At 42.5% G+C, this 144,179-nt stretch overlaps 3 protein-coding genes, 2 long non-coding RNA genes and 1 pseudogene across 7 annotated transcripts in view; 3 read left to right on the forward strand and 3 right to left on the reverse strand.

The window, feature by feature from the left end:
* RASAL2 (RAS protein activator like 2) overlaps positions 1-35,143 on the reverse strand; it is a 258,767-nt gene extending 223,624 nt beyond the window's left edge. The window contains exon 1 of one of the 3 annotated variants that reach the window (XM_059673950.1): positions 34,143-35,143. In XM_059673950.1, coding sequence (XP_059529933.1) covers positions 34,143-34,341 — 199 coding nt within the window. In that variant the 5' untranslated portion in view covers positions 34,342-35,143. The remainder of the gene's footprint in view (positions 1-34,142) is intronic. The other 2 variants (XM_059673951.1, XM_059673952.1) reach the window with 2 other exon arrangements.
* A 21,326-nt stretch (positions 35,144-56,469) lies between these two features.
* LOC132220564 (translationally-controlled tumor protein-like) lies at positions 56,470-57,506 on the forward strand (annotated as a pseudogene).
* A 13,995-nt stretch (positions 57,507-71,501) lies between these two features.
* LOC132221395 (uncharacterized) lies at positions 71,502-74,462 on the reverse strand. Its single transcript, XR_009449966.1, has 3 exons — positions 74,186-74,462; positions 72,258-72,454; positions 71,502-72,129 (listed from the first exon to the last, which is right to left on the reverse strand). It is a non-coding gene; the product is annotated as an uncharacterized LOC132221395 (long non-coding RNA).
* Positions 74,463-74,505: 43 nt separating this feature from the next.
* LOC132221394 (quinone oxidoreductase-like protein 2) lies at positions 74,506-96,375 on the forward strand. The gene is made up of 10 exons (XM_059675712.1): positions 74,506-74,627; positions 74,711-74,819; positions 76,434-76,530; positions 78,051-78,109; positions 78,607-78,672; positions 79,904-80,013; positions 80,825-80,906; positions 84,340-84,521; positions 87,156-87,384; positions 95,132-96,375. The coding sequence occupies exons 1-10, from the start codon at positions 74,578-74,580 to the stop codon at positions 95,198-95,200; spliced, it is 1,053 nt and encodes a 350-aa protein (XP_059531695.1). The 5' UTR covers positions 74,506-74,577; the 3' UTR covers positions 95,201-96,375.
* Positions 96,376-108,500: 12,125 nt separating this feature from the next.
* On the reverse strand, positions 108,501-112,341 carry LOC132221278 (uncharacterized). Its single transcript, XR_009449938.1, has 3 exons — positions 112,081-112,341; positions 111,732-111,816; positions 108,501-108,611 (listed from the first exon to the last, which is right to left on the reverse strand). It is a non-coding gene; the product is annotated as an uncharacterized LOC132221278 (long non-coding RNA).
* A 7,041-nt stretch (positions 112,342-119,382) lies between these two features.
* Positions 119,383-144,179, forward strand: part of SEC16B (SEC16 homolog B, endoplasmic reticulum export factor) — a 33,711-nt gene continuing 8,914 nt past the window's right edge. The window contains exons 1-16 of the mRNA XM_059675463.1: positions 119,383-119,650; positions 121,617-121,975; positions 123,318-123,427; positions 124,207-124,327; positions 125,082-125,190; positions 126,885-127,029; positions 127,639-127,790; positions 128,075-128,136; positions 129,546-129,681; positions 130,086-130,320; positions 132,405-132,498; positions 134,415-134,496; positions 138,332-138,449; positions 139,564-139,675; positions 141,255-141,360; positions 142,926-143,066. Coding sequence (XP_059531446.1) covers positions 119,480-119,650; positions 121,617-121,975; positions 123,318-123,427; positions 124,207-124,327; positions 125,082-125,190; positions 126,885-127,029; positions 127,639-127,790; positions 128,075-128,136; positions 129,546-129,681; positions 130,086-130,320; positions 132,405-132,498; positions 134,415-134,496; positions 138,332-138,449; positions 139,564-139,675; positions 141,255-141,360; positions 142,926-143,066 — 2,253 coding nt within the window. The 5' untranslated portion in view covers positions 119,383-119,479. The remainder of the gene's footprint in view (positions 119,651-121,616; positions 121,976-123,317; positions 123,428-124,206; positions 124,328-125,081; positions 125,191-126,884; positions 127,030-127,638; positions 127,791-128,074; positions 128,137-129,545; positions 129,682-130,085; positions 130,321-132,404; positions 132,499-134,414; positions 134,497-138,331; positions 138,450-139,563; positions 139,676-141,254; positions 141,361-142,925; positions 143,067-144,179) is intronic.

The following is a 144,179-nucleotide window of genomic DNA, read 5'->3' on the forward strand; positions in this document are numbered from 1 at the left end:
ATCTGTGTATCTTTTTTTTTTTTTTTTTTTTGGAGAAACATTGCAAGACCAATTCTTCTTAAGTTATTGTGTGCTTCCATCAGGAGACACATTGTATATGATTGTCTTTCTTTTCGGGATGTTATCAACTATTGGTAGGCTCAAAATCAATTAATCAATTCATTCATTTTGAGTCTATCATTCCTTCTTCATTTTATTGCTGGAATATTTTGCCTGTCCTATGGCATGCCAGTCATTTTTGTTGACTAATGTTCATTCAATAGCTGCACCATTAAAAACTAGCACATATCTAGTTAAGTTCATTAAAATAAAATAAAAATTTTAATTCCTTAGTTACACTAGCCATATTTCAAGGGCTTAAGCAGTCACATGTGGCTAGGGGCTACTATATTGAATAGCACAGAAAGAGAACATTTCTATCATTGCAAAAACTCTTACAGGACAATGCCATTTTATAGTACGTTTTCAGGAAGGGCTCAAGGGAGCAGTATTTCCTGGGTTGGTGCACATTCATAAAAACATATGCTGTTATACTTTAAAGTCAGTTTGTGTTGATACAGAATCTTTGGTTATACATGTTCTATAACTACTGGTGCTATTTCCTTGTTTGTTTATATTTTGAGGTTCATGGAAATATTTTATATAGTTTTGTTATAAATATTGTCTGTGAATTATTGACTTCAGTATCCCAGTTGTTCTGTTTTTATGAAGAGATTTAGGGCAGCGGTTCTCAACCTGTGGGTCGCAACCCCTTTGGCAGTCGAACGACCCTTTCACAGGGGTCGCCTAAGATCATCCTGCATATCAGATATTTACATTACGATTCATAACAGTAGCAACAGTACAGTTATGAAGTAGCAACAAAAATAATTTTATGGTTGGGTCACAACATGAGGAACTGTATTTAAAGGGCCAGAAGGTTGAGAACCACTGATTTAGGGAAATTAAAATATGCAGCTTCCATCATCATTTAAAAACATTTTTTAAAAACACCCAGAAAAATCTATAAAAGATGAAATGTTTAAGGAACACGTTTATGTAATGACCTGATAAAGAGTGAATTTACAATTCCAATTCTCCTTAAAAAGGGCAATACTTTTAAAAGTGGAAAAATTACAAGTTGAATTATATAAAGCAGAAACCAACACTAACAGAACTCACAATGTTTAGATACAAGGGGTTGTGGCAGTTTACAAATCCAGTCCAGTAACAGCCATTTCTAGTCTAATTGTTTCCATTAGCTAATGAAGTAGTATACCCAATATTCAGACAATAGATAACTATCAGAGTGATCCTATTTGCATGTTAAATGTAGTTTATTTAAGTGCAACAGAAAATCATTCAGACTGCACTATTTGATCAAACTGTCCTTCCATTTAGGAAGGTGGAAGAAGGAAAGATGATGGTAAAATGTTTAAATACAATATAGGAGAGTTTTGATTTCATATACAGAGCAACCTTTTATTTTTAATTATTTTTTATTGTCGACACTATAACAGATATCCTCCAAATTTCCCCTTTTGCCCTACTCTACCCAGTCTGCGCTCCACCCCCTCCCCTGAACTTCACCACACTGTTGTCTGTGTCCATGGGCTATGCATATAAATTCTTTGGCTAATCTCTTTACCTTATCTTATCCAGAAGAGCAACCTTTTTAAAATGACTGACTACTTTGTTCCAATGTGGCTCCTATAAGGGAACATGGAATCTCTCTCCAACTGATATTCAAAAAGTTCAGCAAAAAGGGAAATTAAGACAAAATATGGGAAAAGGCAAGACAACAAACACTATAAGGTAAATAACAGAAAATTAAGAAGAGATGACAAGCAGAAGGAAAGATGGCCATGGTTGAGGAGGCACTGGCAGAAATACTGAAATTAAGGAGAAAAACCACGAAATTAAAACCACAACAATTATAGAATTTCTAGTATGGGCATTATGTACAACAACCGAAAATAAACAAACTAAAATCCACTTTATGAAATATGTTTTACTTAATCAGATTTTGGCATGCTCCTTAACAGAAAAAGTTAAAACTCCTAACAAGTGCCTAGTATATTCTCTTGTATACAGCAAATACTCAAAAAATATCTAAGAATATAAACTCATTCTCTGTAACTTAGAAATATCTGAAAGGCTTCCTAATTTTCTTATCAATATCTAGCGCATAAATTAATGAATGGTTTAGATCAGTGGTTCTCAACCTGTAGGTCGCGACCCCTTTGGGAGTCGAACGACCATTTCACAGGGGTCGCCTAAGACCACCGGAAAACACATATATGATTACATATTGTTTTTGTGATTAATCACTATGCTTTAATTATGTTCAATTTGTAACAATGAAATTGGGGGTCACCACAACATGAGGAACTGTATTAAAGGGTCATGGCATTAGGAAGGTTGAGAACCACTGGTTTAGATAGTTTAGAATATGTCCTAGAACAGTGATGGCGAACCTATGACACGCGTATCAGAGGTGACACGTGAACTCATTTTTTTGGTTGATTTTTCTTTGTTAAATAGCATTTAAATATATAAAAATCAAAAATATAAGTCTTTGTTTTACTATGGTTGCAAATATCAAAAAATTTCTATATGTGACACGGCACCAGAGTTAAGTTAGGGTTTTTCAAAATGCTGACACGCTGAGCTCAAAAGGTTCGCCATCACTGTCCTAGAATAATCTAGGTCAACAGGACACTTTTACACTGGTTTAGATCATTCACTTGGCATAATACTTTTTATCATCTACTAGAGGCCTGGTGCATGAAATTCGTGCGGGGGGGGGGGGGTGTTCCCCTCAGCCCAGCCTGAACCCTCTCCAATCCAGAACCCCTCAGGGAATGTCCAACTGCCAGTTTAGGGAGCGGATCGGGCCTAAACCGGCAGTCAGACATCCCTCTCACAATCCGGGACCTCTGGCTCCTAACTGCTCACCTGCCTGCCTGCCTGATTGCCCCTAACCCGCCAGCCTGGTCACCCCTCACTGCCCGCCTCTTCCAGCCTGGTCACCTCTCACTGCCCCCCACACCGGCCTGGTTGCCCCCAACTGCCCCCCACCCATGGGCCTGATCGCCCCATGCAGCCTGCTATTCGGTTGTTTGGTTGCCCCTCACTAACCCCCCTGCCGGCCTGGTCGCCCCACGCAGCCTTCTGCTCATTTTGTTGCCCCTCACTAACCCCCCTGCTGGCCTGGTCACCCCATGCAGCCTGCTGCTCAGTCGTTTGGTTGCCCCTCACTAACACCCTTGCGGGCTGGTCGCCCCACACAGCCTGTTCAGTCATCCATTCAGTTGCAATGGTCACTTAGGCTTTTATATATATACTAGGGGCCCGGTGCACGAAATTCGTGCACTGGGTGTGGGGGCGGGGGGGAGTGTCCCTCAGCCCAGCCTGCCCCCTCTCACATACTGGGAGCCCTCAGGCGTTGACCCCCATCACCCTCCAATTGCAGGATCGGCCCCTTGCCCAGGCCTGACGCCTCTGGCCTAGGCGTCCGGCTCGGGCAGCGGAGACCCGCAGCTGCAGCGGCCCTGCGATCGTGGGCTTCGAATTAGGCCCAGGCAAGGGACCCCTAGCTCCTGGGACTGCCAGCTTCGACCGTGCCCAGCTCCCATCGCTGGCTCCACCCCTACTTCCTGCTATCACTGGCCAGGGCGGAAAAGGCACCTGATTCTCTGATCATGGCTGGGGGGCAGGGCAAAGGCGGCCCCAGGGCCGCCTTTGCCCTGCCCCCCAGCTCTTAGCTCCCCCCTGGGTTTCCGATCACTGTCAGTGGCAGGGGGCTTCTTCCTGCTTTCCCTTTCGCCTCCCTGCATTGTGCCTACATATGCAAATTAACCGCCATCTTGTTGGCAGTTAACTGCCAATCTTAGTTGGCAGTTAATTTGCATATAGCCCTGATTAGCCAATGAAAAGGGTATCGTCATACACCAATTACCATTTTTCTCTTTTATTAGTGTAGATAGACTAGAGGCCTGGTGCATGAAATTTGTGCACTGGGGGTTGGGGATGTCCCTCAGCCCAGCCTGCACCCTCTCCAATCTGGGATCCCTCTCACAATCCGGGACTGCTGGCTCCCAACTGCTTCTGCCTGCCAGCCTGATCACCCCCTAACCATTCCATTGCCAGCCTGATTGACGCCTAACTGCTCCCCTGCCGGCCTAATTGCCCCCAACTGCCCTCCCCTGCCAGCCGGGTCACCCCCAACTGCCCTCCCCTGTTGGCCTGGTCGCCCCCAACTGCCCTCCCCTGCTGGTCTGGTCGCCCCCAACTGCCCTCTCCTAAAGGCCTGGTCATCCCCAACTGCCCTCCCCTGCTGGCCATCTTGTGGCTGTGGGCGCCGCCATCTTTGAGAGCATGGCAGTCAGCATATTCCCTTCTTATTGGCTGTGGGTGCCGCCATCTTTGAGAGTGGGACAGTCAATTAGCATATTTCCTCCTTATTGGCTGTGGGTGCCGCCTTCTTTGCGACGGTGTAAGGGTCAATTAGCATATTCCCTCTTTATTAGCTAGGATATACAATCTAGTTCTGTCACTACATCTCAGACCACCAGGGAAAGAACACCTTGATTGTATAATATAATTTGTTTGCCAAAGGGAGCCTGTGCATTGCATTCATATATATCTTAATGGTTTGTTCATATTAACTACCTATTTTACTCATATAAACAACTTAAGGTAATGAGAGTAGAATGGAAGGCAAAAGTTAAGACAATTAAAATATCTAATTCTCCTATTATAAAAGTTCAAAATAAAACAATCTGAATCATCGGCATAAGCATCTACTTTGGCATAACCAATTTAAAGAAAGACTTAATTATAGCTGTAATTTGCAACTTCATAAATAATCCAAGTTGTATAAAATAAATGAACCAATCTTAAGACAGCTGGAAATAGCCAAAGGCTACAGCTAAAAGGAAGCATTTTATGCAATTAAGTAACTTTGGCATTCACACCATACCAACCCTTTATATAGACATCTCCACCCACAGCTTAGCCTGACATCTACCATGCTGAGCCTGGTTGGTGTGAGAAAGGTTACTGCCACCCATCACTGTGAAAATTAATAGCTTTATAATAGCTGAAGAAATAAAGGTATGGTGCTGCAACCTTGCAGCAAATATAATTTGCTACCAAAAAAGCGTAGGCAAAATCCATTCATAACATCCTCTTCCCATGGCCACCTACAAGTTAATTCATTATTCAAATGACAAAGAGAGCAGCAGGCACACATACTCAGCCAATAAGTCACCATTATAAAAGCTGCATAAACATTTCCAACTCAATCATCTAAGAAAAATAAAATGAGACAGGAACATGTTTCCCAAGCATCTCAGCAATAGAACTTGCAACAGCTTTAAAAGCAACACGATTAGATGCAAAAATGGGCCCAACAAATACTTTTGAGTGACTTGTGGAATAATTTATATAGCTCAAGTTTTCTGTAATTTTCTTTTTGAATGTCAGAAAACAAAGAATGCAATCTGATTATAACTAGCAAGTATTTAATAGCTAAATAAAGCTATACCAACATCAATTTACAAAAATCATGTCAGAACCCCCTTAGGACTCCACAGTTTAAGTATGAGAAGAAAAAGAAAGAACATTCCTCTCTATAGTGAAAAATCAAAGTATAATCTGTCTTATTTCCCAGAAGTACCTATTTAAAGCCCTCTGAATATAAGTCCATGGCAATCACCCATGATCTTTCCTTTTTTCTTTCTTTCATTTTTTTTTTTGTAGTTGTGTGCTCACCACCCGAAGTCAAGTGTCCTTCTGTCACCATTTATTCCTCCTTTACCCAATTCTACCTCCTCCACCCCCCTTTTTGTCTGGTAATCACCATAATGTTATCTGTGTCTCGGAGATTCTTTTGTTTGTTTCTTTTTGCTTAATCCCTTCCCTTCACCATATTCTTTCCAATAAGAAATGTATAAGAAAGATCTTCCTAATGATGATTAAATTTATTGCTAGATGACTAAACTTAACTTATTACAAATTTTCTTTTTTTTAATATATTTTCATTGATTGAGAGAGAGAGAAAGGAAGAGGAAAGGGAAAGAGAAAGGGAGGGCAGGAGGGTGGGAGGGAGAGAGGGAGAGGGAGAGGGAAGGATGAAGGGAGAGAAGGAAGGAGGGATAGAGAGGAGAGAGAGAGAGAGAGAGAGAGAGAGAGAGAGAGAGAGAGAGAGAGAGAGAGAGAGAGGAGATAGAAAAGGTTGAACCCGCAACCTGGGCATGTGCCCTGACTGGGAATTGAACCAGTGACCTTTCAGTGATACTCAACCAACTGAGCTACACGAGCCAGGGCTTTTTTACAAATTTTCAATGATCAACAAAAATTTTCAGAATAACCTATTGTATCTCAAAGGAAACAAAAACTATTATTTCCCTCACTATGGAAGAAAGTGCTACTTTCCTATCCAATATACATACACTCTTTTCTTCCTTCCTTAATAATGGAACTCCACTCTTTTGGGGCAGCAATACACCCAGTTTAGTTTCCCTTATAGCTGGATGTGGCCACGTGTCTAAATTCTGGCTAATGAGATTAAATGATGTGTGGGATCTTCTGAGATGGTTGCTTATATGTGACTGACTCAACTGAAAGAATCTTTTGGCCCTTTACCCTTCCTCTTTGCTGCTACATGGAATATTAGCACAATGGCTGAGCTCCCATAGTCACAGGGGTCTATAATAAGGTCACCTTAAAGATGGTTCTTGGACCGAAACCGGTTTGGCTCAGTGGATAGAGCGTCGGCCTGCAGACTGAAAGGTCCCAGGATCGATTCCGGTTAAGGGCATGTACCTTCGTTGCAGGCACATCCCCAGTGGGAGATGTGCAGGAGGCAGCTGATCGATGTTTCTCTCTCATCGATGTTTCTGACTCTCTATCCCTCTCCCTTCCTCTCTGTAAAAGATCAATAAAATAAAAAACAAAAAAAAGATGGTTCTTGGAAGATGGAATCATTTTAGCTATTAAAATGATTATGGCCTTCCAAAAGGCACAGCACACAAACAAATACACATTATATCTATGATATTAATATTACATGGTGGAAGTCTAAGACTCCTTGAGATTTTGCTTTTCCAGTCTAAGTAAGAGCTCACAAATATATAACTGCCAAAAATAGGAAACAAGCAAGATGTCCTGATAGATACATATATGAACAAACTGTAGTATATGCATAAAGGGGAGCATTATTCTACAATAAAAAGAAATGAACTATCAAGCCATAAAAAGACATAGAGGAACCTTAAATGTCCACTGGTAAGTGAAAGAAGCCCAAGTGAAAAGTAGTATGATGCTAACCATGTAACATTCTGGAAAAGGCAAAAATTTTACTATATAGATAGTAAAATTATCAATGATTGCCAGGGATTCAAGGGAAGAGGAGAGGGGAAGAGGGATAAAGAGGTACAGCACAGGGCACTTTTGGGGGCAGTGAAGCTATTCTACATGAGTGTAATGGTGGGCACATGACATCAAGCATTTGTTAAAACCCACAGAACTATGCACTACTAGGAATGAAATCTAATGTAGACTAGGAACTATAGTTAATGATAATATATTAATATTAGCTCATCAATTATAACGAGTGTACCACACTAATGACAGAAGAAATGGTGCATGTGTTTGGGGAGGGTGGTTAGGATATGGGAACTCTGTACTTTCTGCATAATTTTTCTATAAACCTAAAACTGCTAAAAAAATAAAGTGTATTTTTTAAAAAGACTTGGGGAGCGGGGAACGGGGGGGGGGGGGCGATTGTGAGGGAGACAAGAAAGAAAAGGTTGAGAAGCACTGACCTAGTCTGAAAAGAGAGGCTCCAGCTATTTAGGTTTTAAACTATAACCAGCTTTCAGAGGTTTTAGAATAATGTGGAAATGGATTCAAATCCTGGCATTGACTAAGATGACAAGCTCTTTAACCTCTTTCAGGGTTGTAAAATGGGGATAAAAATTCTAACATTACATAGGGGTAGTATGTAAAAAGAAGAAGGTTATGTAAAATATAAGTGCACATTTAAAGTGCTCAGGCTTTGATACAGAGGAGCTCAGTGAAAAGTAGCCTTCTACTTTCTTATCACAAAACAGCAAAATTCATGTACATTTCATTCCCATAAAAGGTAATAAGGTGCCGAGGCCGGTTTGGCTCAGTGGATAGAGCGTCGGCCTGCGGACTGAAGGGTCCTAGGTTCGATTCCGGTCAGGGGCATGTGCCTGGGTTGCGGGCACATCCCCAGTGGAAGATGTGCAGGAGGCGGCTGATCGATGTTTCTCTCTCATCGATGTTTCTGACTCTCTGTCTCTCTCCCTTCCTCTCTGTAAAAAATCAATAAAATATATTTAAAAAAAAAATAAAGGTAATAAGGCATCTAGACTATTTTACCACTACTTCAATTTACCACAAAGGAAATCACCCTAGAAAAAAATCTACATTTTAGAAAAACTTGTAATATGACAACAGATAACTTCTGATGATAATTTTCACATCAAGTTCATGTGATTTAGTGAACAGTACAGTACCACATCAAAAGAATCAACTTCCCTGTATTTTTACCACTATCACAGGCAACTTCGTAGTTGGTATAAACTCAAGACTACTTTGTCTACAACCCTGTACCAAATTATTCACAATGAAGAATAGAATAATGATGAGTTACTTTTAAAAGTTTTAAAGCTATTATTATCACTCTGGAGTTCTATTTTTAAGTCAGAAGCAATATCAGGAAAGAGTCCAGTGAAAAGGCTTAAAGAGATAATCAGATAATGACTAATTGTAATACTATTCAACATGTAAAAATCACAGTAAGAACAAAAATTTAAGTGCTCAATTTTTCACAAATATGGTCCTCTAAGAAAGTTTCCTTAAAGATTGACAATCTCCCAAGAAGTCAGAATCTACTAGATATTTTCTTAGAATCTACTCCCTAATATCAACATAGAAAAGAAAAAGTAGCAGAAACTTACATTCTTGTATTAATTATAAATCGTATTCTGCTTATTATTGCCACTTTTACTATCCTCATTTACCTCTTCTGCCCAGTAATCTCTCTTTTTTATTTATTATATATCTATAACATTAAAAAATTTCATTTTCTTTTTCAAAATGTCCATTGGAAAATGCTTTGTGCTCCAAAAGAAAATGAATTATATAATCTTAAAGTTATAAATAAATTAGCCAACCACTCTTGTAATATTTCTAATACATACTAAAAATAGCTAGTATTTATACAGCATTTACTAGGTGGCAGATACTAAGTACTTTATATATATTACCTAATTTGATTCTTGAAAAAAGTCAAGGTAAGTGCTATCATCAAATATATGAATGGCTGGATGCTGTATTCTTAGAAGATATCAACAACAAAAAATTATGTAACTTCATCTCTTCTGTCATCTGGCTGACAGTAAGACATGGCAATCATAAAAATACATCCTGATCACAGAGCACTTAGAATGTAAAAAAAAATGTTTGCAGCTCAGAATCTAAGGAAATAGGGCATTTCCATCACATTTTAGAAATGAGGGAACTGATGAATAAAACAGTTATGAAATTTATTTTTTTTTAATTTTTTTTTGTTTTGTTTTGTTTTGTTTGTTTGTTTTTTGGGGTTTTTTTATTTTTATTTTTTGTTTGTTTTGTTTTTCTATTTTTTTTTGAAATTTATTTAAAGTTATATGGCTCACAGACTATCCACTACCTGACCACCACTATCCATTCTAAAGAGACCAACAGAATGACATTATGATGCATAACAGAGAAAACACACACAATAAAAATCAATTGTAATTCCTGACACTATTCTGAAAAAGTATTCCATAAAAAACTTTTACATTTGTAATATATACATAAGAGGCATAAAAGAACCATCATTTTGATAGTAATATACAAGAGTATATGATGGTATTCATCTGACAATGTCAGGGAACCCCAGGAAAATTAGCCCATGACTTTAAAATGGTCATCAATTGTTATTCTCCCCTTTTAATAAATGCAGCCAAAAGATCTTCAGATTCCAAACAGATTGCTTGTGCAGTCAAATGCAGGCCTCAATCACCATTTTCATATTCCTACAATAGTCTAAATTCTTAACTGATGTGTCTAAAAATATTTAACCTTCACTTTAACTTTGTCATTCATGTGAAATATTCGTTGAAAACATAGGAGTGACAGAAAATTTATGTTAACCAGCTTTAGGAAATAATATGTAAATTTCCTCTCAACTGAATACTGCCAATAAACTTTATTCCCTAGGACTATATTTGGGAATTACTTAAAGACATAACAAGTAGGTAAAATGCATGATACTAGACAGATACTGGTTTGGACAAATCAATTTTAAATGAATCTTTGGGTTACATATTTTATAATTTTCAACAATGTACCTGGACAATAATAACAAAGGGATTTGTTTTTGTTTTTTTAAGAAAGGGGACAGAAGAAAGTAGAAGAGAAGGAAAGAAGAGGCAGAAAGGAAAGAGGAAGGACAGATAAAGGAGGAGACGAAGGGAAAGGAAAAAGGAAGGAAGGAAGAGAGGGAGGGAGGGAAGGAGAGAGGGAAAAGAAGGAAGGGCAGACATAACTTAAGAATTAGACAGGCCTGGGTTCAAATCTTGACTGTGCTATCGTGTAACAATGGACAAGTTACTCTGTTTCTAGAGAATATCACCTGTGTTATAAAATGTTTGTAAGAATTAAATGAGAAAACTAACTACCTAATAAACACTAGCTAAAACACTAAAGAGTAATTAAATATTAGTCATCTTCTTCTTCCTTCTCCATAGCTAACAGAAGATAAGAAAACACACCCTGCTCCTCTCCTGGTGCTTCTGGAAAGTGGGAGAGAAGTGAGTACATTTCCACTTCCACAATGTTTTTGATTATCCAGAAGAGCAGAAATAGTGAATAAAAATGGTACCCACTCCAGACACATTATATATTTTGACTTCATTAAAAAAGTATTTGGTACTGGTTTAACCAAATCATCCAAGTCGCAGGCATAATTTTCTGGCCACATATAAATTATTTCACAAAATCCTTAACTCTGCTGTTGACTATTATGAAAGTAAAAATATTTGACTATTTAAAAGCATCATTCAGCATCTAAAGCTGACTCTGTTCTTAAAAGTAATGACAAGATTTTTCATTCTGTGAAATAAAACTCCAAAACTTTCAAAAAGTCAATTAAGAGTTAACAGGTTAATAAATTAACTCTCAGTATTATTTCCTATTATATATCCCAGATGATAGATGCCTAGCAATAGAATGTTGTTAGCATGAAAAGAAAAAAGGTAATGGGTATATATGTGCCTTAGAAGTGTTCCAGAAAATTTGCTTAGCCAACAGTGAAAATTGTGCAACATTCCATAGAAAAACAACAGAGGGAGACAGCAGAACTCATTTCAAATGCTCAATCCCGAACTTCCTTAAAAATTCAGTAATTGGAAAAAAAGGGCAGAAGAAAAAATACCTTCTGGAAGCAGAAAAAGAACAGAGGAAAGAGGGAGATTCTATCTCAGTCCCTGCAGTTATTTTAAAGTTCTTACAAAGAAAGGATCATAGATCTGCATGAATCTCCTCTACAAAAGTTTATTCATTGAATTTTGAAAAAAGAAAAAAAAATCTTCAAACCAAGTCACAAACATTAAGAACCTCAGATTCTAAATAAAAGAAAAGTAAGTCCCTCCTCGAGGATTAACTTCAGCATGCTGTCTCAAAATTTGGGAAATCAGTTACAGCCTTCACAAATTTAAACTCTCCCATGGTTTCCACTACATTCAGAATTAAATACAAATAAATGCTTGCCATAACCTCGAGGAGTCTTACAGTAAGATCTGGCTCCAACCTACTTCTCCAATGTTATCCCCACTATGCGCCAGACACAAAGCCTTTGATTTGTTCTTAACTGTCAAGCTTGTCTTCACTATAGCTTTACATGTTATTCCCTGACCTCAGTTTAAATCAGGGATAGGAAACCTTTTTTCTACCAAGGGCCATTTAGATATTTATAACATCATTTTCAGGCCATACAAAATTATCAACTGAAAAATTACCTGCTATATTTGGTCAAACATTGAATAACTCACCCCTAATGCCTTGGCAGGGCCAGACCAAATGATTTCTTGAGTCTTATAGGGCCCTCGGGCAGGACGTTCCCCACCCCTAGTTTAAATAAATCTCAAGGAAACCTTTCCTAACTACCTTTCTCTTCATTCCTGAAGGGAAATAAGTAAAATTAAGACAACTAACATCTACTGAGTATCTAAGAGGCACTGGGCAACCCTTCGTATGATTTCCATTTAATCTTCACAAAAAACCTCAGAGATAGACCAAGAAAGAAACTCAGAGATTAAATAGCTGGCCCAAGGTCACGTGGGTAATATATAAATAACAAAGCAAAGATTTGAGCCCAAATTTAATCCCAAACCCACCATCTTTCTGCCTCTCTATTTAAACAGAAAGAATCTTACTAGGAGGAAATGCTTAATTAAGTTCAGAGCTACAAAAAGGACAGCAGTTTACATAAAGATCTATAAACTGGCAGACTGGATAATTAACTCTATTCAAAAGCCTCACTTGGCATCTGTATTTCTTTTACATTAGCAATTAGCTAACTAGGATAATTAAAAAACAATGGTTATTTCTTCTATGACTCAAAGAGTTCATAGGTATATTTAAAATGCTGTTATTTCTCTTCTATACTGTATATATTTTGCATAAAATAGATATTAATTACTTAACTTATAGAAATTCGGGGTTTACCCCAAGGAGTTCAATTAATAAATATTCAGGAATGTCATAGTTTAAAAAAAAAAATGAAGAGACAAGATTCTTAACATTTTCTAATTCAGGTTAATAAACTGGAACAATATTGAGGCAATGTTAATTTGAAAAAGCAAATCACAAGTACTGTGGGAATATGTCATATTTACATATATACCTAACTTTCCCAACTAGGACTAGAATATTCTAGAGAGCAGTCTTTTACCTATACAAGTCCAAAATACCTTGCAATGGAAGGACTCAAAATATTTTTAAATGCCAATAATTAGAAAAAAGAAACCAATTTTCTTTTATATCTCATTTAGTTTTAAAATACAAATTATTTAGTATTCCTCCCATTAAAGTATGAAGCCTAAAGTTCAGCAAAAGGAATATAATCAATAATCCTATACAATAAAAGCGTAAAATGAAAATTGCCCCCTCAACCAGGAGTTTGTACAGGAGTTCGACCAAGGGGAGGGCCAGCCAGGGGGAAGGGAGGGACTACACGGCCAATAGCCAGCAGCCAAAAGGGACCCTACAAGTACATGAATTTCATGCACTAGGCCTCTAGTATCATAATAACTATGTATGGTGCCAGGTGGATACTGGAAATATTGGGGAAGGGGTCACTTTATAAATTATATAATTGTCTAACCACTATGCTATACACCTGGAACTAATAATATAAAATAATATTAAATGTCAATTGTAGCTGAAAAATAAAATTTTTAAAAAGAAATAAACTGTTTTTGTTCTAACCCTATCTGTCATCTCACTACCATTAAAATAGTTTACCTGTGAGGAATTCAGTGGGGAAGTAAATATAACCTTAGTGTAAGGGGGTGTAGGCTCAGTGACTCACTTCTAAGGAAAAGAATAAAACAGAAGTAACAGTTTATGATTTCTAAGACGGTCATAAAAGGCACTGCAGCTTCCGCCTTGCTCCCTCTTTTGGGTCACTAGGGACACTAGCAGCCATGTCCTGAGGACACTAAGACAGTTCTACAGAGAGGACCATGTGGCTAGGAACTAAGGCTTCCTGCCAACAGCTCTAATGACTGAGCCATCTCCTGCCCCAAACAAGCCTTCAGATGATTACAGCCTGGCTGACATCTTGACTACACTGCTATGACACCCTGAGCCAGCACGACCCTGCTGCTAACTGGCTCCTGAAATTCTGATCCACAAAACTGTGAGATAAAGAGAGGGGCCAAGGGTTGGGGGGAGTGTTAAATACAATAGATTTAGAATTTTAAAATATCTCAATTATTAAATTCCTCACTTTGTTTCTTATGGACATCTGCCTCAACCTTTTTCCTTTCCCAACACTCATCAGAATCTTGGAGAGCAACACAGCTATTTATTTAGAAAAGCACCCCACCCCCATGATCCTGTCATACCTCCCCTTGATTTGACAATCACTGATACAGAGCATAATTATCTAAAAATAAGTGAAGTGCCCTTTAGATGTTGAGTACAGTAAGAAAGATAAGAAGCTTTGCCTGACTTAGCACCCAGGCTCTCCTAGGATTCCTAACTGGTGTGACTGAACTAAACCTCAGAGGGATTTCCCTATTCTCTCTTTCACAGGAATGCTATGAACAGGCTTTCATAGTGAGCAGGGCAAGAATCCTACCCAGCATTTTTACAGAAACTCTACTATACTAACATGCCTAATTACATATAAAAGACATATTTTCAAAAAAATTTAAACAGTAAGTTACACAGCAACTTAAATTAACATCCCTCCCATCAAACATGCCCCCTCCCTCAAAAAACCAAACAGCAACAACAACAACAAAAGCAGGGAGCTATTTTCTGGTTTTACCTTTTTAGATTAAGAAAAGTAAATAACCTTCTTGCATACATGCCGCATTCAAGTTTGTCCTGCTGTTCACGGAATTGCCAGGTTTACTGGTGGCTGATACAATGTGACCAAAGTGGTCATGGAAAGGCAGATGGCAGGCATTTTGTTTCATGCCATTTAGACTTACCCCCCACCACACACACACCGCAAAAAAGGAAGCAAAACACGTAAGAGTGAAGCTAATTAAGTCATCAGGCAAGTTTGCTAAGAAGCTGGAAGAGAAGGGATGCAGAAAAAGAAGGGTGACAGCAAAGCACTGAGCTCTAACAGACTCCAAATTATACTCAACTCACGAATTTCACTGTCCCTGCTCCAAACTCTTGTAAATATATCATTTAAATTTCTGAATTGCAAAAGGTGAATGAAAGCAATTCACCATGTAAAAGATGTACAAATCATACAATTACAGCACTCATTTACCAAACCTCAAGAAAAAGCCATCCTTCTGTTCAACTTGCAACTCTATTAAATTAAACATCCAAAGAGATTTCTCCCCCTTTAGACAGGAATTATTCACCAACTCATCACTGGGTTACTGCTTCTATATAGTACTGAACTGTTAGTTATTATTTACTTTCTCTTCTTTTAAGCATGTATTTATATTGTGAAAAGAAAACAAGCTCATAGCAAAATTTCAAAATTCAAAATATAAAAAGTTATATTCTCCCACATCTGGGCCTTACTTCTACTTGTGTGAGCTAATGGTAAGCCAGTGTCTTGTGTATCTATTCAGTAAGAAAATATTTACTTTTCATATGCTTGTACTCTATTTACTTCTAAAGGGAGGAGCCATACTTTACATTGATTTGTATCAAACCCAGCACCTTGCGTAGTAGAAAATAAATATCTGTGGGCTTGATTTAATTGTGACTACAAAGTACCTGCTGTTTATTTACTCTTGGAATTAACAATTCCAATAAACAAAGTTTGCTTGTTTGCATACATTTCATGAAATAAATAAATCTACATAAAGTCATGTAATAGTGCCAACAAGATAACTGGAATAAAAAATATAAGATATTTATCTAAATACAATAATAAAGTATTTGATCCTTCCAGGAGAAAAAAGTCTTAAGTGTCACACATGGTATCTTACACCATAGTAACACTTTGCATATGTGGAGGTAAATTATCTGGTAATTTATACTATCCTCACTTAGGACCTATTCACTTTGAGATTAGAAGTAACACTAACAAGTTTGTTTATCTGATCTTCAAGCCTATAGAGTGATAAAAACTGTTGTTACTATGACAGTAGGAAATTATTTTTTAAAGAACCTCAAAATGTAGAAACAAAATTTAGAAAAGCAGATGTAAAGGCTCAAAAAAAGGCCCAATGGGGATTTTCATATAGTGATGTCAAAAAAAAAAAAAAAAAAAGTCATCGTGGTTAAGAGTAGGCTCTGTGGTCAGATTGCCCAGAATTCATTGTTGCAATCTGCCACTCACAAGTCATGTGATCTTGGAAAAATTAAAATTAGTTTACTTCTTGGAATAATTCACCTAATCCTTAATCTAAAGATACTAATATCTAATTTGTGGGTTGATGAAGAAATAAGATAATTAATATAAAATGTTCAGCTTAATGCCAAGTATCTGGAAAAACCATCACCTCCACTACTCCCAATAATTATAAAGAGAATGTTAAATTAAGTTTGTTGTATACTTTCCATGAGGACAAAAGAATGAATTTGAATATTCCTATCCAAGAAGCTTGCCATGAAAGGGTCTTTGCATTTAATGAGTTATACTCTAATTACCTGGAAATTTGATCATACAAATTCACCTGATAACCTGACAAAAAATACTACTTCTAATTGGATTTTAAATGTAAAATTAAAAAAAAAAAATGGGGGGAGGAAAGAAAGAGGAAGTGAAGGCAGTAACACACGACAGGAAAAGTAAAGTCAGAAGATCAAGATTAATATTTGATTATATCTGCCCAATAAGGTAAAGAAAACAATATTTAGCCTTGAAGTTTTTTCCCCACGTCGGCCTGCGGACTGCAGGGCCCCAGGTTCGATTCTGGTCATGGGCATGTACTTTGGTTGCGGGCGCATCCCCAGTAGCAGATGTGCAGGAGGCAGCTGATTGATGTTTCTCATTGATGTTTCTCACTCTCTATTCCTCTCCCTTCCTCTCTGTAAAAAATCAATAGAATATATTTTTAAAAATAAAAGAAAAGAAAAGGGTACGTTCTCTCTCACATATAGAGGTGATGTGGTTGAGGTTATATTCCACTTCCTCTGTAACTTTTGAGTTTCATTCATATCAAGTGAAGTTCCAAAAAAATATGCTCTTCTCAAATAATCTATCCTTGAAATTTTTTAAATCAGGGAAAGCACTGTCAATGACACAAAGTAATATTGTGTCATGATTACTTACTATTTGGGATCGAAAGAGTTAATACTGTTTTTGTTATTCCCACAGGGAAAAAAGGGACTACCACTTCCTTACGCCTGGAAATGCTTCCACTGCAGAACAAAAAGCACTTTTTCATGCTGCCTAATTTTTAAGAGCCGTATATCTCACTAAAACTCAACAATAATTCAAAGCCACTAGAAAATGCCCAACTTAAATATAATATCATTAAATGCTGGATAATAGTGATTGTTAGAAGGAAAGTTACTTTAAAAATATGAATAACCTTTGATAAAACTCGAGCTTCAAACCACTATATTCTCCTATCTGTGACACATTCTGGAAATAAAATTAATCAAAGATTAGCAGACTTGACCTGTAATCTGTGGGTTATAATATGACAGAGAAAAAGAAGTTATAAAAATGAAGGACCAAACAATGAAAATCCGTCTTAATCTTCTAGCTGCTCTAAGTGGATGTTTGCTTCTCTTGCACTGAAGGCCAGGCTTCAATCAAAACTCTGAGTCAGTTTTACTCAGACAGTCATGAGGAGGCCAACTGCACATGACAGCATGCTGTGTAATGCATGACACATCCCGTTTCTGAGCACAGACCTGAAGCATTAAACAAGGTTAACAAAGTCATTTATGGGACCTGAAAGAATGTAACTGTTACCTTCTTCTCTTCCCTCTCTTCATAATCTCCCATGGACATTAGAGAACAACTTTCAAAGGACAAAGCAAGTAGAAATCCCTTCTTTTTTTTTTTTAACATATTTTTATTTATTTCAGAGAGAAGGGGGAGAGAGAGAGAGAGAGAGAGAGAGAGAGAGAGAGAGAGAAACATCAATGATGAAAGAGAATCACTGAACAGCTGACTCCTGCACACCCCACACTGGGGATTGAGCCCACAACCGGGCATGTGCCCTGACTGGGAATTGAACTGTGACCTCCTGATTCATAGGTTGAGACTCAACCACTGAGCCATGCTGGCCAGGCATTAAGTATTCTTAATAAGTACTCAATATGGAAGACAGTTGACTATACAATTTTGTACTGCTTTGCTCAAATAGAAGAGAGGTAAAAATCATGTTTCTAGTTTTGGCCTCCAAATTGGTATTTTATTTCCTAAGACAAGGGATTGAATTCATCACGGTAATACACTAGAATGACCAAAGAGTGAGGAATAAATTGAAAAGATGGGTTATCATAATATAAATAGTTCTTTCAGAACTTAAAAGTTACAGTAACCAGACACAGGTGATGGTTTCCACCCAGTATGAACTCAATAGTACTCTACTATATATGCTGAATTAGCAAATGTCACATAAAACAGGATGAAAATGCATTCTATTGCATGTAAAATGTTTGTTCTCAAATGCCTTCTGTTTATACTTAATAAAATCATTTCCCACTATTTCAATACTAAGATAAAATAATAAACATTAGGTAAAACCTGTGTTAACCACTGTGATTGACCATAAATCTGGGTGAAATAACAGCTAGCTCTTTTCTACATCCATAAAAAGCATTGAGGTACTACTAAATTTTCTACAAGATTAATGAAAACTCCATGCCCAGTTATTAGATTTCTAACTGACCCAAGTTAATAAGTATATGTCACTCATTGCATATGAAAAGATATCCCAATGCTTTATTTTTATTTTTTCTCTCTCCCTCTCCCTTCCTCTCTAAAAATCAATAAACACATATTTTTAAAAATCTGTACTGTTAACTCTTCCTTCATCCAAAAGCTATATATAATTTTATATATTATAAAATATACCAAAAATATAAATAAAAGCCCTAGCTGGTTTGGCTCAATGGGTAGAGCGTTGGCCCTGGATTTGATTCCGGTAGGGGATGTGCAGGAGGCAGCTGATCGATGATTCTCTCTCATCACTGATATTTCTCTCCCTCCCTCTTCCTTCCTCTCTGAAATCAATAAAAATATATTTTTTAAAAATTATATATACATATATATAAATAAAACATTACTGGTTATAAAAGTCCCAGCTCTCCAATATAGGTTTTTCATGGACCACAAAGATACTTGTTTCTAACAAATAGTACAGGCAGTTCATGAATCATTCGTTTTGAATCACATTAAGATGACACGCGAGGATGCAAACAGATAAATGACTTCTTGTGTCAATTTTGACACCCATTTTCATTGCATTCCTACTACAGTCTTCATTCCTAGAGACCTGAAAAATTTCATTTTTCTCCATTTTTTACTTAAACATGGCTAAAGCAGACAGTATCTTTTTTTTTTTTTTTTAATTTAAAGTGCCTCCAAAATACTCAATTTTTTCAACTCCCATGTTGGCTTTACAAAACAAATGCACAATTCCACACTTGCCTATTTTTTCTTATACAGGACAAAAATAGGATTGCTGATAAAACAAACTAACAACTCAGTTGAACATTTCATGAGTCTCAGGCTGGTGGCACATTCAGCCATTGATTTTTCTCAGCAGATAACAACAGGACTCAGTTCCATGTATTCCATGCTCCTTAGAGAAGACTCAGAGTGACCTTTGTCTTCAAGGTATAGAACACCAAAAATAAAAACAAGGCAGTCCTACAGCCAGGCTTAAAAAAAACATCTATCTCCAAAAGTTTCCAAAGAAACCCAGAAATGAAAAACTGTATCAGGAAGGCTAAAACCAAAAATGAGGTGAGGTTAGGGGAAAATGCTGAAGATAAAAAAAAAGCAGAGAAAATGCTAGGGTTTCAGGGGAAAGAGTTTAATGACAAGAAATGACAAAAGAAAGCAGAACTACTTTATTTCTGTTAGTAGAAAGTAGATAGAACACTGGATTGGAGTCTCTAAGCAAGTTACAACCTGCTCTAGACTCAGTTTCTTCATCTATAACTCTATTCCATAAAGTTGCTATGGGTAACACTAAAGGAGATATATATCATACATGCCCAAGAGCTACACAAATATACATTTTTAATCCTTAGTAAACAAAATACATTTTTTTAAAAGGAACAGTAAGAGGAAATTAGAAAAAGAGAAAAAAATTATTCACAAAATCTCTGAAGCTGACTTTACATAAAGAAAATATTGTGCTGATTTTCATAAAGCAGTTAGGGTAGGTCCCAGAAGCTGGAAACCAGTAAGTCTGCTGAAAAACTTGAAACTGTTTTTTGAAACAGGTGATTTGTGAAAAGCTGGAGAAAAGGGGGTTACTGGGATCCTGTTCTGACTCTAACACATTAAAAAAAAAAACTTGAAAGAATCATATCATCATATTCCAAATCTTAATTGTGCTTTATTTATAAGATCTTGCTATTTCCTTCACTCAAGGTATATTTTAATTATAAATATAAGTACATATATTTTAAATGCAGGTTTATTAGTTACTTGGAAGACATATTTAAGGGCTTTTTTAAACTAAAATATAAAAACATCATACAATGCTTAAACAGAATGGGTTAGAGTTGAGTTCATTTTGAAAATGTAATCTGACTTTGAGATGCTATCCCAAAAAGCTACTAAGGTCAAAACATCAACAATTATCAGTTACCAGTTACTTTATTACTTAAAGGTTTCCAGTTAACTCTGTTAGAGAAAATTAAGAGGAATAGTTTGATCTCTGAAAACACCAAAAAGGTAAGGGGACTATTTTGAGACCTAAAATTAAAAAACTTTTAGAACATTGGAAAATATTTTTATGCTCTTTGGCTAGACAAAAATTTCTTAAGTAAAATACCAAAACACAATCCACAAAAGTAAAATATTGATAAATCAACTTCATCAAAATTAAGAACTTCTATTCTTTGAAGACATTGTTAAGAGCATAATAAGGTGAGTCATAGACAGAGAAAAAAACCTGCAAATCACATATCTGATTAATAACTTGTATCCAGACTAAATAAAGAATTCATATAACTCAGTAAGAAAAACCCAATTTAAAAGTAGACAAGAGATTTGTTGTGACATTTCACTAAAGAAGATATATTGATGTCAGATACACACATGAAAAGATGCTCAACATCATCAGTCATCAGAAAAATACAAATTAAAACCACAATAAGTATCACTACACACCTCTTAGAAAGACTAAAATGAAAAAGACTAACAATACTACGTGTTGGTAAGTCAGTGAAACTGGAAATGTGATACTCAGCCATTCCACTCTTAGGTGTTTGCTCAAGAGAAATAAAAATTTATGGCTATAGAAAAACTTGTATGCAACTGTTAACAGCAGCTTTATTTGTCACAGCCAAAAAGCTGAAAATAACCCAAATTTCATCAAAAGGAGAACTGATAATTGTGCAATATCTATTCAAGGAAATACTACTCAACAATACAAAGAAATTAACTACTGTTATATGCAATAACACAGAGGAATCTCCAAATGTGCTGAAAGAAACCAGACTAGAAATAAGAATATATTGTATGATTCTATTTATATAAAATTCTTGAAAATCCAAAAAGACGGAAAGCAGATCAGTGCTTGTCTGGTGATGGTGGGAAGGGGAGGGGAAATGGGTGGGAGGCTTACAAAGGGATGCAAAGGAACTTTATAGAGGAAATAGATGTTCATTTTCTTGATTGTGGTGATGATTCCATGGTGATTTACATATTTCAAAACATATCAGATTACATTTTAAACATATATAGTTTGTTGTATGTCAAATATATCATATTAAGTTATTTTTTAAAGATGTATAAATTTATCTGAACATAAGACTGTAACTCACTTCCCACTGCTAAACCGCCAGTTGCTCAAAAGAATCACAGATTCTAAAAAACTACCATCAGTTGAGAACTGATTCACATAGGTTGCGATGCTTTAAGTCTGTGTCCTTGAAATATAAACCTTAGGATACAAACCATAAGGACAGCCAGGTTCAAGAGGAGCTAAGATGAAAGTGAACCAGGACCATCAAGAGACCATATTCCTGGGCTTTTAGGAGAAAAAAAAAAAAAGTGAATTCTATAGATATCCTAAAATATGTTATGTGGCCAACCTGTGATCAATGTTTTTTACCTGGTTCTATGAAAGTGGATTCTCTTTTTAGAATTACTGATACTAAAGTGGAGAGCCCCTTCAAATTTAAACCCTGGAATAAACAAAGCTATGCCCCAGATGAATATAACTTATGGTTCTTAAGACTGTGTTCTCTTAAATTTTGGTATTTTCACTGGCATGATCAAACATAAATAACAGGCCAAGAAAGGCATGCTTTTATAGGAAAAAACCTACTTTCATATTTTGTCTATTACTGCTAAAAAATATTTTAGATCTCTAACAGACTTCGTTTAACCTTTTTTAAATATAGAAATATTCACACCACTCACCCACATACAGTTTCTCATGTTGTCTACAATTAATAAACTTGGACAACGCTATGAAGATATTCGATATCATGCCATCCAAAGCAGGTCAAATGTGATTATTTTATAGTTACGGTGCTCTATAAAAACACATACTTAAATTGCAGCTTCAAGGTTCAAATTAACAAACATCACACTCAATGTTTTTTATAACAAGAGTTTGAAATTTTTATCTGTGTGAAGTGAAATTATATAGTACTTAAGAGCATATGCTCAAGAGTGAACTGCCTGGATTCAAACCCTATTCAGCCACTTACTTAGGCAAGTCTCTGATTCCTCATCTATAAAATGAAGATAATAACAGTATTTATCTCATAGGGTAGTTATGAAGATTAAATAAATTAATAGGCATAAAGCACCTAGAACTGTGCCTTGCTCATAGTAAGCACCCAAAAAGTTTTACTTTGTTGTGTTGTTATAATTATGCTCATGAACCCTAATATGAACTAAATTATAGACTTTGGGTGATGGTGATGACTTCATCAATTGTAACAAATGTGCCACTCTGGTTAGGGATGTTGATAATGGGGGAGGCTACTAGTATGCATGTGTGGGGACAGGGGGCATATGGGAAATCTACCTTCCTCTGAATTCTGCTGTGAATCTAAATCTGCTCTAAAAAACAGACTCCTTAAAAAAGAAAATTTGGTTAACTGGTTAATGTTCTATATGAACCATGATTTTTCAGAGTCCAAATCCTACTCCGACCCTTTTTTCCCCCTGAAGATTTTAAATCACTTTTGTCATTTATGTTAGTTCTTGTTATCATTCTTTGAATGTGGTTTTGTTTGACATTACAATAAACTTCCCTACAACATACCTAAATTGAGACCATGATAAAAACTCAGTCATTAACACATTACTATAAAACAGGGGTCCTCAAACTACGGCCCGCGGGCCACATGCAAATACAAATATTGTATTTGTTCCCATTTTGTTTTTTTACTTCAAAATAAGATATGTGCAGTGTGCACAGGAATTTGTTCATAGTTTTTTTTTAAACTATAGTCTGGCCCTCCAACAGTCTGAGGGACAGTGAACTGGCCCCCTATTTAAAAAGTTTGAGGACCCCTGCTATAAAAGGTATACACCTGTTATTCATCCAGCTAAAATTAAGTGAATCTATATTCAAATCATGTTCAGAAGAACTTTCATGAATGTCAATTCCTTCTTAATACTCTGAGAAACAGAGTAGAAAGAGGACATGAACAGCTGAGATGAAAACCACCAACTATGTTCTTCTTAGAGTACCTAAGACATTATGTGTCTGTGTCAAGTTATTTCTGTTGGAGAGTCTAACATAGTATAAATAAGGCCATGGTCATGGATTTGACCTTTAGCAGACAAACTGCTTTGACTCTACTCATTCCCTTTCCTCATTCACTTGGGAACATGCCTTTAATCAGAAGGAGTACCACTGGAAAAACAATTCAAGTTTTTGAAGGGCCGTCTTATAAGTATTAGAACTTTGAGGACATTTGATATGTGCTAAGTAATGTTTAAGGCACCACATGAAATATATGTAAAAATACTGCAATATGTTAAAAGTAGTAAGACTTAAAATATGAGCCATACTTTCATATACTTGTAGCAGTAATTGCTTTCCATGAAAGTCACACTAAGTCGCAGGTCTTTAAAAATACTCTTCTAAAAATTCAGCCTAAGGAACAAGTCAGAAGTTCAATTCAAAGACTTGTGCGCAAGGATAACTAGTAGACTATTAATATAAAAATTATCAAAAATGTTAATGCCTAAAATAGGATAATGGTTAGATAAGTTATGTTAACTTAGTCATTGACAAATTGTATTACCTATTAGAAAACCTTGATAATAAAGCAATGTGATACTAGCAGACCAACAGAACAAAGTAGAAAATCTTGAAATAACCCAAAATCCAAATGGCAACCTAGTAAAGGATAGGAAGTCATCTTAAACCAATGGGGAAAGACAGATTATTCAATAAATGATATTAGGACAACTGGAAAGCTATCTTTCTAAAATTGAAATTAGATCCATATCTCATACTTTATACCAGGATGAAGTCCAATTGGATCAAAGATTTAAATGCAAAAAAAATGAAAACAAAGAAGGACTAGACAAACCACAGGAGAATAATTTTCAGCCTCAGAATAGAAAAGTCCATTCTAACTATGACATGAAACCAAAGGCCATAAAAAAATAAAATAAAAATACATACATTCAACTGCATAAAATTTCCTCATAAAGAGGACAAAAACACAAAAAAATACTGACAACTCATCACAGATAAAGGGTTCTTTATTTAATATACTAAGAGTTCCTACAAATTACTAAGAAAAAGATCCAACAACCTTTTAAAAATGGGCAAAAAAAAAAAAAGCGGAATATAATTGAAGCTGTTTACAATAGACTGAATCCTTACAAAAATGATGACACTGACTCTACATCAACTGATGATATGTGGTAAAACTGCTCATCTAGCCATGGAGTTTACCTTCTCCTCCAAAGGGAGAGTACAGCTCAACTTCACTGAACCTCCTAACATTCATCCTCAACTTTAAAGAAGGGCATATGACATGAGTTAGAGATTATACCAGAGAACTTCAGCAGTACAACAGCTAGCCCAGAACTGATTTTTTTTTTTTGTAAATTTGAGACTTATGTAAACGTGATTTTAAACCATAATTCATGATGTAAATCAGACTCCAGCAATTTTTGTTGTATGATTTTGTTTTTTGTAAAGTGTAACTGTCCTTGTACAAAATGCTCACATTTAATTATGAACTGCTTTAAATCATTATCAAAGTTATAAGAAATGTTTGGCTTGTTGTGTGACGCAACAGATATATAGACCTTTCAAGTCATGTTGTGTTTGGAGTTGGGACAGAGAGAGCAGCAGCCAGGTCAGCTAGACGTTCAACTGTGCACATGATTATGGAGAAAAATTCCAAAATCTTATAAAGCTGAGCATCCAGAAAGTTAATTGGAAACTATCTTAATGTTCTTGGCAGTGGGATTGGCATTGTTGATAAAGCTGGTCCCTTCATTTAATTGTCTTTTAGGTTGTTCTCTTCTTGTTGCCATGAGTATTGCAGGTTATACAGTAAATTCGTAAGAATATCAATCTTGGGGCTAAAATGCCTTGATTCTTTGCACCTCTTTTACAAGTCCTTACATTTAATTATTAATTGATAAGCAGCAGCTTCCTACAGATAGTAGGAAACTGCCACATTTTGCTGTCATGATTGGCTGGGCCTGCTGCTGTTCCTAGTAAGATATTCTGAATTCCATTTTATCAATAAAGCTTGATTTAACAAACAAGGGGGGAAAATATGCACAGTTCACAGAAAAGGAAATATTTAAATGGCTCTATGAGATATTCAATCACGCTTACTGTAAGAACTATAAAATTAAATTAACACCATAGATTGTCAGATTCAAAAACTCTTGCTAATTTCCTATGTGTAGGAAAGTAGGTACTCTCACACACTGCTGATGAAATGTAAATAGGTACAAAAAGAGAAAGCAATTTGGGAATACCTTTCAAAATTACAAATATGCACATCTTTGACGTAGAAATTTTATGACTTTTTCTAATAAACTCACACTCAAGCAAAATGACTTATATTCAAGATTATTCACTTGTACCAGAAAACTTGGGGACTGATTAAATAAATTACTATTCATCCATGCATTATGCAGCCATAAGAAGAATAAGGAACTGCTTTACAAACTGACAGGAAAAATATATCCAATTATTAAGAAGTGTGTGTGGAGGGGGGCTGTGAAAGAGAAATTAACACAAAATGCAGATAATTTCCTGTAATGGGTTATCATTTGTGTAAAAAAGGAAAAAAGCAAATGCACAGTAAAAATCATGACAGTATTAATTCAGATATAAAGCAATTAACAACAACTGGCTCCAAGCTCCCAGAATACCTAACCAACCTCTTCTGCAGGCCTACTCCTGTCATTTCACAAAAAAAAACATAGTATGTTTTAAACTAAATTTCTTAGACCCCACTCTTGGCAGAGTTTTTACGGAGCTATTTACCTGCTTCCATGTGCATGAAATAGGTATGGAAGGATATGCAGGAATTTCAAATATTTATTGATTGTGTAGAAGGGACAATGATTGCCTGCCAGATGGCAAGTGAGGAGTGAGGGAGGAGGGGAGAGAGACCTCATGGATACCCTTTATATCTTTGGGGGGGAAAAAATATATCTATAGCCTATTTTTTCTAATTAAATTTAAAAATAAAAACATTTGAAAAAATTTTAACATGTTCAAAATCCAAGAAAATACACTGTTAGAACAACAGCAGGAAGGTAAAATACATACAGCATATCAAATATGTACCAAAAAAGTACTTCTGCACACAGAAAAGACTGGAATAAAATACAATAAAATATTAAGAGAATATCTATCTCTGAGTGATGGAATTACAGGTGATTTTAATTTTCTTTGGATTTTCCTGTAATTCAAATTATATTCATGAATTATATTCATAATTAGAAAAATGTATTAATTTTCTAATTATATGAATCAGAGAGGTTAGAAATTAAAATGGAAGGTAGGAAGTTATTAGGTATTATCCAGGGTTTTAAGCATCATAAATGAAACATTCAAATTCCCTTAAAATATCACTTCCAATAGCAGAATACAGAATTTATGGATAAGGAATTTAGGAAAGCAAAGATTAAAATATATTATCTGTCCTCTAGTCTACCTCTGAAGGATCACTCTGGGGTTATTCTCATCCTGCTACCTTCTGGATGTTTTGTCCATGTTTGTTCTCTGTTATCTAGGTAATGGCATTTCCAGCATTTCCCTTAAAGACTGTGAAACTAACAATCTGCTATTTCTCAGTGTGCAGTGTTCCTGACCTCCAACTGTGAAAGGCCATCTCCCTAAGGGAAAGCAGTAAGATCTACAAGCTATAACAGGCGGCTGGCTGAGGAATCTGAGGTTGAGTTCTAATCCTGACAAACTGTGGAATTTGTCTCCAATTTTGGGAATAAACTAAACTTCCTGAGCCAGTTTCCTTAATGAGGAAACTTAAAGGATTGTTTTGAAAAGTATTTGGGACTATCAACTTTAAACTTTCTTTTTTAACTTTTCACACTATACTTCTGAATTTTGTTTCCTTGCCTTATGTTAAATATTTTCCTCTCTAAATTTTCACTCTCCCAACTGGTGTCTACCAGTCTTACCCATCTCTTACACTCCGGAGTTGGACAGGGAGTACTCTCAGAAAACCTACTGAAAATGAGACCCTGTGAATAGAATCTGAGCAATATTGAAGACAATTTATGGAGAAATAAGAATGTAATCAGGATCTAAATTGGATCCTTATAAGCAAAGTAGATGCAAACAACCAGTTAATGTAACCAACACTTGGAAAAGGAAGGTAACTCCTAACATCTGAACTCTGCTGTTGAGACAAGGAAGATGATAACTCCTGTATGACCATCCAGCAAATGAACTTTTGTCATGCCTTCAAAGGCTCCATTTTTATTTCTTATTCTTTTTACCATACAGTAAACCCACTAACACTACTGTACTGAGCCTCAAGACATCTTTCTACTTTTCCTACTAGTTTTGTATCATGTACCTCTTGATGGATGCTTTCTCACCAGAAAATAAGCTACATTAAATCTGTAAAGGATACTCTACCTACAGGTTTTAAGAAGCACTTGACAGCCTTTGGGAAGAAAGGTGTTGTTACAAACATCAGAGAACAATTATCCCTCTGCCAAGACCAGGTGAAGCAATTTCAGCACACTTTAAACTCCTCCTTCTGGTTAACAAGACCAAACACCTCTCTGGTTACTTAAAAGTTATTCTAATAGGGAGGGACAAAGGAGCAGCCAGCTAAATTTTTTCTGGATTAACTCAGTCATTAGTTGAATGCTTTTTTTGTGGTTCACCTACTTAAAAGGTGATCAAATCACGTTGTGTTACTGAAGAGAGCAACCTGCAAAGAACAATTACATAAACTCTGCTTCAAGTTACCTCATCCTTCTTTCTAATGAAACAAAGCATTAGAAACCACTGTCTTACCATCATTTATTTCCTTAGTAACCTCAGTAAAACCTACTTTCTGTCATGTGAATCCCTTTTCTTTTCCTTAGCAAATCAGAGAAAATTATTGTTCATTCAACATAATAGGACACAACTCCACATCATTTTTTAAAGTGTATGCACTGAATTTTATCATCTGAAAAAGATAAAGGAAATCCTTATAAACAAACTATTCTCAAATAGGGGCTTTCTAGAACTTCATATTATTTATGTCAGAAAATTTGTACAGAACCTCAATTCCATACCTGCAATTCCTAAATCCAAAAAGCTCGGAAAACCTTTTTTCAATAACCTCTTTAGCAGTAAAATCTGACCTGCACTGACATTATTTATAGTCTTATACCACACTTAGTGTGAATATTCATTTATTTAACTGCAGAAATATTTAATACAACCGATTCCTGAATGTTGCTCAAGACCCAGCTACGGGGTTAATGTCACTGAATATATACAATATTTTCTAAAATAAAAAAATTTTGAATTCTGAAACACTCTAGTCCAAATGGTTTTGGAAAAGGACTGTGGATGAATAGTTTCATTCTTTGAAAATATTTTTACTCTTTGAAAATGAAGTATCAATAAACCAACATGACAGAGGATAGAAAAATACTAAGAGTTTATAAAGGAAACTGTCCTTCATCTGTAAACATTAATAGAACACATGATTTAAATGAGATCTATAAATTATCTTTCAAAGGAATAAAGGGTTCATTGAAATCAATGTAATTTAAAATAATACTAGTATATCCTTAGGCATTCTTTTTTTTTTTAACCATTTTATTTCATTATGTTTTTTAATCCTCACCCAAGGATATTTTTCCATTGATTTTTAGGGAGAGTGGAAGAGAGAGGGAAAGACAGAGAGAAACATCAATGTGAGAGAAACATATCTATTTGTTGCCTCCTGCATGGGGCCCAGGCCAGGAGGAGCCTGCAACCAAGGTATGTGCCCTTGACCAAAATTGAACCCAGAATCCTACAGTCCACCTGCCGACGCTCTATCCACTGTGCCAAAGAGCCTTGAAAGTTCTCCTATTTCAGTAAAGAACTGATTACTCCCAACGTGTATAAAATGTATTGAAGATCATGGGAAACTGTCAACATTCACAGACAATGCCACATCCTCAGTACTGAACTCAAGCTTAAGATCCTAAGAATCTTTAAAGTACTAGTATTAATGCTCATCTATAAAAATTCATTTAACAGTATTTGAGGAAATTAAAACACTTAAATAACATGAACATATTTGGGGATGTACTGGATACACATTCACTGATTCTCTTCTAGCAAGCAATTAGCTAGAGCACACAAAACTTTTAGTCTTGCTTGAATAATATTCATTTACATATTAAAGCAAAACAGAAATGGTAGGGTTCGTATTTAAGGCATTGAAGAGTGAATGATTTGCTAAGAATATTCAGTTAGTTGTGTTAAGAACATTTTTGTATAAGGTCAGTTAGTCACATCTGATTCATACTGGACCAAAATGAAACAACTTCCTGGACTTGTTACTGCTTGCAACATTTTAAGTAAATATAAAGGAAGAGTTTCTAAAAGTGCAATAAAGCATATCTCATCCTTTGTCTGAATTTGTGAAGCATAAGCAATATTATTTACTACACCAGGTAAAACGTCTGCCCCCATCAACTCATATCCAGTTCATGAGACCTTCTTATCAAATTCCCACTGTCATACTTCTAGAATTACATGGTATTTAATGCAATATAATTAATTCTCTTTTTCTTCTGCTTGCTGAAATAGTTCCAGCCTTTACAAATTTTAATAATAAACAATGAGCTGTATACTAGCTTCATAGTAACCAATGTTGATATTATATATTTTATTAATTGAATATTTTAGATAAGTCCTACTGATATTATTAAAATTAAAAACTGTATGATTTCTTGGTGATTGCTTTATTGTGATAACTTTAGTTCCAAGAATACTTCTGTGCATACACTTGCAGACCGGTCTTACTGATGGGTGCCACGCTCCAAGACGGGCACTGTTGCTAGAGACTGTATTTCAATTTCTCCCAAAGGGTGTCCTACACTCGCTATCCATTCATGGTAAAGTAGTTGACTTTAATGTTCTCATTGTTTACCAGAAAGCACAGAGAGGCTGCCTTTGCCGCTCCCGTTTCCTTTTGCTAGCCTGCTGAGCTTTTTCAGCCAATTGACTCTGCTTTGAGGCTATAAATATCTGAAAAATGTTCTGCATTTGATGCTCTTGGATTCTGCATCCATATTTAGCTGTTTGTGGCATGCCTTTGTTTAAGCTACTCTACCACTCATACAATCAGTCAGGTTAAGATCTGGATGGTCAAAGGACAGACGGATCAACATTCAACAAACACTGACTTACCCTGAGCAAGGTACCAATCTGCGAGACACAGTGACAATAAAGGGGGTGGCAAGATAGGAATGCAAAGATAAACAAGACAGATTCCCTGGTGTCAAAAATTTCATAGCCCTGACAGGGCATGGGCACAACTGATTGTAATACTGAAATACAACAAATGAAACATTTTATAACTAAAACAAAATGAAGAATAAAACAGCATAAATTTTTCTCTTAGCTATGTCTCAAAGATGTGCATTTGTGTTTTAAATATAGATCCACCTATTATAAAGCTCTGAACATATTCCAAAAAAAGTTTTCCAATCATGACAATGCACTACACAAAACTCTGGAGATTATATATATAGAGATTATCTATATCTATATAGATAATCTATATCAACTTTGGCAATAGCAAGCTCAAAACAGTGCCTAGTCTTTCAATTCTGTGAGGTAAACTATAAAATATCGTTTCTAAAGGTTTCTGTTAAGATCCTCTTTGGGGTGGGGGTACTTTTGTCATTGCTGTTTGTTTGCTTATTGGTTACAAAGATTCATGTTCTGCAGAGCATGTGAACCATAGCCAGAAGCCAGCAGCACTTAAAACAGCGCCTTTTTGCACCCTAAGTAAAATCCACATGGCTATTTCAGGTTAGATCTCAATTGAATGAGCTAGACTTGAGCAAGATCCCCATCCCCACCTTCCTATCTTGTGAAAACATTCCAAACAAATATACATCTGCCCTCAACATTCCTTCTTTCAAAACTCAGTTCACTGACCTCTTGATAAAAGTGCTCCCCAGGATCCTCTGACAATCATGATTTAAATGCATTCAGGGCTTGCCTGATGCCTAACCCCAAGAGTCGGGCTGAAATTGGCAGGCCTAGCTGTAGGTAAAATAATAGGGCAGGCCATAGAATCAGACAACTCTAAAGCTAAAATGGACCACAGATACCAATTACTCCAGATTCCACATTTTACATAGAAACTTAGACCCACAGAGTTAAAATTACTTGCCCAAAGTTAGACAACCAATTTGTGGCAAAGCCAGAACAAAAAACCAAGTTCTCAACTCCCAGTTTTATACTCAAGATTTCTTTAAAAAACATTAGACTTACACTCATCAAAGTCTCTTTAAATTGTGTAGAAGAATCCAGATGTTCCAAAGCAATCAGGATTTTGAACGCCCAAAACAAACAAATAAACAAGAACACCAAAATGAACTAGTGTTTTTCAAATTGATTTTCTACATTCTATTATTTTCCTTCAAAGCTTTTCAAAGAGTTATGCAATAGGCAACTTAAAAACTACCTAAGAACATAAAAAGCCAACTGTCATTCAGATAGTTTTGGAATATTTACCTCAAACTAAAGACAACAAAGCAGTATCCAGGATGAGTTGCTTTAGTTTAGAGTAAGGAAAGTAGCAGTTCTAGACAATAAATAAAAACAACTTCTGGTTAATTGACAGGGAAGACAAAAAAGTTACAAGGCAGTGGAAAGTCTGCAACTTGACACTGAAATGAACACTGTATGAGACAGAGACCACGTATGTATGTGTATATGCACACACATATTTAAGAATCACACACACATATTTAAGAATACACACACACCCCTCTCACAAATCTAGCCCTAGGAATGGACTACAAAAACTAACACATATTTTTATGGGTTACATGCAAAGAATGTTAGTTAACCTAGGTCTAGAAAACCCAGAGAGGATAGTTTTGGACACTGAAATACTGAATTATTATTCTTACAGTAACATGGCCCTATCTCTAACTTCATATAAAAAACAATATGCCAAAGAAGTGCGTAAGGATAGAAAAAGACTAGCCTGGGAAAACCTCAATATAAACTCTAATTCAGGCTCATTTTCAGATTCTCACCAACCTTTGCTATAAACTATCAGCTAAGTGGGATTAGCAGGTGGATGGAAAATCAGGCCCTAACGTTTTTAATCGGCTGAGAATGAACTGGGTGCCCTTGCATCACCTCCCACTTGTTGTCTGTAATTCTTCCCGTTAATTAGAATAACATCACGAAACACATACACATCAAGCCCAATACCAAGTGGTACATACATATATCCTTAAGAACTGGTTATAGGAACGGCTGGACTTTTCAGAACTGAAAGAGCCATTAAGAGATTATCTAATCCCCTCCGCTCATTTTACAGATGAAGAATCAGAGGTCGAGAAAGTGACCGGATCTGCCCCAAGTCAGGTAAGACATTTAGGAGCAGAACTGAGACAAAAAACTCCAATCTCTGCCCTCCTAGTCCTGTGAGCTTTCTCCCAGGGACAGGCTTGATGTCTTGAAATCAGCTGACCTATCCAGAGAGACAACTTCTAAGTCTTGGTCTCTCTTGGACAGAAAACACATGCCCTGTTCAGAAGGATGAAGAGAGAAAAGGTAACGACGTACTTGGCCGCTACAGGCTCAGATGTACGTAACCACAGGATAACACCCTCACGCTGTGTGTGCCCCCGGGGGCCTCAAGGTTGCTGTCTTAGACTCAGGTCAGCCCCAGGTCTAAAGTCTTTCGTGTCCATGCCAGCGAGGCGATAAAACATCCCGACCTGCCAATATTTTGGAGAGCCACTTGCTCGGTCCTCCAATGCCGGGCGATACACCCTTGGGCTGGGAGTTTTCAAAACCAGCACGGTTTCCATGAGGCCACAGGGCTCACCCTCACAGGACCTCATCATCCCCTTTTCATGAAAGAGGTGGTTACCCGGGGAACGCAGAAAGGGAAAGTTTTCGCGTGTGTGCTCATCGCTTTTAACTTGCTGAGTAGCAGCAGCCCAGTCCCTTTGCAGAGGGAACCAGACACAGCGGTGCGGTCTGCAACCGTCCACGCCAGCGGGTCTGGGCGGTTGGGTGTCTTTGGAGAGTGAGGTTCAGAAAGAGGTGACAGAAGAGCCTTTTCCCACCCAATACACACGTGCGCCGAGCTTCTTCCTATCCTGGTTTCCAGCCTCGCCTGGATCCAGAGAAAGAAAAGACCCCCCCGACACCCCCTCCCTTCACTGGATCGCATGGTGTGTTCCATCAGACCTTCTCGAGGATCGGCTGACAGTTCCCCCCAAGTCATCGCCTAAGAATGAGGTCTGCAGAGCCCAGCTCTCCCTTCAACTCACGGCCGGAGCCTGAAGGTCCGGAGACCACACTGAGTGAGACAGCGCTCTGCCCAGAGGCTCGCCCGGAGGCACTGGTCCCAAAGGCGGGGGACCCCGGGACCAAAAGGGACGTGGGAACCGGACCCAGAAAGGGGGGGGGGGGGGCTGAGCGCGGGGCTGGCACGAGCGGGGCAAGGAATGCCGGCCTCGCCAAAGGGGAGAAACACCGGCCTCTCGGACGGCCCGGCGCGGTCCTTACCGTACACGCGGACCCAGCCCTGCTGCTGGCACACCGACTCCAGGAGGATCCGGTCCAACATGCCACCCGCCACGGCCCCGCCGACGGGGACGGCCGCGTCCAGGTCCTCCGGCGGCAGCGGCGAGTCGGACTCCAGTCCCGAGAACATCTCCGGCCAGGACAGCGCCTCCGCTCCTCCGGACGCCGGGGAGAGCTCCATGGTGCCCGGGGGGGACGCGCCGGGGGGCGGGCGCAAGGCTCCGCGCCCTGCCTGCGGGGAGGGGAGGAGCGCGCGGCGGGGCAGGGACCGGGCGCCGCCGGCGGACGCGGCTCACCTCCTTCCCCGCCGCCCCCTGCCCGCGGCTCGGGCGCTGCAGCCCACCTGCAGCCGGCGAGCGGGGCCCCGGCCGGGAGGCGGGTCCAGCGTGGCCCCGGCCGCGGGGGGGTCCGGGCTCAGGTGCGGGTCCCTCCCGGGAGGAGACGAGGAAGGACCCGGGAGGGGCGGCTCGCCCGCCAGCCCCCTCAGAGCCGCCTCCCTTTAAACCCCGGCCGGCGTCTCCCGCGGCCGGAGCGGGGCTCGGACTGGGGATGGAGCGCGGCCGGCAGGGCTGGGCTGGGGGCGTCGCCGCCAGGGGCCGCCCCCTCCGACCGGCTCCCGCCGCCTCGGGGGCTCCGAGTGTCCGCTCCCTCAGCCTGAAGGGAGCCGATGGCCCCGGGTTCTCGCCCTCCTGCCCTCAGCCCCCACCCCTGGAACGAGCCGGCCCGCCCCCCTAACTCTCAAGCCACCGCTGCCGTCGCGGCTCCGGCTCCGGCTCCGCCGCAGATCCCACAAGCCCGGCAGCCGCGGCGGTGGCGGTGGCGGTGGCGGTGGCGGCGGCAGGCGGCATCCCAGGGTGATAGGCCGGAGCAATCGAGCGCCGAGCGCCGGCCGCGTGTGCAGTCAGTAATGAAGCGGAGGAGGAACTGCCGCCCGAGGCAGGACAAGTCGAACACCGAGTTATTCATCTAGCCCGTCCCGCCTCCTTTCCAATTACTTTCTTTGCAACCGCCCAGCAGCGCGAGGTCCCAGTCTCTCCAGCTGCAGCTGAAGGTGAAGGTGAAGGCGGCGTGGGGAAGGCGGAGAGGAAAGGGGGTGCGGGAAATTTAAAAAGAAAGAAAAAGAGCTTCCCTTTCCCATGTCCCCACCCTTTTCCTTGTGTGTATGTACGTACTCATTTGAACGAGTATTTCTTATTGGACGAAGGATTGGAGAGGTTGTTTTTATCTTACAGTCGCCCTGGGGGGAAACTCCCTCTGTCCCAGAGAGGAGACTTGGCAGCGGGGTCCGGGCTGTGGGATCCGCGCTCCGCGCCCTGTCCGCGCCGAGGCTGGACTTGTCATCGGTGGGGAATAGCAGGGCTAAGAAGTGTGGTGTGGATGGATGGACGGGCCTCGCAAGCACATGGACTGCCCAAAGGCCCAGTATTAACCAAACATGTTTCCCTCCTTTTTTCTTTCTGCCTTTGATCTTTGTGCAATATGTTGGCTTTTTTTCCTCTGATGATGTCACTTGAGTTTTATTTTTGGTCTATTTGTAGACTCCGTCCTCCTTGACCTTGGCTTTAATTTTATGCCCACCCACGGCGGTATTCACTAGTTCTGGTTTAAGAGCTTGCCGGCACAGTAAGAAATAGAAAAGTAACTACTTAGTGCCTTGCACATAGTAGGTCTTCAGTGTTTTTGAACATAGCTACTTAAAACGGAGCAGAAATTCCACAAGGATATGTTCCTTTTTTTTTTCTTTTTACACTTTAGGGGGGATAGGGTATTTAGTATCTCCCCTCCCCCATTTCTCTGTACTTTGTACAGAGACTGATCTACAATGGGGACATTTTCATAGTCCGGTTTTGTGGTATTCTGTTGTCTTAGTTGGTGGACTTATCAAGAGCTCTGAGGCGGCATTTGTAATTTTATTCAAATTCTTATTTAGAATAACAGTCTTTCTAAGCAGAAAGTGACCTTAGAAATTAACTCATCCTGCCTCTTATTGAACAGGTGAGGAAACTGAAGAACAGCCAGGTTACCTGGCAAATCAACCACCCGTACAAATCTCAATGAGAATGGTTACTTCAACTTTATTCCCTCAAGAACCTTTTGTGGTTAAGCTGGTTGATATGTGGCTTGGTGATATATTTGGAGTAGTCATTTTCAATATCTAGAACCCTGATTTCTTATCTGACTCCACAGTCAGACTTCCAAGTCTAAACTGTTGTATTTTTCAGTGCTTGAGTGGACAAGGGAATGTGTTGAAGCTAGGAGATTACAGGGAGGCAGAGCATTTTTATTTATACTGTTGAAGTCATGGTAACAGAAGTCAGAGAGCAAGTGAACAATGGGCATCAGATGTACAAATTTGAGTGTCTCTTTATTAGTTAATATATAAGGAATTTATTTACCCAAGCAATTATCTTTTTTTTTATTGCTTAAAGTATTACAAAGGGTATTACATATGTGTCCATTTTATCCCCCCGCCCTAGACAGTCCCCTAGCCTCCCCTATCCCCCAGTGTCTTATGTCCATTGGTTATGCTTATCCCAAGCAATTATCTTAAAGCAGCATTAGGATTGGTGTATGAAACAGGGTTTTTGTTTGTTTGTTTGTTTTTTGGGTTTTTTTTAAGCTTGCTTTCTCAGTGACATTATCCATTTTTGAGCTGAAAAGAAACCACCTAGCTTCTAAGGCAGGGGAGGGTGGGGGGAGGTGGAGAGATCAACCAAAGGACTTGTATGCATGCATATAAGCATAACCAATGGACACAGACACTGGAGGAGGGGGGGGAGGGCATGAGCAGGGAGGTGGCGGGGGGAAAGGGGGGATGAGGACACATGTAATACCTTAATCAATAAGGAAAAATAAATAAATAAATATTTTTTTAAAAGAATAAAATGTGCCTTTCCTTTAAAAAAAGAAAAGAAAAGCTTCTGCCAACCCCCAGTAATCCTACTTTCTTCATCCAGATTCTCCAAATCCTGGTCCCTGCTTCACCTCCCCATCCTAACCTCAGATGAGCTGCAGTGGTTATCTAGTTGCCTAAGTAATAGTATGTCTGGAATTTACCTAATGTTTATAATTTAAAGAGAAAATATTTTAATCACCTGAACAATAATTCTACGAGACAAACAAAGCCAATATTTTTTAAATATCCATTTAGCCAATGAAAAAAATATTGGAGCATAGAATTCTATTAAGCAATCTACCTAAACATAGCTAGTTAGTAGACAGATTAAAACCCTTGTCTCCTAATTTTTTAATTCACTGTTAGATCTAAACGCCTTAAGAGTCTCCTTCACCTCTTGGAAGACAGAGTTGTTCTAACACTTCAGAGCCAAAGTAAATATTTAATGGTTTTTGCAAATTATTATCACTTATGAAAAATATTGAAGAAAAACAAAAGTGATAAACCAATTTGCATTGTTGGGAGGCAGTTAATCCTACTTGGATGTATACATGTATGTCCCTGGTGTAATCCCAGATCTTATTGTGAAGATAAATCCTTGGCTAATAAAGTCTTCATTTACATTGCATTTGCAAACAGGCTTTTGTGTGTGTGAACGACAATAGAGCTAAAGTCTCATTTCTGCCTACTCTAACCCCTCCTCCTTTTTCCTCCCTCTGGAGCTTCAGACACTAAGCTCTCAGAGGATCTACATAATTATTATCCTTAGAATTCAACCCCAAGACCCAGGACAAGTGGGAACTAAAAACCGGGGAAGGAGAAAAAGATAATAATAAATTCCCCAGGTAATAGTCTGAAAAGCAAAGGCTGTCTATAATCTGAGATTTCTAAAAGACGGAGTATACTAGTACACCTTGCCAATAATAAGGAGAGATGAAGATTTGGAATCTTGGCTGTCACAGCCTGAAGACCAGGCATGGGTGCAATTTTCTCCTCTGTTTATCTGTAGGAAAACACACAATCATTTTATTATAGCCAGTCCCTTCTAGACTACCTAGCTAATCCCCCAAGCAGTAATGTAATTTTTAAACCCTGGCTCACCAGCCTCTCCCTTTCAATGTTGTTACCTTTCCCCTTGGACACAATGACCCAGCATCCTCCTGATTATACAGGGTTGGCAAGAAGTAGGTTTACAGTTGTTCCTATGGAAAGACTTGCAGGTTATGAGTATTACGATAGCTTTATTAATGCAAAAGAATGTCACAATGCACTGTAAACCTAGTTTTGTCCATCCCTGTGTCCTGTGTTCTAGAACATTAACCGTGTCCAGTTCATTGTAAGGGAAGAATTTAGATATTTCTCAATATTCTGTTGTCTGTCTTTCTCCTGCCTCACTCTACAATTCCCTGGCGATCTCTTCATTTTTACAATTTCAACTCTCACTTGGATAGCCTCTCCAGCCTCATCCACAGTACTGAGGTCCAATCAGGAATTTGTAAATGTTGCACACCTCCACTACGACATGCTTCCTGTAGTTTAGGAAAGTAAACTCCCCTTTTTGTTACCCAAACACCCTTCCCTTCTTGAATTTCCTTTTTATGTTTGTGAAACTGAGGTTTCTACCTCATACTTGCTTAACTGTGCAGTTGCCTTTGCATTCTTTCCTCCACCCTAGCTGGCATAAATCCAACCCCTGCTTTCCATTCCCACTGATACCATCCCAGCTCAGCCCCGGTTAGCTTTCACCAAGATGATGCATTAATGTTTTAGCTGTCCTCCTGCCTATGAGGCCTTTCTACCTCCAGTTCATCCTACACTCTGCTGGAGGTGAAGTATCCTAAAACAGATCACATCCAAGCTCAAAAAACAGCTCCCTGCTGCCTCCTAAGTAAAATGCATGCTCTACTGAGATTTAAGGGGCCTTCTAACTGTGATCCAAACCACCATGGCTACCTGACTCATTGCCTCAGCTCCGCCAACCCAAATACGTCACTGCTCCCCAAGTACATCCAGCACTTTCCATATTGTGATACAGTCCTTTGTGTAACTCTGTGAGGTAATAAACATCTTGAGGGCAGGGGCCTTGTGTTATCCCCCATAAAGTCTTTTTTTTTTTAATATATTTTATTGATTTTTTACAGAGAAGAAGAGAGAGGGATAGAGAGTTAGAAACATCAGTGAGAGAGAAACATCGATCAGCTGCCTCCTGCACACACCCTACTGGGAATGTGCCCACAACCAAGGCACATGCCCCCAACCAGAATCGAACCTGGGACCCTTCAGTCCGCAGGTCGATGCTCTATCCAGTGAGCCAAACTGGTCAGGGCCCCCATAAAGTCTTTCCCATATTAACCCCTCAATGAAATCAGAACCCAGCAAACAAGAAATTAAACTGAAAAAGAAAACCTGGTTGGATTCTGATGTTTGGAGCTGCAAGAGACACTAAAATAATTAATTTAATAAACCCAGCCATGGAACCCCCATTCTCTCTCCAGCCCCTCCCACACCTAAAAAATAAACATAGACCCAGGAAAATGACATGGCTTGCCCCAGGTCACACAGCTCGTGCCAGAGGAAGGATTAGAATTCAGATCTCCTGAATCAGCCCTATCACAAGTTGTTTCCTTCTTGCCCTTTTTCAAGTTCTTTCCTAAATGGGTATTTTTCTTGTTAATAAAGGTTTCCTGGGTAATTTTATCCCTTTACATATTATTAAAGCTTAAAGCATGTATGCCACATTCCTGGCCCCACATATAATTTTAGCAAAATTATACTTAAAAAAAAACAACACCACAAAAAACCAAAGGACCAAACAGAGACATCAGAGAAACATCTGGTCTGATTCATCAGGGTAGCAGCAACATTTCTATTTATACATGAGCAGAGCCCTATCTTTGTAGCTCTCAGCTGTTCCTGATTGCTCAGTATGTCCCCCTTTTCAACCTTGTCTGTCCCTCATCCCTCATCAAGAGAGCATCATGAATCCCGAGTCTTAAACAGAACTTAATGCAATAGGAGAAAATGTATTCCCTACTCCTTAGAAGGGGTTTGTATTTAAAAAGACCATTTCCTTACTTTTCCAGTCTCTTTGTTCAGGAGCCTAGGACAGCAAGCCTCTAGTGGTTGGGTGGCTGCCATTCATTCCTCTGCCTTCTGGGTAGAAAGAAGTTGGATTAAAAACCAAAGCTGTGGCATGAATGAAGTTTGGAAGCGGGTCAGGTAAAAAGGAAGTAAGTATTCTAAACAGAGAAACTGAGGTTGAGGTGGAAAACTTGGGGATCTTAGGTTCTCCTCACAGCAATATTTGATAGTGATTTTAAATTAGCAACTGTTTGATCTTAGGTGTACATCGGTACCAAGGAAGACTTGAGAATCTTCTTGGATTTTGTGAGTACCCATTTCCCCTAAGAGAAGGTCCCTGTTTGTACCAACCAATGTAGTTTAGGAAAGCAGTGGATCAGGCAGGAAACAAACAGAACTTTACCAGTCATTTCTTCTTGGTAAAAGCTCCTCCAAAACAATGACCTCACCTGAGTGAGCATTCAACTACAGGAATGAAAAAGGAATAAAACCGCCCAGATGGAACCACAAGGGCCCCTAACATCAGCGCCTAATTAACACCTTTAGAGGTTCTAAGCACTGAAAATAATAAGGTGCCTCACCTCACCCTGTGTAAATAAAAAATACTGCAGAGTGTTAGAAAAATCAACAAAGTTCTGATTTTTTTCTTTTTAAGTCATGACCACTACAGAACTTGTTTTAAAAAGTCAAATATCAAACTCTTAAAATCTTTATGTTAGTTTTTGTGTGCTAGTGCTCTGAACACCACCGTTATCTTTTGGGTAATTCAGTACCAACCATCTATTAACTAACACAATCTATGAAGAGGCAATCTTTTTTTTTTTAAATATCTTTTTATTGATTTCAGAGAGGAAAGGAGAGGGAGCGAGAGATAGAAACATCAATGGTGAGAATCATTGATCAGCTGCCTCCTGCACTCCCCGACCACCCCCAACTGGGGATCAAGCCTGCAACCTGGGCATGTGCCCTGACCAGGAATCAAACCTTGACTTATTGGTCCATTAGTGGAAACTCAACCACTGAGCCACACCGCTCACATATAATTTTAGCAAAATTATACTTTTATAATTTGCTAAATTGTAATTTAGCAAAATTAATCTTTAGCAAATTAATTTCTATGTTCTTATAGTAACTATGGAAACACCAAGTTATTCACTCTAGCCAAAGAAAATGGCTGTGGCCTATTTAAGACTCTTATCAAAGACAAAAAATATCCAAAATATATCCCTAGGAAGCTGTCATCTAAATATGGATGAAGATGGTCATAACAGCTGCTGACTGTGTCACCATTATTGATTAGGGTTGGTTCCTGTTATTGAGAATAAGAAATCTAGAGGTTGTTTTGGGGGGAGAGGTCCTTTTGGTCTATAATAGGACATCCTTAGCAGGATAACGAGAAAAGAGCCAGAAGTTTAGAAGCTAGTAGTCAGAAAGTGGGATATTGAAATTTAAGATTGCTGAGGTGTAATGTCTGAGTGACGACAGGGTATAGAATGTGGTCCTGGAAATTAGACAACTAAAGTAGAGTGGATGAGAAGGTCCTATACTCACTGTCTTTACTATCTCCTTACCTCCCAGTCATTATTTTTTTCTTCAAACCTTTAAAAAAAAAAAAAAAGACAACATCTTGCAAATATAGCTGAAGTTCCTTTTACACCCATCCAATCCCTTTCTCTCCCAACCACCTAAATGTCATGACTATTCCAATGTTGGTATACATCTTTTCTATATGTGCACATGCACATGTGTGTATACAAATCCTTTGATGATTTTTTATTGAATTTTTGTATATGTCTTCATGAAATTCACATGTATATAATACATCCTAAAGTTTATTTTTTGCATTTCGTATTGTGTTTTCAAGATTTATCTCTGTTGATACTCTTGGATCTAGTCCATTCATTTAACTGTTGTCTAATTTTATATCATACATAGTCCACTATTAATTCACACATTCACACTATTGATAATTGTCCCGTTTTTTACAATTGCAAACAATAGTGACCCATCCTTAAGGCAATTCTCTTTCTGCATATGTATCAGAATTTCTCTAGATATATGTCCAGAAATTGAATTGCGATATAGTAAGGTACACACAGTCCAGTTTACAAAATATTGGCTTTTCCTTGTGCTTGTACAAATTTATTTTCCCATCATATCTTTACATCCTTGCCAATAGTTAGCATTATCAGGTTTTAAATTTTGCCATTCTCATATATATGAAAAGTGATCCAATTTTACATTTTGCATTTTCCTCTCGAGAGGTTAAGCATCTTTTCATATGCTTTTGGCAATTTGGGTTTCACTTCTCTGAATTGTCTATTCACATTCATTGACAATTTTTTTTCTATTGCATTTTTGTCCTCTTTTTATTGATTTATAGAAGCTCCCTCTATGTACTAGTATATGCTGTGCACGAATCTTTTGTCAGTTATTTGGATGGCAAATATTTTCTCCTAGTCTTGTTTTTTTTTTTTTTCTTTTAACATTATTTGTGGCATCTTTTCTCAAATAAAAAATTTAATTTAACATCTTTTTGTTTATAATTTGTTTTTCATGCCTTAAAAAAGCCTACCCTTTATTATATATTCTCCTTTATTATCTTCTGAAAGCTTTATTACCCTACCTTTCACACTGAAGTCTTTAACCTATTTGATATTTACTTATGTGTACAGTGGGAAGGATCTAATTTTCCCCTGGGATAGCTAATTGACCCAGCACCATTTATTGAATAGTCCAGCTTCTCCTCATTGCTTTGTACTTGCACATATATTATCTACCAAGTTTCATATGTACTGCTCTGTCCTCTTCTATTTATCCATTTACCTATTTACGATCTAGTACCACACTGTGTTAGCTTCTCTCCTCATTTTTCTTTTTTAAAGTTGCCTTGCCTATTCTTGGTTGAAGTCTTCCGTGTGCATTTCAGAATCAACTGATTAAGTTCCACAAAGCACCCTGTTTGAATTCTGACTGTAAATTTAACAAAATGTATACCGTAAGGAGAATTTGCTGATAGATAGAAACACTATTGGTTTTTGAACATTGATTTTATGCCCATCAACCTTGAAGAACTCTCTCATAAGTATTGATTACATGTCAAAAGATTGTCATTAATGTTCTCTTTAGATAATCATATTATTTTCATATAACGATTAGGGTTTTTTTCCTTACTAATTCCTTTTTTTTTCCTTGTCTTACTACCCTGATTAGAACCCTCAGGACAATGTAGAACAGGTACAATAGCCATGTCTTGTTCCTGATTTTAAAGGGAATGTTTCCATGATTTCACCATTAAGTATGAAGTCTGCATATGTTTTTTACATCAAGGATTATTTTATCTTTTTGTAAAAAGGATATTATAAAATCAAAAAGTGAGTGTTCTATTTTATTAAATGATTCTTTTTGTATTTATTGAAGTGATCATTTCGTTTTCTCCCTTAATTGGATAAGATTGTAAATTACACTAATAGATTTAAAAAAATAAAGTATCAGTTCACTTCTGAGATTAAACCCTCTTTGATTACAATTTATTTTCAATGAATTGTAAGTATTTAATTTAGTTTTTGTGTATCTATATTTACATGTGACACTGACCAATAATTTTCCCTTTTGGTGCTGTCCTTCTCTGGTTTAAGTATCCTTGCTGGATATTCAAGGGGTTTCCTCCCTAATTAGTCTTCAATCTGTTATACTCTATGAGAGCAGTTCTCAAAATGGTATCTAAATGGATAAATTAAAGTATTTTTTGAGCCCTGTGTTACATATAACATAATTGATCTCTTCCTTCTTAAAATTTACTCTTTATCTTTTAAAAAAAATAGTTTTTATTGATTTCAGAGAGGAAGGGATAGAGAGAGAGAGAGGCAAAAACATCAATAATGAGAGAAAATCATTGATTGTCTGCCTCTTGCATGCCCCCCATTGAAGATGGAGCCCACAACCCAGGCATGTGCTCTGACCCGGAATCTCTCCGTGACCACCTGGTTTATATATAAATTGACACTCAACCACTGGGCCACACTGGCCAGGCACTTTTTATCTTAATGACACCACAGTCTCCTTGTTCTTTCATAAATCTTTGAGCATTCCTTCTCTACTTTCTCTTTTGTTTTAATTTTTTTAATTAAGAGAAAATGTGTGTATGTGAGAAGTGGATAAATAAATGGTGGTTTATTTCATACAAAATAATGCTATTCAACAGTGAATATACATGGTACAAATATCGATATATCTCATTCTCTCTCTCTTTTTGTTTTACGGGCCTCTCTTCTGCCTAGAATCTCCCTTGACCAGCACTCTTCTCTCTACACATGCTCCCTAAGTGACCTGATGCACCCTCAGTGTTTCAACTACCACCTGTACAGAGATGAATTTCAATGCTGTACCTTTGAGTGAGATCTCTCCCCAAAGTTGTAGTTCATTTTGGCTCGTCCTAGCTGTCCCAAAGGCACGTAGGACTTCACATGTTTAGAATAGAACTCATCTTTCCCATTAAATTAGTTTATCCTCCTGTAGACACAATCTTAGCTCATGACCCCATTACCCATATTTGTCATCCAAGAGAGAATGCTTTGACAGTCTCCTTCATTTCTCAGATCCAGTCAATTACCACGCCCTGACCATTTACCTTCCTAAACATTGCCTAATCTGTTCCCACCTCTCCATCTGCACTATCCATTGCCTCAGGTGGGGCTCGCTTCATCTTTTAACTGAGTAAGAACAATAATGTGCTAACAAATCTTCTTTATTCTATCTACCTCAAGTATCTGTACAACCACTGATGCCACAGGAGCCCCTTTCTAAGTGTTCTCTTTAAGTCCCTTAAGTAATTTATTTAAATCTCTAATCTTGTCATGTCACTTTTCTGCCTTAAAACACTCTAGTGTTTTCCCCTGGCCTGTGTGGCTCAGTTGGTTAGAGCGTTTGTCCTGTGCACAGAGGTGTACTGGGTTTGATTCCTGGTGATGGGTATATGGGAGGCAGCCAATCAATGTTTCTCTCCCTCTCCCTTCCTCTCTCTAGCGAGAATCAAAAATAAATCTTTGGGGTGAGGATTAAAAAAGAAAAATACCCTTTAATGTTTCTCCACTGCAGCAGGATGGTCTATACTTTTTAACATAGCATTCAGAGCCTTACCTTTGTCTCTAGCTTCATTTACATCTTAGTTTTGTCCACAGCAATTCAAACTGCTTGTAGCTCCCTCTGTAATCTATGCATTTTTCCCTTCCATGCCTTTGCCTCTGATGTCCTTTCTAGAAGGCACATCTTCACTTCCATTCACCTCTCCTACCCATGACCCAAATCTAACTTCCCTCCACATCTCTACTTGACTAGCCATGCTCTTTAAAATCCAACTCAGCTATTAGCTCATTAAAAAAGCTATCCCCAACCCTAACCCCTCCCATGGGCTTCACTAAGTGTCTCTCTTCAATTATCTCATAGACGCCATGATTATTATTATATTCTGTACTCACCATATTGCATTGTGATTATTTCTTTATTTGTCCTCTACTGGACTATGAACTCATCAAGAGAAGTAATTGGGTTTTATTCATATTTAAAGTCCAGGAACCTAGCAGAGTATCTGGCACATAAACATTTGCTGAGTTAAATTAATAAATGATTTCGTTTAATTGAATATGCTCTTTGCGGAACGTTTGGTTTTTCTGTGTATTATTGCTTAAAATTTAGTTTTTGCTAGACTTCTCCCACTACAGAGATGTCATAAATTTATGATGATTGATGATGAGTATTATTATTTGCTCTGGCTAAGCAACTCTCAGAATAAAGATATATACCATATGATTTCACTTATATGTGGAATCTAATGAACAAACTAAAGTAACTAACAAAATGAAAACAGACTCATAGATGTAGAGAACAACCTGACAGCTATCAGAGGGGAGGAGGTAGGGGGGGCTGGGTGAAAAAGGTGAAGGGATTAAGAAAAAAAAACACGCCTCATAGACAAGGGTATAGTGATTATCAGAGGTGGAAGAGAGATGGATGGAAGTAGAAAAGGGTACAGGGAGTGATGAAAGGAGACTTGACTTGGGGTGGTGAACACACAATACAATATACGGATGATATATTATAGAACTGTAACTTAGAAACATATAATTTTATTAACTGATGTCACCCTAATAAATTAAATTAATAAATAACAACAACCAATGACCAGTGACCTATCAGTGTGGCTAACAGGGTATAGATTGGAGTATGAAACCACAGGGGAAAGTAGAAACAAATACGTTAGAATAGAATGATGAAAGAAGAGGATCCAAGTTAGAACATACACTACCTATCATCCCTAATTAGGGAATTCACTAATGCTATGGAGGATCCAACTTAGAACACACACTACCTATCATCCCTAACTAGGGAATTCACTAAGACTTAATGAGGTGTGATAATATTTAGCAACAGAATCACAGTGTCAGTGGCTCCTGAATTATATGTGAAGTCAGATATCACCTCGAGATTTACATAAATTCATCTGGAAACCCCATCTCCTGTCTTGTGGGAAAACCAATGCTCTCCCAAACTCCCTGCAGTTTTTCTGGGTTCCCCATTCTCTTGGTAACCTCAGGGTTTGGCTTCTGCTGAATTCCCACTCTTCACTCTGTGTCTTGCAGCTGTTCCTTTATCTTCATTTGGCACTGACCCGGAGGGTGGGTTACAGCCCCTCCTTCTAGGTTTTCCACCCCAAATTCATGAGAGGCAGCTGTGTGTAGTAGACTCTTCCTGAAGAGTCAAAGATAATGTTTATCATGTAGGGGGCTATATGGCAAATATGCAGCTCTCTCCAGCAGCCAATTTAAAACTGAAAACTTGGTTTCCTTGCTGTATTTCCAGCAACCCAAAGTTAAGCCTGCTGACATTTTTGCTCAGCCTTCTCTCCCATATTCCTCATTTACTTCTTTTATTTTCTTCCCATATTTCCCAATTTCTTATGCAGAATGATTTTGTGAACTTTTTGTCATTTCTTTCCAAACCATACAGAGCCTCTACTTCCACCCCTTAGGCATCTCTCAGATATTATTCTAATCAAAGACAATTCTTTACCTAAAATGAATTCTTGTGCAAGTTTGCAAAAAATTTTTTTTCATTCCTCAACTACATTTCTATTTATAATGTATACTTATTTATGTGTCAGGAAACTGAAAATTAAATATTGCTCATTCTAATCTACATCATTATTTCTTCCCAACTAAATCTTTTGTAAACATCTATGTAAAAGAGCACCTTTAGTTATTGCTAATGATTTGTATTTGAACCAGGTGGTACAAGCCAACACATATAGTCACCATCCTGGTGTGCAGTTTGGGACAAACCAAGGAGTAGTTGTTACAGAATTACTAATATGTCTGAACTGGCCTTAAAACTGTCTCAACTTAATGCCTTTAAATAAATATCTCTCATATTTAATATATGGCCAATCTGAATGGAATGTTTCTGAACAACAGAAAATATTGATGGCTCCTAAACTTCTGGAATCCCAAGGAGAGTTTTCTCTTTTGGAAAGACTTGATTCTTTCCAACAAGTACTTGTCAAGGGCCTACTGTGGGTCAGGCATTGTGATAAACCTTGGGGACTGAGTGAGGAGGGAAGAGTTGAACTCCCTGCTCCCATGGAGCTTATATTGTAGTAGGGAACACAGTCCATAGGAAATAAATAGATAATTACAGACTGTGGTATATTCTATGAAGAAAGTTGACGTTGTGAGTTGATAGAGAACAAGTTGGGGGAAGGGAGGTACTCCTGATTGGGTAGTTTGGAAAGACCTCTTTGAGCCTTAACCCATTATCTGAAAGCTAAATGATGATAAGGAGCCAGTCATGCCAAGAAAGGGGAAGACCAGTTAAGAGGCCATAGTCCTGGTAAGGGGTAATGAAACTTAGACTAGAGTCATGGCAGTGGAGAGAGAAGGGAGGAGATATAGTCTAGATATGTTTTAGGGATAGAATTATAGCAGTATTTGCTAATGGCATATCTATCTCTAGATGATAGATAGATAGATAGATAGATAGATAGATAGATAGATAGATAGATAATAGATGGATAGATAGATAGATAGATAGATAGATAGATAGATAGATAGATAGATAGATGGATATGAGGGGGGAGGAGGCAAGGAGAAGAAAAGAATCAGAGATGGCTACATAGTTCATTTTAACGCAAAGATGGAGAAGACTAGAAGAAAGGGTTGGTAGGGAAATCCAGTGTTCCATTTTGAACCTATAAATTTGAGCTGCCTCTTGGACATTCAAATGGGAATATTGGACATATGAATCTGGAGTTCTGGGAACAGTTAAGGCTGAAAAAATATATTTGGAGTAATCAGCACACCGATGCTATCTAAAGTCACAGAGTTGAATGATCCCTCCCAGGGCGAGAGTTATTCTTAGAGAAGAGGGCCCAACACTGAGCATTGAGGCATTCAACATTTAGAGATCAGACAGAGAAATGCCAGATAGAAAAGGACTGAGAAGAAAAGGCCAGTGAAGCAGGATAAAGCCAAGAGAGCATGATACTTGGGAAGTCAAAGAAAAGGTGGGCCAGTTACGTTAGGAAGAGAGCAATAGCCATTATAAATTGCACACCGAATGCAAGACTGCCCAATCTCTAAGCTTTCTGAGCCTGAAGATACAGGCCAAGAAAGGTTTCTAGCATCAAATCTTCTAGGAAAGGTTTTACAACCTGATTGGGTGTCTGAAGAGGCAGCATCTTGGGGCAGCATTTGCATGTGCTATGGTTCTTTCAGGCTTCTGATTGAATACAGTAGTGGTAAGCAGTGAACAAATCATCCCACGCTGCCTTGATCTGGGCATAAATTCGTTGGCTGATTCTTAGTAGATAATACCAAAAGATATTTGTGATGAGAACAAAGTGTAAAATCATGATCATAAAATCAGTATGGGTGTTTCACAATTTCCACGGTTAAAAGCAGGATCATCTTTGTTAAGTTGTGCCCAATCCCTTTTTGCAGAAGGCATTGATAACTAGGAATAGAGAGTAGTGCCTCTTTGTCATCAAGTTCCTTGTGGTTATCAAGTCCAGCTTCCAACTGAAAGTGGAAACATCAATGGAAAGTCATACAACTTTTCATCTTATCTTATTATATACAGCACTGACGTTCTAAAAAACATTCCTTTGATGGCAAGTCCTTTGCCAATGTAGGGCACAGCCATTTTGATACAGGCTGTTTTGTTATAGTCAGTTTGCTGACACACAGCTTTGACATAGTCATTTTGATGCCAGGAACATCTTGATGTGGCTGCCTTGAAGTGGCTGTTTTGATATGGGAACATTCTGACTCTGCCTAAAAACAAACGAATAAACTTTCACTGGAAAAAATTATCATCAAGTAATGTGCATTGACAGAGCTCCTCACCCCCGCCCTGAGCCCCATCTTATCCCCTACCCCCCAGAATAGAAGCCAGACTGCAGAGGTGGAGAGTGAGACCCTTGAGAGGAAAAAAAAAGATCGTAATCAAGGAGAGAGGAGTCTGGAACAATGGACCCAGCTCAACAGTAAAACCTGAAGAAAGAGAACCACAGTTCTGCTCTTGAACCCACCCTGACTCGGCCCCTTAAAAGCGTCAGTGCATTTCCACAACACTGAGCGAGACTCAAGGAGCTCTGCTGTGAGAGAAACCCTCTTCCCCTTCCAAGAGCTGAGCCCTGACGAGGAATCCCTATTCTTTCTTTTAAACAGAAGGAAAAGAAACAGAAGATGGCATGTATACCTCCTGCATACATGGGAGATACCCAGGAAAACCGAGTCATTCCAACCAGGCATTTCTTTGACAGGACATGTACCACTGAAGGAAGGACAGTATCATTCAGCCGGGAGATTAAGAAGAGCCATAGCTCTGCACACCAGAACAGGAGGCAGCAACCCAGGCTGCCAAGTGACAGATGTGGGCATGGAGAGATCAGATAGTTGGGTTGATCTAGGGTTGATATTTTGTCATTCAAGTGTGACTAGATAATAGGGAAAGTAAAGTAAGCGGCCTTGGGCTCATTGTTCCATTCGTATTATCAGGGGTCTGTCAGGAATCTATTGTCAAGTGTCCTCTTAGTTGAATGGAGAATATAAACTGATTTCCTCTACCGAAAATTCTTTTTCTCACTGAAAGTGCTTTTTATAAGCAACAATAGAATTAAAACACTTACTTAGTGCAACAAGTTAAATCATTAATGGTATAATTTCTACAGTGCAAGGTGTTCATATCATTTAAGCTAGTGAATGAAAACATTAAATATTTTCAAAAGATGAATCTGGCCCTGGCCAGTTGCTCAGTGGTTAGAGCATCAGCCCTGGCACCCAAGGGTCACAGGTTTCATTCCCAGTCAAGGGGCATGTATCTTGGTTGCAGGCTCCATCCCAGGCCACAGTGGGGGCGCATGTGGGAGGCGGCCAATGAATGTCTCTCTCTCACATCGATGTTTCTCTCTTTCACTCTCTCTCCACGTCCTCCCTCCCCTCCACTCTCTCTAAACAACAACAAAAAAAAAACAATACAAAATCAATGGAGAAAATATCCTCGGCTGAGGATTTAAAAAAAAAAAGATGAATCTGTCTGTTTCTGCCACCATTATCTCTTTAAAGAACTGGAGTGTTATTTAATTAAAATTTAAAGATGTACTTGAGGAGTATTGAATGATATATAATATGAAAATCTATACAGTGCACATGATTTGCTTCCTGGAAATATGAATTTCCCCTCTCCCAAAACCCATTTACTTCACCTTTCATTATAAGCATTTCCTATTTTGTTCTCGTTTCAATCTTTTCCAAATACTCTGATTTCAATTTAGGTCAGCAGATACATATTAAATACTAGTATGTTCCAGTCATTTTGTTAGGCACTACAGGGAACAAAAATATAAATATGAATAAGAAATAGCCTCTGCTTTCAAGGATACAGTGGGGGAGATTAGACTTGAATAAAAACAATATATAAAACAGAGATATCACTAGGCACTCAAATGCATTTAAATATCATCTGATAAATTTCAGATGTCATAAGCTGGCATAATCAAAATGATTTGGAACCATGACTGGAGCAATTAAACCCTACCGGGAGAAGGAAACGGAAAATGGCATTTAATTATGGATAGCCTACTCTGTGATAAGCCCTGTGCTAAGTGTTTTACCCATCTTGTCTCATTTAATCCCCCCCAACAGCCCCATTTTACAAAGCAGGAAACAGCAGCCCAGCAACACCGAGTACCTAGCCCAAGGTCACACAGCTCAGATTTGGTGTGGAAGCCAAATTCAAACCTGGCAGCACCCACACACTCATTTCAGTCTCCTCCAGTAAGCAGCAGGGTGGGGTATTACCGAGGTAAGAGAAGATCTGGCAGCTCCTGACACTAATGTTTGAAAGAATGACTTGGGGTTCTTAAAACCACATAAACAGAAGGTAAAACAAAAGGTAGTCATAGCCAATCTAGATCCACCACCGAGCAATTCAGCAGGCCCAGTGATCAAAACGGCTATTTGGTAAGTATAACTTTTTATAAGCTTCGTTAGATTGTCAATGAGAGTAACAAACCAAAAACAAACAAAAATCAGTAAAAACCTTTTCAAATGACTGCACCAATTCTTTAGCTTATTGAATCTAGAAAGGCACCTTTTCCTCTAATAAGAAAAATTACTAATAATAGCCAACATTTATTGAATACTTCCTAACTCTGAGCTCTGTGCCGAATATATAGAGGTTGAGATCACAGATTTAGAACCAGGTTGAGAGGGTTCAAAGGTTGATTTCACCATTTATTAGTTATTACTTTCACCAGGTTATTTAAACTCTCTGGACCTTAATTTCCTCATTGGAAAGGTAAGTCTACTTTGAAGTACCAGATAAATAAACACCTGGTGAAATGAGCTGTTATTATGAACTTGGAATGTGTTTACCTACTCTCCCAGATGGGAAGGGAGTTTCCTGAGTATACCCACCCATGGATAAGTCCAGGCCTCCTTCTTTGGGGCCCATGGCAAGGTCATGCACACAGGGTCAGCAGAAACCAGACACTTTGCAGAGCCTGGTGGCCATTACTCCTGCTGGAAGGCCCTGTGTGATAAGAAGTCTGCTATAGAAGAGAAGTCCTCAAATGATATCGAGTGGAAACTGAGCTGGCAGAGCCACAGATGCTGAACAAAAATCCAGGGAAGTCAGGTCTACTGTCTCTCATGTCTGGCTGCTCCTACAATTCCTCAGAGTGTCTCCTTTCATAACCCTGGCGGGTGAGTGTTCTTATCATCCCCGTTTTTCAGACAAAAGGTTATCCCACTTCAAGTCTCATACCTAGTAGGTAGCCCAATCAGGACTGAACCCCAAGTTTGACTGACTCCAGAGCCTGGGTTTTTAACTATCAGACAATACCACCTCCTTATGCCAGTTATTCCAATGTTGTGATATTAGGGTCTAATGAGATGAGATTCGTGAAGTCTGCATATCACTATAAACACAGCACTTCAAAGGAATCATTACTAAATATTAATCCTAAGAAACATGTATGTGTTCTAAGTCCAGTCCAGTCATTGACATGTCTTTAGACCCAACGCAGTTGAAACCACAGCAATCAAGTGCAATGGCTACAAAGTCAGGCTGTGGATCAAGATCACCTGGATTCAGATTCAGACTCTACAACATCCTAGTTCTATGACATTAGATGACTTGCTAATTTGTGTCTCGGTTTTGTCCTCTGCAAACTGAAGATCATAGCAGCATCTATCAAATAGAGTTGTTGTGACGATTAAATGAGTAAAGCTAAGCGAAGCATTGTGAATGGTGTCTGACGCATGGCAAATATTCAAAAGAAGGCTGTTATTACTTTTGAAGGCAGGTACTGTATCATTTAATTCCACAGAGGCACTCACCAAATATTTTTGAAATGAACAAAGGAAATGTTTGTAGCTAAACCTGTCACCAAAATTCTTAATGTTAACCCCAAACTGAATATTAAATACATTACACTAAGCACCATGCATAGAAATTACACCAACATGGTTGCTGGTCACTTGGAACTTTTTGGAAATGAGGTCATTCTATTTCTACCCAAGCACTCAGGGACTTATGCTCCCTTGATGGGGGATGTCTGAATCAAACAGGACACCTCAAGGTTCCTGAGGTCGTCTTCACTGACTCTGAGGTAACGTCTTTTTTATGTGAACATGACTGTTAAAAGCAAGGAGACACGAGGAAACTGTTTTCACATGTTTTCCAGTAATTTAAGACTGCTGGGCCCTCCATTCACCCCATGTCATAGACACCTGTAATCTCACTCATCTTGCGCAAGGGGAGGGCAGCCAGAGTCATACAAGCTAGGCTTACTATTATTTTTTTTTAATTTTAAGCATTTCTTTATTTCATTACCTTTAACATTTGAAAAGATTTTCCTGCTGCGAAACAACATAAAATGGAAAATTTACCATATATAACAGAAAGATATAGATTTTTTTTAGATTAGTTTCTATCATGGTGCCTAAAACATCAGGAAAGCGAGACCCTAATATAATTTAAATTGTAGTAATTTTGCTATTTTTAGTTTTTTTCCAAGATGGAATGACTTTAATTCTAAGCTGATAAAAATTACTAGTTTAATTATGGATTAGCCAAAATCCAGCAAAGCCTTATTAATTTAGAGTATATTAATACAATAGTTGTGATATTTCAAACAGCAAGAGTGCTATTTACACAATTTATGGATAAACAATATTCACAAGTAAATTAAGTGTAAACAAAATTTTATAAGTACTGTTTGCTATTATTTTTTAAAAATTTTTATTGAATTTATTGGGGTGACACTAGTTAATAAAATTATATAGGTTTCAGGTGTACAATTCCATAATACATCATCTTCGTTCACCACCCCAAGTAGAGTCTCCTTCCATCACCATTTATCCCTCCAGCTAGACTTTATTGAGTTTAAATTTCACAAGTTTGTGTCATTTAGATGTCAGTTTGTAATAATGGCAGTAGAGCCACAAGATGCTTAATTTGGTCAGGGGAGAGACAGAAGCAGAATAACATGGTTTAACAGAGGTGGGTGTGTTCCCAAAGAAACAGCCTGAGAGGGAACTGAGGTGACCTAGGTGAAGTTTCAGAGTAGCAGAAAAATCCAGGCCAGACATATGTATGGCACCAAGCTGCCAAATATCCTATATAATAAAAAACTAATATGCTAAGTGTCCAGTCGTCCATTCAACCAATCAAAGTGTAATATGCTAATGATATGCTAAGGCTGCTCAACTGCTCACTATGAAGTGCACTGACCACCAGAGAGCAGACAGTCGACAGGTCGACCAGTTGCTATGACATGCACTGACCATCAAGGGGCAGATGCTCCGACCTGTAGGTTAGCTTGCTGCTGGGGTCCGGCCAATCAGGACTCAGCAAGATGGGCCAGACATGCCCTGGAACATTCCCGCAGTCCCTCCCTGTCTGGCCAACCTCCTGCATCCCTCTCCAACCCCAGTCGTGCACCGGTGGGGTCCCTCATCCTGGCCTGCACCCTCTCTCAATCCGGAACCCCTTAGGGGATGTCGGAGAGCCAGGTTCAGCCCGATCCCGCTCAATGCAGGAGCTGCCCCCTGGTGGTCATTGTGCTCCCACAGGCAGAGCGCTGCTCAGCCAGAAGCCAGGCTAATGGCTGGCAAGTGCAGTGGCAGTGGTGGGAGCCTCTCTCACCTCCACGGCAGTGCTAAGGATGTCTGACTGCCGGCTTAGGTCCACTCTCAGCCTGCAGTCGGACATCCCCTGAGGGCTCCCAGACTGTGAGAGGGTGCAGACCAGGCTGAGGGACCACTCCCCCTCGCCCCCCCCCCCAGTGCACAAATTTCGTGCACTGGGCCTCTAGTATATTTATAAATAAATGTGCATCCCACTCTAATTACTACTCACTTTCCTCATTGGTCTCCTGCCTGTTGTAGGGATAGACAGACTCTGACACAGTATTTCTGTCTTCAGAAAGATAGGTTGGCATCTAGGGAAATGACCTTGATAGACTAAACTATAAATACAATATTAATCAGAGCAATTTGCTCTGGAATTGTGCCCCCTTTCTCAATACCCCAAAGCAGCTCCAGAAGAGAGACAAAAAAGCATAAGCAGTAGCCATTTGATGTGTGAGCAAGTAAGGTCAAAGACTCCAACACAGTGGAAAAATAATAACTGGAGTCCTGTTTCCAGAGACAGTTATTTCCCCAGATTGGCTAAATTGGAATAGATCCCACGGCAGTGCCTCTGTGCCTAATGGTCTCTGCCTTGGTGTCGAAGAGCAAGGAACCAAGGAAAACAAGGTTGGGGGTTTAATCCACATATAAATCACTACCTTTGCTCTCTGCAAGAGTGACTAGCACAATCTTTACTCCTGAGCTAGCCATCGTGCAAATGTCTGGGGTAGGGGGAGGGCTAAGAATGAGGCTCAGCCTATTGTCATGAATGGAAAAACGAAGCAGCAGCTCACAAGCTCAGCCTATTGGCAATAAGAAGAGTGCGCTGCATTCCTTTGTTCAGAACTTTCATTGGACGTGAGCATTATTTTTCAGGTCAAATGAACGCTTGATTTCCACAAGACCAATACTCTAAACGTCCCCCAAATAAATGTCACCAAAAGGACACTCCACCCAGTGAAAAGAATATTTTTCATCAGAAAGGCTGAGCACAGAAAGGGGAGCCCCTGGCTTCTCCTTGCAGAAGAGCCTCTGTGGCCAACTTAGCTGCTGTTTTACAAGTCAAAGGGTGGCCTTTCAAAGGCCAGCCCCGCTCCCTCCCCATGACACTGGAGAATTGAGCTGCTCTCTCTCTCTCTGCCACTACTGACCTGCTGAGTAATAAAGGTTTCCCGAGTTGCTTTGTTTCTCTCTTTTCTTTTCTTTTTTTGTTTTTAAATCAGAACTAAGCTGACAGTCTTCATGACAAGGGGGAGGGCAAGGGCAAGTTAAAACCCACCCCCAGCTCTGCGGGGAAGGAAGAAGCTGAGGCTCGCTCCTGTCAGCAGGTGTGAGTCAGACACACAGGGAGCAGCAAAACTGGGGAAGAAGCTGCCATTTTGTCGTCAACGTTCCCACCACCACTGCACAGAAATAAACAGTTCGAGAAAATGATCCAGGATGAAAGAGCGATCGGCCGGGAGGGGAGTCAGGCTGAATAGAAGGTCCCCACTGAATGCTGCTTCATTATGCAACTTTTCCTTTCACTGAGGGATTCCAGCTCTTGGTGGAACCAATTGTGACGGGGAAGTGCTGACAGCCCTGGGAACCGGCAAAGCTGGCCTTTGATTTGTGGCTGTGAAGCCCAGTCCTATCACTGAATTGTTAGTTGAGTGTAAGCAGGTGACCTTGGCCTCCTTGAGCCTCAGTTTTTAGGTCTGGAAACTGGAAACTCTTAGATTAATGTTTATATTCAGGCATACTTCGGAGCTATTGTGGGTTCGGTTCCAGACCACTGCAATAAAGCAAATACGGCAATAAAGCGACTCGCACACTTTGTTTTGGCTTCCCCGTGCCTAGGGAAGTTATGTTTACTTTTCTGTCCACTCCCCCCTCCTCCAGAGCCACATTCTGCCTGCAAAGCGCCCCCTCAGAGCCCTGGGCTCCTGCCAAGGCAGCGAGACTGGCTGTCCTCTCCTTCTAACTCCTATCATGGTCATCTGCCGGGCCCTCATCAGCCATGATGAGATGTTCTGATTCCCACAAGATCCGGGAGACCGCAGACGGGCTGTGCCTGGAGGTAGAGGGGGTATGATGGTCAGTAGGGCAGAGGGTAACATTGATAACTCGATGATCAGAGGAAATGCCTCAGCTGAAGGCTGGAGGGCGAAGGAACCTAAAGCGCAATCATCACTGGCGGTGATAGTTTCATGAACCATCCTTTGCAAGAAACCAGCTTCCCAAAAGAAGCCTGCAAGGAGTATGTCAAAGATGACATGGAATCAGTCAAAGGGAAACTTGAAGAACAGAGCCCAGAAAGAGGAGGGCTTTTTATGACAGGGGCTGCAGAACAAATCAAGCCCATCCTTGCTAATTTCAAAAACGACCAGTTCCTTCTCGGTGAAAACTTGAATCCAGATGGCATGGTGGCTCTGTGGACTACTGGGAGGATGGCGCGACCCATATGTGATTTTCTTTAAGGGTAGCTTAGAAATGGAAAAATGTTAACAAGTTTGGCAGTTTGGATCTATCACCTGTCATCATAACTGGCTGCTGCTTGTCATCCACACACTTAGACAAATGGGACTGATGGTATCTTGAGCTCTTCATCTATTTTGACCTTGATTTATTTGGAGTGGAGGCATTGTTTTTAAGAAAAACAAAAAACAAAAGCATGTCATGTAGGTTGTCTAAAAATAAAATGCACTTAAACTAAAAAAAAAGTTATGTTTACATTATGCTGTACTCTATTAAGTGTGCAATACCATTCTGTCTAAAAACCAAATGTACATTAATCTTAATTAAAAATACTTTGTTTAAAAATGCTAACCACCATTTGAGTCTTCAGTGAGGGATAATCATTTTGCTGGTGGAGGGTCTTACCTTCAATTTGTGAAAAAAGAAGGGCAGTAAAGTGGAGGGCCATAAAATGAGGCATGTCTGTATAGTGCTGAGTTGGAGATACCATTGTGCCACTTGTTAACCATCCCCCCAGTCCTCCCTGGAGACGCTCTTCTTGTCTTCCTGTTTATTTTACACAGAAGGTTTGCCTTCCCATCTCCTCTCTGTTAGGAGGATGGTGATTAGCTTGATGTGTTTTAGAGCTCATGCTAGGTGAGCATCCAAGGTATCTAATACACTCAGAACATAATGTCCCATAACCAATTTTCGAGTGACAGAGCCTGGAATTAACCTCACAGCTTCATTCTATATTATTTATCATTTCTCTACACTGAAGCTTTACATGTTCAGTAAGCTACATGCAGTTCGCTCGAAATACATTTTGAAAGGGGGACCTGCAGATACCCTAACACGGTCCTTTTTCTACAGAGCAGTCCTGGTCATTCTGTTAAAAATCCGTCTAATCATTCATTGATTTACTCAAAACCTCCTGCTCCCCCCCTTTTTCACTCAGAGTAAAAGACAAAGTCCTTATCCTGGCATTCCCAGCACTGCTGACCTAGAGCCTGCCACCTGTCTGCCCACTCCTCCTATGCCCTGGGGCTCCACCACAGCGGCCTCCTTGCTGTTCCAGGCACTTTCTCATCGAATGTCTTTTGCATTGGCTCTTCACTCTTTCAGAAAAGCTGTCCTGCATAGACATAGGCATCCACATGGCTAACTCCATCAAGTCATTGGTCAACTACCATCTCAGTGACATCTCATGACGACCCTGACCATTCTCCCTCTATTGTTGTCTCCCTCCTTTACCCCGATTCTCTCAATTGCCCTTATTTTGTTCTACATTTTTTTCTCCCCGAAACACTTATCACCTTTAATATATAACGTGTTGTGTTTTATTTATTGATTATCTTCCCCGGCTAGAATTTAAGCTCCACAAGGGTAGGAATCTGTGTTTGTTTTGAGTTCTAATCTATCCCAAGCACCCAGAACACCAGCTAGCACATAGTACATGTGCAATAAATATTTGTAGCATTTAATGAATGAAGATTCTTGAATCTTCAGAGAGAGCAAACCAGGTAAGTGATGCCCCTTGCAGAATGCTGCCTCAACAAAGGCCACTCCTAATTGTGTTTGCCATTATGGAGCTTAGAAGATACTTTAAGAACTTTGCAGTGCTGGATTCCATGAATGCCATAAAATATTCTCCTCCTGTTTTTCAGAACAAGGACTAAGAGCGGTTCAACTACTTCTTTGCTGATAAGTAACTCTATCAAAATAGTTGCTAGAAAGTTCACTTTAGCTGTATGCCTGTGTGTTATTAATAGGAAAGAGGGTGAAACAGAATATGGCTTTCGTCCTGTGACCTCCAGCTTCTCCCAGGTGGCTAGGGGTCAAAAAACAAAACTATTGGAGGGTTCTTCTTTGAAAAGAGCTAGTAATAGAAACTCAATTCATTGCAAAGAATAGAATGTGGGGATAGGGAGGGAGGGAGAGTGGGAGGGAGAGAGAGAGAGAGAGAAAGAGAGAGAGATTCAACTTCACATATCTATTTTTATTTTATTGGGCTTTATCACAATTTTCCCAAAAACAGTTAGCCCAGCAGGGAGAGAGATCAAGGACGTCGCAACAGTCATCAGAGGCACCTACCCTCATTACTGGTGGAAACACAGCCTGTGACACGTCCCCCTCAAAGGACAATGGTCTTAATTAGCCGCACCATATTTCCCAGAGAACAAAAGCTCCCCACCCTCACAGGAAAAGCTTTTCCAGGAGATATCTCACTGGGGAAGCGCCAGGCACACAACAGGGAGAAGAGAACATACAGGCTGTTCTGAGGTCTGCAAAGGGACACAAACTCTGGATTCTCTAGGGAGTCCCAGAGGTTAGCGGGCACATTTTTTCACCACGTGACACACATGTGCTTCACATACCCTGATGTGGCCAACTTCAGAGGGCCCTTTTGCTCCTCCCTCTCCCCCAGTCACTAGCTGGGCTTAGGAACCTTGGGGGTGGCCAAATAAGCCGGAATAATATTCAGAATTGAGCATCTGGGGATCAGTAGGGAAGGAGCTGGGAGTTTATTTCAGGTGACAGACATAGAGCAGGCTCCTATTTTTTCCTGAGACTATAATAATACTTCTGGAATGGGGATGCTTGAATCATATGTCTCTTCATATCACTGTGTGGGAAGTCTCAGTTATAAGCTCAACAATGGAAGAGATGTGGCACTTTTAGGGTAAGGGGGCGGGCTTGCAAAGGAGTGTGGAAGCATGCTGGGGTGGGAGGGTGGAGTGCAAGCAGAAAAGGCATTAAGGGGCAAGGACAATGCAGCCTGTTTGGGGAAGAGAGAGAATGGGGGCTGAAAAGTCTCCTCTCCACAATAGTTTTGCTCCCCCCCCCCACCCCGATTCAGTGTGTTATTTGAAAAACACACAGAGGAAAAAAAGGTCTTGTTTAAGTGCCTCTTCCTGAGTAAGTCCACTGTCAGGAAAGGAAAATCCAAACGCTCCAACATTCTATTTTTGTGCCAGAGGCTCCAGGCCCTGCACAGACTCTTCCTTACTCCGAAGGAAAGGAAACTGGGTCTGAGGCCTCCCAGTCACAGAGGCCGGAATTGAGGAACCTGCGTTACTCGAAGGCCTGTCCCCCTTGCGGCCTCAGTTTTAGGAAACAAGGATATGGGTGCAGGATGCTGCGGGGACTGGCCCGAGGGTGGAGTTGGTAAAAGAAAGAAAGAAAAAAAAATAGTGCTTCTCTGATTCTTCTCTAGGCAAACAATTGTAGAGCTACGCTTTAATTGGAAGTTCAACCAGTTGCATTGATATTATGCTTCCTTCGGTCATTAAGGTTTATGGCCATCACCTGCTTCTCGGCTACCACGTAGATAAGGATGGGAGGCCTGATGAAGAGTTTTTTATTTTGATGTGTGGGCCAAGTGAGAACCATAAATAGTAATAAGAGTAATAGAACAGTAGTTACCTAGATAGATAAGGCCGCTCTTTGTATATTTGGCATAAATTTTGTGCGCGGATTCACAAGTTGGTTGTTTCCCCTCTGTATGGCCTTTAACCAGTTCAGTGGGGGCACTGAGGGCATCTAATCTAGAAAATGGGGTTTGGACCACTCTTCCTCTCTTTTTATTTCTTTTTTTTAATATATTTTATTGATTTTTTTACAGAGAGGAAGAGAGAGAGATAGAGAGTTAGAAACATCGATGAGAGAGAAACATCGATCAGCCGCCTCCTGCACATCTCCTACTGGGGATATGCCCGCAACCCAGGTACATGCCCTTGACTGGAATCGAACCTGGGACCTTTCAGTCCGCAGGCCGACGCTCTATTCACTGAGCCAAACTGGTCAGGGCCAGAGATCGCTTTTTATGAGGACCATAGGGCACCTGAGAAGGGCCGTCCAGCTTATGGCAGTCACATATTTTAGGCTTCCTCTGCTTTCTCTGCTATCTGGCACATGAAGCAGACCTTAAAAAGAGACCTCCTTTTTAAAGGGGTTCCCAGGCAGCTTTTCCTGTGATTAGGGATGGAGGAAGAAAAGATACCTTTAAAGCAAGCACGTCAAACTCAAAGGCTAAAACGGGCCAAATAAACAAGGTTTAAGTTTATGTGGGCTGCAAAAAAAAAAAAACAGCTTCAATTTTCATAGAAACGTAGATTTCAATAGAGATATGCTGAATACAAAGGGCTGAAATAAATGAGTAATCGTTAACATAAAATAATAGAACATTTTAATAAAAATTAATATTTTTTTCTTGAACATTAACTTACCAGACACTGAATAACTGCACAGATTAATAAGCGTAATGCAAATAAATCCATTTTTCTTGTTCTCCGAAGTGAAATATTTCCTGTTCCACACATCAAACAAGTCAATACAAGACTAATGATGTGGCAATCAGCTGCTAAGATATTCGCTGCTAGTATTAGTGGCGAGAAATGGTGTGCCTGTGCATAAGGCGCGTAAATGAATGCAACATGATTACAGTATAGTAATCAGTCATTAGCGAATGTTGTAGTTCATTATTAATAATTATGCATAACAGGATATTGTAAAAATTAAGTTACAAAATGTTTCTTACATACCGTTATATTGGCTGGGCATCACTCTTTCACAAAGTGTGATCTAAGGACCATGCATCAGATTCGTGAAGATGCCAATTAAAAAGATTGATCTCCTTGTCAAAAACATTTGTTGTGGGCCACATGCGGCCCGAGGGCTGTGAGTTTGACATGCTTGCTTTAAAGGGAGAGATTCATTTAAAGCAGTGGTTCTCAACCTTCCTAATGCCTCGACCCTTTAATACAGTTCCTCATGTTGTGGTGACCCCCAACCATAAAATTATTTTCGTTGCTACTTCATAAATGTAATTTTGCTACTGTTATGAATCGTAATGTAAATATCTGATATGCAGGATGTATTTTCATTGTTACAAATTGAACACAATTAAAGCATAGTGATTAATCACAAAAACAATATGTAATTATATATGTGTTTTTTGATGGTCTTAGGCGACCCCTGTGAAAGGGTCGTTCGACCCCCAAAGGGGTCGTGGTCCACAGGTTGGCGACCCACAGGTTGAGAACCACTGATTTAAAGGGAAAGACTGATTCATTTGGCTTTGCTGGCTTATTAATATACCAGGGTATCACTGACCCTAGCACAATCAGATTCTCCTAAAATGCAGCTCTGATCATGGTAACACTCTTGCTCATAACCCTTCAATGGCTCCCCAGTGCCCTTTGGATAATGTCCAGATAACCCCATCAGGATATACAAGGCTCCTTATGAACTGGCCCCTGCTTCACACTGCTTAGCACACTTCCCCCAGCCCCCACCATCCCTCCACCAGCTCTACTGAATTTATTTCAGTTCCTCATATATCTGCTTTCTTTCTTCCCCAGTTTTTAAATATGCCTTTTCTTGCTGCTCCTAACTTTCCCTTTAAGTTCTTCCACTGAACCTTTTTACCCCGGGGAAGCCCGCCTTCACCAGCCTGACTCTGGGTCAGGTTTCTCTCTCCTGTGAGCTCCCATAAACCTCCTACTTAACCCATCACTACACACTACTTTGTAATTACCTATTTGTTTGTCCGTCCCTCCTACTGGATTGGAAACACCTGAAGGCAGCCCTAAGGCATCTGCCTTGCCCACCGTGGTCTTCCCAGCGCGAGGCTAGTCCTTGGCACATGGTAACGCGCCGCAAGTATTTGTTAAATAAATGAGCTCTAGGCCAATATGACAATAAATCCAGTGGTTCTTCCCAGATTTGCATTTGCCGTGCTCATTTTAAGGTAAGTGCCTGTGGAGACAGGAAGGCGGGCCCTGAATTAGAAAGACCTGCTGTAGTTGGGCTGCCCTGACCTCCTTTCCCTTTCCCTCTCCCATCCCACCTTTCCCACCATCCCTCCCAGGAATCCCAGTCAGCTCAGGGCCAAGCTGGAGCTCCTGGTCTGTGCGTATACTGGCATCTGACTGTGTCAGATTTAGAAGTTTATTCTATGTTCTTATTCATTTGAAAATAGACTCACTATTGATTATAACTATTTGCAAATGATTTAATACTTATGCCTTCTCTTCCCCACATTTTTCTTGGAAGTAGGAAGAATGCCTTCTTTTAAAATCAATCCTTTTAATACCTAATGTTGTTGTGGTATACCATGTATAAGTGGTCAATGAATGAACATAGGATGACTTAAGGTCTCCTTTGTCTTTAGAAATTGAATTTATAGCAGCACTTCTGTGGAAATGCATGCTAGATATATTTGGTGATGTGGCAATTGGATTACATTTCTTAAAGGAAGCTGTGGTTCCAGGATGGGCCTGGAAACCATAGCCCAGAACTATGTGGGCGCCACAGCCCTGGTGGGTTGGCAGGAGCAGGAAGCCTGCAGCCTGGGGGGAAAAGGTTGTTCCAGGGTGCCCTCTAGTGATCCAAGGCACCACTAGGTCAGAAGCTGGGGCCAGAGGCTCTTGAACTTCAGCAGGAAGCAGGATCATGGATGGAACCTGATAAAACTACAGAGGCCAGGATGCCAATCCAGCCAGGAGATCAATCCTTTTAATCGGCATCTTCACGGATCGGATGCATGGTCCTTAGATGACACTTTGTGAAAGAGTGATGGTCAACAAACAAACAAAATAACATTCTAGCTGTGTAATTTGAGAACACCCAGCCTCATTCTTCTGCTTGTAGGGATGGATCACAGATTCCTTGCTGATTATTCAAGTGTGGACTTGAGTGAGAGAGAGACATACACAGAGATGGCCTTGGTTCTCTGGTATGAAGTACAGCCCAGCACACATAAGAACACTCAGAAGCATACAAATGCTGGACCATTGAGCAAATGTTTTAGGGAGAATTATGTCACCTTCTCCTGATGCCCATTTTCCAGTGGGTGGGGCAGCCCTGCTCCCCTTTTTGTGCATTTCCTGACACTGGGCACCCAGTTTCTATGGAGCACGTACTCCATGGCCAGCCCTGTGTCAGACTGTTTATGTATATCACCGTGGGAAGTCACTGGACTTGTCAAAAGTGAAGTGTTCCTTAGGCCATACAAGCAGGATTGCTGGACAAGTGGTTCGAGTATAGCCAACAACTAGAATTTGCTTTCGTGCATTCTGTATTTGTGTTCTGTTGAGCAGACTCACTGGAAGGGATTTCTCTATTGCCAAAAGAGCTAATTCCTGTTCAGAAACCCAACAGACAATGTCCAGCAATGATTTTTTTTTTTTTTTAAATGCATCTCTGAATCTCCACCATAATTGTCTTCCTCCCTCTTGCTCATTTCAATTGAAGGCTGCTGCTTTAATTAGGGGCTGTTAGCACATTAAAATATTTGTTGAACCTTGCAAGGTGGTAAATTATTCTGAATTGCAGTCTATACTCAGGTCTAATTATTTTCTTTTCCTTTTTCATGTACTAATAGCACCAAATGAATTCAGTTAAATGGTAAAATCGCATTGAGTGTCTACTATGTGTCTGGACAGTGTGCTGGGCTGTGGAAATATAAAGGAGGCTAGGGAAGGCTGAGTGCTCCCACTGGGTCAGAGTCAAGAGAGGACTTTATCTCTGGTGCAATGTGATGAGTGCCCTACGAGAAATATGAACCGTGGGCTAGGATAACACGGGACAATTACTTCCCTCCATGGGAACCGGTGAATAGAGAAATGCTATCACAGATACACTCTAATATGCTAATAACCGATGGACATTAGTATTTTCATGGGGATTGGGGAAAACCACATCACTCGTTTTCAGATGATCTTGGACAAAAGAGTTATCAAATCTCTCTTCTCACAATAACCATGTTTTCTTTCAAACCCACCCCCTCCCCATTACTATATCTTTAAGACAAAGTATGAAGTGCTGGCCTGATGCCATTTGATTTCAGTCCTGCTCATTTGCTTGTCCGGAAAACTTTAAGCATGGGCTCACAGAGCCCTTAATGAGAAAGCTCGTTAAAAAGCCTTCTGAAATGGGGAAACAAATTACATGCACGACACAACCCACTCTTTTCCTCTTCATTTCCTTCTGCCCCTCAGAGGCGGCAGCATTACAAATGACAAGGCCAAGTGAGTCATCAGGTCAGGGAAAGGCACTACGGAATGCGGAATGCCTCTGTCTTTACCTTGCCGCTTTGATGGACATTTATCTTGCTTCACTACAGCACTAAAATGTTGCCCAAACAGCAGGAGGGCCCTGTGCATGTGATAATGGCCTTGGTAAAGCCTTTGATTGTGTGTATTCGGGTGGAATTTGAGCTCGTAATTGGTGAATGCGCATACTGTCCCATCCCAGAGCCTCTCCCTAGAAAGCTTGTTTATTCCTGGGGAAGGAGGAGGTTTCTTCCCTTCCAGGTGTCTCTGTGGTCACCTTAGGAGGTTTCCGCGGGAGTATTACTTCAGGATGGTAGTGATCACATTCAGGGCTGGCCCTGCTGCAAAGTGTCTTATAAGGTCACTCTTTACTCCTCTCAAGCCAGGAATATCATGAGCCAGGATAGGCTTCCTGCCGCTGGCTCAAAAGGAAGTGATGGCCTTGATTGTCCACTGGGAGGAAGAGATGGGAGGTATCTTTTCCCCCTTCCTTCTCTTATCCTAGAGTTTGGGAAAGGAAGGCTACAAATACCAAACAATCCTTCCACACCTGGTAGCCAGGGCAATGTGTGTGGGGAAAAGGAAATCCTCCCCACCACCTTGCCCCTTGGGGTCGAGGCACTTACAATGGAATACCTGCACTCTGTGGTGAGGTAGATACTACATCCTTTCAGTAGGAAGTTGAGGGTTTAGGCCCTGCCTTCACACTTGCTAGCTGTTTGATTCTTGAGAATTTGCAAAACACCTCTAAATCGCAGTGACTACCATGTGCCCGGCTCTGTGCCAGCCTCTGAGAATAAAAAAAATAAAGAAGTCACCCGGGGGGAGGTCAGTGGGGGAAAAGGAAACATATGCAATACTATATCTAATACTTCAAACAATAAACAAAAAGAAGAAGATGAAGTCACTGGCTCCACCCTGAAGATTTTCATAATCTCCTGGGAAGACAGAGGCATAAACAGTCACAACATAGTGTGATGCATGCTTTACTAAAGCTACACAGGAATTGTCATGACAACAAAGAGAGGGTATTGTGTATATTTTGGAGGGGGGAGGAGTGAGAAGATGAGAGGGGGTGAGACTATAGTTAGGAAAGGCCTCATAAATCAGAAAGTTGAGCAGGAATTTGAAGAAAAAGAGTTCACATAGGAAGAGAGAGAAACCAGGGTGAGAGAGCTGTCAACAAAAATTCCCCCAAAAGAATATTAGAAAATGGAGAGACTGAACAGTTTGCAAAACAGGGAGATGCAGCACCTGGTGGAAACTGAAAGTGGGTTTCACCAAGACAAAGGGGGAGTGGTCTTTTTAAAATTTTTTATTTAATAATTTTGGGACTTCTTATAAAAATTAGGATATTTTGGTTCTACTCCCCTCCAAGTAGCTGAAATTGTTTATCATGGTCTGCCCTCTCGCCTTTGGGAGGTAACCTTTTACAGAGAAAGTTTCTGCCCAGGTTTCCAAGTGGTCCAATTTTATGCAAATGAGGTTTCTAAATTTGTACAGTTCTGATTGGTCCAAATCACCTTGGTTGGTATTGTGTGTTCTGATTGGTCGTCATAGAGCAGTTCTGATTGGTCGATGTAGATGCAAATGAAGATATAGTTGTGCAGTTCTGATTGGATGGGTAGGTCTCTGTCCATTGGTTGAAAGATAAAACCAGGGCTTCCCTGCAGTGGTTGATTTAGACTCCTAAAGAAGTGGGGTGTAGTGCTGGGAAATCCAGAGTTTAGAGTATACAGAGTACATGAGGAGCACCTGTCAACAAATGGCCACTAGACTGTTACTATTTATAACACTTGGGCCTTCGATTGACCATGCGGAGTTTATCTCAGCAGATAAATTCCTTTTTGGAGTTTGGTACATCATATGAATCTTCTCAGGGTCCATAGAAGCCTGGTTGACAACATTAAAGGGGTGGCAGAGGACAAAGAATCTTTGGACAAGATTGAGAAGGAGTGAGCTGAAAAGTAGGAGAATCGGCAGAGACTGGTGTCAAATGTGAGAAGCCAACCACAATGGGGACTGACAAGCATCCACCAGACTGGGCAAATGGGAGATCACTGGTGACTTCAGCAAGAACCATTTCAGTGGTATTCAGGGGGAAATCACAGTGGAGAGTGAACGGAAGGAAAGCAAGGAAGCTAATGAGCATATTCTTAAACTTCAGTACACTTGGCTGTGGGGAGGAGATGAATTCGGTGTTGGCTAGAGAGGGATAAGGGGTTGAAGGAATATTTTTGTTGTTTTTGTTTATGATTGAAAACGCGGGCTTTGTACCACAGGGAAGGAGGCAGTGGAATGGGAGGAGTTAATTTAAAGGAGAGAGATGGGACTAAGTGGGTTTAAATCCTACTTGTAGAGTCCTTTAGAGGATTAAATGAGAACCCCTAGGCAAACCCTTTTGTAAAGAGATATACACGCGTGAATATGATTATCCTACCAGTGAAATAAAACCTGTATGCATTTGAGCTCACTTATCACTTGGCCTCTGAGATAGGCAAATCTCCCTCTCCATAGCTTTTTTGTGTGTGCTGCTTTCCTATTTCCTCTTGCCATCACTTTAGACTTAGAGCCCAAGAAAGAATTGAGCCCTCCTTGACATTTCTTCCTGCCAACAACACAACGAACCAGCTCCCCTGGATCACAACAGGAAGCTGCGGGTTGATAAGTGAGAAGCGATTAAGGGAGGGACAAGAGCCTCCTCATTGTTGGGAGGTGGGACCACATCCAGACCTCTTGGAACCTTGCTTTGTCAGTATATTAGCCTTTCATCAGATAAGCCTGGAGCCACATGGGCCATGATGCAGACTGTCCCCTTACAGACACCAGTGGCCTCTTTTCCATCTCAATTCATAAACTGCATGTCCCATCAGGGCAGAGATTTTTGTCTGATTTTTCACTGCTGTATCCCATGACTAGAACAGTGTCCAGCACAAGAATGGTATCTAATAAATATGTGTTAAGTAAATGAATTCACCCATTCTATCACCCTTCCCTTGACTCAATCAAAATGGGTATATATTATGGGATAACTACCACGCTTATCCTAGATAAAGAGAGATAACTAATATTTGTTATAATTTTTAAAATTTATCTTTATTGTTGAATGTATTACAGATCTCCCTCCTCCCCCGCCTTATTTTCCCATTGACTCCCCTTCACCTCGCACCTGCCTACTTGTTATCTTGTTTAAAAGATATGTGTATTCTGTGCTAGGCACTTTACATACATTAGTTCATGTAATCACAATCGTTTTACAGTCGGGGAAACAGACTCAGATGGAAATCACTTGGTTGAGGATATACGGCTGGGAAGTGGTGAAGATGGAATTTCTGCAGCCTCATCCTTCACCATAACTGAAGTCATAACTTCAGTTATAATGTACCACTTGCAGTTCCTTGAACATGCCACATTCTCTCATGAACTCCTTTGCCTGGGGCAAACTTAGCTGTGCCTTCTGTCTGGCTGATTCTTCCTCAACCTCCCTCTGGGATATTTTCTTGAAACGATGCTCTCCAAATGGAGTAGGTTTAACTCTGTGCTCACACAGCCCTCTTTGCAGCCCTCTGTCATAGGCCATCTCCCAGGCATTTTAGATGCCAATCTTTGTGGCTCTCTCCACTCGATGGTGAGAGGGTCAAGGGCAGGAACTGTCTTCATAAGAGCTGCTATTTATTGAGTGCTGCCATGTACTCACTGACCTTGTGTAATTCTCAGCCATCACCGGAGATGGGTATTATGATGCTTGTTTTACAGATGAGCTCATAGAAGCACTGAGAGGTTGAATAACTTTCCCAAGGTCACCCTGAGTGAGTGGCTAAACCAGGAATTGAACCTAGAAATATCTGATTCTAAATTCTTTTCACTTCATCAGAACCATCTCCAGTGCTGACAGCTCAGCTGTTGGGATAAACAGATAAATACCACCTGAACAATGAGATTAGCGCGCTAATACAGGCTTACACAAACTTCTCTGGGGGGGACATTTGAAAGGGGAGAATTGGTTCTTTCTGGGGGTTGGGTTAGAAAGGCTTCATAAAGTTGCCAGAATGCTTTCGACCTTGTAAACTGGTTCCATAATGATGGTTGAAGATGAGAGATAGATCCCCGCATCAAGTACAGGTGGTTGGTTTTGGGGGCCACAGCAGCCATTGTCAATGTTACCACTTGGTCTATCTGGGTGCTAAGCTTTTAGCCCAAATGTTGGCATGTACCTGCTCAAGTCATGACTGGTAACAAGGCAACCTAGTCAGCAATTGTTTCATTAAAATTGTGTGTGTGTGTGTGTGTGTGTGTGTGTGTGTAAACTATTTTACATAATCATAGTTTTCATCTTACACACTATGCTTTAAATTTAAGTGAAATCAGTACATTTTCAAGCTCACAGCTACATGGGGTAGGGTAGTCACTCCTCATGATGTGTTACATCTCTTCCTGCTCTTGTCCCTTAACTGCACAAGTGTCACTGGAGGCTGTTTTCTCTATATTCTCTTCTTCAGGGAATGTGCCTATATTCTAGGCTTGAACTACAGTAAAATTCCTAGAAAATTAATCTTAAAACTCCAAGCAAAGCATGACTTTGAGATGTCTGGTACAATTCCTTCTTTGTCTGCTCCGGAGGGCATTTGTAAGGAAGGCACAGTGGGCAGCCAGATTCGGTCCTCGCTGTGGCTCTGGCATCAGGCAATGAGGAAACTTCTGAACTGCCCCATTTCCTGGCTGCATGGCTTTGGGCAAGTTATTTAACCTCCTTCCAGCCTACATCCCTGATCTATAAAAGAGTGAAAATAATAGGATCCCAGTAAGAGGATTATTGTGAGTACTAATGAAATGAGGCAAAAACACGTACATAGTTGCTGGTTTGCTCTAAGTTGCCAGCAAGTGCTAGTTGCAATGATAATTATTATTACTCTCATCTTTGGCAGGATGGAGCCATTTAGGGGACAGTGATTTGAAACCTTTGAAGTGCTATGAAAATGTGAAATATTATTATTGTGCATAATGTGGAGTGAAATCCAGAGATGTGAATAAGAAATCAGGAAAGCCAGATCCTAATGGCGCTCTTGTCACGAAGCCTTGATGTGACCTTGGGCCAGGCTCTCTGCAACCCTCCTCTTTCTACTTGTAGATGAAATGGCTTGATTAGATTATCTTTTGGGGGGTAAAGGGAGTTTTCAATAAGTTCATTTTTTATTTTTAAATGTTTTCAATTGTAGGGTGATTAGATTATCTTGAAACTTCACCCCAGCACTGAAATGCTATGATTTGATTCTGTACTGGAGCAAATCTTACACGGTCCCTAGAACAAAGTAGGTCGATACTACATGTATCAATGGCCAAAGCTCATCTCTGAGGTTAAGAAAAGTTAACCCCAACTGCAACAATCAGAAATAGCAATCTGGGGGAATTCAATAAAAAGGCAAACTTACTCCCACATACATCAGAAATCCTGAAGGACAGCATTGTGGCAGAAGATAATAACATACCTGTAATAGCAACCCAGTAGTCCTGCCCTTACCCATAATTTTGCTTTCTGTGCTTTTAGTTACCTGCAGTCAACTGCAGCTCAAAAATGTTAATTTTAAAAATAGAAATAAACACTTCACAAGTTTTAAATTGCACGCCGCTCTGAGTAGCGGAATAAAAGCTCAAGTTGTACCGCTCTGTTCCTTACCTTACGTGAATCATCCCCTTGTCCAGCGTCTCCATGCTGTGTCCGCTTCCCCCTCCCCATTAGTCACTTAGTAGCTATCTTGGTTATCAGATCCACTGTGTGGTATCGAAGTTTGTGTGTTCAAGTAACTCTTATTGAACTTACTAATGGCCCCAAAGCACAAAAAGTAGTGATGCTGACAATTCGGATGTGCCAAAGAGAAGCCGTAAGGCGCTTCCTTTAAGTGAAACGGTAGGAATGTATAGGAAAAACATAGGATAGATAGAATTGGGTACTATCTAAGGCAGCCGTAGGCAAACTACGGCCCGCGGGCCGGATCCGACCCGTTTGAAATGAATAAAACTAAAAAAAAAAGACCATACCCTTTTATGTAATGATGTTTACTTTGAATTTATATTAGTTCACACAAACACTCCATCCATGCTTTTGTTCCGGCCCTCCGGTCCAAGTTTAAGAACCCATTGTGGCCCTGGAGTCAAAAAGTTTGCCCACCCACCCCTAATCTAAGGTTTCAGGTATCTACTGGAGGGGGGTGTCTTAGAGTATATTCCCCACAAAGAAAAAGAAACTACTACACTGAACTAATCAGAAAAAAGACCAGATTATGCCCAGCAGGAAAGTGGGTGCAAGACCCCTTAACATTTTTTGGGATGTGGCTTTGGATAGTAATGTTCTGGCAGCTCTCCCACACAGCTTGCCGTACTGAGTACCTGCTCTGTGCAGATGTGGTGGTAAACGGGGCCACTGAGACACAGTCTGGTCTGCAGGTGCTGACAAACTAGTGGATAAAGCATTTTAACTGTGGGAAATACTTTTGCCTTTTCTGCATTCTCCTGTATGCTGCTTACATTGTTCGTATATTGTCTATTATTCTGTGAAATCATAGCTGTTTGTGTATTCAGCTCCAGGTTGCTTCAGCCCTCCAGCAGCTTCTGGATGTTAAATATTATCTCTTCATGTGAGCTGTAGCTGCAGGAAGAGTCGCTCTTTTACTTCCTAATGAGCCCTGGAACTGGTTTGCAGGGCAGTTATTGATTCTTTTTCTTTCTTCCCAGAGTGATCAGTTCAGATTTAGCTGTTTGGTCTTACACTCTTCTACAGGACTCAAATTTTATTCTTTCTGTCCACTTTTCCCCTAATAAAACAAAATATCCAGATGATAACAAAAACTAGATAGTATGGTGTGGTGGCAACACTTTGAGGGAGAGGCAAAATATTTCTTTTGCTACTATAGCAACTACTATTAAATGCCTTGTCACTTACCTTTGAAGCTCTTTGGAAATGTGAAAGCTATTTTGCATATACTGGTAAGTGTTGAAAATCACCTCCATTACCTAAGACACTTTCTTCTTCCTCTAAGATTCTTCTTAAAGAGACTTGAACTATTTTCTTCAGATATTGTTATAAATGTCGGATGCAGTATTGATAGATTTCTCCAAACGCATTGATTCTCATATTCCCTGAGAATGACAAGGACATTATGAAGACCACAATAGAAAAAATTTACATAAAAATACTTAATCAAAAATAAAAGACTTGCCTAGCCGGTTTGGCTCCGTGGACAGAGCGTCGACCTGGGGACTCAAGGGTCCCAGGTTCGATTCTGGTCAAGGGCACATGCCCAGGTTGTGGGCTCAATCCCCAGTGGGGAGTGTGCGGGAGGCAGCCAATCAATGATTCTCTCTCATCATTACAGATACCTCAACAATTCATTGGAGAAGCATGCATTAAGTTCCTAAAAGTGTTGCAAAGTACTGCAAATACAAGGTGGTTAAAGAAATGGTTGCTGCTTGCAAGGAGTCCCATTAAAAACTGCTGGCTTCTTTATATCTTGTATAAATACCTAATATTTTACAAAACATTTTCCACGTATAACAACTCACTTTATTCTCAGTACAATCAATCCTGGTTTCACCCTTCATAAATTTGATATTTCTTATTGCGCACTATTACTTGGCAACCAGAATGTTCGTTTTGATGATGCTAATGTTAGTATTTCTCAATTATTGCTGGTTTGATTTTATGTGCCTAATGACTTAAGAGTTTACAAAGTGTCTATTGGAAAGAATTGTTTTTTCCATTTTCTCACCTTCTAGTCCTTGTTCCTCCTAAGAGCGACAGGAGCTAAAATGACTTCAAATTCCCTGTGAGTGCTCTTAAGATAAAAGTGGTGACCTGGTTCTTGAATTTCTTTCCCACCAAAGCCTGTGGGCAGTCATTTCAAAAGTTCATTTCTCCTTCATATTTGTTCTCTATTTTTTGTCTTTATTCTACTCCTGATCATTCTTTCCAGGTCATTTGCTATCTTGCACTCTTGTTTCCATCAAAAAAATAGAAATAGAATTTAGCAACTTGGGGATTATCCTGCCCAAGGTTTTCTCTTTATGGAGGAGAAAACTGGGGCCCACAGCCCTCAGATGTCAGTGCCAAAGCCAGACAAATAGATAGTAGAGCTGGGCTTGAACCTGAGAGGCTATACTCTGACCAGATGACCTTCAAAGAGATCATGCTGCCTTCAAAGCTACCCGTCAAATGAAACATACTTCCCAGGATAACATGTGCTTCTCTTACACTGGCAGCATGTTGACATTTGATTACTATTGCAACAGAGGTCTACTCTACCCCGTTGCATAATATTTCACAGATTATATTGTTATGTTTTCAGTTTTTTTAGAGTGTACCTGTTCAGCCAGGAATTATATGATCACTTAATCAATTATTGAGCATCTACCTTGTGCCAAGCATACTACTGGCTTCAGAACTATGAAAACTACCAGGTTTTGGCCTGACTTTAATTGGAAGTACTTTTTGGATTTGTGTAAGCTCATTCCACATTGGATTCCTAGTAACCATATAGTTTTAGTGTAAATGGCCCTGTAAGTGTGAGGAAATTGGTAACAAGAATTGAACTTTGCCCTGGCCAATGTGGCTCAGTGGTTAGAGTGTGAGCCCCGAGCACCAAAGGGTTAGGGGTTCAATTCCAGGGCAAGGGCAGGTACCTGGGTTGCAGGTTCAATGCTGGCCTGGCAAGGGCAAGGTAGGTGTACCTCACGGATGTTTCTCTCTCCCTTTCCCTCCTTCCCACTCTCTCTAAAAATCAATGGAAAAAATATCCTCTGGTAAAGATTAACAAACAAACAAACAGAATTAAACTCTAATAAGGCGTTGAAGGCAAACACTGAAGCCTTTACCTGTGCGTTTAGGATTTCACATGTGCAGAAGACCCAAGAACCACAATTTAAAGGCCACCAAGTGTGGTTTTAAAAGGCTCCCAAATTTGCTATAAAAATGCCAACAAATGCATCATCTCGGATAATCGTTTTCTTGGCAGGACTTTTCTTTCCTTGCCAGTGGGCTCCACCTCCAGGAAGCCTGCGGGACAAGGGACGAGTGCCCCGGGGTCCCCGCGGCCCTGCGGGCGGGCTGGCCCGGGGCGCGTCCTGGCAGCGCCGCCCGCCCGGCGGGTCGTGTCCCTAGACGCGGCCCATCCCTCTTCCGCCCCCGGACGCGGCAGGGCGGGGCTGGCGCCGTGCGCTCTTCCTGCCCCGGGACCCTCCCCTCCGGTGACTCCCTGCGCGGGGACATGGCGGCGACGCTTGGGGGACGTTGCTTCCCATGGGTGTGGCTCTGCAGGTGGGACCCCGAGTCTTCCCTGAGCTCCAAAAGGCAGCCGCACGGGTGACCCCGAGTAACCCTATCCCTGTCCCGTGTTGCAGGAGAGCCTGGCCGGGCGGCGGCCGCCACTACCGCGCCGCGCGGTGCGCGGAGTTGAAGCAGCCCCTGGCCATTGAGGAGGTCGCCCCCCGCCCTGTGGGGCCTCACGAGGTAGGGTGACCGGCCTGTCCCCGGGACCTCTTGACGCCCCTTCGTTTTCCCCGCGGCCCCCACACACCCACCGGAGTTCCCTAGCGCTCAGCTTAGGGGGCAACTTCGTGGTGGGCTCCGTGGGCCCATTCAGGGTTCCCCAAAAGGTCTAAGGAAGATTGTTCTCCCCAAACACAAGTGGAGGCCGCTTTCAGAACGCCCCACAGCTGTTGCCTTAGAAACAGAGAGTTCTGATTAGCACACCATTTTTGCACAACCACCTGCCAGCTATGGATTTAACACAGATACATGGACCCCATCCGTGGCTTTCTCTTGGGTGTCAGCATCTAATGATCTGCCCTCCCTCCTCCCCTACACCAGCAACGTCCAGTATTTCCATGGAACTATGTGCCTTGTGCCCACCTCGGCTGTACTGCAGTGGTGTGGGCTTTAAGGTTGTGGGGATTTCCAGTGAAATGTGGAAGTCACTTGAGGTTGATCACTCTGGTGACACAATGTCAGCTGGCATGGAGAATGAGCACTTCTGACTGGGTGCAGCAGGCAGTGAGCCTCAATGTGGGGGACCCCTGGTGAGAGGGAGAAATGTGCCACTAACAGGGACCTGCTGGATTATTTGGGTGAGCACGTGATGGCAGCCACTCAGCTTCCTGGGACTGGGGTGCTGGAAGACATTAATTCTCCAATCATCCATGAGTCAAGGTGGAGTGGCTTGAGGTCATGTGTGTGCTGCATATGTAAGCAATTTAGGCAACTGCAGGCAGGACTCAAAATTCAATAAATGTAGGAGCTTTTTTTTTTCACAGCAACATAAATTTATATTAAGCGAATTATATTAAGTGAACGATGTTATAAATATCCAAGTGGCCCTTGTCAGAATAAAAGTTTTCCCGCCCCCGGTCTAAAGAAACTGCTGGCTACACTGCTGCAGGCCTATCTCAGCTTCAGTGCTGTGCTAGAACATAAGCTGGTGATCTAGCACTAGCCTCCAGTATGATTCCTGATTCCCAAGACAGTTGATCATGTTACTCTCCTGCTTAAAATTCTTTAATGTCTTCCCATATTCCTACCTTGAAAGCTAGGATGATCAAGAAAGCCTATAAGCCCTTGGATGGTGTGGGCCCTGCTCTCTAACCCCATATCTCTCTCTCCTATTTGTGCTCTAGGCTTGCTGGTTTTTCTTTTGTCCCCACCACGGTGCCTTTGCACATGACATTGCTTTTGGCAGTGCCAGGATTCTTTCTTATTTTGCATAGTTAACTCTTGGCTGTTGTTAGTTCAAGTGTTACTTTCTTAAGGATTTCTCCTGACTCGCCCAAAAGGTTAAGTCTCCCCATCCTATGCCTTCATAGCATCACATATTTCTATTTTTAAAATTGTGTGTGGAAGTTGTAATTTAACACATAAATACGCACAGTTATTTGGTTGAATATTTGTCTTCTCTACCCTACTTTTTGCTCCATGAAGGCCGGGAAATTGTCCACATTGATTGCCTCATGATTGTGCATAGCGACTTAGTTCAGTACCTGGCATATAGTAGGTATTCAGTAAATATTTTGCTATAATCCAGTTACTGTCTCCACGGATATATACTGCTCTGCTCTGTTTCCTTTACAGGTCAGAGTTGATGTCCATTTCTGTGGAGTTAACTTTGCTGATATTTTGGTTTGCCGTGGTCAGTATCAGGAAAGGCCCCATCTTCCCTTCACACCTGGTGAGTGTGGAGGGGCCAAGGGACTGCTGCAGGGAAAGAAGACACCGTTTTCAGAACCATGCGCTTCATCTATGACTCTACCCACTGTCAGTGACATCTCAGACATGTCAGCCTCACCACTAATTAGAAGCACTAGATTGAGGGAAATTTCTATAACTATTTTACCCTTATTATATCTCTCAGTTTAGCATTATAACTGGCTCATAGTAGATGCTCAATAAATATTTTTAAAATGAATGAACAAATGAATGCTCACATATCATTCTGTCCATCAGAATTCTGATCCCAATCATCATTGGTCCTAGTCATTTTCTTTTATTCCTTAACATTGCCTCAATTTTGTTTTTGTTTTTTGTTTTTTCTTGCAGCTAGAACTCTTATTCTTTTTTTAAAAATATATTTTTATTGATTTCAGAGAGGAAAGGAGAGGGAGAGAGAATTAGAAACATCAATGATGAGAGAGAACCATTGATCAGCTGCCTACTGCACGCCCCTCACTGGGAATCGAGCCCGCAACTGGGCACGTGCCCTTGACTGAATCGAACCCAGGACCCTCGGGTTCACAGGCCGACGCTATATCCACTGAGCCAAACCAGCTGAGGTAAAACTCTTATTCTTTACAAACACATTCCCAAAGAAACCCAATATCAAAGGATCAGAAAGAAGGAAAAGAGTTTATACATTTCTAGTAGCACATTGTCTTCTCTGATTTTCACTATGCCCAATCTGATTACATTTAAATTCTGAAAATGTGGACACATGACTGATTTTTGTTGTTGAAATTTATTTTAACAGGAATAACTGTAGTTCAGCATGTATATGGTGCATGTATGTTCTATACAGAAATGTGCTGTTAAGGATATAGTAATTGCAAAATAGTTGCTGTGTTTTGGCCTCAGGGTGTTTGGTTGTGTCTCAACAGTTGGAATCATTTCCCTCTGTTTTTACTTGCTGAAATACTGGATGGGGGCAGCTGTCATGTCATACTCAGCTGAGTTAGTCCTCTGGCAGCTCAGGTGGGAAATGTATGATCATTAAATTCAGAAATTTTGGAGGTGGAAGAGGAAAGGGCAGACAATACTAGTTTATCCATTTGAGCCAAGTACTGTATGAATAAATCTGGTTCATATCCTTGAGGACTTCATAGTCCAGCAGAGGAGACATGGCATCCAGCATCGTAATTGGGGTGCTGTAGAAGCCCAAGCCCCCAGTGATCTGGGTCAAAAGTATTGGTGTGCCTGTAAAAGTACTTGTGTACCTCCGTGCTTTCACTCATTCTTGAAATCTTCATTTGTGTCCTGGTAAGAATGGGGCTGCTACAGCTTTTCAGGTTGTGATCGTGAAAAATCTTAAGTTCCCTTTCCTGTGATTTGGGTACAACACTCTTCCCCCTCCTCCCTGGGTAGGTGAGGGGAGGCACTTAAACCTCTCAGTTCCAGAAAGCTTGTAGATCAGGATCTTCTGACCTCCATGGTGCTGGGCTTTACAGATTAACCTAATCTCGAAACAATTTGTTTCAGGAATGGAGTTTTCTGGGACAGTGTTGGAGACAGGCACAGAGGTCAGCACAGTTAAAGAGGTAAATGTGATGAAATTTAGAGAATTGATGTGTACGTAGCTTTGAGAAACATGCCAACTCATTTGTAGGCAAAGGGTCTTATGTCTCCTGGTCTTTGTCAGAAGACACCAAAGGGAAACTGAGATGGAGGGGGAAGAAACGAATTCTGAATTGGGGGAAGGAAGGCAGTAGAAGTGCCTTGCTTTATTAAACTTTCGTTACCAACAAAAGTTCTTTCGTGGCTCAGAGGATAGGAAATTATCAAGTTTCAGCTTCTTGTGAAAAATATTAACACTGGTATTCTAACTCATATGTATATTCATATTCTAATTGATACCCATATCATTGTCCAAAATATGCTCAGATTGGCTTGGCATCCTGGTGGGGATATTGAGAAAAAGGCTGAATTATTTACTAAACATTAACTCTAAATAGATAGTTAGGGCAAACCTGGGGGGTCATAAAGAATCAGAAAGAAAGATGCATCTGAACCTACCTTACCGATATTTTCCCTTCAGGGAGATCAAGTTATTGGCGTGAGTGGCTTGAACAGTATGGCTGAAGAATGTATCACTGACCAGAAGGTATCCCTATCTCTCAATACAATGTTTAGGTATTTTTAAAAATTTCCTTCCTTTAATTTTTACCTATCCTCACCCCCTCTACCCCGCCCCTTTTTCTTTGTATTTATTTGCTAACATCTTGTTTTTCAGTCAAGCTCTTCTTTCTTTCAAATGCTAAATCCCTTTTCTATATTGGTGTGATAGTCCTTGCACAGAACTTCGTGTGGAGTTGCTGGAGACCAATTCCAGCATGTTCAGCAGGGCTGCATCTGGGAATGGCTGATGGCATTTCCCCAAACCTGAATAGGATACATTAAATTGACTGTGGCTGCCAGACAGCTAAGGGGCATCTTAATCTACATGTTATTGCCTCCTACTGGCCAAACACCTGAACAGCCATAGGCTAATTTCCCCATTCTGTCAATGGACTCTGTACAGAAACCCTGACCCTTTGAAGTGTGTATCTCTGCCTTGCCTCAGGACAAATTGTGTTAATAAAAAACATGAGGTCCTGAGACGAGGAGACCTTAGACTTTAAGACCTGAGAACCTAAGACCTTAGATCTTAGATCCTAGTTTCCTTTAAACTAGGCTCCTCTGACCCCCAAATTGCCTTTCAAAATAATATTTCGTGTCTGGACTCCTCTTTATTAATCTACACACAGCCTTCTCCAGATTCCTGAACCCTTCTTGATGCTGGGACAAGAACCCTGGCATGGAGTGGTTTAATGAAGAAACATTTTGTTTCCTGAGCCCTGGAAGCAACTGGCTGGCTTTTCAATTGGACCACAGTTAGGTAGTTAAGCCGGATGTAATGGGTTTCTCTCCCATGGGAGCTTGTGAAAGAGATGGCCCTGGGAATGGAGCCAGCCAGGTTGGCCACATCTGGTTGTTCAGGATGTGAATTGTGCCCGCTAGTGGAGAAGAGTACATATTTTCCCCCTCAGTTTTATTGAGGTAAAATATACCTAACATCCAGTTCACCCATTATATAGTAGAGTGGTCAGTGTTGCATTCTCCATAAGTTTGTTGGTTCCTTCCTGAGCAGGTGCAACTTTAAGATTTTTGAAAACTGATGCACGCAGGCCTTGAACTTGGCCACAGGTTGCTTGGTTTTGACTTCTACTAGGCTTTGTTCCTGATAGGTGTTTCCCTTTGCAAATTAATCACTTAATCAAATCATAGTATTGACTGAGCAGCCTTTAGGAACAGGTACGTATGGAATCACTAAGTCACTGTTATCTCTTTTACAGGCATTGTGGCGGATTCCAGACAGGGTGCCGCTCCGGGAAGCTGCTATCCTGCCCGTGTCTTATGGTACTGCTATTATGGCCCTGGAGCATCGGGCACGTACCCAGCCTGGGTAAGGACTGTGTAGACAACAGAGAGCTGGCTAGGATCCTTCTCTGATATCAGAAGTACTCAAGGCCTTGCCCCTTCCTCTCCCGTGCCTGACCTGTAGCTCACATTCAGTCTGCCTAAGGAAAGGCCAAAGAAAGTAGTGACTGGAGATTGGGGTTTGGTGATGGTGGGAAAATCCTTTTTTTCTGAGAGGGAATGGTAGATTGCGAACTTGGCCAGTATGAATTTGGAGAAATATCCCTCTCAGACCTGACCACCTTGGATATCACCTTCTAGAAAACCTTCATGTTTAGGGAGTTGGTTTAACGTTCTTCCCTCTGGTTTTAGTGGAGGCCTGTGGTATTTGTTTCCAAGAGGCTTGGTTGTGTAGGTTTAACTGGGATATTTTAAACTCAGAGGTGCTGAAGTCCCCCACTTTACCTGTGTTTACCTATTGCCTTCTGCTCTTTTCAGGGAGGTGGGTTTAGTTGACCCATGGCCATTATGTGATCACCACCTCCTAAAATTCAGCAGTGTTAAGTATGAGAATGATTTGGAACAGAATTTCTGGAGCAGAAATTGAGCGGTTGCTCAAAGGAAGGGGCTACCAAGAGATATTAAGGAATATTTCTCCCAGGAAGTTTTGAAAACTGAACCACAGTAGTACCACCCAGCCCTAAAGGCTGGAGAAGGCATGCACATAAAGGGTTGAATGAAATGGTCTCGAAGTTCTCTTGTTGCTTTAAAATGTCCTGGTTTCAAAATGTTCGTGAGATCATATTGCTGGACGCTTTCTGGTTTCTGAAGTAGCGTTCGTCTCTCTCTTGGCACAGAGAAACTGTTCTAGTGACGGCAGCAGCTGGAGCCACAGGCCTTGCAGTGATAGACGTGGCAACAAATGTTCTCCAGGCCAAGGTATTTGTATGTTACAGTCTCCACTTAAAACCGAATCATACCACAAAATATGGTTTTCAAACCTGGAATATATTCATTGATTTAGCAAAAACCACATGCAAGGCACTGGGGGTGCAAGTCACCTAGAGCAGAGCCTTGCCACCTGTTTGCCTGTGGATGAGTGAGGGGTTCTAGGAGTACATCACTGGCCCTTCCAGTAACTGGGACCTGCAAGGTCCAATTCGCTTCAGCTGTGATGCTCTGAACTTCCCCTCCCACCCCCACACCTCACACTTCAAACTCAGATGCTACTTTTTAGGGAAGTATCCTTTGTCCCTCAGGAAATATTAATTCCCTCCCCTCACTATTTGTATATGGCCTCATGGCATCTTATACTTCTCATTCATAGTACACACCTTACACATCTCAGTATATGCTAGGAATCTTTTACTTGCGTCATTATTAGATTAATTTACCTTACCCACTGGACTGAAATCCTCATGAAGGCAGGGACAGTGTCTGGTTCATTATTGTCGTTCCAGTGCCTGGCATGGTGCCTACACCACGGTAGGCACTCAGTAACTATTTTTTGAATGAATGACTTAACAAATGAAAGAAAGTGGATATCAAAGAAGGAAGGATTTTTGAAGATGGTGGGCATTGAAACTGAGTTTTTGAAGGACTGGTAGCAGTTGAATAGAGGAAGAAGTGAAGTGAAGGCCATTTTAGTGGCGGGAGGACTTATTAGAAGACAGAGGAAGAGGAACTAACATGATGCTTTCAGGGACTTGCAAACAGCGTCTGTGGGGCAGAGGATCTGGAGAACGGTGGAAAATGACTCTCTAGAGGTGGGCAGAGTAAGATCAGGAGGTGCGGGAGAATTTGAACAGTTATGGGAAGCACATGAGGGTGTTAAGTAGAGAAGTGACATGATCATCTTTGAATTTCCAGAGTTCACTGTGGTAGCAGTGGGAGTGAGGGATGGATAAGGTTAGGGCGGTCCATAAGTGGTAGGGCAGACTCTTGGAGCAATCCCAGCCTGAGGTGATGCTCCTTGAACCAGGGCAGCGGAGGTGATGAATCGAGACGTACTAAATTGGAAGAAAATAGAGAATTTGGTCCCTGGAGAGCATTCTAATATTGCTGAAGGCACAAAGACTTAGAAGTTAGCCCCACCTAGGTTCAAATTCTAGCTCTGCCTATAGCATAATCACTTCAGTTTCCTCATTGGTAATGCCTTCCTTGTAGGGTTGTTGTGGGAATATTGAAATTACACATGCATTGTGCCTATTAGAGGAGATGGCATGTCAGTAAGACTCTCTTGAAAAGGGATCCTGTTATTATTAGACATTGAATGGGTAGGAGCAAACTAGGTTAATTTGTGGATTTGCCATTTGTTGGGATTGAGAGCACAGGAGGACATGTCGGGTGCAGTTTTGGATGTTGTTGAGTGTGAAGTTCCTATGGAGCATGCAATTGGAGTATCCAGAAGGTGCCAGGAATCTACAGGCTGGGAGATAATTGGATTGGTCTGGAATTTCGGCAGGTGGCATCTCTCCTTCTCACATGAAGTTCCTTTGGGAAGGACATGTGAGTTCTGAAAGCAATCTTAGATACCAGGAGGCTCCTTGTGGATATTAACACATTTCATGTCAAAAACAAGGGCTGTTAGCACCTCTCTTAGCAGGGAAGCCACACTTAGTCTAATTGTCTAGAACCTGTGACTATTTAACACTTACAGATGAAATTGTACCATTTGTTTTGAGTAGTGACAGGAGGTTAGTAGAGCGGTTCACTTCAATTCAGATATTAATCTAAGCAGCAATAATGGTTTTAGGCAAAAGCAAACAAAAATAAATATAATGTCATCATGCTCTCTACTTGGAACAGGTCATTTTGATAACATCTTCCATTCGCAGCTTTTCGTATGGCTTTCACAGTGCCTCCACCGCTGTTCTCTAACCCTTGATCCTCACAACACCTCTGGGCGATGGGTAATGTAAAGTGTTTATTATCCCTATTTCACAGATAAAGAAAGTGAGGCACCAAGAGGGGGATGGATGCACAGCAGGTCTCCCCAGGACCTAGTGAGAATCCTGGGATTGCAATCAGGTGCCTGACCTGGTCAGGTGTCGCCCACTGTGGCACTGTGTGCTGACAGCCCTCCGTGACCTGCAGCTATTTGAGGGCAGCTTTCAGTTTCACATTGTTATGGGTGAGTTTCGAATCTTTTAAGGCCACTGATGTTTTTGAAAGTCACCTTGGGGCCAAAGTGCGCTGGTGGGTGCTGCCCAGTGATAAGGCACCTCCAGGCAATGCCTGAGTGTTGGAAACTTTTCTGGAGACTTCCAAACCCTAGACCTCCTCACAGCATGCCCCGCAGGCATTGGTGCCATCTTTGTCACGCCTTAGGCATGATGGAGTGGAAAAGCATGGGCTTTGGAGTCAGGCAGCAATGGGTTTGAATACTTTTTTTTTTTTTTTTTACCACCTACTACCTGGAAGATCCCGAGTTAATAACTTCTCTGGTTCTACGTCTCTATCTAATAGAATGGAAATATTTATACCTCCTCATGATACTCTTATGAGGTTTAAATAGAATAAGTGATTGCCTGTGTGTAACAATAGATTCAATTTATCCAAGTTTTGCAAGTGCTTTACATACAGTAGTATTCCACTGAATTCTTAAAATAAAGATGAATATGTGAATGAGGTAACTGATGCTTAGAGAAGTAGGCAAGCAATATAGAGAGAAGTTAAAGCCTGAACTTTGGAGAAGGATTACCTGGACTTGGTTTCCAGTTCTGCCTCCCATTAGCTGGGTGACTTTGGGCAAGTTACTTAAGTTCTTTTGCCTCAGTTTCTTCATCTCTAAAATGGGGATAATAATAGTGTGTATATCACTGGGCTATTAATATATTGAGTTATTCTCTATATAACTCTCTCTCTCTAATTAAGAATAATGCCTGGCACATAGTAAGTACTATGTAAGTGTTAGTTCTTACTAAGTAATTTGCCGTAGGTAATGAAGCTGGTTAGTGTCTGTCCAGATCTTCCCATTAAATCTTGTTTTACTGTCTGAAAAGCCTTTATAATTTGCTGTAGCTTGGTATTTAGTTTGTGTCCTTACTACTTGCTTCATAGGAGATGCTTAATAAATGGTGGTTTTAATTTGCATTTGGAGGAACTTGCCGAGTGTCTCCTGAACCATCTCCTGGCTAGACCCATGGGGGGTCCAGGCTTCCTGGAAGTGTGGGTCCCATGGTGGGGCATGGAGGGTCCAGTGCAATGGTGCTGTGTGCTGGGGCTGATGCATTGGATTGAGGCTGATGCTAGGTCAGCAAGGTCCCATGGGTTTCCTTGATTAGCACCCTTTGGTGGCAGGTTGGTTGGATGGCATGAGCCCCTCTTGATACATATTCTGAAACTCAGAAGCTTTGTGTCCTTTATGCAGGTAATAGCTGCCGCTGGAAGTGACGAGAAGTGCCAGCTGGCCATGCGGAGGGGCGCACAGTCCAGCGTGAACTACAGTCAGGGCAGCCTGAAGGAGGCAGTGAGGAAGCTGGTGGGCAGTGGCGGGGTGAACGTGGTCATCGACACCGTGGGGGGAGACATCTTCCTGGACGCTCTCCGCAGGTGCGTGGAGGGGTCTTTCCAGAGTGGGTTCGACCTGGGGCTCTGAGGGACCTTTCCGGACCTCCGCCACCACCTGGCCTTGCTTCTTTTTCGTCTTCACTGCTGACTTCTCCTGCAGGCACTGGCACCAATGAGAACAGCTGAGTGGGGGCGTGGAAAGAACTAGAAGTGGAGGGGAAAATCAGGAAATGCTTAAATATAGCAACAACAAAATATCCCACTGGAAAATATCCAAGAAACGAGTGCAGACTCTCTAGTTGGCAACATCAAATGCTTTAGAAATTATACATGTGTTCAATTCAGCTGTGCCGGCCCCCACTAACCACTTATGTCCATGGTGCGGGTAATTCTTGAGGAGATCATTGTTCAGATGTTAAATGCGCACACTCTTTTGATCTTGCTGGATTTTGAAGTAGCCAGCAGGCTAGGTATCCCTTTGATTTGTTTTATTTTTTTTTAAAATCACTGGAGAATTGGTTGTCTCTACACCAATTCTCATTCTGTTTTCAACCAGGGACTCTGGAGTGCTTTGTAACTTGGGTTTCATTTCTCCTGTCATCCTGGCAAGCACAATTTTGTGGTTTATCTCAATTTATTTTTATTTATTTATTTTTTAAACATATTTTTAATGATTTTTTACAGAGAGGAAGGGAGAGAGAGAGAGAGTCAGAAACATCGATGAGAGAGAGACATCGATCAGCTGCCTCCTGCACATCCCCCACCGGGGATGTGCCCGCAACCTAGGTACATGCCCTTGACCGGAATCGAACCCGGGACCTTTCAGTCCGCAGGCCGACGCTCTATCCACTGAGCCAAACCGGTTTCGGCAGTTTATCTCAATTTAAAGTAGAAGTAGAAGCAAAGAGAGCAGCTTGCCCATAGAGGGGACCCAGTTGGTGCTCTAGCCCCCAAGCATCCCTGCAGTGTGTCCAGGATGGTGCTTGGAGAAGCAGCAAAGGAGGGAGTGTGTTGACTAAACGGAGAGCCAGGACAGAGAGCCGCTAGCAGTCGCCCTTCGCTTGCCTTCGGGATAATAGTGTTTTGACAACAGCTTCTCATTTCCCTTCTAAAGAAGAAAAGCAAATCACCAAATCAACATGCACACATTTCATATCAAAGATGTTTACAAACTTTATTTTTATAACTCACTGCTTAGCACGCACTGTATGGTACTTCTCAGAACGAGCTGCAGGAAACTTGCTGCTTGAATTTTTGTTGATTGTTCAAAACTCTCCAGAGAAGCACATAACTTAAAGGAGTCCTAAGGTAAGTCTTTGTGGAAAGCAAATGATGCTTCATTAAAGTGTCTGGCTTCTTATTCCTGCTTCCTAAGTTCAAGGGCTTCAAACTGAGTTGTCTCCGAGTACAGCATATGGAATGACATTTGTTTACAGCAAGTTTCCTTCCACAAAGTAGTGGCATAGTTAAACAGACAGTCTTGATTCTAAAGTGGGCCTGCTTAGAAAACTGGCTACTTCCTCTGGCCCCCTACTGTCTCACTTATGGCTTATATTTATAGTTCCCTACGGAAGAATCCAAAGTGATACAAGATGGGTCACCCCTGCCAGTTTGTTAGGTCAAGAGGAATTTCTAGCTGGAGGTTTAATACGTTTCTTTTTTAAAAAAAAAAAATTGTGGTAAAATATATATAACCTAGTATTTTCATTTTAACCATTTGTAGGTGTACAATCCGGTGGCATTGAATATGCTCACAACATTGTGTAACCTTCCCCAACAAAATCTCTGTGTCCATTAAACAATAACTGCCCCTTTCCCGCCTCCCAAGCCCATGGGAACCTCTGTTTTACTTTTTGCCTGTATGAATTTATGTACATTGTTTTTTATTCTACGTTTTTTACTGTGGTAAAAATTTACGTGACATAAATTTGCTCTATTGACCATGTTAAGCGTGCAGTTCAGTGGTGTTAAGTAGATTCACATTGTTGTGAAACAGACCTCCAGGACTTTTCCACCTTGTAGATCTGAAATTCTGTACCCTTTAAACAACAGCTCCCCGTCCCTCTCCCCGCAACCCACCCACAACCCTTGGCAACCACCATTCTCCTTTCTGTTTCTATGAATTTGACTACTTTAGACACCTGTAATAAGTAGAATTGTACAGTATTTGTCTTTTTGTAACTGGCTTATTTCACTTAGCATAATGTCCTTAAGGTTCATCCATGTCATAGCATGTGACAGAAAGTCCTTCCTTTCTAAGGCTGAATAATACTCCATTGTCAAGTATATACACATTTTGTTAATCCATTCATCAGTTGATGGACATTTGGGTTGCTCATACCTCTTGGTTATTATAGACAGCGCTGCTATGAACAGGGTGTGCAAATATCTCTTTGAGATCCTGCTTTCAGTTCTTTTGAAGTTAGACCAGAAGGTGGGATAGCTGGATCATACGGAAATTCTATTTTTAAGTTTTTTTTGAGGGAACTCCATCCTGTTTTCCATAGCAGTTGCACCATTTTGCAGTCCTACCAACAGTGCCGGAGGGTTCCAGTTTCTCTACATCCTTGCCAACACGTCTTTTCTTTTCTCTTCTATTCTTTTTAAATAGTTGCTATCCTAATGGATGTGAGGGTACATTGTTTTAATTTTTTTTCCTTCTCCTTTTTTCCTCAGTCTGGCATGGGAGGGCAGGATCGTGGTGGTGGGTTTTGCTGGAGGAACCATTGCTTCTGTGCCGGCCAATCTCCTGCTCCTGAAGAATATCTCTGCCATGGGCGTGTACTGGGGCCGATACCAAGACCAGAACTTCCCCGTCTTCTCCAGGAGCCTGTCCTCGGCTCTCCAGTACTGCCAGGAAGGGCGCATCCAGCCATACGTTGGAGCGGTTTTTAAGCTGGAGGAGGTGAGATGTTCTTAAGGAATGTGGTGTGGATAAGGCCAGGAAGTAATCTGTGTCAAGCTACCAAACAGCTTCTGTCCAGATACTGTAAGTCTTCCTCTTATGGAATGAAAAGGTGAACATGCTCCATGGAATAATGGGGTCTCTCAGGCTGGGAGGGGGTCACAGGATTTCTCCCAGTCCCCTGCGTTGTCCGGCCTGAGCCCAGTGAGCCGCCTGAGAAGCAGGACCTGTGAGGCCCATGAAGACGGTGAATTTTGATGGCTCTTTCTACATCAGTGGTGTCCCAAACTGTCCCAGACAGGGGGACGTGGTGGTACTTTGGGAAATAATTTACCCGTGTTGATGTGAACTCTGAACTCCACAACATACAAGGCTAAGAAGGAAACACTTAACTTAACCTTTGATTTTAAAACACAGACACTTTAAAGTACAACCAGATGATGTAAGCTGGAGTTCTGTGAACAAACACTAAATCATGCCCAGCATCATAAGAGTATAATTCATCCATTAGTCACTGTAGTTAATTTTGTTGGCTATTCATTCCTTTTTTACATTCCCCCACAGTCCCATTAATGTGGCTTAAACTTCCTCCAAAGTGTAATTGTGCTCGTGCATATGCAAAATCGTTGCATATGCAAATCTATTAGGCAGTCACTGTGAATTCTTTTTTTCTTTGGCTTAATTTGTTTTAATGTTCAAAAAACTGTTTTGGTAACTCTAGCCTGCCATGGGTGGGGGCGATGGTTTGTTCATATGCAGATTAGCAGAGCCCACGCTGTCAGGCCAGACTTCCCTGCTCACCGGCCTTCCAGTTGTATGCTTTTCCCCATGATGAAGCGCATTCTTCCCAAACACGGTTCTTTCTCATCTTCTTGGTATGTCAGTCAAGAAGGCAGCGCTCAGTGCAATAGAGATATCCCAACTGGCCATCAGAAAACTGGTTGGATCCTAATTCCAGGTTTTGGCCTCTTCTGTGTTCACCTGTGTGGAGGTCTCCTCACCTTTCTGAGCTCCAGTCAGCACGTCTCTAAAATCGAGGGGCAGGACAATATCAGTGGCTTTCAGACTATGCTTCCAGAGCCACAGTTGGGTCTTGGGGGGCGGGCAGGTGTAGACTTGAACTTGCTGGGCTCTGGGACCCCATCTGTGTTGGGGCTGAAATAGGTGCAAAAAGTCTTTACTTTTCTGTTTATATTTTTCTTTTAAGAAATGGTTTTGTCGTTTAAAACTTGAAAAGCACCAGTCCATAAAATTTCTGAGCCCCCTTCCAACGTGTGGCTTTTATCACACGACTTGTCAACTGAGGTTTGCTTTACCGGAGGCTCAGGTAGAGCTGTTGATAGAGAATGAGGACGATTGGGCAGCGCAGGAGTGGAAACACGTGCTGGTTTGGACTGTCTCTTCTCTGCATTGATGTGCTCTAGGTGCTGCTCAGGCATGAAAGCAAGCCAGGTTACCCACATTAATGCTCTCTCTCCTCTTAAACATGAATTAATTATCGAATTGCTAACCTCCTGTCAGTTTCCATTTACCCTTCTCTTTTCCCATGAGGGCTGTGCATGTAGGATTTTTCTAGTTCTTCCCACTCTGTGGACCTTCCCGTTACCAGCTGGCTCTCGGAGGCCCTGCTCCCTAACAATTTCAAGTACCTCATTCACACACCATCCATTTACTATTTCTTCTCTTGTCGTTTCTTTCAATATGCAAACAATTTAGAGGAATAATAATAATAATAATGGCCGCTCCTATACATTAGGTGCTTACCTGTGAGTCAAGAACTGTGCTAAGTACTTTACATGCATTTTCTCATTTCATCTTCATAACAGCTCTGAGGAATAAGTCATTTTTATCACATGTTGTGTTAGAGTAGGCAGATAGACAGACATGAGCAGAGTGCAGGCCGGAAAACCTGGTGCTTAGCAATGGGCAAACCTGGGAAAACAAGTATTGTAGGGCGGGACCTTGCCCCTAGAGGGACCTTTTCTTCCCTAGCGTATCGCTGGCCATGCACCCCTTAAGATGAAGGACCCAGTGCATCCTCTCTCTCTCTCTCTCTCTCTCTCTCTCTCTCTCTCTCTCATGTCTGTGCCCTTCCCCACCCCTTTCTTTCCCCTGGTGTGCTCTCTCTGGAGCACGCCTGCACCTTTCCCCCTTCTCCCCCAGGCGTGTTCGCTTTGCCTTTCTTTCTCCTCAGCTCCCAGGGCCCTTCTTTTGCCTCTGTAACTTACTTCCCGAGGGCATGCAGCTCAGCTGGCTCACTGCTTCCGTAGCTTGCTTCTACTTCTGTGACTTCCTAAATTAACTTTTGCTTGTATTTGAGTTCTTGGCTCTGAATTCTTTCTTAGCCAAACTCAAGGACCGAGGTTTAACTTCCCTGGTAACGTCTGGTGCGATTCACCATTAACAGTTACAGATGAAGAAACCAAGACTTGTGGAGGCTAAGACACCTGACCAATAATGTGTAGTAAGCGACAGACCCGGAATCCAGTCCACATTGGTCTGACACCAGAATCTGCGATAGATTGCTGCTTTTCCTCCTCCCCATGGACTGTTTCGACAGGCAGTGGGTTTCATACGGCCTCTGGAGAGGTCCCACGTGAACAGCAACCAGGGTGTGTCCCCCTGAAGCAATGACCGCTTCCGAATCAGTGACACACACCATGTAGTTCCTCTCCTCTTTCCACTATTCACTGCGCTTCTCCCCTCACCCGGCCTCCCTGGGCAGTAAGGAAGCACTGGGGCATACATTCTGATTAGGCTTTTTTCCCTAAGGAACCCAGGCTGACACTTAACTTTGAACATGTATTTATTTTCATGTTTAATAATGCATGGCTTGGCTTTTCTTAAAGTCAGGTTTTTTGAGTATAATTTACACATAGTAAAATCCGCTCTGAGTTTTGACAAACATATATAGTGATGTAACTACTTCACTGCAATCAAGACATAGAACATTGTCATTTCAACTCCAAAACGTTCCCTTGTGCCCCTTTGTAACTGTCCCCTTTTACTACCTCACAACCTGGCAACCACTGATCTGTTTTCTTTCCCTATAATTTTGCCTTTTGAAGATTGTCATAGTGTAAATGGAATCATACAGTAAATAGCCTTTTGAGTCTGGCCTCTTCAGCTTTGCCTAAAGCTTCTGAGCTTCATCCATGCTTTTGCATATTCCAGTAGTTCTTTTTTTATTGCGGAATAGTATTTCATTGTGTGGATGTACCACCACTTGTTTCTTTATCAGTTAATGGGATATTTTATTATTTTCAGATTTTGGTGATTCTAAGTAAATCTTCTTTAAACATTCACGTTTGAGTTTTGTATAGACATGTTTTATTTTGTTTTCCAAATTTTAGGACTGGGATTTCTGGGACTTGTGCTAAGTGTATGTTTAACTTTTTCTTTTCAAATTTACCCAGACATTTATTTGGCTTTCCTTACAGAGCAGTCCCCCTTCTCTCAGCTTCAGTGGTGGCTAGATAACCATCATTAGATAAGAATGTCCATTTAAAGAAATCTGGGTGGAATCCTACAAATAACTAAGGTTGATGTTAGAAGGGGCAAGCTTGACTCTAAGGCCTTGCTCTCTAGGCCTTAGTTACTGGGAAGCAATTCTGTTGCAGTCTCTGTAGCCCATGATTTCAAAGACGAGGCCATTCCTGGTGCATTCCTACCAAAATCCATAGCACGTAGGTTTTCTGTTTGTGTGTGTTTTTGATTAGAAACTGGTGCTCCAGCATCACTGTTTGTTCAAAAATTTCAGGATTTTGATTGTACTGGTTTGCCACTCTATGTTTATCTTTTAATAACTACCAAACTCTTTATCAAAGCGGTTGTCTTATTTTACATTCCCACTAACAGTGTATGAGAGTTTTTGTTACTTTCATCTGCCAGAACTTTTTGTTGTCAGTTGCTTTCTTTAATTATAGCCATTCTAATAGGTATGGAGTAGCATCTGATTGTGGGTTTAATTTGCATTTCTCTGGTGAGTAATGATTTTGAGTATCTTTTCATATGCACATTTGCCATCTGTATCTTTTTTGATGAGATGCGTTGAGTGACTTTTAAAAGAAGGTTCAGATCAACTTGTATCAGAACAACCATATGATGAATATAATTCAACTATGACAGTGTATCAGTAGCTACATGTGTTTACCTTTTAAAAACAATCCCACTCAGTCCCAGATATATTCATTCATTCATGAGCTTATTTGAACATTCACTGGGGACGTTCTGTATGCCAATCAATAGAAAGCAAGACTTAAGCAATTTATTTTTTAGTTGGAAAGATCTCAGGATAGTGCTATGATGGGGGAAGAGCTGGTTTCAAATGGGAAACATGAATCAGCATAATATATTTAGGGAACTATAGGTTACTCTGATTATTCTTGCTTGATGAGCTAATTAAAAATTCCAACAGCAGAACCTAAAACAAAAGCAGTAGCCTCACCCTGACCCCAAATTCCAGGGTGCATATTTGCATAGACACATTTAATTATGGCTTCATCCACTGCATGGCAGAGAATCGGGGTTCTGGGCTCAGCCTGTGTGTCTCTGCCTGGGCACCAGTGTGGAGAGCCTCCCGCTCTGAGATGCAGCCTGTACAATACAGGAGGAAAATGCCCCTGGGCATCTAACCGAATTAGCTATCAGAAGACTCTGATTTAAAGCCCTGCACTTTGCTGTTTAGTCTTTCACTCCAAGCCTTATCATTCTTATTAAGCAACCAGTCCTTAACATCACTGGTTGTCTGTTTTCCCAGCCCAGATAGAAACCACAGGGTGGGAAGGGACAGAGCTGGGTTATTTTTAGAAGCATCTACAATCACAGCGGAAGTGGCAGCTGGACATAGAAGTAACAACACATCAAAACAGGAGGTAAAATAATGGATATTAAAAATGAGGAGATTCCCAAGTCACGGAATAAAAAGGTTATTACCCTCCCGCCCCCCCTTCCCCCTCCATATTATCGGTTAAAGAAGTCAGGTAAATAGGTGCTACATTTTTATAAAGATTTCTGTGCAAAATGATTAACAAAACAGGTTCGCATCTGAAGTGACTATTTTCTTTTTATGTTACCCTTTATTGGCAGGAGAGTCCTCATTTCTCTAGGATGCCAGGTGAAAAAATGTATCAATGTCTTGAATTATGTTTGTTTCCCCAAGTGTTTTTGTTGTTGGGCTCTGACAGGTCTCTGGGAACAAATGACTTCTCACTGGCAGGGAGAGTGATGCAGCTGTGAGTCACTGGAGATGTAGCTTTGAGTGATTGACAGGCGGGGACGAGTGTTTCAAACATCTTTCTTAGACCTCTTCCACCCCCTCTGAAGGCAGCTAAGTTTGTGTGGCTTGGAAAGGGCTCGGTGAGGCACAGAGCCCCAAAGGCATATGCTCTTGGCACTGGCCGCAGAGAGATTGCCGCAGTTGATTTGCTTCCCTGCTTTTTACTTATTTATTTCTTAGGTTTTTGGGGAGGATTTCAAGTGGAAAGGGTTGTTTAATCGCAATTCTCATGTCAAAGCACATTTTCATTTTTGTGAGTCCCATCTTTGGCTTTTGTGTCTGCTTATTTACAGTTGTCTGTATTTACTTACTTGAGGCCCGGTGCACAAAATACATGCACTTGCGGGGAGGGGTCCCTCAGCCTGGCCTGTGCCCTCTTGCAGTCTGGGAGCCCTCGGGGGATGTCCGACTGATGGCTTAGGCCCACTTTTTGCGGGTCTAAGCCAGCAGTTGGACATCCTTAGTGCTGCTGCGGAGGCGGGAGAGGCTCCCACCATCACTGCTGCACTTGCCAGCCATGAGCCTGGCTTCTGGTTGAGTGGTGCTCTCCCTGTGGGAGTGCACTGGCCACCAGGGGGCAGCTCCTGTGTTGAGTGGGATCAGGCTGAAACCAGCTCTCCGACATCCCTTGAGGGGTCCCGGATTGTGAGAGGGTGCAGGCCAGGTTGAGGGACCCCACTAGTGCACAATCGGGGCTGGGAGGGACACAGGAGGTTGACCAGCGGGGGAGAGACCACAGGAGGGCTCCAGGGCGTGTCCAGCCTGCCTTGCTTAGTCCTGATCGGCTGGACCCCAGCAGCAAGCCAACCTACAGGTCAGAGTGTGTGCCCCCTCGTGGTCAGGGCACATCATAGCGACTGGTTGACTATCTTCCCCCTGGTGGTTAGTGCACGTCATAGCGAGCGGTTGAGTGGCCTTAGCACAGTGATGGCAAACCTATGACACGCGTGTCAGAGGTGACACGCGAACTCATTTTTTTGGTTGATTTTTCTTTGTTAAATGGCATTTAAATATATAAAATAAATACCAAAAATATAAGTCTTTCTTGTACTATGGTTGCAAATATCAAAAAATTTCTATATGTGACACGGCACCAGAGTTAAGTTAGGGTTTTTCAAAATGCTGACACGCCGAGCTCAGAAGGTTCGCCATCACTGCCTTAGCATATCATTAACATATTACGTTTTGATTGGTTGAATAGCCGACTGGATGACTGGACACTTAGCATATTAGGGTTTTATTATATAGGATTCCCTTTATCCTCATTCCCCACACCCTTGCCTCCCCTGAGTTGGTCTCAAGTTACGTAAACAAATAAGAGCACAGGGTTGTGCTGTCGATCTTATTCTGTTTCTGAAATTTTCGCACAGTGCTGTCTTTTAAGGTTTCACCTGTGCTCCTGGTTCTGTATCTGGTTCCTGACTCACTGTTGTGTAGGGGCCTCCATCCTCCACTAGGATGCACGTCAAGGTTGACTTGGTCCTCTGCCACCATAATCTGTTTCGCCTTTTACATTTAAGATGTAAGATCCATTTTGAGTTCATATTTGTGAAAGATGAAAGGGCATTGTCTTGATTCATTTTTCGTATGTGGGTGTCCAGTGGTTCCAGCACTATTTCTTGAAAAGACTTCCCTTTCTTCATTGAATTGCCTTGGCTCCTTGGTCGAAGGATCAGCTGACTGCATTAGTAGGGGCCTATTTTGGGGCTGGCTGATCTGTTCCATTGATCTGTTTGTCTGTTCCTTCACAATATCACACTGTCTTGATTAGTGTGGCTACTGTTTAATTTATGCTTTATAACTTTCACTACTAAAAATGAATTGGAGGTAGACTGCAATTTCAGACACACTGGAAACAGGACAGTTTTAATAAAAAGATAAAAATTGTAAAATATTAAATTACTGATCCTTCTATCAGTAGCTCCATTCTTTGAAAAGCTAGAACACACTGATATTACAGGAGAGTATGGACAGGCCTGAGGACTTTTAAAAAAATATATTTTTACTGATTTCAGAGAGGAAGGGAGAGATAGAAACATCAATAATGAGAGAGAATCACCAATTGACCGCCCCCTCCCCCCAACATACCCCCACTAGGAACTGAGCCTGCAATCCAGGGATTGCCCCTGACCCGGATCAAACCCGGGACCCTTCAGTCCGCAGGTTGATGCTCTGTCCACTGAGCCAAACTGACCAGGGCCTGAGGACTTTTTACCTGCTGTCATTTATCTGACAACATTGAAATTTATAGGTTAGACCGGTAAATTCTGAGGTTGGGTTACTCTCAAATATTATTGTTTTCCTCTGGGTTTGTGGTGATTAGTTAGTGTCACATAGTTAATTATATACAGTTCATTGAAGGCACATCTTAATACTGTAGCTATTTTAAGAAGTGAACCAGCAACAAATGTTTGTTGAAATGTGCATGTATGCAAGTCTTTCTACATATTTTGGGATTTTTTTTTTTAGGTCAATGATGCTTTCCTTCATGTGATACAGCGCAAGTCCACAGGCAAGGTGCTCCTCTCCCTCAAATAAACCCTCACCTCAGCAGCAAGACCAGCATGTCCACATCCAAACTCCTCATCTTTCTAAAAACCTGATTTCCGTCCTGTGTTTCTAAAGGTGACATCACCTTCTTTATTAATTCAGGTTCAAAATCTTTTCAAGTCCCCTTTGAATCTTCTTTCTTACTCCTCATAGTGTGATCATGTACTTGACTGTCCAGACTTGGACCTGTTTGAGAGGGAAGAGATGCTGTTAGGAATTACACCAGGAAAACAGGTGTCCCACACAAACCAGGATGTAGTCACCCCATTCGTAATGGATCAGTGGCCAGGTTTTGCTAAGATGCTGCTCACCTCCATATCCTCTTTTCCGTTCTGACTAATTATGTCTCATCTGCTAATTCCAGTGACCTACCAGGCTTTCCTACCTATGAACTATACCCCCCTCCATCTTTGTTATGCATTATTGCCATGGTGACCTCCTCAAAGTACAGCTACAACTATGTCTTGACCTAGAAAACCTACAATGGTTCACCATTGTCTACATGGTGGAATTCAGACTCCGTGAGCTGGCATTCCATTATGACCAAGATTTCGCCCCTCTCTGCTTTCTAGCCTTATGTTCAACAACTGCACTGGTCCATCAGTATGCCCTGAGATTTCCTGACGGCTCCTCTGCTCTCTGCTCAAGCAGTTCCTCTATTCCCTTATCTCTGTCCAATATAAGTCTTCCTGACCTGCAAGACCTGTGTCTGCAATGAGCCTCTCCCCTCGGGAGGGTGGTATCTCTTACTCTTCCCCTCTTACCCTACTGTAGCTTCTCCCCAGGCTTTGTCACATTCTGCCTTGCACCAAAGGGAGCGGCATGTCTAGTGGAATATACACAGGATTCTGAATCCAAGACGTGGGTTTGAATCCGAGTTTCACCACTTTGGAGGTGGTTACGTAAGGTCTGTGAGCCTTCATTTTCTCACTCTCATGTAGACATTACATCATCTATCTCACAAGGTTGTTGTGAGCAATATATGCAGTGACTGGGCAAAGCAGTTAGCAAATGCTATTACTTTCACTTCTTTCTTTTCTACTTTCCTAATTAAGCATAAGATTCCTTAAGAGCAGGTACCATGTTGGATTCCCCTCTGTACCTCTCACAATAGCTAGCACAGTTGCCCTTAGTAAATATTCAATAAATGGAATGAATTTGAATTGTCTGTATGTCTTAAATTGTAGGATTAAGTTAAGAATATGAAACAACCCAAATGCCCACCAACAGATGAATAGGTAAATAAAATGTGATATGTTCATGCAATGGAATGTTGTTCAGCCTTAAAAAGGAAGGACATTCTGACACGCCACAACATGGGTGAACCTTGAAGACATTATGCTAAGTGCAGTACACCAGTTGACAAAGGACAAATACTCTATGGTTCTACTTACATGAGGTACCTAAAGTAGTCAGACTCACGGAGACAGAAAATAGAAAGGTGGTTGCCAGGGTCTGGGGGAGGAGGAAATGGGGACTGAGTGTTTAACGGGTACAGTGTTTCAGTTGAGGAAGATGAGAAAGTTCTGGACATGACAGCGGTGATGGTTGCACAGCAATGCGAGTGTTCTTAAAGCCACCAAAGTATTTACTTAAAGACGGTTAAAATGGTGAATTTTATGTTATGTATATTTTACCACAATATAAAATGTTTAAAAGCAAATATATTTTGTTCACATCTAAGTGAATGCATTCAGAGAAGCGGACAGAGTGTGGGTAGAGGGCGCAGCTAGGCTGAAGTATGTAAGCTTCAGTCTCCGCCAAGTTCTGGCCTGTGGGGAGGGGTCTGACACCTTTGCTGGGGGCTAAGCATTGTTCTCTGCTTCTACTTCATGACTGCTGATTCCTAAAAGAGGAGGAGTGGGGGGTGGGGGTGAAAGCATACCTGATTCCATGGGGATGGGGGTACTCCTAGTTATTCTTGAAGAGGACCCTGTTCCAATAAAGATGGTAAGAGGCTTTGTTTTCTGAAAAGTATCTCAGGGTCTCCTCGTCAAAAAAGGCTTATGGAGGAACTGCATTGCCAAATAGGGAGGGAACATCTGGGGGGAAAGAATTTAAAACCGAGAAATTAGCAGAAGAAAAGGGGCCGGGGATGATGTCAAGGAAACCACCCATATGTGTGTAGTGGGTCCGCATGATGCTTCCTCAAGGGTCAGAGCACATGCTAGGGTCTCTTTCACATGCAGATGGCACATGTGAGTCTTGCGGGTGACAGGGGTGGGGGGGGCGGTGCTGCATGCCCTGTGGCTCAATGTAATGACATGCCCTTCCCCTTTCCCTTCTCCCCAACCTTACTTCTCCTTTCTGTGAGCTCTTTTTTTAAAAAAGTATATTTTATTGATTTTTTACAGAGAGGAAGGGAGAGGGATAGAGAGTTAGAAACATCGATCAGCTGCCTCCTGCACACTCCCCACTGGGGATGTGCCTGCAACTAAGGTACATGCCCTTGACCAGAATCGAACCTGGGACCTTTCATTCCACAGGCCGACGCTCTATCCACTGAGCCAAACCGGCCAGGGCTCTGTGAGCTCTTTTTGTATTTAAATGAAAGTCTTCGAAAATACCAAAACACCAACTTTGAGGCTAATTTTAGAATTTCCCGACACCCTTTGGGATAATTGAAGACATGCTGGAGGCACCTGGGGAGAGGAGGAGGTGAAAGCAGGACTGGGAAAGTGCACGGGCCCAGAGGGGGTTCAGAGTTGATCAGAAGGTGTCACTAGTAATAAAGATCCATTGTCCCCAGCTCACTCACGTCAGAATGAATTGGATGGAACGAGGCAGTCATTAAGAAGAGCGAGTTTCTTCAGGTTTAACAAGTACTGGTTAGAAACCCTCATGATCTGCTCTCTGCTTGTCTGCGTTCCTGCTTCACTGGAATAATTTGTTTTGAAAGCATTTGACTCAGATTTTAGTCATCGTTTGGTTGTCCCACCATCTGAGCCATTAGTCTGAAAAAAGAATCAATGCAGCTCCCAGCAACAGCACTTATTCTGTATGCACAGACTGTCCCCAGCTCACCCTGCGGGGCTGGCTGCAGAAGGTACACCCACACACCTGCCTTCCCTCTTCCGGGAGCTGGGTCTGCCCACCTGCACACACCTCGCTCAACCACCAGAGTGAGGCTTTGTGCTGTCAGCTGTGGAACAATCCTGTCTCTACATGTCGCCAGTATTTGTCCCTGCTCCCACCTCTGTCACGGCGTTAGGAAGCTATTTTTCCTATTTGAGCTGTGGCAAAGACAAAAAAGACTTTTCATATGACAAGTGAAGGAAAATGAAGATGTCTTCAACAATCACTTTTATTTAGCAAAAAAAAAAATCTAAACTAAGAAAAATTTATGCTATTGTTTCTTTCTGTTATTTTCCCTTCTAATACTGTATGAGTAAGTGCAAGAGTAATGATTTTTCAAAAATTTTTGTTTGTACAAGTCACGTGGGGGAAATCATCACAGCTTATTGCTAGATTGGAGAGCTGTGCTGGAAACATGCTGTTTTATGGAGCTTTATCATTGTCAAGGAATCATGCAGAATAATTTTTTTCCTTTTTTTTTTTTTTTTACTCTATTTAGAAACAGTCAGTTTCCTGACCGTTAGTGAATGCATCATTATTTGAAAAGCGGTATTGTTGAAATAATTTACAGCAATACCATATGGTCATTGAAATAAGTCAAACCAGAAAGAAGTTTATGAATAGATATTGTTATCCTATTTTTCTCTATCCTGTCTCATTCCCATTCTCTAGGGAAACCAGTGTAAGCAGTTTGGTGTTAGTCTTGCAGATCTTGTAAAACACATACAGACGCATATATATGTAAACACAAAGAGGTTATTTGTGTTTTGTTTTTTTTTTTTAAAAAGGACATACACAGGTTTTAAAAATAATGATCATAGTATGCATAATGTTCTATAATGCACTGTGTTAGATCAATAATATGTCATGGATTTCATTCCATGTTAGTGAATATATTCTTATCTTATTATTTTTAACAGTTGCTTAGTATTCCATAATGACAGTGTTTATCATATATAACCATTTCCTTATTAGTGGGTTTATTCATTTATTTAACAAATAGTTATTGATGTGCATGTATGTGCTCAGCTCAGCACAGTGCAGAGAATACAATGGTGAGCAAAAGTTTTAGAATTTCCTGACACCCTTTGGGGTAATTTAAATCTACTGGGGAGATAGATGTTAACTAAATTCACAAAACCATGAGAAACCAGTGCCATGTAAACTGTAATGGGGGCTTTAACTCAAGGAGATTGAGAAAGGTTTCCATGAGGAAAGACCCTTGAATCCCTATCTGAAGATGGAGCCTTCTAGGTATATCTAATTCTGGGAATTTAAATAGAGAAGAATATTCCAGAACACTGTGGCTAAAAACAGATGATGAGTAAAAGGGGCTGAAAGAAGGCTAGTGGGGCTGGAGCTTGAGAATGAAGGCTAGTGTTGTGAGATAAGGCTGGAGGTGGGGGCCAGACTAGACAGGGACTTGTGGGCCATTTATTGGTGGTTTTGCCTTTACCTTAAAAGCAATGTGATGCCATTGAAGTGATCTAGACAGAGTGGGTTAGGGGCAGCATGACCAGAATCGCATTTTTGGGAGCATTGCTCCAGCTATATGTGGTAGGGAGAAAGGATTGGAGAGGAACAGACCAATTAGGAATCAATGAAAGTCTAATGAGAGATGATGGTGTCTTGAACTAAAGTGGTGATGATGGTGAAGGAGAGACGTGGACAGAACAGTGAGCTAGGCAGGAGGTAAAAGCAAATGGACTTGGTGTTAGATGAATATGGGTCGAGTCAGGGGAGGGAAAGGGAAATTTCAAGGTGGCTCCTAGGTTCCTGGATAGGTATTTGAGAGGAGGAATGTCCAAAGAGGATTGAGTTTTGGCACTGGAGGGGAATATGATGGGGGCAGAAGATGAAGTTTTGTACATGTTGAGACATCCAGGAGGTATCAAGTATGCAGTTTTATATCCTTGTCTGAGGCTCAGAAGAAAGGTATGGCTTAGACCACAAAATGGGGAATAATTTGCAAGGAGTGATATTGATACCTATGATATGGCTGAGTTGTCCTGGGGAACATGTGGCAAGAGAAGGGAAGTGGGTCTAGGCCAGTGGTCGGCAAACTCGTTAGTCAACAGAGCCAAATATCAACAGCACAACGATTGAAATTTCTTTTGAGAGCCAAATTTTTTAAACTTAAACTATATAGGTAGGTACACTGTTATTAACTTGATTAGGGTACTCCTAAGCTGGCCTTTGCTAAAAGCTTCCTCAATCCGAGGGGTCGACCTCAGCGAACGTACCCCCACTTCTTCTAACGCCACTTCTTCAAAATAGACTCGCCCAGGCCGAAAACCGACTTCTGCGCATGGGCCACAAAGTTTCAATCGCAGTGTACGTGCACGCCCGCACGTGGTATTTTGTAGAAGAGCCACACTCAAGGGGCCAAAGAGCCGCATGTGGCTCACGAGCCGCGGTTTGCCGACTACTGGTCTAGACCAACTTTAACCATCTTTTCTTTTAATAGAACCATAGAATATTTTGTGAATGTGTTGTGGACCACTGAAAGAGACTTAGAGGTGGTAGTTTGGTAATTTAAAATAAATCACAAGTGGTTATAAGAAAGGTATTGCACAGTGAATAGAGCATCATTCTTGTGATGGAGGGCCAGCAACTGGGGCTCTAATTCCAGCTGTTTGACCTTGGACTAGACTCAACTTTTTTTTTCTTCTCATGTGATAAATGAGGATAATATGTGTTTTCTACCTTGTGTGGTTCATGTGAGGGTCAAATGAGATAATGTATGTGAAAGTGCTTTGCAAATTCTCATTTTCATAATAGGGTACAAGGTTGCTTAGTACTAGTGTGCTCAAATTCATTTCAGAGTTGAAGCAAAATGCATATTTTTTCAGCCTATGCTGGGCTCACATGGAACAAAATAATGTTTGAGTTATTTAAAGGGTTTCTAATATTTCTACATTTTATTTTAGCGGAAGCCACTGTGCTCTTTTATACATAACTAGAGGCCCGGTGCACGAATTTATGCACAGTGGGGGTCCTTCGGCCTGGCCAGCGATCGGGGCTGATCAGGGCTGTCTTGCCCAGTCCCAATCGAGGTGGGGCCAGCCAGCAGGGGGGAAGGACCACAAGATGTTGGCCGGCTGCAGGAGGTTGGCTGTGCGATCACACTGACCACCAGCAGGCAGCTCCTGCATTGAGTGTCTGCCCCCTGGTGGTCACTGGGCATCATAGTGACCGGTCGACCAGTTGTAATGGTCACTTAGGCTTTTATATATATAGATGGGCAAAGTGATGGGGGCCCAATGAGCTGACATACCTCAAAGACATACAGAGCCAGACAAGGTCTGGAGAAGGACACCTAAATTGATGTGGAGGGTGGAGCGGATTCTCTCTGAGGGATGATAAAAGAATTAGGGCTCTTCATTCTGGAAAGACACAGACTAAGGGGAGATCTGATTGAAATTTATAAAATAATGAGAATCATAGGATAAAAATATGAACTTATTAAATCCCAGAGCACAAGAACGATAAAGCACAACTTTATCATTTTAAAGGAATAGTTTTAGGGCAAAGTAAAAATAGCACTCCTTTACACAGGACTCATAAGCATATGCGACTTACTACTCTTAAAGTTTGCAAGGACTAAACACAAATATTATAAGAGAAAGATTTACATTGTTGGTAGGTAGATTCCTAGGCAATTATAAAATGAAATCAAGACTATTTGGGTCAACTTCCCTAATCTTGGAAGATGACACCATAGGGGTGACCAGTAAGCAAGCTTTCCTGTCTCTAGTGCCATCCTGTCCACCAGGATTCCTGAGTGGGTGTGCTGGAGAGGATGGAGCATTGAATTTGAGCTCAGAAGGCCAGGCTACAAGTTGGACCTCAGACCTTAGGGAGTCATAAAATACATAAAATACCTCAGTTTCTTTGTGTGTGTGTGTGTGTGTGTGTGTGTGTGTGTGTGTGTGTTTTAAAGGAAAATAGTAACATCAACATTAGTATCTGCCTACTATTGTGAGAGTCAAATGAAGTGATGTTTTCTGGAAGTGTTTTGTGGTTGATGAACAGATATTATCTTTATGAGTATAAGGATTTCCACTTTTATTTTAGCATTTCAGTTCTACGCTCTCTAGGTGGGCTGACCTTCATCTCGTCCTTCCTGATTCTGGCCTCAGTAGGGAGTGGTATTCGTCAACTCAGAAATGAATAAGGGGATGGTGGTCAGGGAGTAATCTCTGGTCCCCTTGGGAGGTGGAGAATGTGCTGACACCTCTTCTCGCATCCCCATCTCCTCCCTGCAAAGATCTGGTGGAGAGCGGAAGGTAAGGAGAACTTTGCAGGTATCTCTTCTCCTTTGGATGTTTTGCTGGTGAGATGCCACCTAAAAGATGGATCTTCTGGTCTCTGGGTGACTTCGAGTGTTCTTGGGGATCTTGGGAAAACTAAAGAAGGGGCCAGTACAGGGGCTGGATGAGAAAAACCACGGGGACTGGTTTCTTATGACTTCTCACAGGTTTAGGATTTGAGGGACAGAGAAAAATATGACTCTGAAATTTTCTTTCAAGATGGCCATTGCAGTTCACTGTGGCAGGAAAGCTGATGGAGATTTGGAGAGAGAGACAGAGAATTTGCTCTTGCTTGGAGCATCCTCTGAATTTTGCTTCCCTTGAGAATTAACTTTGGCAGAGGGAGAATGGCAACATCAGGAAGGAGAACTGATAACAAAATACCTTCTTATTTCCTAGAGCAAATAGAAACTGCTTCACCTGGCCCCCAAGCATGCCACCCTACCTCCTCACCAGACCTCACTGCCACGGGGTACAGTGCAATCTCATTTGTGGAGCACTGAGCTAGGGTCTCTTCCCTCAGACCCTAGAGAAGGTGGTTTTCCTGTGCTGCCTTTGACACGTGACACAGTGGGCTGCTTTGCAGAACCGTCTCCCTCTGAGGTCCTGGGAGACATATTTTCTGGCACTTACAGCTTCCTCGTTCCTGGTGTCTTTGAGCTGATGGGAAAGCTGGGCAGGGGGTTTGCATTTCTGCTGATTTGTCTCAAAGAAAAACATCAAGCAGCACTCAGAATATCTCTCTCATAAGAATAGCATTCGCACGTCAGTTGGTGTCACTTTCCTGTAACACAGGGCAATTGCTTAGAAGATTCCCCTACCCTTCCTTTTGTTCTGAAATCGCAAAAGCCAGTGGTAGACTCTGGAACAGGTCCCCTGAATTTCTTCCTCCCTTTCTTCTCTGAAGAAAGGATCGAGGGCAATGTCATTTTAAAGGCAGGTGTGGGGAAGTGGCACCAGCCCCCGCGTGCCTTCTACTTTCCATTTCTGCTGGGTCGCAGGTCCACTTTCTGATGTGGATTCCAGGCCACCCTTCTTAGTTATGAAGGGGCCAGGAGCCAGCCTGACCCACCAGGGACCCCTCCCTGCAGGTTCCAAGTCAGGTCAGTAGCCCAGCTGTTCCTATCGAACAATTACCTTTTTGAATTCAGCTGGTAAAATTTCTCATGGTATTTTTCATTTTTATCCTCTCCTTTTCTTTAAAGGGTTTTTTTTTCTTTCCTTTTTTAAGTTAAAAATAACCACAAGGAGACCTTGTGATCCTTTTCTCACTGACCCAGATATTTTAAGAGCTGAAGGATTGACAGCAGCTTCTCATCTGGGGATACAGGCTGGCTCTCAGGAGCCAATTAGAAAATGTAATAATAAAATATTAATCCCATTTCCTACACATAAAATACTCGCCTTGTGTTTACTTATCTATCCACACCCGACTCACCCTTCAGTGCATTGCAGACGAAGCTATGGAGTTGACCATGAAAGACTTGAGTTCAATTCCTGACGTGGGAACTTATGAGCTATCTGGCTTTGGGCAAGTCACTTTATGTGTGTGAATCTTGGTTTTTTCATCTGTGAGATGGAGATGCTGATAATCTCATGGAGTGAGGGATGAGGGTTTAGAGTCCAATCCAGTGACTGGGAAACACAGAATGGTCTCCAAAGAACTACGTGTCAAACTCCAGAAAGCCTAATTTGAATAATCCTGAAATCATTCATCTCTCCTATTTTTGTATTATTGAGTCTCTCTACATCATAAATTTAGCAATGAACTACACCTTGTCTTTAATATGTGCCTCCAGTTTCTTCATATCCCCAGCTGGTGGGTAAGTTCTTTGCAGGGTGGTGCTGTGCATTTTATTTTATTTTTTTGGTATCAGTGTTGCAATAATAGGCACTTAATCCTTGATAATTGATTACTGGAGTACATTACCCTTCAACCAAATTTGTGTTCTGTAGCACAGCACAGGTTATTTTCTTTGTTTTTGATCTCTCCAGTTTCCCTGATTGCTGCTAATGGTGAGATAGTAGGAAATCTTTTAGGCTTTCATTATCTTGTCAACTTGTAGCTTCTCATCAAATATATTCCATCTGTGTATTCAAAGATACCGCTGACCTGCCATAAACGCAATGTTTGTTTGAATTGTGTATTCACTATGAAGATGGCTTTTCCCTGCATCAGCTTTGTTTTCTCACTCAGGCAGGGTTGAGGACGCTCACTGAGCTGCGTGTGTACCTGGTAAGATGGCCCTTCCTCAGCCTGGGGAACTGAGGTCTACAAAGGAGGCCTAGACCCTACCCTGTTCTACTGTAACAGGCTCTCAGAGGGCTTCATAGTGACCTAAGAGCCTGTGGGTTCTTTGGGGAAGAGCAGTATTCCTGGCTGTCACATCACCTCCATGAATTGCCTGTTGTGGGTTGAATTGTGTCCCCTCAAAAAGTCTGTTGAAATCCCAGCCATTGGTACCTGTGAATATGACCTTATTTAGAAATAGGGTCTTCATAGACGTATGAAGTCAAGCTGAGGTCATACTGGATTAGGGTGGCCTTGATGCAATGACTGGTGTCTTTATAAGTAGAGGCAGGTTTGGGGACACACTGAGGGAAGATCTGACCGTGGGAAAACTGAGGCAGAAAGTGGAGAGATGCAACCTAAGGGGAAAGAGGTCATGCCCCTGACTAAATAGTCAGGTATTGCATGTTTTAAAAATTCCTGTGGCACACCAGTTGAAAATCGCCCTTTTATGGAGCTTAATATTCTTTCAATAAGAAACATTTGTAATTGTTTTCTGCCATGGATTTTTTTGGTTCAGTGATGTCTAAACTAACAATACCTTCCATTTGCTCATGGTTTTGGAAAGATGTGTCTATGAGACCCAAAAGGTATGTGTTTGGGAGCATAACAATTACTGCATTTCCTGCTTTTTATTCAGTTGTTTAGTTACATGCAAACAACTTTAGTAACGTCATCAATTTACCCAAGATGTCTGAGCCAAGGAAAATGTAGGCTTATGAATACAGGGATGTTTTCTTTTTTTTTTTTTTGCATATTTTCCAAATGTATCTCTCTTTAAGTAAGGGAAGTGTGTGGAAAATGAGACTGCTAGATTATCTTTGGATCAAGGTCACAAATCCCATGCAAGCTAAGGTCACATATCATCAATAATAGCCTGAATAGTAGAACTGTTCTCAGAAAAGAAACCTCATATTTTGAATATTCGTTCCTATCCCTCTTTGCATTGATTTCTTTTCTTACCCCTCTCAAAATCCCCCTTTGGTTTACCTCCCTCTCCTGATCTGTCATAGCATTTACTGCTGACATCACACATTTGGCATTCATTTCCATTCTGCTTTTTAAAAAATATATATATTTTACTGATTTTTTACAGAGAGGAAGGGATAGAGAGTTAGAAATATCAATGAGAGAGAAACATTGATCAGCTGCCTCCTGCATACTCCCCACTGGGGATGTGTCCGCAACCAAGGTACATGCCCTTGACCAGAATCGAACCCGGGAACCCCCAGTCTGCAGGCTGATGCTCTATCCACTGAAGAAACCGGTCAGGGCTCCATTCTGCTTTTTATGGATGTCTGTTTGCATCCTTCACTTCATCTAAGTCCAGTGATTATTAGTAAGATAAAGGAGAGTAATCATAAGGCAAATGCAGGTCATATTTAACTACTCTTTGCGTACATATAAGGATGTGCTCTTTGCATACAAAGCAAGAACATGGTAATTATGAGTGTCTTTTTTTAAGTAAAGAAGTCAGGCCAGGCCAGACTTATTCTCAATATCTACAGCACAATGTTGTGGGGATGATCTCTAAGAACCAGAGCCCGAGTTCCACTGTGTGACCTTGGGCAAGTTATTTAACCTCTCGGAATCTCTACTATATGTGTCTATAATAATAAAAGCGTAACTTGCTAATTAGACCAGACATCCTTCTGGACGAAGCCGCAGCAATGGGTGGGGACCGAGGCAGAGGAGGCCATGGTGGCGGCTGGGACTGGGCCCCTTGCACGAATTTTGTGCATTGGGCCTCTAGTCTAATATGATAGGTTGAATTAAAGCTCCTTTCATGATAAAACATTTTTGAACTCTACTTTGGATTATTTTTGTAGTTGAAAGTATAAGAACAACATTTTTTTTCAAAAGTTCTTTTTAAAAACAATTCTAGAATTTAGAAATTTTACCTAAATTTAGATATTTTTCCCATTTAAGTTTAAAACTGAGAGCTGCTCCCATTCCAGAGTAATGAATAAATATTTTCCTTCTGATTCTATAAATATATCTACTTGACACATAGCCCTTATGGTGACAGTACATCTTGAATTTCCTATGATTGCCTCAATTAACAACAACAACAAAAAAGTGTCTTCAGTATAATTAATATCCAACTACATTCATATACCTCACTTCATTTTAATTCAGAAAATGTGGTCAGTGATTCCATAGTGACCTTTCCCATGTTCTAATCATGTACATTTTTTTTCTTTCTGTTGGTTATTTGGTCACTGACCAGTAAGAGTTTATTTCTCAATTTCTGGCTCTGTTCCTGAAATACAGGGATGGGTCGGTCCATTCCAACTTCCTTCTTCTTTCCCTCAGTTGGCATTTTCCCAAATGAGTTCTGAGTCACCTCCAGAGGCGCGGTCTGAGAGTCCAGGTTGGACAGCACTGTCAGCAACTTCTCCCTGCGAGCATGTGCTGTGGGCCCCGCTCTGCACCCCCCCCCCCCCACACACACACATCTGACATCGCTCTCAGAGGGCAGGGGGCTGTGTGAAGTGTGGGCTGGAGGCGTGTTTTGCATTTCTCTTTGTCATGGCGTGTCCTTTCCAGATAAGCACAAGAACGGCTGAAGAAATCTTGAGTGTATCTGGAACAGAGCGGAAAAGCTCACGTCTACCGAAGATTTAGCAGAGGGACTCTGAGGCATGAAGAGTTCAGGCAAGTTACCAGTTGTCAACGAGTTTTACAAAATACAAACAGCTTTACTGTTTTTTTCTGATTATATAAATAATATTTTTCTTTGAAAAAAAAATATACATAAGATTATAGAGAATAAAATACAAGTTATCTGCAGTCGCACCAACTTAAGACCTCTAATGAACACGTTTGTAAACTCTGACATACGTTTTATGCATACACACCATTCCCAGACAGGTAGTTTTTTATCTGGGATGTAATGCAGTAAGTGCTGTTTTATTGTTAAGCCTCTTCAAAAGTCCCTTCCACCCTTATTCATTGTTCTTTACACCCTTTCCCTGAAACAAAAGAGGTCGTATTATTAACAGCCAGATATATATCTTTTATATACTTTTTATCTATTTAAATACATAAATGCCTGGATATATAATCACATATTATGAAAAATGCATACGTAATAGTATATGGGATATTATTATACTTTTTACTTGATAACATGTCATTGCAACCCCAAATGGTATAATATCATACATTTCTTTGCTCACTGATATGCTGCAGAACCCTCCACTGATGTAGCTGTAGTTTATTATTTGTTATTAGATATCCTAATATTCCATGACAGAAATGTCTCACAATCTAGTCAACCATTTCCCTATATATGAGCATTCGCTTTTTCAGTTTTTGGCCACTCCAACATCATATTTTTCAATGAACTAAATTTTACTTTTTCAATTTCTAATCCTGTGTTTTTTTTTGTGCCTTACTAACTTGTCATGGTTGTTCAGAAAGTCAATATACTATTTAAGTTCTCCTTGGAATGCGTATTTAGTCACACCAAGTGTTTTGTGAGGTTTCTCTCTGTAATCTCGGGGTGTGGCGTCTTTCCCATTGACCTTCTCAAGATGGCGGCCCGGTCCTGTTTCCGGCCTCCGGGTCCACACACGAAATCATACCGTTGGGAAACTGTTGCTGAAGCAGAATGGTTCCGGGCGGCTGACGTGGCATCAAAGTTCACAGTGTCTGCCAGCTGTGAGTAACAGCAGGCTGTCACGATGGGATAGAGCAGCAGCAGCAGCAGCAACTCCTGATTTAGGGGCAAACAATGTAAGTACTTATTTTCACCATTAACCAATTAACCCAAACCAGACCCAAACTGAAGAATGCTTAGAGGGGAATGTAATTCTCGTTCGAAACCCTTCCAGCAGATTCATTTGAGAAGCATTTGGTCTCAACCAGAGTAGAAAGGCATCAAGCCGGCACATGGTTTTCAGCAAAACGAAGAACCTTACAGGGTCTTGTTTGAAAAAACAAACGTCAACTGTGGTTCATGCTACTTTCAAACCCTAACTCCCTGAAGTGCCTGCAGACTCTGCAGGGGCTGTCCCCTGAAGTATGGAATGCATTGAGAATGTGCAAAAGGACATGTGATTTCAATTCACATAAAAATTTAGGCAGGTTTGATTATGGGAAGATGAAAGGAGGCTTAGCAGTTACAGTGTTTGGGGGAGAGGAGAGAACCTGTTAAATATTTCAAGAAGGATTCAAGTTGGTTAAAGCTGACTGAGAGGCAATGTGGAAACTTCTGTTCTCAGGCTGCATAGAAGGCTATGGGCGTGGTGCCTGCCAACTGGAGGAGTAATGAAACCCTGGCACAGACCCCGTTAGCAAGAGGTGGCTCTACAGCTGCTATTCCCAAGGCTTTCACACCCTAGAAGTCATATCTGGAGTCCTGGGATTTTCAGAGTTCATAAACCATGTGTTTATGGGTTGGTGGTTATTTTTCTTTTTGTTGAGACCTTTTACTCTGATGTTCAGCTCTGCATGAAACCTCACAAATGACCAACAGCAATGAACCCTGATTGTGGTTAACCTAGTAACAGGTATTTTTTGTTGTCACCTCTATGCCGGGGATACCTAAGTGAACAAGATGGAAGAGTTCCCACGGCCCTTCAGAGTTTGCTGCCCAGCAGGAAAAACAGATGTTCTGAGAGGAGGAATGAATAGTGGGAGGGGAGTGAGGAGACCTGGATTCTGGTCCTGGCCTGGATCCCAATTAACCATATGGCACGCTGGGCTTCCGTTTATGTGCTAGACAGTGAGTAGGTTGGAAAGGGTAAGCCCTTCCCTAATTGATTCCTCACCTAGTGTGAGTTTTTCCCTTGCTGAACAGCTTCTCACACAGCATTGAATTTGCTCCACATCCCATTTAGAAACGGTGCTTTACTGATGAAAGGGACCTCGTGTCTACCAATGGTGATTTTCTAACATAGAAACTTGACATCCTCCTGGATGGGCCGTGATATGGGTAGGAGAAAAGGTTGCTTCCGAGAAAGATGTCTAAAAGGTAGCGACTCACCTTACATATTTGAGTTTCTATTTTCAAATGGTTATTGAGCATAGCAAATACCTTTCGAACAGCTGCTGATTTTTGAGGGGCAAAGACACAAAAGCCTGACACTAAGGAAAATGAAATTGTTTGAAGTAGGTATGACTCACAGTCTACAGCTTGAAAGAAATTAAATTGAGTAAAAAATAAACCAGGCTGTGTTTTTAGTTAGAATAAAATACAACCCCCGCACCCCCCCCCCCCAAAGAAAAACAACCACCACCACCCATCACTGATGACTGTATGATGCATCCTCAGCTTCCCGAAAACTCATCACCATCAGCTCAGTCACTTTGGGCTTTGGAAATTGTGGGAGTCTCATTAACAGGTTTTAAGAAAATGATGGACAAAATTAATTTCTTTAATGTAACGAGTATGCATACTAATTTCCCCATCAGGCAGGCCTAGCCTAGCTCCCATAATATCCACATGGACATTCATACATTCCTTGCTGTCCCTCTCCCTTCTCAATGGCAGACCTGTGCTTCTCAACCCCTGAGTAATTCCTTCTGTTGGGCTAGGAACTACATTTCCAATTGGTTTCCTGAGGGACCACATCCATCACTCATTTCCTTTATTCTCCTCTCTCTCAGTTCTTCCTCTAATTGGCTTCTCACCATAAGGTAGAAACGTTTGAGTTCCTTCTATTTTGTACCAGTCATCCAACCCACCAGCTCACAAATAACCACTCATGATCCCTCCTTGCTGTCCTGTCCCTTTTTTTAAAAAAAATATTTTTTATTGATTTCAGAGAGAGGAAGGGAGAGGGAGAGAGAGAGAGAGAGAGAAACATCAATGAGAGAGAATCATTGATCAGCTGCCTCCTGCATGCCCCCTACTGGGATCGAGCCTGCAACCCAGGCATGTGCCCTTGTCCGGAATCGAACCTGGGATCCTTCAGTCCGCAGGCTGCCGCTCTATCCACTGTCCTGTCCCTTTTCTGACCATTCCACCAACCCTATGGAATCCAGTGGACATTTTCAAGGTCTTATATAGCTTGATCTCTTGCTGTACCTCTTCTCTTTACACCTTCCTCTTTCTTGACAATTTCTTCTTTGGCTTTTGACTCTGCCTTCTCAGTCTTCATGAACCTCTTTTTGCTGGGGTTCTTGTCCCAGCATTAAGAAAGGTTCAGCAATCTGGAGAAGGCCGTGCATAGATTAATAGAGTCCGGAGACGAAGCATAATTTTGAAAGGCATTTGGGGGCCAGAGGAGTTTAGCTAAAGGAGCTAAGTTATAAGATCTAAGGTCTAAGGCCAAAGTCTCCTGTCTCAGGATCCCATGCTTTTTATTAACACAACTTGTCCTGAGGCGAGGCAGAGATATACACTTCAAAGGGTATACACAAGCATTGTCAGAATGGGGGAATTAGCCAATGGCTGTTCAGGTGTTTGGCCAGTAGGAGTCAATAACATGTAGATTAAGATGCCCTTTAGCTGTCTGGCAGCCAAGAAATCATTTTAATGTATCCTATTCAGGTTTGGGGAAATGCCTTCAGCCATTCCCAGATTCAGCCCTGCTGTCATGCTGGAATTGGTCTCTGGCACCTCTTTCTCTGTCTTTTCCCTTAAGCTATTATTCTCTTATTTTGAAGTCTGCTGGTCTTTCTTGACAATCTCATCCATATCCATGGTTTTAATGATGACTTGCATGCAGACAATGCCTAAGTCAATCCTGATAACACCTACACACAAATCTTTAGGAAAGAATCAATGTATAGACAAACACCACCCACCACCAATGTAAGTCCCAGCAGATTTCTCTCAGGACCTTGTCCTGCAGGCAACTCAACTTACCGTGGCCCAACCTGAACTTACCTTTCCTCACAACACTTGCTTCTTCCTGTAAAATGCATTTCAGTCTTGATCAGGGACACGGCCATCTACCATCATCAGGGCAGAGCTGCATAAATACAATTAACCCCTAAATCCCCTTTATTCTGCCTCTGTTTTTTGTCTTGAACCTGACACTACCCCCTGCTCACCTTTCCCCTCCACCAGTGTGTTAGTTTGGCTTGCACTGACTTTAAGAAGGTGGATGATGGCAACTGCCTCTTAAGGCCCCCCACCCCCACCCCCCATGCCGGCAGTCTGGCACTCCTCAAGCCATTCTCTTTATTGTGACCTGTGTGCTTTTCTAAAATGTCAGCTTGGTGATGTCACTCACCTGCTTTGCATCTTTTAGAAGCGTCTGGTAGTCTTCAGCAAAAATCCTAAAAAATGACCATCTGGCTTCCTTTCTCCCACTCCCCTGAGTAGGTGTTCCCCTCCAGTCTGATTAGATGTAGTGGGTCACCAGAGCCTGCCAAGGTGAGCCTCCCCTCCATGCTTTTGTGCTTACTGATTCCTCTTCTGGAACCACTCCAACCCCTCCATTCACTGGTTAAGTCCTAGTTCTCCAACAGTGCCATGCAGCATAGAAAGCATTCCATCCTCAGTGAGAGAGGAAGTATCCTTAGGAAGCTTGTATGGAAATTACGTCATAGAAGCAATGTCAGGAAAGGCAGCAAGTGTTTACTCAGCTTGCAGGGAATCTATAACACTCATTTATGGAATGCTCCCCCCCCCCCAAATAGTGACCTTTGGCCATCTCCCTTGTAATGGTTGCAGACATGCATGCTTAGAAAAGAGACTTCTCCGGCATCTTGTGGTGCCCTTCAGTGTCCTCCAGGAACTGAAGTTTGAACTTGTTTTCTGGTGTCAGAAGTGGCTCCTATGGAAATGCCCTGATGTGCTAAATTCAGCATTAAAGCAGCACTCCTGGGGATCGTAACTGTATCTGCAGTCACTTATTCCAGACCGGGAGAACAGGGTGTGAGTACCACTGAAATGCGTGTATGCGCTCACACTGTGCACGCACGTGGGCTATTTCTGTCCATGGAACAGCAAAGCATGTGCTTCATTGACTAACAAGCGGGACAAGAACATACAGATATTGATCTTTGAGTTCTTATGTTCCTGATTACATAGAGGGGGGTGGGCAAAAGTAGGTTCAAAGTTGTGCATGAAACACAAAGTTTATTCTTGTATTATTATTTATTAACTAGAGGCCCAATGCACGAAATTCATGCAAAAGTAGGCCTTCGCAGCCCCAGCTTTGTCCGGAAGGTCATCTGGACAATCGTCCGGACATTTGTTCCGTTGTTCGGCCGTTCAGTCGATTTGCATATTACACTTTTATTATTATAGATTATTGTATTACAACCATAAACCTACTTTGCCCACCTCTGTATATATCAGGTTGAGTGAACCTATTTACATTCCAGGTATTTGCATGGAATGGATTTTTAAATAATTGCCTTTTTGCCTTAAATAGATCACGTGGCTATTACTAGTATGCTTTTCTGGACAGAGCTTTGACTAGAAGTCCTGTGGTTGATTTTCCTCCACTCAATGACTGATAATGACACTGTGAGTTTCATGAGATCTCTTATTCTTTCTGGTCTCTCTTTTATTGCCCCTAAATGGACAAACTCTCTACTGATGCCACTGGGTAATAAAACCAATGAGCCAAGGATGGGCACCTCTGGGGAAGACAATGCTGGTGAAATGGATTATTATGATGAGAGAGAGGGCAGAATGAAAATTTAAAATAATAACCTCAGATTAGATTCTAAGCTAATAATAAAGGTAAAAAATTGAATGTGAGCTATTATAAATGCTAAATAAGGACAGATACCCTGATCAGCCTAGAAGATAATTCTGCTTTGTTCTTCTAAACAACCCCGACAACATCTATATCTTGAACACTTACTCTGTGCAGGCACATAGTACATTTCCTAGATCATGCATTCATCTCTCCATCAAATATTAATTGAGCACCTACTGTATGCCATGAATAGTACATTGTCTCATTTATCCCACCACAATAATGTGTATCTATTATTATACAATTAGTTAACAGATGAAGACAGTTGGCCTGAGAGGTTACCTAACCTTAACCTTGAGGTCTCACAGCTAGTCAGTGGAGGCACTGGGACCAAATCCACCTCCGACTACAAAACCTGAGCTTTTGAACACTGTACTGTACACGCTCATGAGCTTTGTATACAGGTTAGCTTGTCACACCTTTAACAGAATGTACGGAACCTGAAGAGTGAAAGAAAGACTTATTGAAAGTCCACTCTTCTATTTATCAGGCCTATTGGTGTTTGTTTGTTTTTTTCTGACACATTCGTGAGGCCCTGTGAGGTACTTTTTAGACTTAACTGTAAAGATAAGGGAACTGGAGTTCATAGAGATTTCATTTCAGCGAGAGAGGAAAGAGAGAGAGAGGAGAGGAGAGGAGAGAGGAGAGGAGAGGAGAGGAGAGGAGAGGAGAGGAGAGGAGAGGAGAGGAGAGGAGAGGAGAGGAGAAGAGAAGAGAGGAGAGGAGAGGAGAGGAGAGGAGAGGAGAAAGAAACATTGACTTGTTGTTCCACTTATTCATTGGTTGGTTCTTGTATGTGCCCTGACGGGGATGGAACCTGCAACTTTGGTGTATCGGGGCGACGCTCTAACCAACTGAGCTACCTGGCCAGGGCTGAGATTGAATTATGTTCCCCCCAAAGGCATATGGCTGGGAAATGGCACTGTTAAAACTAACTAAATCCAGGCTTCGATTCCTATTTCCTTTCCTCCAGGCCTTTGCTATGCCCAAAAGTGACTGAGAGAAGGATATTTTATAAGGAAACAGAGACAAGGGCTATGGAACCGGGAGTGCGAAGGCTGTTGAGTGGCAGGTTTTCTTCTACTCAGAGTTCAGATGAGAGTTTGAGTCATGCATGTGTGTGGTACATCAGGAGGAGCATCTTGACTCTAAAATTCTGGGGCGTGTTTCTATAAGGAGCCTGAGGACGCACGGCCACTGGAGAACAAACACTCCCTGTGCCAGTAACTGAGGGAGTCTTACATAAGAGAGGATTCTCATCCGGCATGGAGAGCTTGGAGGGCTGCGGGCTGTCAGTGGAAGCTGTGTGCGAACGAGGGCCTGAGGCTCCCTGCCTCAGACACTGAGTCACCTGCGGGGATGGGTTCCTTCCAGCTCATCCGTTATGGGTCTGAATGTCTGCTCTTGTTCAGAATGAGTTTCTTAAGCATTTCCACCAAGTGGCTGGAGCGACTCTGGAGGTCCAGGGTATGTGTATATGAGTGTGTGTGTGTGTGTGTGTGTATGTGTGTGTGTGTGTATGTCCCATTGCAAATATGAAATTTTTTTGACATCTCATACTTCATTGTAAAAATTAACACAAATTTGAACTTTATTCCATACTATCCAATAATACAATACTTATGTTTATTTAAATTAAAAAAACATATTCTGGAGTTGCTGGTACGATAAAACTGGTGTTTGTCCTGTGGCATCGTGCATTGCCCCTGGGGCTCTAAGTACTCGAGTGTGAGAAGCCGTGGGCTGCACTTTCTTGAGGTTTCTAAATCCAGCGCCTTAGACCACTCGGCCACGCTACCTCCCACTCTTGAGGTTTCTAATTCTGATGTTCTCACCTCAAGTGCTTCTTTGGTTCCTGTGTAAGCGGTGTGACATAGATTCTCCACGTCCCCCTGATCTCTTGGCTCAATGGGGGCACTGGGTCAAGTGTAAAGGAAAAGTGTGGATGTCACTGCAGTCGTGGGCACTCAATTTATCCTTTCCTGATAAGTTGTGCAGAACGCTTCCTACGCACATTAGAGCATTTCCAGGGAGAGGAGAACAGTTAGCATTTATTAAGCACTTACTATCCACTAAGAGCTTTGTAGGTTTTTAATCTAATTATTCTCTCATAATAACTCTGTGAGGTAGGTTCTATTATTAGCCCCACCGTACAGAAGAAGAATAGGAGCTATAGAATAACTTCCCCGAGTTCACGCAGGGAATGGGGTTGAGATTCACACCCAGGCAGCCTTGTTCCAGGGCCACCAAGTGGTACTGCTCCTCTGGGGAATGTGTCCTGTTGACCTTGGGAGCTCGGAGAACTCTCCAAGCACATTACAGCCCTTTATTTCATCTAGTGGGTGTGTGAGTCAGCTGTGCCGCGGAGCTTGATGTGAGGTCAGAAGTCACAGCAGCATCCACCTGCCACTCCACGCATCCTGGTTCAGGGGCAGCGATAACGTGGGAGGGGTAAAGTGAGAGAGGCGGGGCCACCTCAGCCAGCCCAGGGCTGATAAGGAAGAATGGCTTCTCCCGCTCTTGGCAGCAGAGGTAGGTTCAAGGAGGGCAGGTTTGCAGGCAGCCGGGTGGGCGGCATTTCCAGGAGCCTTTTTGTCCCGGCTCGTACACAGGATTCCTCAGTCCTGTAGGAAACCTGAATTGTGCCCAAGCCTTCACTCCTGAGGTTGTGCTAGGAGTGACAGCCCCAGGACTGGCACTGGTAGCTTATGGTGCCCGTGCCAGGCTAATTGTCTCTGGCCCTCAGACCATGTTTTCCTGGCACATGTCCTTCCTGATAATTGGACTGCTGAGTGGCACAGGCTGCTGTGCATGTTGTCTGACACCCAGCTCCCCTGAAGGAAGGGGTCACAGCCTTGGAGGCCAATGACCGGCCGGAGCCCCGAGCTCCGCCTCCGAGGCTGGTCCAGGTGGCTTGCTGGGGTCAAGAGGCTGCTCTGCACTAAACCTTTACCCCTTGATTCATCCTTGGAGTCAGAGATACGAGCCACTTGCTGACTAAAAAGAGCCTCAGAGTGTCAGCTGTTGTTGGAAATGTAGTGTGGACATTATTCAGTCATTCCCATTTTAGCTAAGATTTTTATTTATTTAATATTTTTCTTTCTCTGTCCGATTGGAGTGTGTCTTTTAGACGTATGTAGTTTAACAAGCTATGCAGGTCATTAATTTCAATTTTGTCTCATTTATGCCCCATAGGGCATCACTTTGGTGAATCTCTGCTCAGTCCCCTTAACTCACTGTTCAGCATTCTCTTTTACTTTTTCCAGAAATTTCCTATCAAAGTTTCACTCTATATTCAGGATGTGAGAACTGCTGGATAGAGTTATACAATTAGGTTGTCGCTGCTAAATATTTAAGGTGTTTATTCATTCACAAATAAAATCTTTATTGAGTTCTGGTCATATGTCAGGCACTGTGCCAGGCGCTTTGGGTCTAGCATGGAATGAAGCTCAGATGTTCAAATCCCCATGAGTTTCAAGTCCATCTAACTGGTAGCCCACTTGTTACCTCGAGGACATGTTCCTAGGGAAAGCCCACTCCCCTAGCCCACCCAAATCTTCCTAACGTTTCTCCAGCCTCTTACCAAATGCTCACCCTGGTCTGGTGAGTAGAGATTAGCAGTGTTATTAGCAGAGAGGACACTTTTGTTAGACAGATGTCAAACCAGGGCAGTCGCTCCTATTTGAAGCAAGATCCTCATCGGTGGTCTGGCATTTGGAAAGGACGCAGGGACCCGGAAAGGAAGTTCACATACGTTAGCAAGTGACCAGGGCTCCAGTTCTGGCTCATGGTTGAAATGCAGAGCAGGAATCAGGCAGGCGGATGGGTCGCTTGGGGAAGGGAGAATGTGAAGACTGTCGCTCTTCCAGCACGAGGGAGCCTGTGGGATCACGCAAGGGCACTGCAAGCAGGGTGTGGGTGGCAAGACTAATTTTAGCCCACCTCCTGGTGGGGACGAGCTGCTAATGTATTTGTCAAGCTGGGTAAATTTGGTTAGAAACCAGGAGGAATTGAACTGCCAGGTTGAGAGATTTTGTAACTAGATATGTGGGCTGGGCAAGGCAGAGACCGATAAATCCCAAAGCTTTTGGGCTGGTGCGATCCCACCACGACTATTTCGTTCCATGACCCATATAACTGTTGTATGCCATATGTCTATTCCATAATTAAAGCTAATTAAAATTGATTTGGTTAGTGAGTGTTTGAGGAGTTTCCCAATAACTCTTTAGATAACTGGAGATGCTTTGGGATGTCACAAAAAGAGTATTTGGAATAACTGAGCTAGATTTGGAATAACTAAGGCAGAGATGTGCAACGAAGGCTGGCAGTGAAATGGCAATTCGGGAGTTCGAGTTTGAAAGTATGCTGAGTCAGGAACCTGGGAGTTTGGGACTGTAATCTGCATGCTGGTAAACTGCTCTCTGGACACAGCCGCCGCCACCTTGCTTTACAGCGTTTGACAGTTGCTATGTAAATACTCCCACCACGGTGGATGTCCAGTTGCCGCCGGCTTCTTTACTGGCTCACACAATTCCTGCATAAGTCATAGTCAGCCCTTGCAAGGCCAGGGCAAGGTGACTCCCTCACACCAGTATAACCCTGACTGAGCTTCTGGTCAGCTTGGTGGTGGTTTTGGGTAAATCACTTCCCTTCTCTGGATCTTAGTTTTATCATCAATAAAGTGAAGTTGCAGAGTTAGCCTCCCAGTAATGTAGTCGGTGTTTTGGGGCAGGACTAACATCCTGTTAGAAGCCAAAAGAGTCTCAGCAGGTTTTCATGAACCTTATTGTGATATGTCAGAACACGTAATTGTATATCTGAGCCCGTGTCATAATTAACCATGTTCTGCTTCCTGCTGTCGCTGTGTGTCCTTCTCCAACACCTCCTCCCAGGAAGATTAAAAATGTCAGTGCACCCAGCAATGAGCCAGACTTCAGGGCAGAATTCTCTGACCCCAGTGGTGTAAGAAACCATGCCCATGGTCGGTCAGAGAAGTCTACATTCTATGGTCAGGCTCTAGGAGTCAGGTGAGGGGATGAGACAACTATATCCTCCATATCCTCATAGTGACCTGTAGTTCAGGTACAGTAGTGTATCTGATCACGGGACCCACATGTGGTCTTCCCTGGACTAGTAGCAACATGGGGGGTTATTTTGCTCCAAACTTTTTGAAGGCAAGGACTCTGTCCTTCATATTTACATGTGTCAAATCCTGGTATCTTATAGAGACGAAGTAAGTGTTTGTTGAGAGAAAGAATAAACTTTTTGGGCAAATGCTGAATTTTATTCCCCTCCCCCAATTTATTGAGATATAATTGACATATAACGTTGTATAAGTTTAAGGTATATGACATGACTTTCTGCATTTTAAAATATTAATTCACAAGTAGACACGAGCTACCTGTGATTATCTTAATCATGCTGAAAAATGTATTTTGTAAATGCAAGAAATTATTTTCTTATTGTAATAGAAAACTTTTCAGTGTCTTCAGTTCAACATTGGGCATTTAGATTTACCTTCCTTTAGGTAACACACTTGATACACAAACAGAACCCGGTGGAGAGAAACATGAATGAGAGAAACCCCCACCAGAGAGACCAGGTATTTACAACCCGCCAATGAGTACCTTTTTGAAAAGGAAAAAATAATACTGATATATAGAGCGTATTTCTTTATACGTGTGCCATTTTACCAGCACTTACTCCTCATTGTGACCCTCATAAGCTAAGTATTGTTATTCCCCTTTTACAGAAGATGAAACTGAGACTCAGAGAGGTTCAGTCATGGAGCCAGCCAGTGGCAGAGCCCCAAGGCAGCGCCCCAAGGCTGTGCTCTTCTGGCCGGGCCAGGCTGCCTGCGGGCTTTCTGGGTTTCCTCTCCCCGGCGCCTCTGTTCCTTGTTTGCCGTGGGGTTTGGATGCTTTCACATGTGAGTGAACCTAGCTCAGCCCACGACCAGGCAAACAGAAGCACCAGTCTCCGACAGGGCTCTGAGCAAATACGCCAGGTCAGGCCTGTCCCACATGCGGTGGCTGGGCTGCACTTTGCCCCAGTGAATCAGCTCCATGGAGGCCCGGCGGTTGCAAAGGTAACTGACTGGCTGTGGATTGGAGGGCCAGGTGAGTCTTGGTAGATGTGGCACCTGGACTTTGGCAGTCTCCACGAGGAGCGGAGACATCCGTGGGCCAGGTTCCCGGAGCCGCGCTGAAGGAAGGTGGCAAGGCGTCAGAGCAGGTGTGTGGGGACCTAGCTCCCTTGTGTCCTCTCTCTTACCTGTGCTTGCTGGGCTGTCAGATTAGCAGAGGCAACATTGCCCTCACTGGGGCCAGGGAGGGTCATGGAGGTGAGCTCGCAAGTGTGACTTGTCACTGTGGATGGAACGTCTTCATTCTGAGAATCTTCGTTGCCTTTGGGTTGCTGCGCTTAATTATAGCCTGAGGTCTAACTTACTGGAGTTGATCTCTCTTGGCAACAAAAGGACGGGATTTTGGCGAAGAGATTGGGTGTTGTGCCTTTGCAGTCAGGGAAGGCTGCCCAGTGAAATATCTGGGGACAGGGTGACAGAGACTTTCTTACATGTGTCCAAATGGTACCGAGTGCCTCGGGCCTTCAGGAAAGACCCACACACGCTTTCACTGTGTCTGGAGCATTTGGCCTCTGCTGGAATTTGCTGGAAAAAGCTTGCATTTTTTTCAGGAAAGCGGGCTACCCTGGGCAAAAGGGTGCTAGTTTCCCCGAGCGGTTGTTGATCTTGGGGTGGAAGGCACTTCGGCACCTTGCTCTTCTGGGCTGGTCTGTTTACAGCCCTCGGCTCATCGCGGTGGACCCTGGCTCCGTGGCATTTGAGCAGTGACATGTTGATTTCCACACATACCCTTTGACCTTTGTTCTGATAAGGATTTTTGTTTTAGGCAGGGAGCGTCAGGAGTGGGAGCAAGTGAAGTGGTTTCCATCAGAATATTTCCACTGAAAACCGTCCCCAACAGAGAAAAAACAGGGTCTGACCGAGCTAATGAATTCTCCCACATGAGGGGATCCCTGAGCAGCTGCGAGGTCCGGGGTGAGCTCTTCCTTTGGGGGGCAGCTGGATGGGGGCAGTCTTCTGTGACGTGGGCTGAGGACCTGGGAAGGCAGACTGTCCCTGGAGCCTTCTCCCATTTTGAAGAATAAGTGGGGAGAATCAGTTTGATTCTGGGGAGACTTCCAGGTTTTAAAGTCTCCAGCCAGGAGGATCACCACGACATGGCTCTCCAGGTGGTCATGGAAGCAATCCCAAACCTTTGCCTTGGTGGGTCCCCTGGAGGAGAGGCCGGCATGGCCTTGTTTGGGGCTGAGTTCTAAAGGTGAATTTAAGGATTCAGAGAAGATGTCTCTTGAGGTCAATTTCAGCTTCTTTTTGTTTAGGAAATGCCTTCAGCTACCCTCACTACCCCAACCTTTATCTCCAACACTAACTACTATTTATTGAGCAATTACCATAGGCCAGATAGTGAACTGGGCATTTCATAAGTTATCTCTAATTCTGACAGTAACCCTGCAAGCTAGTCAGTATGATCCCCATTTTATGGATAAGGAAATTGAGGCTTGAACTAATTAACTAGCTAATAAGTGGCAGAGTTAGGATTTGACCTCTGGTCTAGATCTAAGCCCACTCTATTTCCATGATAGCTCAGGATCCCCATAGTAAATGTTGAATAAATATTTGCTGGTGGAATAAATGGACATTTATTTAATTGGAATACTTTGATAGGGTTTTGGCGCTTCATCTGTTACTGTTCTGTCTCTCATGCCTCCCACATCTATTATTGCGCCAACTAATTACACTTTTTAATTTTTAAAGCAACCACCATATAGTTGTCTAATCTGTTGTTTATTTCATGTATCTGTTTGAGATTTTCCTCCAGATATTTCTATATCAGTGGCCATGTGGTTTGTTTTCGATAGAAGATTTTGAGGACCATAAGTGCTTTTTTTAATAGAACTCAATCAACTATCATGTTTGGATATAAACCTAAAGTAATGATAATTTTGGGGTCTTTTTGTTTTGTCTGCAGGAAGATAAAATAACTACACAACTGACTAAAAAAAGAGAGACATTCAGAAGGTCAGAGATGGAACCCTGGATTCCCCAGCAGCCGCTGCAGCCCCGGGGGAGGCCCCCAGCCCCATCCCAGGGTCCAGACCGAGGCCTTCGGAGAGATGGATATCATCGGCCGGTTCCTCACTCTTGGCACAAGGGAGAGAGGTTCCATCAATGGCAAGACATCCGAGGGAGCCCCCAGCCACAGCAGGACCCCAAGGCAGACCACCAGCAGCCTCATTACGCACCCAGGCCTGGGGAATGGCATCAGCCTGTGGCCGGGGTGGACTATTACGAAGGGGGTTATCACCCTCACTTGTATTCATATTCACGGTATGGTTTTAGAGCTTGGAACTGACCCAACCCTCCTGAGTGCTTACGAACAGATTGTTCTTGTCCTTCTTCCTTTTCCTTTTATTTCTCCTCTCTCTCTCTTTTTTTTTCTTTTTCCTCCTCCACCCTACTACATTGATTTGGCTAAACCCTTTGCTCTCTCAAATTGACTGAAAAGAATAGTTCCCCTTTCTGTATCCCCTGGTGGGACTTCTTAAAGAAGCCATCAGGATCTGATTGAGTGTTGGGGGCCGGGGAGAGGATAGGAGGAATGAGAGAATGGTGAAATTAAAGAGAGCAGATGAAAGAAACCCTCTATTCCAGGATTACAAAAAGGCAATACTGTAAATATATGTAGACGATGGAACAGCCTCTCCTAGGGATCCCTATAAAAACTTCCTCATCATCTTTGAACCACTCTGATGCAGGGTTAGTATGACACCACCAGCATCAACAAGAGCCCTAGCACCTAGAACAGTATCTAAAATGTGATAGGCATCCAGAAAAAATAAAACGCATTGAATGAATGGATGGGAACTTAAAAGAAAAATCAACCTCAGAGAGAGCAGATGTAAGGTTGCAGGCTCCATGTTCAGAAGGAAGGGGTCTCGGTGAGGTAATTCTAAGTTGGAGAATCTAGAATTCCTACTTCTGGGTTCTAACTGAGAGCACTGGACGCAATGTTTTATGGAATATTGGAAGCCACCTGTGTCCACTTTGGCTTTTCGAGGTGGGGTGGTATTTATCTGCCCACAGATTCAGGATTGAAATTATGACAAATATTTTAAAGAATTTTGCCCTATGAAATGCTAAAGAATTATTAATTGATGAAAATACTAACAACCTGACATTACTTTCCTCAGTCTTTCTGTATTGTTGAATCCTCAAAGGAAGGTATGTTAAGGACAGAGGCAATCAGATTTAAGGTAGTCCAAGCTGACCTTTTCATCTCATTTCCATGTGTAATATGCATGGGAATTACAATGGCCTATTGGTCATCCTGGAAGTGGTTTTCTGGGATACTATCAGGGCAGTGCTTTCTAAGACAATATCTTATGTGGTTGGATGTAGGTACTTGAAGAGTAAGAGAGATCATGGGGAAGAAGAATGAGACACTTTGCTATAAGGATTCCAGCTTTGTTCTGAATCAAAGCTCTTACTCCTGCTCTGGGCCTGGATTTTCTGTGTATGGGATCTAGAATTAACTGTGCCTTTTAAGCAGGTACTAGACCAGGGTCACAATTCTGTCCTCTGAAGTTGTTTAGTTTGTCCAGTCTCCCATTGGTTTCTCTCTTTACTGCATTCATCCTTGAAATGACTGGCCTTCACTGTGCTATTTTAGGCCAGGCATTGATGATCCATACCAGAGGTATCACTCTTCTGTAAGGGAAGAATATCCGTATGGAAGTTATTACTACCACGGGCACCCACAGCAGCAACCAGAAGAAAGAGGTATGGAATAACCTCCCAGAAGTCTTTGGGGTGGTGCAGCTGGTCAATAGGCGGGGCAGAGGCCAAGGGAGCCATGCTCAGAGCCTAACCTTGGGCACCTGCTCTACTGGGGTAGAAAGAACTCCCGCCCCTGCCTACCTCTTTCTTGGACAGATGAGGTCACGGCAAAGACACTACTGCTTGCTGTCTCGAGGAGAAGAGACAGAAAGCAGTCATTTTCTTGGTACGTGTAGATGATAGTACTGAAACTATCTTTATGCTGCTAATATTATGGATAGTCTGCATTTCATCCACATGTTTTCTTCTACTTCTCATTATAGCCAAGATTATAGTCTCTGACCAAGTATTATAATGTCCTCAAGTGTGTGACTGGGCTGCAATGAGTCTGACCACCATTTACCCTGAGAGTGCAGATATGCACCATTAGGAATTTATACCCTATACAATAGTAAGGCTTTAGGTATATGCTAATGGCTGCTAGCAGAGAGAAATCTGTTTCAACATTGAACACACACACACACACACACACACACTCACACACATGCACACACTCACACATGATCATCACCATTGTACAGTTGTATAGGGCCATGCTAATTGGTTCAGGGAGGACTGAGGGGCATCTCATCATTAGCTCTCACCAATTTTATTCATTTTGGCACATGTGTTTTGTACCTACTGTGCTCCAGTAACTCAGCTTCACAGCTTGCAAGTGTGTTTTCGGAACTTTCACAAACAGGAAGTGACCTGCTTTATTTATTTTTTTTCCGAGGGTGCAGTGCCAAGGCAAGCGAGTCCTTATATCCGGCATGAAGACTATCGAGATCAAAAGTACCTCAATGAACATCATCGTGAAAACCAGAAGAGTCCATTTGGAACAAACAGTGAGACCCAGTTTCAGTAAGTGTGAAAGGAGAGGCCAGGTCAACATGATCAGCCAAACTCAAACTCTGTTAGGAAATCTTATAGCGTCTGGTGCTGGGCCCTCATCTCGGGCAGCCTGTCGTCCGCTTCTGTTGTGGGGATGTGGGGGTTTTGTTCTCGGGGATGGAGGTGTAGCCCAGGATGGCCCGGGCCAGCGGTGAACAGGAACCCTGGGAGGAGAGATTCTTAACTCAGAAATGTTCTCAAACCTGGGCTAGTCTGAGTCCTGTTTCTTGAGGTCCATCAGAAAGCAGGCCCTTTGTTCTATGTTGGTCTCGTGATTGGGTCCTGCCTGGGGCTGGGACGCTTCTCTTCTGCCTACTCCTGTGCCCTAAGACTGGGACATCTTTTGGGATCAGGCGAGCAGGGGACGGGAACAGCCTTTTGTACTAGTACCTGTCCTGGTGCCCTTGGCCTGGCACCTGTACCCTGGAACCCATAAATCCGACTGCTCTGATTTAAGTCATTCCAGATGTCAGGCAGCAGGGACCACCCTTCTCTGCAGGGTTCGGGGCAGCGTCTAGTAACTGCACTGGGGAGCCCTGGAGCCCCCTTTTCCTGGTATTAACAGATTGAGGTGGTGAATGGAAGGACAGTGCTTCTCCCTGCGGCACACAGGCCGACCTGACACCTGTCCGCACTCGGCAACAGAACCACCTCCAGCAGAGAGCAGCTCAGCCTTGCTGGCTTGCCCAGGACCCCTCTCACCTCTCCTGTCATTTTGCTGCAGATCTCAGAGTGGGAACCCTTATAGAGACAGCCCTGCTTCCAACTCTGGACAGGAGTGGCCTGAGGACCTGCTTCCGGAGAGTGTGCTAACTGGGGCCCAGAAGCATAAGGTAACTTGAAGTGACATGGGGGCTGGTGGCCTGTGACAGTGCCTCCCAGCTACATTGTCAGCAGTGGCAGGGCGGGGCCCTGGGGGTGGGCTCTCCAGTGGCCAGCAGACTGAGTGGTCCAATTCTTCCCTCCTTGGCAGAGTCTCCACTCATCCCTCCTCTTTTCCCCATTTTCCTGTTTCAATCTGAAGGGCCTGGGACCCTGATCTGGCCCTTTTGCATTTTTGTCAAATTGACTGAATCAGGAAATGTCACGCAGCTCACTCTGAGGTGCTGGGAAACAGAGAAGAGGCTGCCAGCACTTTGGTTCACCCAGGAAGTGAGAAGTTGCTGGAATCTTTTAATTCAGGGCTGAAAAGCAGAGCTTGAAGCCTGTCTTGACGTTTAATTTTATTTATTTATTTATTTTTTTTTTTACAAAGCATTATTTTATTTTATTTTATTTTTTTAAATATATTTTATTGATTTGTTACAGAGAGGAAGGGAGAGAGATAGAGAGTTAGAAACATCAATGAGAGAGAATCATCGATCAGCTGCCTCCTGCACATCTCCTACTGGGGATATGCCCGCAACCCAGGTACATGCCCTTGACCGGAATTGAACCTAGGACCTCCCAGTCCGCAGGCCGACGCTCTATCCACTGAGCCAAACCGGTTTCGGCACAAAGCATTATTTTAAAATATATATTTATTGATTTCAGAGAGGAAAGGAGAGTGAGAGAGAGATAGAAACGTCAGTGATGAGAGAAAATCATTGACCGGCTGCCTCCTGCATGCCCCACACTGGGGATGGAGCCTGCAACCCGGGCATGTGCCCTGACCAGGAATTGAACCTTGATCTCCTGGTTCATAGGTCAACGCTCAACCACTGAGCCATGCCAGCTGGGCTGTCTTGACTTTTTAGGAGACCGTCTCTGTCTTCTAAAATCTTACTGTATATATCACCTGGGCCATAAAATGGAGCTCTCAAATTTTTTAAAAATAAACATTTATTTTGGAAACATTTTAGGTTTATGGAAAAGATGCAAAGGCACTATGGTGACCAGCTTTTAATTTTTGACAGTCTTGTATAGATTTTGTTTCCCTGATTGGATTTGTATGGTTTTTGAGAACAGTTTCTTCTGTATACCTAATGCTCAGTAGGGCAGGGCACATGCTGTCATGAAAGCAGCCACACACATACACACTTTACCGCGTACAAAGAGCTTTTGCATTCAGTTTTTTATTTGCATCCTCCCAGGAGGTAAGTTCCATGAATTTTTTGTGGGCCTGTATCCCCAGGGAAAGCATGGTGCCTAGAGCATAGTAGGTGCTCATTAAACAGCTGGGGAATGAACGCATGATTAAGTACGTGAACTATGCAGGGCAGCTATGATTATCTATGTTATAAATGAGGGTACTCAGCTCAGAGAGCCCAAGCCACTTGTCACTAGGTCATAGCAGCTCGGTATTGACAAAGCTGGGATTTGATTCCTGGCCTCCTGGCCCCTCCTGGGCCCAAGGCCTGCACTCTTTCCACTGGGGCCTATGCATCCCTTAGCAAACACCTGTCCATCGAATCATCCATCCCTGTCCTTTCAACACATTCACATTCACTGTATTTATTCGAAAGTTTGGAACACCTGGGAGGACCATCTCTCAGAAACTGTTTCTGATTCTTCCTGTGTATGTGTTTTCTTTGTTTTTCACTTCCAGCCACCACTGCCCCACGAGTCCAACCTTCTCCAGCAGCACGAGTCTGGTCTCAGCTCCAGTGGCTATGAGCTCAGTCAGTACATGGCAGATGCCTCCGAGCCTTATGTCCCCACGGCTTCAACAGTTTGGAGACCAGTGCAGGCTGGTGGGTGCTGCAGTGATCAGAGGAGTTGGTTGAGTCTGACGGGAAGAGGGCTGGAGGGCAAAATTTCTTGGAAAGACACCTTACCCTGGTTTCCAAGAGTAGAGCATTGTTCGCCTCATTTGCTTACCTAGGTCTCCTGGGCAGAGAGGCCAACGTGGCTCCCTTTCCCACCTTTTCTCTTTACTGGACATTGCATCATAGCGGATTCTTGGAAGGGAACCCTGCCCCTAGCCACCCCCGGGCACGCCTTGGTGCTTTTAAGTAGCAGGTGAAGGAAGTGAGGACTGGAGTCAGTTTGGTAAAGCAAGGGCAGGCCACAGAGCATCGTCGCTTTGTCTGGATGTGGCTGACTTGTCTAGTCCCGGCCTCTCTCCATTGCCAAGAGTCTGGGCTTTGCGCGTTATTACCATTTGGACCCACCATAACATCCTTGCCTTATGCTCTGACATATTCCCAGGGACTTAAATCTGCTTCTACTCCTGTAGCCCACCCAGAATCTTATCTGGGTCCCCGGTGGAATTTAGACAGAAATGTGTTTGTGGCATCCTGCTAAGTAAAGAAAAGCAGTGGCGGCCATGCTAACAGTGTCCACCTGTGTCTGTTGGTCAGCGGCTGACTCGGCAGCTGATCCCAAGGCACCCATGAAGTTCTACATCCCCCATGTGCCTGCGAGTTTTGGGCCAGGAGGTCAGCTGGTGTGTGTGTGTCCCAGCTCTCCCAGTGACGGGCAGACGGCCCTGGTTGAACTGCACAGCATGGAGGTAAATAAGAGTCTTTGTCCCCAGAAGGCTCCCTGCTTCCCTTTGCCTGAGCCTGGGCATCTCCTGGAACAGGGGGCTCCTGTGGGGAACTGGGCGGGGAGCTTCTCTGGAAGAAGTGATGCTGGACTTACATTTTCCCTGAGATGCTATTGGCTCAATTTCAGCCACTGGAGAACTCACTTTCTCCACGAGGCATGAGCTGCACTTTGGGACCACAGCCTCGGGTTCTGATACGGGGCATTGGATGGACACCGTCTTGAAGAGCAATCTAATTTTTGTTCCAGGTTATTCTTAATGATTCTGAAGAACAAGAAGAGATGAGAACTTTCTCAGGACCCCTGATCAGGTAAACTACCATATGAACAGCTGAGTAAAGGCTTTTGAGACCTACACAGTCTTCCTGCCAAGAATAGGATTTGGGGGGGATTTGTTCTTGGCTTCTTTGAAAGAAAATGTCTATCCCCACTGGAGTAGAATTTTCTGTGCTACCAGACAGAGCCTAATGTAGCCTGAGTCTTTTTGAGAAGCAATTTAGTAGTTGGGGCGGGGTGGGGTGGGGGGAGAACAATTAATGTGAAGGTTTAAAAATCTGAAATCAGTTCCATTTTGCAAAGGTGACATGGGAGGAGGTTTTAGCGTTCCGTGTTCCTAATAGACATTAGTGGGGAAGTGCAGCACCGCCTGGGACCTCACAGACAAGTGGATCATAGCGGGAGGGGGGGGGGCCGGGGGGGGGGGGGAGGCGAGGGGGAAAGGCTTGCTTTTTCTGGAGAGGGATCTTGATCTGCATGAATTCCTGGATGGTGTGCAAGTCTGCCCTCTGCAGGATTGAGCCAGAACTGCTTTTAAATGCCCAGTCCATTCTGATAAATATTCACAGTGCCTTTTGCTGTGGAGTGTCCTGACTGATGTGAGAACATCTGGGGCCCAGCCCTAGGCATCCTACTAACTAGATATACCAAGGCAGACAAGTCATTTAACTCTCTCTGGCCTTAGTTTTCCCTTTAAGAAATGATGTAACACTGGCTCTGCCCACTCCAGGCAGTGGCTGTGAGACACAAGTGAGATTAATGCACATGGAAGCCCTTTAAATAGTAACACCATTATATAAATGTATTCTTAACCTGGATCTCCCCCTCTAAGAAAATCCCCATCTAGTATTTTGACAGTTCTTTTAAGTAAAACTGAGTGTGTCTATTTCTTACACAGATGTGGGTAGAGCACCGAGTTGGGTATTTTGGACACTAGGATACTGGTCCCAACTGGGTGTTGATTTTATTGAATAGTCTTAAGCAAATAATACTGCTTGTTTATTGAGCACTTAATATATGCTACATAGCTTGCTAATTTCTTTTTTGTATGGAGGTAGATTTTTAAAATTATTCTGATCTTGGGGAAAAGCTGAGGCTCAGAGGAGATAAGAAAGTTTTGTAAGCTGAGATGTGGCAAGCTAGATTTAAGTCCAGGGTTGTCTAACCCCAAAGAGTGCTCTTGCCTGCTACCCAAGTCAGGTATTTCAGGTCTCGGGGCCTCAGTCTCCTCATCTGTAAAATGGAGAGAGTATATGCGAGAATCTCTGAAGTTTCTTCCTGTTCCACAAAGAAACAACTGTCCTGTAGCTATAGACTTGTTATCCCTGCCCTGGTCCTGGCTTGTTGGGGCCATCCAGCACCCTCACACTATGGGAGGAGCCCACGGTCCCGCATGGGGAAGAGTCTGCCCGCTCACCCTCCGCTCCCTGAAATCTCTCCATAGGGAAGACATCCACAAGGTGGACATCATGACCTTTTGCCAGCAGAAAGCAGCTCAGAGCCGCCAGTCCGAGACACCAGGGAGCAGAGACGCAGCTCTACTATGGCAACTGTTGGTTCTCCTTTGTCGACAGAATGGGGTGAGTATTACCTCTCTGATGGGTGGGCAGGAGCAGGCTGTATTGAAATGTAAGCCTTCCTGGGATAAGTATGATTTGGCTTATGACATAATAATAATAAAAGCTAATAGTAAAGAAGCAACCAGATTGCTCAGATGTCAGTGCCGGTTGGCCAGCACTGACCTTCACCTTGCCCTTCTCTTGTGGCCTGGGTTGTGGTGAAGGTGTTGGGTCACTGCACCAGCCAGATGACGCTCCTACGAGAGTGTGCACGTTTCCGATAACCTTTGTGGCACCTGAGTTTGAGACACAGCAATCCAGTGCTGGCCTCCCCAGGAAGAAGGCAGGCCCTTCCGTGCCTGGCCTGCCCCCGTGAGGACACAGAGGATTCTTTCTCTCTCAGGATGACCCTCTTTGCCTTGCAGTCCATGGTGGGGTCTGACATTGCAGAGCTGCTGATGCAAGACCGCAAGAAGCTGGAGAAGTACAAGAGGCAGCCCCCGGTGGCCAACCTCATCAACCTGACCGATGACAACTGGCCAGTGCCCAGCTCAGGGACCCCAAACCTGCTCACTGGGGAGGTTCCCCCGAGCGTGGAGACACCCGCGCAGATCGTGGAGAAATTCACTAAGCTGCTCTACTACGGAAGGAAGAAGGCAAGTGCGCCCCGGCAGGCTTGGTTTACAAAAGTAACCACTGTCTGCCCACCACTCAGCCCTCCAATTAGATGAGGGATATATATTCATTTCATAGCACTGGAGTTCAGGAAGGTACAAAGAAGAAAATAAAAACCACCCATAATCCTACCATTCAAAGGTAACACCAGTTATCGTTTTGATATATTTACTTCTAGCATTTTTTCTATGCATATATATTCAAAATAAAATTATATATACAATTATTTCTTTTTTTTCTACAGTAAATACTCTCATGGCATGAAAATGTACCATTTAAAAAATGGTTGGATCGAGTGGGAGGAGGTAGAAGAGAGCATAAGGAGGATAAATGGTGATGGGAGGAGACTTGACTTGGGGTGGTGAACACACAATAAAATATACAGAGGATGTGTTATAGAAATCTACACCCGAAACATATATAATTTTATTAACCAGTGTCACTCCAATAAATTCAATAAAAAATAAAATTTTTTTACATGAGTAAAAAAAAAGAACTGGTTGGACAATATTCCATCATATGAGGGCAGCATATTTTATTTACCCAATCCACTATTGTCAACTATGGGGGCTATCTACTATTTTGTCACCCATTATAAATTATACAATTTGCACACATCACATAAGCCTTTTTAGGATAAATTTCTAGAAGTGAAATTACCGGGTTGAAGGGCATGCACTTTTTAAAAGTTCTTCACATATATACTGAATTAGTTTCTGGAAAGTTTGTTTACAAGCTGTACCCCCACCAGCTGTATCTGAGGTGTGCCTGCCAATATTGAACACTTTACTTCAGCAGATGAAGTGCTGTCTTGCTTATTCTTTTGATATGTAAACTAGACAACGTTATTTTTACATTATTTCTTTACATTGTTATTGAGCTATATTTGATAAATAAAATGGTAAGCTATTTAAAGTGTACATTGCAGTGATTTGATATATGTACACGTTGTGAAAGGATTCCCCCCACCGAGTTACTAGTAAGTGACAAATCCATCACCGCACATATTTACCTATTTTTGTGCCTTGTTTAATTTTGAAGTCAAACTCACATTTTACAAAAGTCTTAAGTTAACTTAAATATTTGAATACACGACTAAAATCAATGTGAATCAATTTTATTTAAAAAAAAATCAAAAGATAAAAAGAGAGATAATGGGGAACTGGTGCCCCCACCTCTTCTGCTCTCCTGTGAAAGCAGCCACAGGTGGCATGCAAATGAGTGGGCGTGGCTGTGCGCCAGTAAAACTTGATGGACATAGACATTTGACCTGTATATAATTTTCATGTGTAATGAAATATTGTTCTATTATTTCCACCCCCGCTCATTTAAAAAAATGTAAAAACGATTCTTAGCTTGTGGGTTGAATTGAGCTACATTTTGTTGACCCCTGCTCCTTATACTATAGACATACCTTCCTCATTATGTCTTATGGCTGCACAGGTCTCTATAGACAAATATAATTAATTGAACCCTTATAGATTGACATTTAGATTCTGTCTAGTCTTTTGCTGTTACAAACAATGCCTCAATGACTACCCATTGCCATTTACCTGGCATAGATAGTATAGATGTGACAAATTTCTAGATGTGGAGGTGTTGGGTCAAAGGGTAGATGGTTTGTAATTTTGGGAGATAATGACAAATCGCCTTGTTAGAGGTTGTACCAGTGTGCTCTACCAGCAATGTATGAGGTTGGTTGAATCTGGGGGTGCGGAACCCCTGGATATAGAGGGCGACTGTACCATCTTGCTACTTGTTTTATTTTGAGACTCAGTCCTGAGAGGGAGCTGCTTCTCATTTTTGGTGCTCAGGTTCATACAAGTATTGTGTAACTTTTGCTTGCCATAAGGCTAGCTGGAAGCTGTGTTTGAGGGGGAGCTAATGAAGCAGCATGATGGATTTTGACAAAGGGGAGGCTGGAGAAAGGGTCAACTGAGAAAGACGTGCCAGTTAAAGCCCATCTCCGTCTGAGGCCCTAGGAGTCTTCGTGCTCAGGGGGCAGTGGGACCTAACCGCGGGGGAAGCGGAGCGAGAAACACTGAGTGTGATGCTTTGTTTTCAGGAAGCCTTGGAGTGGGCCATGAAGAACCACTTGTGGGGCCATGCTCTGTTCCTGTCCAGCAAGATGGACCCCAGGACTTACAACTGGGTCATGAGTGGGTGAGCTGGGGACTTGCAGTGGAGACCAGTGGAGCAGAGTGGCCCCTTCCACCAAATGCGGGGGACAGTGAGGAGAAATCCAAGATGCATTGAGAAGGCGCCCCCCCCCCCCACTCCAAGCATCTTTCCAGTTTCTGTTTTCTGAGCTGGATGTAGCATTTCTCTTCCCCAGATCCTCCTAATCTGGACGCAGACACATTCTACCTGCCAAGCTGAATAAAACATTTTAGTAATATTTCCCAGAGTCAGGATTTCCACAGAGTAAGTGGGTTTCTATATTGCGGTAGCCTTCTTCCTTGGGAGGGGCTGTTCTAGATAGTTCCATCAGTGAGGGAATACAATTGATCATGTGAGGTTAACGGACAGAGCCTTAGGACTGAGGATTAGTACACGTCTGCTGCTTAGTCTTGCAATGGAGGTATGGGTGCTGAGGAGAAGGTAGGGATACAGGTAGCAGGACCACGAGCTGCTGTGGTAGGAAAGGGGGTTATGGGACTGGGAATTAGATCAGGAAGTCTTCATCTAGGGTGGTGGGAGTTGACAAGACTGAAGCGGTACGTTAGTTAGAAATCATGCCGGCACACCAAGATCCGGGTGCCAGGTGGACCAGGACAAATGCCCACACCAGGATGAGATAGGAATGGAGGTGTGAGTACACAGCCAGCAGTTTGGAATAAAGCGGATGAAACAGCAAAAGAGCATCAGGGTCACTGGAGGTGGTAGGTGTCGGGGTGCTGGGGAAGGTTTCTGTAGACCAGGGCCTGCCTTGCCTCCATGGGATAGATCTGTGGCAGGGACCCTCCCAGGAGAAGCAGGCTTGGGTCAGACGGTGAGACGGACGGCAGCTCACAGTGTTCATCTTCTAGTGTTGGTTCAAGCTGTGAAGCTCGCCTCTTAGTTTCACTTTATGTAAATCGGCCGGGCATCCTGTAGAGCAGAGGGTTAGCTAAGAAGATGGACATTCTAAGTTCAGTCTGTGGCTCAGGCTGTCCCACTGCCGGGAGCCTGTTCTGCACGATGGCCTCCCTGGAGTCCCTTTCTTACACCAACCCTCAGGCTTCCCAGGGCCTGGTACCCCCACCGCACCCCGTTCTGTTCAGTGGCTGGCCTGGTGGAGAGCACCAACGTTCCATTGCGACATGTGCTCTGAGCCCGCGAGGCAAGGGCGCTGTTAAATAAGTCGTTGCTCTGGGGGTGCTCCTCCGGGTTTTGGAAACCAGTGTCCCACCTCCCCCCATAGTAGCGTCCTCTCGGCTGCAGATTTTTGCCTCGGGCCATTGATGTTCCATGGTGCCCGGTGAATTGCGGGAAACCTCTCTCTCTGAGTATGCTTAAATCTCAGCTCAGCTGTGGAGCTTGTCACATGGCTGTTAAGCACATCCTTTGGTTTGTCATCATGACCGTTGCTGGTCTCTGTTCTACGCCTCTCTGGTTACTGAAAATGGCTATTCAGCACTTAGTAAAAGCTCAACAGACCCAGGCTAGCGGTGGGCTGGGCATGGAGGAGGGCTGCTGCGGTGGGGGGGAGGGGGCAGGGAAGGAGGGGTCCACAGGGAAGAGGTGCAGGTTAACTGCTAGGGCTCTCTGGGACCCTTTGAAACGTTGGCGGGTCACCTCCATGATGGAGAGAGGCCTACAGAAATGGTTGCTCAAGAGTTAGGGTGTCAGTGCCAACGTGCAGACAATCTCCCCCAACAATGGAACCTGCCTGGGGTGTGTGGTGGAGTGAAGATTCTGTCTCCCACCTCCCTGCCCTCCCCCCAAAAGTGGGCATGACAGCAGAAAAGCAGAGGAACTCTTGTTCCAAAAGAAGCTGCTACAATCAGATAGAAATATATCTGAGGCCTGTGCCTCATGGGCCACGGGTTGAAGGCTCTCTTGGCTTGGTCACCGCTGATGGTCACCTCTCTCCACAGTTTCACAAGCACACTGGCGCTCAACGACCCACTGCAGACCCTCTTCCAGCTCATGTCGGGGAGGATCCCACAAGCAGCCACGGTACCCTTTACCACCCCAGCATCCCGAGGGTTTAGGGGGTGGGGGCTGCTCTGGAACAGGGGATGGCTTTGAAGATTAAAAATCAAGATAATTGCTTGTTAATCACTTGCCATGTGCTAAGCACTCTGATGCGTATTATGTCATTTAATGCGTGGAGGTAGGGATGACTGTCCCTGTTTTGCAGACGTGAAAACTAAGGTACGGAAGTGTGAGAGGACCCACAGTCACAGAGCTAGTGAGCAGTGGAGTCAGGATGGGCCCAGGTCTGTCTGACTCCAAAGACCTTGCCAGTCCACACTAACACAGCTGCCTGCTCTGTTGTGAATAACAAGAGACGGTCCTCTAGGCTTCTGTAGGCTACTTTCCTTTCCCTCCATTGCACCTTGATCTTCAAAGCTGGACTCAGAATTTACACATTGTCTAGAGTTGGATATGGCTCAGGTGACATCTGAGGCCAGCCGGATGGTTTTCCCCATGTTCAGAGACGAGGTCTTTTTGCTCCAGCTACTCCTTCCTTATCTTTGAAGTCCAGTGATGAGGATACATCTTGGTTGATAGTCTCGGTCAGTTTTTTTCTTGGGATGCAGGACGCTCTTTTACTCTGTGAATTCTTATCTTACAGTTCAGAAAAGTTTTCTGGAATTATATCCTTCAGTATTTGTTTTGTTCTGTTATTTTGATTTTCTTTTCAGGAACTCCATTTATACACATTTCATATATAGGTGAACTATAGATATGTGAATTGTATACAGGTTTACATTTATGAGTATGCAAAACAGTTAATAAAGCTCTTGTAATAATCATAGCCTACATTTTTTTTTCCACACGAAACATTGTAAACCTATTTTTGCCCACCCCTGTATATAATTTTCTCTTTAAAAAACTTTATTATTTGTTTCATTTCTTTTTTTTTCCTCCTTTAATTTCTACCCCGCACATCCCTGATTGTGTTTTTCATCAGTGTCTTTTAGTTTTTATGTCCTTTTCATTTTGGTCCTCATTTCTTTGGTTTTTCTCCCACTTCCTCCCTGAGCTCTGCAGGTCACATGTTATCTCCTGTTCCCACCACCTGTTCCCTGAGCACTCAGAACTGAGCTTTAGGCCCTTGCTTCTCAGAAGTTGTTTCATCACTTTATTTTACTTAAATTCATGAGAAAATATTTGGTGACAATTCTTTGTTTTATAACATTTTATTTTTTTCTGGTGAATGTGCTTTTGACCTTCCATTTATTTTTTCTGTTACTTCTCGCCCTTTATCTTTGCAGCATGTTTGTGCAGACTCCGTGCTTGTTCCTTTACAGGAGTCGAGTCTTCCCTGGCCCAGTTATTTGTGGGAGGTTTGTGCTGGGCGGGACGAGGGCCCTATTCCAGGCACCTGGCGCTGCCCGCATCTCCTGGCGTTTCCTGTGAATGTCTGTGTGGCCTTCACTGCTCCTCAGCCAGTGGAGGTGGCTGTGATCCTCTCCCCCTGTGTTCTGCCTGCTTCCTCCTGAATGCACCTCTGTTCACTCGCCATCACTTGGCAGCCTTTGCTTGTATTTTGAGGTTGGTGTTTCTGCCGACACCTAGCTTTGATGAAAATGGACCTCACACTTTTGCTTTTTCTTATTGCTTGTGCACAACTCCACACAAAGGAACGGGAAATGATGACTTAACGTGCCCCATCATCAAGCCAACTGGTTACACTGGAACACAGAGTCCGCCTCCCAATTCAGCCGAATGCCTGCGCTCTGCAGTGAGATTGCATCATGTCATAAAACGCAGGAAATGATGCAGTCAGTGTACGGCCCCTTGGCTTAGGGCAATGGCAGAGTTAGCTACATGCTCCCTACTTTTAGGTGAGAAAACCGAGGAGTCAGAGGTGATGTGGCAGTGCCGTATTTGATCTCAGTGTTGGAGAGTTTCCTGGCCTCACAGCATCCAGCAAAAACTAGACCTTAGTTACTTGTGAGGAGCGGTGTGGCAGGGAAAGGCATGACCCCCGGAAAGCACAGGCGTGGGCTTCTCACACAGGGTAACCTAGCCTGTGCCCCTTCCTGCCGTGTGAACTTGACCTTGTTCCTTAATCTCAGAGCCTCAGCTTCTCATGTTTGTGGGCATTTTGATGCCTAACCAATAGAGCTATTGTGAAAATTAAAGGAGAGAGAATATCTGAACACATCAACCATCATGCTTGACTTATTGAAGTTAGTTAATAAGTATTTGTGCTCTCTCTCTCTCTCTCTCTCTCTCTCTCTCTCTCTCTCTCTCTCTCTCTCTCTCTCTCTTTCTCTCTCTCTCTCCATAGATCTATTTTACAGTGACTTTTAAAAATCACTTGTGGAGGGGACAGAAAAATGACTTCTAAGTTTTTGTTATTTTTAGCAAAGGCTTTTTTGGTTTGTTTTTTGGTTTCTTTAGTTCCAGCAAGAAAGAGCCTGGCTCACATGTGAAGATGGGGATATAATAGCACCCAAAGCGTGGGGTTGCTCCTAGGAGAAACGCTTAGCACAGGGCATGGCTTGTGGTCGGAGTGTAATAAGTGAGAACTGCTATTAGGATTGTGACTCATTATTATCTTCATTCTCATTCACACTGCATTGCCCAGATAAACAGTAACTATGAAATGGAGTCGGATAAAGCTTCTTTTGTTCCTTGGGATAATTACAAAGACCAAGTAATTGTGAATTGTTTTGACCTCCGCATCTTAGCTATTACTGTCAATCTCCTGCTCCACCCGCTCTCTGTAACAGTTGGAAGTTAGGCTGGTCTGCAGAGCACCTCTTTTCTTTGGTGTGTGTGTGTGTGTGTGTGTGTGTGTGTGTGTGTGTGTTTACACCTACATGTAATTTATAAAGTGAAAACCAAGTGTAAAGCACAGTGCTGTGTACTGTACCTCACCATCTTATTTTAGTATCAACAGTAACCCTCTTAGGTAGAAATTATGCTCTCCGTTAAAGAGATGAGGAAACAAAGGTTTAATCACATGGAGAAACTTGTTCAAGGTCATACAACTAGCAAGAGGCAGGAGTCCAGTTGAATCCTGGGCCCGTGTTATTTCTTTGACATGATGTTGTTTCTTCATTGATGTTTCCTGCCCTGCAATTCCCCTTCATCCAGGAGAAGGGTGGCCCGGGGCCAGAGGGTAGGAAAAGCACCGTTTGTGTGGGGCTTCGTCCTGCTTCCACATCTTCGTTTATACTTTACTGCCTCCTGGTGGAGATCTGCTCCTGTGTGGTCACCGGAGCGGGAGGGGCACAGCCCTCAGCTGGGAATGAATGGGGCTGGGCCGCTTGGCTTGGGGTTTTCATTCTCCAAGTGCGGATGGAAATTAGACTTCATGGGGTGGTTGCGAAGATTAAATAAGGTGACGTCTGTGAGAGGGCTCTGTAAAACCAGAAAGCATTCACTCTTTGAAGGCATTAAGGAGCCCAGTGTTCCCCTGACGTCTACCAGGTTAATGTGGGTTCTTCTCCGCGTGAGCCCAGGGTGTTTGGTCTTCCTTCTCCCACGGAAGCATCAGGGTTTTATTTTCATGTTGTCCCTAGCTATTGGGGCCTGGGGACACCAGGAAGAAATTTGAAAATTAGTGATTAATAAAGTCGTTTATCTATCTTATCCCCAGGCCTGTCCGTCTGTATGTATATGCACCTGCCTGTCTGCCTATCCGTCCTCCTCAGGGTTTTGCTCTTTAAAAGGGGAACTTGAAATCAACGAATGGCAGTATTGCAGGCAGTGTGGTGGGTGTTCCCTGAACTCTTCCAAACCAGGGCGTCAACAACAACCTCCTTTACCCCCATTCTGGCCAGTGCTACTTGATTGAATAAACCTTCATTTTCCCCCCGCTGCTTTTCAGTGTTGTGGGGACAAGCAGTGGGGAGACTGGAGGCCTCACTTGGCTGTGATTCTGTCGAATCAGGGTGGGGACCCGGAGCTACACCAGCGTGCGATCGTCACCATGGGGGACACCCTGGGTAAGCAGGTGTCGGCACCGTCCTCCTCCTCTCCTCTAGGGTGGCCCCAGGCCCAGCACACCTGTGCTTGGGTTTTTGGCTTCTGGGTGGGGCCCAAGTGTATACCTCAACTTGCCTTTGACCCAGGAGCCTCAGTGTTTTGGGGACAGAAACTTTGGGGGAAGGGGTGTCCTTCTGGCTTTTCTGTTTCCCAGAAGTTCTGCAGCTGTGGAGGCTCCTCTCAGCAGGGGACCTTCTATCTCTGGTCAGAATCCCCTGAGGATGAGCTAGGACATGAGGCATGTGGCCTCCTGTAGCAGCTAGTCCTGCAGTGACCCAGCTCAACCAGACAGGAAATTCTATTTGTGCCTGAACCACCCTGGGTAATTGTGGAGTCTTTATTTCTATCCTCTTCCTGTGAATGTGGCCTTATAAACACTGAAGGACTATCGAACGTTTCGGATCAGTGGCTCTCAGATTTGGTCAAGGGGCAGGACATGGAGAAATCATGGTTCTCTCTGTGGAACTCCGTGAAACGTAAAATAGCTTTGTGTAAGGTTGTGCCAACCCAGATGGCAGGTCACTCCACAGCTGGGCACAAAGGGAACCTGACATTTGTTGATTTCTCCTTGGGTGCCAGGTGCCTTGCTGGGTACTTTACCAACTTGAATTAACTCAGTTTTGAGGTAGTAGAACATTTTAAGCCTGGGAACAATTCGGTATTAATGTGATTTTTATGAGCACCGAGAAAAGGCTGGTATTGTTTGATTTTAGCAGGGACTGCATTAGTGCCCCCAGGAAGCCTGATTTAAAAACTGTCCCTCCCAATGGAACTGTTCCAGCTCAGGTGTAGGCATGTCAACTTGCTTTTCACCCTCAGGAAGGACAAAAATATTTAGAAAAATTCCTAATAAAAAATCCATTAGGAGGGACGTGAAACAGTGCCTTATTGTGGCTGAAGAAATTACAGTATAATGTCTGAAGCCATAAATGTGGTGGGAGGGGGACTGAGTGGGGTTTGGGGTCTGTGAGGCTTCTCCCTCTGGCCTCTGAGCCACTCTTCACGTCTCCATCCCACCCGTGATGGGTGCCCACGTGGGCGTGTTCATGACTGGGGCTTTTCCTCCACCTGCAGCTGGGAAGGGGCTGGTGGAGGCAGCTCACTTCTGCTACCTCATGGCTCACGTGCCCTTCGGCTACTACACGGTGAAGACGGACCATCTGGCCCTGCTGGGCAGCAGCCACAGGTATGTGATCTTCTGGGGCAAAGGAAACAGGAAGGATGTTTTCTGGGGCATTGATTTAGCCCTTGGTGGGTTTCATGCCTCCATTTTCTTGTGAGAATTTCAGCTACCACCGGTCCCGTCCTCTGGGGTTGTTTTCTGCCCGGGTCTGGGCAAGGAGATGCCCAGTGGGTGCCACCTCACACCACCAGGTGGCCTTTGGTGGGAACGGGTGTCCTTGTGTTGTATTGTGCACCGCTGGCCACGTGGTGGCGCCCTGGGTCCACGACCAGGGACTGTTTCTTATAAAATGTTAATGTGAGCACCTTAGAGCTGTGTTAGGCAGCCCTAGGCAAAACTGGAAAGTGGAAGAAGTTGATGTTTAGCTCCTACACCCTTGACTTGGTGCACAAGCTACTGATTTGGTGCACAAGCTATTCGAAGTTCCACTTTTCACTTGTTCTCTGTTGGCTGTAACATTAGGCTTTTCACATAGGAGGACGTTAATAAGCCCCATGAGTAGAAGAACAGTCCTCCACGTTCTGGACCTCTTTTCCCCCGTCCCTGTAATAATTAAGGTATCCTGAGCTCTTACCAGGATATTTATTTGTGCCAGTCAATTTATTTGCATTACTTCCTTCCATCGTTACAAATGTACCCTCTAAAGACAATGCTATTTTTCATCTTCACTTTATAGAGGAGGGAAACCAAGGCACAGAGAGGTTAAGCAACTTGTCTAAGACAGCACAGCTGGTGTGGGGTCAAGTTGGACTTGGAATCCAGGCTGTGCTGCACCAAACTGCCTACAACTGTAGAAACACCCGTCTTATTGCCTGCTCTCTCAAGGCCCTGGTCTCCGATAGCACATGGTTGGCTTGTCAGAGAAGCCCATCTGTGCCAAACGTGACAGTAAAAGTGTGCGGGTTCATCGGTCTCCCTGCTATATTTGTATTATACCAGGAGATAACGCCTGGAGATAGAGTGGTAAACCCAGGGATGGCCCTGGAGATTGGTGAGCTGTTGAGGGAGAGATTTGTGGCACTAGGGTCTCTGGTCACAGTCACCCAGCCGGCTTCCTCCCTGGCTGAGTGACCATCCAGCGTAGGGACCATCACTGGGCTTTGGCTCAGCAATCTCCCCATTCTCTGCCGTGCGTCTCTGTTCGGTGCTCCCGGAGTGTCACATGGCTCCCCCTTTGGTGCCCCGTGGCTCAGGCTGGGAGTGGCCAGTGACAGGTGCACATCCTAGGCTTGCAGGACACCCAGGTGAGCTCTCAGCGTGTTCCAGAGGAGGACGCAGTGCCCCGCCCTGCTGGGAGGGAGAGCAGCCTGCCTTAGGGACCCTCTAGCAATGAGGGCAGAGCCCCCCCCCTCCCCACAATGTGCACCCCATCCCTTCCCGAGGGCTGGTGCAGGGCAGTGTTCTGTCCCTTCCCCTGGAACGGAGGAGAAAAAGCCTTCACTCTGGAGGCCGGGCTCTCTTTCCTGGCCAGGACAGACACCCTGCCAGGATGGGTGCAGCTGGTGTTCAGCCATCTACTAGGATTCGAATTCCTCCCCCGCTCTCCACCTCAATCTCTTTTATTATTATTCCCTGGTTTTAGTCAAGAGTTTTTGAAATTTGCAACCACTGAGGCCATCCAGAGGACGGAAATCTTCGAGTACTGCCAGATGCTGGGCCGCCCCCAGTCCTTCATCCCTTCTTTCCAGGTAACTGACCCCACAGGGCCAGCACCCGGGCTGTGGCAGTGGCTGCGGGCAGCTGGGTCTTTAGCTCGCTCTTTGGCACATGCTAGCTGGGCTAAGTCACCTAACCTTTTCATCCTTAGCTTGGGTGTGGGAAGGATTAGGGTTTCTTTCTAGGTCCCCTAAACGTCTGCATTTTAAGATATGAAACAAAAGGCGGCAGTGGCCTCTGCTGGAGGTTCCCTCCTGGCTCCTGGCTGGTGAGAACCCTGCCTGGGTCCTGGCTGCGCAGCGCTCTCTCCCTTGTCCTGGGCCCACAGCCATCCTGTAGGGGGTGGGCATGAGGTCCCACTGCGGGGAGCAGAGGGGCTGCAGGCTCTGCTCCCTCTCCTGCTGGCCTGCTTTTCTGACCTCTCTCCACTCCTCCTGTTCTAACTCTGCAAATTCCTCCCTGTTCCGTCCTTGGCCCCCACCCTCCTTTCTTCCCCCCAGGACTTCAGCTGTGCGGGTGGCGCTGGCCTTCACAGGCTCTAACCTCTCTTCTCAACTTCTCTGCTTGATGCCCTGCTGTCGCTTTCAATTCATAAAGCCTCCTTCAGTGCCGGCTCGAGTGGCCCAGAAGCGACACACACATACACACCCCACCACATGGAACACAACACAAAACCTGCAAAATGAATGCATTACTATAGACAGAAAAATGGCCCTATTAGTATCTTCTTTCAGAGTTTTCCCACCGACTCGCCTTGTCCAGCTCCTTGGGGCGCAGGCCTCTAGTCTCTTGTTCCCGTCTTGAATCAGCCGCCTCTTGTTTTCGCGGGGCTGATAGTAATGAGATTAGCCAGTTCTGGTGAAGGCGTTCTACATGCCTGGCACTGGGCTATTATGCTTCTCGTGTGTTATTTTTAATCCCGTGAGGCCGGTGTGATGACTCCCATTTCACAGAAGAGGAAACTGAGGTTCAGAGTTATGGGCTCACATCTCTTGCACATCATTTGTTCTAAGTACTTTACATGGATGATCTCATTTAATCGTTATGACAACCAACGGGTAGATAGTATTATCCCCATCTTGTAGTGAGGAAACGGAGGCACAGAGAGGTGGGTAGCCAGTGTTCCACACCCAGCATGGAGCTGGGATGTGAACTTGGGCCTGTCTGTTTCCCAAGCCCTCATGCTCCATCTCGCCCTGTTGTACATGTTTCTGTGAATGCGAACCTACGTTTGTCTGGCGTTAAGTCCCTGCACCAGAGCCGTCTTTTCTTCTGGTGTATGTCCCCCTGGCACCTGGTCCTGTGCCCCATGCACACTAGGCTCTCCAGGGATGTGGGCTGCATTTCCATGGTGACCAGGGCCTGGGGAGACTGAGTGGATATGACTTCATCCCTTTGTCTAGGGAGCTGCAGGCTGCGCTTGGACTTGGGCCCATGCGCAGACAGAAAGCCCCCATGGCACGGGCCCTCTTTGAGAGTTAGATGCCAGAGTTTGAGGAAGCTGGCAGGCAGTTGACTTCCAAGAAGTCTTTTCTTCATTTCTTTCTTTCCATCCCTGCCTGGGTGGAGAATTCATTGGCCCTGTTCCTCTTTGCAGGTATATAAACTCCTTTATGCTTCCCGGCTGGCAGATTACGGCCTTGCGTCCCAGGCCTTGCATTACTGTGAAGCTGTGGGCACGGCCCTCCTTAGCCAGGGAGAGAGCAGTCACCCTGTGCTGTTGGGGGAACTCATCAAGGTGAGCTCCTCAAAGGGTTCTCTGCAGCTGTTTTATCTGCAGCATTCAGAGCAAGTTATTGTCAAGCGGCTTAGACTCCACCTTTCATCGCCTCCGAGCCTGCTGTAAAATAGGAGCCCGAGGTTGTCTTTGACCATGCACGCATGCCCAGATGTGACAAGCAGAGGCCTGACATTGTGCAAAGAAGGATGCTGTGGGCGGGGACGACGGGGGGGGGGGGCTTGGGATGGGGGGGGACGGGGAACCAGGCGTATGCCATGCAACTCATTCATTCTTGCATCTGCTTCTCTGGTACAGCGAGACTGCACGTGAAGGTGAAACATTCAAATTATAAAAGCTGAGCTTAGAGAATATACTTTAGTGATTAAAACAGGAAATTCCCCTTATTAAAATGCTTTTAAATGCATGGAATACTTTATCACCTGTGGGATATCGTTAAAAAAAACAAAACATATCCACTTTTAGTTCCTAGGGAAGAAAACAATCAGGCAAATAGTTGTTCCAATTAATTGAAGAAAAATGCATTAGCTGGAGAGGAAAAAGGCAGCCTACCGTCAATATTTGCTTTGCTTTAGACGAGGCCCAAGTGTTGGGTTCCTTTCGTAACCAGTGAAATCGGTGGTGCTGAGCTCCTAACTCTGAGATTCCTGCCATAGACTGACGGTGGTAGTGAGCGCGGGGACCCAGAATGGAGGAGGAGGAAAGTTTTAAAACTTAATAATGGAATACAGTCTTGCAATACAAAGTAGTCCCTCGACCCGCTGCAGGGGTCACCTGGGAGCTTGTTAGGGATGCAGAACCTCAGGCCCCACTTAGTTCTGGCATCAGAATTAGCATTTTAACAAGGTCCCAGGTGGTCCTAGAAATTTTTTTTTTAAAAGAGAGAGAGAGAGAGAGAGAGAGAGAGAGAGACATTGATGTGAGAGAGAAACATCAATCTGTTGCCAACCGTACGTGCCCTGACTGGGTACGTACCCTGATTGGGGATCGAACCCCCAAGCTTTTGGTGTACAGGGTGATGCTCCAAACAATTGAGCCACCCAGTCAGAGCATGAGCACGGAAGTTTGAGAAGCACTTGTACAAAGCAGACAGCTTTGTAGGACATACAGCCC

Source organism: Myotis daubentonii, chromosome 18 (assembly GCF_963259705.1).
Source record: "Myotis daubentonii chromosome 18, mMyoDau2.1, whole genome shotgun sequence".
Classification (NCBI taxonomy): Eukaryota; Metazoa; Chordata; class Mammalia; order Chiroptera; family Vespertilionidae; genus Myotis; species Myotis daubentonii.

Coding starts and splice junctions, on each gene's coding strand:
- LOC132221394 (XM_059675712.1), top strand. CDS start 74,578: ATGGCGGCGACGCTTGGGGGACGTTGCTTCCCATGGGTGTGGCTCTGC. Junction 80,014..80,824: donor CGGGCACGTACCCAGCCTGG/GTAAGGACTGTG, acceptor CTCTTGGCACAG/AGAAACTGTTCTAGTGACGG. Junction 80,907..84,339: donor CAAATGTTCTCCAGGCCAAG/GTATTTGTATGT, acceptor TCCTTTATGCAG/GTAATAGCTGCCGCTGGAAG.